This window comes from Mustela erminea, chromosome 2, assembly GCF_009829155.1.
Source record: "Mustela erminea isolate mMusErm1 chromosome 2, mMusErm1.Pri, whole genome shotgun sequence".
Classification (NCBI taxonomy): Eukaryota; Metazoa; Chordata; class Mammalia; order Carnivora; family Mustelidae; genus Mustela; species Mustela erminea.
This window is the reverse complement of record NC_045615.1, coordinates 117494629-117638807: the sequence shown is the minus strand read 5'-3', so window position 1 is coordinate 117638807 and position 144179 is coordinate 117494629. Positions and strand designations below refer to the sequence as shown.

Below are 144179 nucleotides of genomic sequence, written 5' to 3'. Positions count from 1 at the left end.
GGTTTAATACTGTGCAAAACTGAGGACAACCTCCCACCCCTGGAACCCTACCAGGTCACCCCTGCCAATAAAAGTATCCTCCCCACCACTGAGAAGGCAGGCAGGACAACGACAGAAACGATATCAGGCTCCAAGCAACCCTGGGCTGGTTCTGGGGACGGATGGCAGGCTCAAGCAGGGAAAGAGGTGGAAATGGAGGTCCTGGCGACCAGAGGAGTGAACGTACAGGAAAGGATCCCAAGGTGGGGGAATGTTCTCCCTGTCTCTTGAAGATGGAAGCAAATCAAAAGAAACCAGCGCCAATCAGGAAAATCAGGAAACACGGGTCACTGCTATGGGCTGACTTGTGTCCCACCCAAAATTCCTTTCTCAAAGTCCTAGCCCCCAGCGCTCCAGAATATGGCCATATCTGGAGATGTTTGTGTCCATTTTTTAAAGCCACTGGGTCTTTAAAGAGGTAACTAAATTAAAATGAAGTTATTCGCGTGTCCCTAAACCAGTGTGGCTGGTGTCTTTATAAGAAGAGGAGATTTGTACATAGACATGCACAGAAGGAAGAAGGTGTGAAGGCGTGGGGAGAAGACAACATCTATGAGCCAAGGAGAGAGGTCTGGCCATCCGAAGGAATGAATCATGCTAACACCTTGATCTCAGTCTTCCAGACTCCAGAATATTTCTGTTGCTTGAGCCACCCAGGCCCTGGCACTTGTTATGACAGCAGGAGCCAACGAATCCAGTCATTTCTTTGGAGGAGACTCAAGAGGCAGGGGACCTCTGAGCAGGTCACAGAGGCACCAAAGAACAAGAGGCTCAGATAACAGGGGGACAAAGTGTCCGAGACCTGGCTTTGCGTTTATAAAACCTGTGCTTAGTGACAGCCAACCCCCTCACCAATAAAGGACACCATCCCCAACCAGCCCTACCCAGAACCATCCACCAGCCCACACCTATTGAAGATGTGTGCCTGAGCTCACCTCCCACCTGTCACCTGTTCCACAGCTGCCACCCAGTCCCCCCCACCACCACCATGAACCCCACGGGGATGACTGCAATGATTCTTAACTGGCCTCCTGCTCCCACTCCCGCCCAGCAGCATATACCCTGCCCCTGCCTATGCCCCGAGCAACACTTGGAATGAGCCTTTTGGGACCTACAACCCTCCATGGCTCTCATCCTGCTGAGAACAAACCCTGCATCCTTCCCCTGATCTAAAAGACAACATGTGATCTGAGCTTCGCCCGTCACGTGTGCCCCTCTCTCGGCCATCCTGGCATGCGGCCGCCTTCTCTGCTCCTTGAGCATTATCATGTTCCCATCTCACAGCCTTTGTACTTCCTGTCCTGTCTGCACAGGAGGGAGCTGCCCGCTGATACCCACCTGGCTGGACCATCTTACGCCATCTGTCTTCTTCCTCGTCTGATACAAGGCACTTACCCCTTGAATACTCGGAGATGTTCACATGCTCGGAGGCTGTCCATTCTGCTGACACCACGGGGTTCCAGGGCACTAGCAACTGCTGAATAATTGCTGTTGTACACGTCCCCTGATTTGCCCCTGCAGGCCACTGTGAGCCGGGGATCCGCCTGGCTCCCTCCCTGGCTGGACTCGGGTCTCTGCTCAGAAGCCCTTCCTGACCATCCTCAAAGCTCACCCTCTGCTTTTCATTGCTCTCCTCCACTACGTAGCTTTCCTTCAGAGCACTTCTCGCTGTCGGCCGGTGGTTTATCTCTTATCTGTCACTTCCTCCTGGAAACAAGCTTTAAGGGCAGGGGTTTGAATGGCCAGGTCGGTGCCGAGCCCAGAGTTGCCATCCTACAGTGAGTGGGCTTCCCAAGGGCACGTGAACATTCACTCACTGACCTAGAGACTGAAACGACCTCTGGTCAAAGTCCCCCCCATGCAAACCCTAATGGTCCTGAAGCTCTGGCCACAGCAGAACTTATAAAACTCTAGGGGCCAAATGTAATGGGTTGTTCAATGTGTGATTAATCGGGATTTTCTGGCAGGTGCTGGGGGTGAGTCTGATCACTGGCCCGCGTGCACTGGGCCCCCAGATCCGACCACGCCAAGAACATGCCTCGCTGTAGCCAGGCTTCCCAGCCAGCCATGAACATGCCCACAGCCCACCAACCATGACCCCTGATTTCTGAGCCCTGGCCACGGCTCACTGAGCAACTCCCATGTGCTCCCCGGATGCTAAGGCCTGGACACGTGAGTTGCCCAGAATCTGCCTCACAACACAAAAGGTGCTATTTCCCTATATTTTTAGATGGAGAAGCTAAGCCTCAGAGAGAGGGAGTCAAGGACCCAAGGTCACGAAGCTAATAAGTGTCCTTGAATCCTGACTCTGAACCCACATGCTGTGTCCAGTGCTCTCCCACCTCTGACCAGTGAGCCCTAACTGCAGGAACTTTCCATCTGCTCTACTCCTCAGCCACAGTGGGCACCCAGGCATCTTCCAGTGTTTGTGGGTCTCTGGTCTCCCCATCTGTACCTGGCTTCTTGACCTCACAACCCTGGCCTACTGTCTCCATGCAATCAGCCTCCAGCAAAGGCTCTGTCTTTGGGGAGGGGGGAAGGGAGGAGGTTCACAAATCTCTGTTAACTCATAGACCTATGGCCCCATTGTTGTCGGGGAAAGGGTGCTGATCTCTTCACAAGCCATGACCCAAGTCACTGAACAGCCCAACAAAAGTCACATGACTCCAGTAGACCATCAGCTCCCTGTGGGCAGAGAATTTTGTCTGCCTCGTTTCCTGTCTCATCTCAAGCCCCCAGAAAAACACCTGTAAACATTTCAGCACTGACAGCACGTGGCTGATGGTCAGTCAACAAGAATGGCTAATGCCTGTCTCCCTCCCTCTACTGTGAGTTTCCCAAGAACAGACCAAGCTCGTTCCTCTTTGTATTCCCGAACTCTAGCATCTGTTCCTTATTCACTCAACAAATATGTATGATATGCACCATTCCAAGCATAAAACATACAGCAAGAAAATAAAAAAGGCCCAAATCCTTCTGCCTTCAAGTTTTCCTGGAAAAGTCCTGTGTGCCTGAAACCATCCTAGGCCCTGGGGACATGCCCTGGGAATGAGGTGAAGAGGTCCCAGCTCTCAGGAGCTTTGTAACAGAGGGATAAAAGACAAAAAGCATGCAACCAGATACATAAATGAAACCATTACCGACTGGGAGAACAGCTCTCCCAGTGTCCAGCAGGGCTCAGTTGGTGTGCGAAAATGAGAGGAAGGGGGTGGATGCTCGAACACACTCAGGAAACAAGAAGGTCACAGCTCGAAGGCCAGCTGTGCCATTTACCAGCTGAGTGGCCTTGTGTGGCCTCGTTGGCTCTCCAGGACCAGGTCACTTTGCTGCTGCCCTTACTGTGTGGAGTGGCTAAGCTAAGCAAGGAAGATGAGTACGGGAGGGAGGCAGAGAGACAGGAAACAGGTAAGCTGGTCCCCATGCCAGATGAAGGGGAAGCCAAGCTGACAGTGGTTACTTATGACCCATACTCACGTCCCCTCCTGGGGCTGACACAAGTCAAAGGCAACTGCTCTTCAGTATCCAACCCCACCCCAGGCTTCATGAAACACCTGGGACTGCTCTTGCAGGAATTTTTCCTCCAACATTCAGATGCCAATGAACATTAATGTTTGGCTGAAAAAGTCCTGCCAAGCCCTTCCTGTCCCAGATTCAACTGGGATTAAGCAACCCAGTGTCTCCCTGGATCAGCCGAGTGTACACAGAGCCCACTCCACGCTCATCAAATGCAGAACAACTCAAGGAGCAGGGGAGACCTTGCCTGGATGATTGGTCTTCAGATCAGGTCAAATCTGTATCTGCTCACTCATTCACACAACAAATATTTATCCAAACACGAGGTGGCAGCTGTTGTTGGACTAGAGTGCAAAAATGGCACAGGTCACCATGTTTCTACAGGGGCCAGTTACTGTCCTAGAAAGTCCTTATGGATTCCCCACCATCACTGCTTCCCCATCTGCCTATCACCCTTCATCTGCTGAATTTCATCCCTCAAGGCTAAATTCAGGTGCATCTTTGGCCACCCCTCCTGGTCTAGATGCTCCTCTGCTTTGCTCCCACATGACCCCACCCTGGGATCAGCTCTGTCCTGGGCTTGGCCCTGCTGTGTGGTAACCACCACTGCTGGATCACCAGTCTCCCTAGACTGTGACCTTCTTGAGGTCTTGAACTGTAGTTGAAACTTGGTAAATATGTGCTGAATGGGTAGATCCAACCCATGTTTTCCACCACAGATTCAAAAAAGCATTATGTCTGAAAAATTGGTCCATAATATATAGAAAGGAGCCCCTGCTATCTGTCCTGAAGATATCCAGCCAAAATGCTTCTAAAGGCAGTGTATATAAAATACCCCAGAGCACTGAGCAGTAACTGAGTAAACAGTTCTGTTACAGTATCATTGCTGTTATCTTCTTGATGATGTTAATAATGATTATGAGAGAAGATATTTAAATTTGGCTAGAGGAAAGGACGGGAGGTCAGAAGACCATGACTTCCAACCATGACTTTCAAACTAGTCTTGTGACCTTGGACAAATCCTGCTGATTCCAGCAGCATCATCATCTGTAAATTGGGAGTAGAAGTCCTTTCCTAGTCCCTCTGAATTTGTGACAGATGACACAGTCTAAGCCTGTAACCCTCATCCTACCCCACTTCTGGGCCCAAACACTGATTTAACTCCATTTTGAGCCAGGTCAAGAGGAGGTTCCAAATCTCAGGGTCTGCAAAGCCATCCACAATGACATCCTGTTCCTTTCCTAGTCTGTGCTGTCCAGACCCTTGTGTTCCTACCATGCATTTCCAGAGGCACATGGCTAAGGACGGTCCTACCTGAAAGCAAGCCAGAAAAAGTCACCGCCAAAGAAATGCTTGAATAGTTTTTGGATGCCCTTTGAAGAGCCCCAAACTGGGTCATGATGAAGAGCTACACTTGTGAGCCAGCCAGCTAGCACCATGCACACAGCATAGTCAAGGCTGTCACCTGCTGGAGAACAATGACTAGAACTTTTGGGGACACCATGGCCAACTACAGGGCAAGTAGTGATAATGACACCCACCATTCTGCAACCCACATTTTCTGGGACATTCAAAACAATGCTCCCAGAGCCTGGTTTTATCCCACTCTGCCCTTCCCAACCCCCAGAAACTTGGGGCACAGATGAAGGGTCTGAAACATTTAAGGACATCTGGGAGTTATTTTGGTGGATACCATTAAGGACATCATGGTTCTATTGGGGAAATCCATTGATCCACATGACCCTCTGGACCTATCTGGCCAGACCCTCAGAGGAGCTCTAAAGCTGGGCCAGAAGAAGAAGGGAAAATGGAGAAGAAACAGGAGAGCTTTGGAGGTTCAGGGCCTCCATAGTAAACTAGAGACGAAGCTGACCTCCTCTTTCCCCCTGAACTTGGAACTAAACCTCTCTAAAGAACCTAAATGACCTCTCTACAGACCATCCTGTAGGGGAATGATGTCACCTCTTCCATGAAGCCCTCCCTGACCTGGTTGCATACGTCTGGCCAGTTTGGGCATTGGCCATTGGAGCTCCCCATACCGTCTGTGCTTATCACTGCACTCATGTCACAGAATACTAATTGCCTGTTTGCATGTGAACTCTAAGGCATAAGAATAAGGATACAGTGATTAAGACATGGAGTCAAGCTGGAAAAATGGCCTGGGGCATATCAGGCAGAGTTGAAGAGCCATGCACAAGTGAAAAACAGACGTTGTAAGTGGAACTCTACTTATTGAAAGGTGAGACCATCCCCCCTCATGCTCCCACATACCCTCAGCCTCCAGAAGAGTGGCAACCAGGCTTACATGCCCCACACTGAAGTCTGGAGTGGGGGCGTTTCCGGAGGGATCAAGCTCAGAAACCAGCCTAGGATAAAAGATCCACAGGTGCTGCATTTGGAGGTTTGACAAGAAAAAACCCTGGCCCTTGCTCAGTTGTCCCGCCATGATTCCCACTGGTCATCCGAGTCCTCCCTTCAGTTTGTTAGAGCCTGGGTCTTGAAGATGGACGGGCACTCAGTGTGCAGCAGACATCTGAGGAAGTCTTCCCACAAGAAAGACAGAGACGAGGACGCTTACGTGGCTCAGTCAGTTGAGTGTCATTTCAAGGTCCTGGAATCGAGCCCCAGATCAGGCTCCCTGCTCAGCAAGGAGTCTGCTTCTCCCTCTCCCTCGGTCAGCCACCTCCCCCACTTGTGCTTTCTCTCTCACACTCTCTCTCGGTCTCAAATAAATAAATAAAATCTTTAAAAAAAGTCAGAGATAGGGGCACCTGGGTGGCTCAGTGGGTTAAAGCCTCTGCCTTCAGCTCAGGTCATGATCCCAGGGTCCTGGGATCCAGCCCCACATCGGGCTCTCCGCTCAGCGGGGAGCCTGATTCCCTTCCTCTCTCTCTGCCTGCTTCTCTGCCTACTTGTGATCTTTGTCTGTCAAATAAATAAATAAAATCTTTAAAAAAAAAAAAGTCAGAGACAAAACCAACACCAAGAAGAAACTCACAGAGAGTAGAGCAACTCAGGGAAGAGAAGAAACCTTTGGAAAGCCCACAAAACTTCAAAGGCAAAAGAGAACAGATTGTCCCCATGGAATAAGAACAAGATGCTTGAAAGAGATCCTCTGAAAACAGAAAAGGCACTTAGAAATTAAAGTTATAGTAATTGAGTATATATGCATATATATTCAACAGGAGAAAATATAGAGAAAATAGAAAGGAGAAAATTATCAAAGAAAGAAGATTTTCCCCAAATTGAAGAACAATATTTTCCAGATTTAAAGGGCTTATCCAGTACCTAGAACAGTGGGGAAAAAAAAAGTTCCCCATAGAAAAGTGACAGAGGTGTTAGGTAACACTACAGGGGTAATCATACTGTCATATATAAATGTATAAGATCAACAGGTTATACACCTCAAAGTCACACAATGAAATAGTCAATTACATTTCAATGCAAAAATAAATAAAAATTAAAAGTGCCACATAAAGGCCTTCATCATGAAATTTCAGAACAAAAGGGTTAAAAAAAAAATTCTTAAAACATCCCAATTGGGAATCAGAAATGCGTGGGACTTCAAACTGGAAGCTACAAGATATGGGGCAAAGCCTTCACATTTCTGATGGGAATGATTTTTATCCTAGATCCTACATCCAGTGAAACTGATGAGGGAGCAGGAGGCTGGCTGAGGACAAAGCAAAAGCTGGCGCCTTGCACCCCCCCCCTTTCATCCGCTCCGAACCTCCTCACCCCACCGAACCTGACTTAGGTGCTGGGACTTCATCAAAACCATCCAAAACACGTGAGGATAGATGACAGTTTCCGACATGCACCTTGCGATCCCTTCCTTGCCCTCCCGGGCTCTCCTCTCCTCCTTAACAGGGGCTGAACCAGCTGCTTTCTGCCATCCATGTTCAATGGGGGCCCGATCACCCCCACATGGGCAAAAGTTGGTTCTTAGGTGGCATGAAAATTTATATACTTTTTAGTGTAAAGCACAGCAATACATACTATACATAAATCAATATATAGTCTATCTGCGATATGAAAACTATAGGGGCAAAATATGTCCCCTTGGAAGATGAAAATAGAAAAAAGGTTGAGAAATATTGGTTAGTCAATGGAAGGCACTGGCGAGAGACCAAGGACTGAAGCTGTTGGAGAGGAATGCCTCTCTCCTCTCTAAGGCCATGTCCTCAGCAGTGGCCACATCTCTTCCTTAAATCCAGCAACTTCCAGCTTAGGCTGGAACACCAACATCCTTTCATCCCTTCAGACTGGGGATGACAGCCGCATCCTACTGTTGCTAAACCTTGGAGGCGGGGGTGAGGGGCTCCCCTTCCTGTCCGGCTTCTTAGTTCTTCCATCCCACAAAACCATTCCCTTAACTCAATCCCCTCTGTTGACTACAGAAGGGAAACATGGCAGCCGCCTTTGGTCTCATAAACTATGCATTTTACATGGCTGTGAAAAGCATTGTTGCACGTTAATTAAAAATTTTAAACTTCCAAAAGGAAGAGTGGTTCATTTTTTTTAATAAAATGAGTAATAGCTGGCCCAAGACAAAAAGGGTGGGAGGCCGAAGGAGAGAAGACAAAGAACAAGCCGTGTTTTCAGTGATGAGCCCAGAAACCATGAGGTACTTTCCCAGCTGTTGGGGAGCTCAACACAGGGTCTACAGAACACACAGCACGTCCTAATGGAAGCATTCTAGATGAGATGAGAGGGTGCAATTGGACCAGAGGGACTGGCAATATAGGCCAGTGACTGTGGGGCCCCAATGTACCCCTCCCAGGCCAGGTGGAATGACCAAGAGACTCCATTCAATCAGTCCAGCATCCCCATGGATGCACAGGGAGATTCCCACCCAGGACGTCTTCTCCCACTTCTGGGACTTCCCCCATGGATGAGCCAAAGTTGTTAAAAGAATTTGAAGAGTTTGTATATTTTTTGTTTAAATCAATGAAAAGAAGGGTCCCCTCTCCTTTTCACGCATCAGGAAAGCACAAAGTTCCCCAGGACAAGTTAAGCTTACCCTTCACTGCTGAACCCATACCCTCCACTAGGGATTTTTTTTTTTTTAAAGGACAAATGATCCCTCCAAAAATATTTTTTTTTAAGATTTTTATTTATTTATTTGCAGAGAGAGATCAGAAGTAGGCAGAGAGGCAGAGAGAGAGAGAGAGGAAGAAGCAGTCTCCCTGCCAGAGAGCCCGATGCGGGACTCGATCCCAGACCTGAGATCATGACCTGAGCCAAAGGCAGAGGCTTAACCCACTGAGCCACCCAGGCACCTTCTATTCTTATTTCTACAGTCAGTGAGGAGATTCACATGGGGTCTATTCTTTGCCAGCTTCTGCTACCCAAAGTGGTAATAGTGGACATCAAGTGAAAAGCAAGTACAAGGCAGTCAGCTGTGTGTTCCACCCAGCCCAAGGACTCACCTCCCTGTTCAAGGAAGCTAGGAAGGAAGAAAGAAAAAGAACCAGAGGAGCAAGGGAAGGAATGACACAGACATAGGTGGTCTTGGGAACACCTGGTGACTGTGATCGTTTTTCTCTTCTTTCTTTTTATTTGTATTCATTTATTTGAATTTATTTCATTTATTTGCTTATTTGTGTTTTCTAACATGGTACAGCATAGAGAGAAAAAGCTAGAGTTTTCCTTGTTTTGTTTAATGTCAGAAACTAAAGTGGGCATGGAAGTAGCAAGGAAGACACAAAGGAAACACACGGAAATGTTAACACTGTAGCTCATTGGTGAGCCTGAGGGCAGTCATTCTTATTTTTCTCATTTATCTTTCCACCCGTTTTACTAGGACCATTCTTGACCTTTGTAATAACAACAAAAATCCCTGTACACAAAACAAAAACAACAATAAAGATTTTGTCTTGGGTCTGAAAAAGAAAAAGGCTATAACTACTTTAAACTATAAACAGTGTTTGGGGTTTTTTTCTGAATGATAAGATTTGGGGCACATTTTTTTCCTTTGTGCTTATCTCTGATTTGCAAAAAAAATGTCAACAAAGAAAAGATATCACTTGCATAAGAAGGAATATTAAGGCAGTTATGTGTCATGCCTTCCCTCGGCCCATGCCATCACCCCCGGGATACCCCATGAGGGTCCCCAAACTGTAGTAGGGACAAACACACCACAGAGACTGCTTCAGTCCCTTTCTCTCCTCTCTTTCCTTATCTCAGGGAGAAAGGAACAATAGCATGATTTCCAAAGAGGACCTCAGCTTTGCTCGAGCTTGGGTTTGGAATCTCACTGCAGAGAATTTTCTTCCATAAGTTTCTTAAGCTCAAATCAACACATTTATTTTTCTAAGAGGTTATAGGTCTTTGAGGGAAGGAAGTATTTACCAGTCATTTTTATATCCCTCCCCGTGTCTATTAAATTACCTAAACAGGGGGTTGGTGCTTTATCACTCACTCAACAAACTTTTGTTGGGGGATCCATGGAGAACCATCAACTCAGTGGGGTCCCAAGAGACAGACTAGGGCATGGGCTTTGCCCAGCAGGTCCCCCACTTCTCCCATCTGTGTGGAGGACAAAGTGTCCACAGTAGTTATACCCCAAATTGACAAGGATTAGGCTGCACCAGACTCAGCAGGGTCAGATGTTGAAATGTTTAATGTTGCAGGGCACTGGGTGTTTGGGAAGCTATCCATTCACGTGTTTATGAGTCCTGAGAATCCCTGGATTCATGGCTCTCTGTTCTGCTGACTTGCTTCAACCTAACTCCAGCTTCCAAAGCCAGGGGCTCAGCCCCACTCTGTACAGAACTCTCCTCATCCACTCTCCCCTTGGCTGTGGGGTCACCCATTGTCAAGGACACTAATCAGTTGGATTGGAATATCCTCCTTCACCCGACAGGACACTGGGCTCTGTCCCTCAGCGAAGGCTGATGGTATTCTAGTAGAACGAACAAAAAGTTCCAATAGCACATTTGTTGATATGAGGGAGTCTGATCAAAATCCTCAATAAAGTTCCTCAGAATCACATTACTCCTGCCATGGGCAATGTGAAAACCCCAGGACAATGTTCCTGAGGAGCAGAGTGCCTCTTTCGTGGGTCATCTCATCATCCACCGTTTCAACACCTAGACTGACTGCCTACCATTGGCCAAGTCCTACTGGCTCTGGGGACACACAGAAGAGGAGCTATGGTCTGTTGGGAAGAGAGAAGGAAAACCCATGGAAAGCAGGGTGTGTGGACCTGGAGGCCAGGGAAGGGGAAGACATCGGGCAGTGGAGTCTGTGTATGTCAGAGATAAGGACAGGTGAGAGACTGACAACTGGGGAGACCATGGGGGCTGCAAAGAGGAATAAAGAAGTGAGGCTTAGCAGGATTCAGGAGCCAGATCAAGATGAACGCTGTATACCACAAGAAAGAGACTGTGCCAGGTCCCACAAGGGCTGGAGTCACGGAAGAACACTGAGCAAGGGAGTGGCACATCTCAAGTGGGAGAGAAAGTCAAGGAAAAGTAGTCTTAGAATGGTCTAAAAAAAAGAAGTTTAAAAATTCCTAAGCATCAGACTCGGAAACTTGGAGGTGATTTGGGTCATTCTGGCATCTGCTGGGGAGGACAGAGCATCTGGAGAGGGGACAGACACTGGCAGGGAGAAAGGTAAATGAGGAGTTTATTACCAAAGGCCAAGTGAACAGGGGCCAGGGATGAGCCAGGGCTGGAGAAGCAGTGACAAAGGTGGGGAGTAGATGGGAGATTGAGGGGACAGAATTGACAAGATTTGGTAACCGATTGCAAGGCGGGAGGGACAAGGTACAGTCAGAATGGAGAAGCGAGCCCTGGATCTGGCTCAGATGCTTGACAAGACTAGTTTCTAGGTGATGGTGGGAACAAAGGAGAGTTTGGGGTCGGTTCGAAAGAGAAGGAGAGGACAGGAGGTGCAGACAGTTGTTTCCAGTTTCATGGGGGGACAGAGACAGAGGGCAGCAGCTGAAGGCTCCTGTCGGTCAGAGGAGGAGCTTTTATTTAAGGCTGGGGGTGTTCTAGCACACTTATATGCTGAAAGGAAGAAATCAGAAGAAGAAGGGAACCTAAGGGTATAGGAATGAGGAGACCCCAGCAGGGTGAGGGCTGGTAGGACTGGTCCAGAAAGAACATGGAGGGGTCATCCATTGCCATAGGAGGGGAGGCAGGGAGGTAATGTGTCAACAGAGGCTGGAGTGCATCTTCTCTGCTTGACTGACTTAGCACAACCCCCTCTAGTTCCCTCCATGTCGATAGGCGGAACATAAGGAATAACACGGAGAACCACAGGGGAAGGGAGGGAAGTTGGAAGGGGGGAACCAGAGAGGGAGATGAACCGTGAGAGACCATGGACCCCAGGAAACAAACTGAGGGTTTCAGAGAGGAGCGGGTAACGGGGTGATGGGTATTAAGGAGGGCACATGTTATGATGAGCACTAGGTGTTACATGTAACTAGTGAATCATTGAACACTGCATCAAAAACTAACGACAGAAAAGCCCCAGGTCTTTGTACATGCTGTTCCCTCTGCCCAGAAAGCCCTTCCTCCTTTCTTCACCTGGACATCCCCAACTCATTCTTCAGAGCTAAGCTCAGGGGGCTGTCCCTCCTCGGGGAAGCCTTCTGGCTCCCACCCAGGCCATGCTGGGTGCTTTCCCAGCTAACTGAACATAACTTTGAGTGGCTAACTGAACATAATTTTAAAAAGAGCATCTTTTCTGTTGGTTTATATTTTTCTCAATGAAAGAGAAAGCTGAATGGGGGAGCTGAGGATGAGGATGGGGAGGAATTCTGGGGAGACTCGGAGGGGGGAGGAGAAGGAGTGTTATTGCCCTCTGAGAGAACAAGAGAGGACACTGAACTTTGGGAAAGAAAATGGTAATCCAGGTGCCCTCAGCCCCCCAGGAGAGCATGCAGGGGTGACCAAATGACCAAGACAAGGAGAGGGCAAGTGTGAGTCCTGGGAGAGGTGAAGAGCCCCAATGGGACTAAACCCCCCTCCCCGCCGGAAGCATAGAGAGCACCAACCACTCTGGGTGGGGTACAGAGAGCTGCCACGGAAGTGGGGCCTTCAAGCCCGAGCCTGGGGTCTATTTGGGTGAAGGGGGGGAGTGTGTCAACAATTGGGCCACCATGGAAAACATTAGGAACGAAGCCAGTAGTTACAAAAAAGCCATTGAGAAGTTACTTTCCAGTTCATAAAAGTGGACCCTTTCCTTCACAGCCTTGCAAACAAAGCCAATATAGTTTTGTGTGATTGGTGATACCAGTAACAAATGATAGTTATCACAGAGGTGGGTCCTGGGTCACCTTGGATCATCCAACATCCTTTTCCCTCCTCAAGGTGACTGTGACTAAGAGCTTGTCCCTGAAATAAACCACAGAGCTCTGATGGCTCCTTTCCCAGGAAGACCAAGGTGTGGTTCCTTCACTGTTCCTGGAAGACAGACAGCCATTGAGGTGCCCGTCAGCCTGCCCTGACACATACACACACACACACACACACACACACACACACACACACACCCCATGGCACCAACAGTCCCTGCAGAGAAAGAACCCATCCAGACCCAGGAGTGCAGCTCACTGACCTCATCCCTCCCTGGAAGACAAGTGGGGTGTTTTCAGCCACAGAAATGTATGTGCATCCATGAGTCACAGGACAGGTGATCTTACATCACTCCCTTGGGCATCAAGGTGGGGTTCACTTTCTCATCCACTTCTGATTTTACATGCCCAACCCCTGCCCTCTGCCTCCATTTTAGCAGAGGCCTTTTCAGTGCCTAAATCTCATTTGTGGAGCTCATGGGTGGCCTCAGCTTGTTGAGGGTCTGAGTCTTGGTTTCAGCGCAGTTCATGATGTCGGGGTCATGGGATCGAGCCCTGCACTGGGATCCGCGCTCAGCATGGAATCTGCTGGCGATTCTTTCTCCCTCCCCACTCTCTCTCCCTCTCTCTCTCTAAAACAAATAAATCTTTAAATAACTCTCTTTTGTCTCCACTACCCTTGCTCCAGCCACACACTCATGTCTCTGCTGTGGATGCCATGTGCATGACACAGCCTCTCCCTGGCCAAGCCCTGGCAGAAAAGACACACACATCATCCCAGGAGAAGCAATCATTCCTTCCCAGGCTGCGGGATGGGCACCAGATTCCCGGTTTCAAGAGCAACACAAAGGTGTCCTCTTCACTGCCTGGCTAGTTGATCAGAGCCAAGAAGAGCATTAGCCATGGTTCACGATCCTGTGAGAGGCTCTGGAAAGAAGAATGGCCATCAGCTGATTGTCTGCTCCCAATACTTGGACCAGGCTCCGGGGCGGCTGCCGAGTGAGATGCAGAAAGTGACCGAATGTGGTAGAGGACTCCAAGGAGTTAGGAGGAGTCATAATGCACAAGTCTGTCCTCTGGACCTTAGGAACACTGGGGCTCAGGCATCAGTGGATTTGAATTTGAACCCTGACTGCACCAAGATGATTTTGAACAATGACTTAACTCAGTTGGACACATGGGTTCTAGCCTCCCAGATGGACCCGCCAGCCTTTCTCTCCACCCATTGTTGTGCAAAACATCACCACCATCCATCTCCAGAACGCCTTTCCTGCTCCCAAACTGGAGTTCTGCACCCATTGAACAATGACTCCCCTCTCCCCTGGCCCCTGGCAGCCACCATCTGACCTTCTGCGTCTATGGATTCCACCAAGTGCTTCATTCACAGAAGTGGAGTCTTACGTTATTTGACTTTTTGTGGCTGGCTTATTTCACTTAGCCTCGTGTTCTCAAGATACGTTCCTGTTGGAGCCTATGCCGGAATTTCCTTCCTTTTTAAGGCTGAATAATAAATATTCTATCGTATGTATATATCCACACACATCCCAGGAGAAACAATAATTCCTCCCCAGGCTGCTGTAAACATTTTGTTTATCCATTCACCCATCAGTGGACACTGAGGATGTTTCTACCCTTCGGCCATGTGGATAATGTTGCTATGAACACAGGTGTCCAAATACGGCTTCAAGACTCTGCTTCCAGTTCTTTTGGATACATACCCAGAAGTAGAATTACTGCATCATATAGGAATTCTATTTTTTGCTTTTTGAGAAATTGCTGTACTATTTTGCATAGTGACTGCATCGTTTTATATTCCGTCCAGCAGTGCGTAAGGATTGCGGGCTCTCCACATTCTTGCTGGTCCTTATTTCCTTCCTTCCTTCCTTCCTTCCTTGTTTTTCTTTTCTTTCTTTCTCTTCCTTCCTCCCTTCCTCCCTTCCTCCCTTCCTTTCTGTCCATAGTAGCCATGTTGATGGCCATGTGTTGATAGGTTTGGTGACTTCGTACCTCGTCTCTAGGAAGTGCTCCAGAAATGTGAGCTGAAATGCCCCAAGTTTTGACTCTCTTCTGTGCCTCTCCCTCCAACAATTGGAATGAGGTTGCATCCAAATGACACGCCGTTCCTTGAGCCGAGGCTCAGTCTTCTCCCTCTGCTTCCTGCCCACATTTTCCTTCCCTTGGTCTGCCCATCCCCCATCTCCGCCTGGTCAGAGCCCTTCTCTTCGCTGCAGCCCGCTGCACTCCCAGCTCCCTGCTGGCTGCTTCATTCCCACCTTTAGATGTCCTTCTCTCTCTCTCTCTCTCTCTCTCTCTCTTTTTAAGATTTTATTTATTTATCTGACAGAGAGAGATCACAAGTAGGCAGAGAGGCAGGCAGAGACAGAGGGGAGCAGAGAGCCAAGCAGAGAGCCCGACATGGGGCTTGATCCCAGGACCCTGAGATCATGACCCAAGCCGAAGGGAGTGGCTCAACCCACTGAGCCACCCGGGTGCCTCATGTCCTTCTCTCTTCATCTTCATCTTTCCTTCTACTGCATCCAGTGTGAACAACTCATTCAGTTAGTTGTTCTTTCGTTTAATTTTTTAAATTGTGGCAAAATATGCATAATGGAGTATCTACCCTCTTAATCATTTTTAAGTGCACAGTTGAATAGTACAAAATACATTCATACTGTTGTGCCACTGTACACTGTCCACCCCCAGACCTTTTTTTTTTTTTAATATTTCATTTGAGAGAGAGAGAGAGAAAGAGCACACACCAGCGTAGGGGCAGAGGGAGAGAGAGGGACAAGCAGATTCCCCGTTGACCATGGAGCCTGATGTGGGGCTTGATCCCAGGACCCTTAGATCATGACCTGAGTCAAAGTCAGACACTTAACCGACTCAGCACCTGGGTTACCCCCAGAGCTTTTTACGCTGCAAACTGGTATTCTGTCACCATGAAACACCAACTCCTCTTCCCCACCCCCTTGTCTCAGCATGTCCCAGGCCATGGAAGGCCCAGAGATGAAAGAAGCCGTCACACTTCCACCAAGAGTCTGGAGTTCTCATATTATAGTTCTCATATATGTGTTCTCACTCTCTTCCCCAGTCTCCCACCATGGCAACAAGAGCCTGTGACAAACAGAGGGGAAGGGGTAATTCTATCTCATCCAGGGTCCTTGTCCCTTAATGAAGCCAGACCGGGGCCCCCATCAACTGTCCTGCACCGTATCTGGAAGATCCCAAAACACCTAAATGGTTGTATTGGTGGTTGGTTTTACACCCATAGGGTTGGTTCCAGGAAGAGCAGTGGTATTCTAGAGCAATCCATGGAGATAAGGATCTGTTCATTGCCTGCCAATGACCTGGGGCAACCTGGCAAAGAACAGAGAGGGTGAAGGAGACCTGAACTGGTCCAGGCCTTCCGATTTCGTTTATAAATCAAGGTTTGTTGGTTTTGTCTTGTTTTGTTTTGTTTTTAATTTTATTTGTTCATTGGAAAGAGAGACAGAATGCAGGGAGGGGCAGAAGGAGAGGGTGAGAGAGAATCTTGACCAGGCTCCACGCCCGGAACAGGGCTCGATCTCACGACCCTGAGATCATGACCTGAGCCGAAGCCGAGAGCCACAGGCTCAACCAGCTGTGCCACCCAGGAACCACGATCACCTCTTGGTTCTTATCAGCGTAAGATAAGATATTTACTAGTATTTCTCAATGATCATGAGCAGGAATTCAAGAGCTCCAGCCTCTTAACTTGCAAACGTCGGAACCACTCACTCCTGAGTTGCACACTCTTTGGGTAAGGACAGGGAGCTTGGGCCCAGGATGGCCACCGGGTGTGGTGCCACCTCAGTGCCCTGTCCTCAGGGTGTATTCTCCCACCGTCCCCCTTCAGCCACTAAAAGCCAGCACGTAACAGCCTGTACTAGATGAAGATGAGGCTGAGAAAAGTTCCATTTCCTCCGCTGTAGAGGGAAGCTGATAGCATGACCTCGTAGAGTTTCTGGAGCCAAACAGGAGTCCTTACATGCCCAGCTGTCAGCGCCGAGCACGGCGCACATGTTCACACCATCATGAGTTTAGTATCACTAGTGCCCACTCACTATACACTAACACGTCAAGATTTTCCGGAGAGAAAATGGCCTCCACTCGGGGTATGCCTGAAGATCTTGACTCCGATGCCTTAGGTTTCCCCTGAGGAGGAGAGAGAGAGAGAGAGAAAGGGAGAAGGAGAAGAGAAGGGAATTTGCTCTGGACACCTACTTAGTAACCTACTCCCTCTCTGCCGTGTTTCTTTTATGCCTTGCGGCAACCCTGCCTGGGACGTTTCGTGTGTGATCTTCCCCCCTTCGGAGGAAAACCTTTTTCCTGAGTTTGTCTGAGTTTGTCTGAGTTCATAGAGTTTGTGTGATCTGAACCCCCAGCATCTTGGGGGTTGGCGAGAATCAACGAGGGGGTTTTGAATCAGCCTCTAGGAACATTTTATATCGCTGGTCTTTATGTCTTCTTTCTCCTTCACCGGACAGGTGCCCGGGCCTCCGCAGAACGGACACCTGCAGCCCCAGCTCCTGCCTTTATGCCCTGCTGTTGTGGGGAAAGTCTTTGTCTGCAGGAAAGCGACTTAGGTTCGGGAATACTCCCCACCCCCCCCCATCTTTTTATAAAAACCAAGGCTGTGTTATGTGCGTAAGATGACATTTTATGTGATTTAATGCTCTCCACCCCCCATTCGTGAGCTGAGAGAAAATTCTTACACCTGTCGGTACCCATCCTGAGCAAAAGCATCAAAATGATCACATCCCCTCTGCTGAGAGTTGACCTACGTTCCCCCCACCGCCCCCCGCCAAAAAAAAGATTTGTTGAAGCCCTACTTCTAGTCAGTCCCTGGGAATGTGACCTTATCTGGAGATAGGGTCACTGCAGAGATAATCAGCTGAAAGTGAAGATGAAGTCCTACCAGAGTAGGGTGGGCATTAAACCCAACGAGACGGTGTCTTTACAAGCAGAGTGAGACAGGGAGCGGGCAGCCAGGTGGGGACAGAGAGGGACAGACGCTGGAATGAGGCATCAAGAAAGCAAAGGAACCGCCAGGGGCGGGGGTGGCAGGAGAGTGACCCAGAGGAGAAGGAGGACCTTGCCCCCCATCTCTCTCTGTCCTCCCTGAGCCCGTGTCCCCATCTGTAAAATGGAGGTGACAGCAGCTCCTGGGCCTTCAACTTTGCAGGGCACCTGGTGAGAAGAAGGACGGGAAACAGTAAAGGCCTCTGGCCGCCCTGACTCCCAAGGTGACAGGGAGATGGTACCAGTGTTCCTGTCTGCGCCCACACACAACAAGAATTCTGGAAAAACCGGAGTCCCCGGGCCACCTAGCCAGTGGTCAAGGCCCAGACTCTGCAGCCTGTAGCCCTTGGCCTCTCTTCTCCCTGGCTGTGCATTCCCAGGCAAGTTATTTAACCTCTCTGTGCCTCTGTGTCTTCTGTAGATCACAGCTCACAGTAGTTCCCACTTCACAGGGGTGTTATCGTTAAATGGATTCCTGCTGCTAAAGGACTCAGGGTCTGCTACAGAGGAGTGTTTGTTGCAACAAGTGACCAGCTGTCACAGAAGCCATGGAAGAGGGACAGGGGTCCGGGCTCTCCTGGGCAGAAACACGCCTGGGGTCATTGCTCCACTTCCTGATCCCTTAGTAGGCACAGCTCCTGGGGGACGCTGTCACCACCGCTGCCCACTAGAGGGAGCCACCTCCCCTCCCCTTCCACCTCCTCGCGGTCTCTGGGAGTCTGTGTCTCTTCTCTCTCTCTACTTCTCTGTCTCTGTCTCCTTTCTCTCTCTCTCTCTCTCCCATTGTCTCTCTCTGTCTCTGTCTCTGTGTGTGTGACTTTCTCTCTCTCTCTTTCTTTATGTCTGTCTGTCTCTTCTCTCTCCTTATGTCTTTCTGTCTTCCTCTCTCTCTCTGTCTCCTTTTCTGTCTCTGTCTCCCTCTCTGTCTTCGTCACTATCTGTGTGTCTGTCTCTCCCCTTCTCCCCGCTCTGTCTCTTTCTCTGTATCTCTGTCTCTGTCGGTCTCCGACAAGCCTGCTTTGGAAAACACTCCTCTTTCTTCTTAGCAAACCCACGTGGCTTCAATCTTCCTCAAACAGTGAAACCAAGACATCTATATGATCCCAGAAGTTCAAACGAAAGTTTACCAAGTCTGGGGACGCACTTTGCCCAGATGCCACGCTGAGCCAGGCCAGCTCCCCAGCAGAGAGAGTGCTGGCCGGTTGGGCCCGGTGGGTCCTCATGTCCTCCCGGAGTCTTGGCCTTTCTCTCCACTGCCCTGTCTGGAGAGCTCGGCCTGACCCCCACCCCGGGAACAGAAGATTGATTCTGGGTACCTGGGAGGTGGGGGCCACTCTCGACCTCCTCGCCGTCTCTTCCTTCCCTCCCAAACTCTCCCTCCAGCAGCAGAGGCTAGGCAGGGGCTGGAGAGGCCAGAGGCTCCATTATAGGACCCAGTGGTTACTCCCTTCTGGGAGAGCCAAGAGGCCGAGAGGCCACCCGGCACACGGGCAGGGGCACAGACTCTCCAGCTGGAGGGCCGTGCTTGGCTCGCCGCTCTGAGGCCCGATCCCGCTCTGAAGCCCTGGGGCTGTAACCTCCCTTCGCTGTGCCACATTGTTTCCCCTTTCGTAGTGAGAGCCGGGTGGAGGAGAGTAGTATTCCTAAACATTACAATTATCTTTAAAGCCTCAAGAAGTGTATCATTTAGGGAAAGAGGGAGAAGATGGCACACCCTGAGGACTGAGTTGACGAGCTTACTAAAGGGATCACAGTTACTGTTTACAACAAATGGGTCATTCTGGAAGCTCTTGAGGCTGGTCAAGCCCCCAGAGAGGAGCCAGCGTGGGAGCCTTGACTTTGTGAGGTCTGGCGGGAGGGGGGGTGGGGGGGGAAGGGGGCAAGAGGATCTGGAACCCAGGGCTGCTGGAGCTGTCTCGGCAGAAACTCAGGCCAGAGAGAACCCCACCTCCGCCAGCGTGGTGCCGGTAGGAACAAACACCCCCACCTCCTTCCCTCTTGTCCACCTGCCTCCCATCTCCGCCACAGGTCAAAGTCAACAGGAAGGCAGAAGGCCAGGGAGCCTGCGTGATATAACCAATAGCTGCCAGGCTGGCCGGCACAGGTTCAGGGTCTCAAAAGGCAGAGACCAGGTAGGGAAGCGAGGGGAGGGCATCACAGGCCTCTGCTCCCCTTTGATGACTGAAGGGCCCTCCTTAGCCCCCGTGAGTCCTCAGATGTCAGCCCTTGTCCGGGCACCAGGTCCCGGAACCCTGCCCTCAAGGGGGTGACACATTTCGGCAACACTACAGAGGTGGTGAGGAGGTCTAGACAGGAGCTCTGATGCTCTGCTGAGGGCCTGAATTAGGATGGACCAACTGGAGACCCATCCAGCAGGACTAAGTGCGGCGGGGTGCTGGCAGAGCACTTGAGCTAGAATTCTACTCTGAGATAAAGAAACGCGGGCAAGAGTGCGAGGATACCGGTACGAAAATGGTCATCAGCGTATTGTTTGTGACAGCAGAAACTTGCAACAGTCGAAATGCCTGTCCACAGAAGAAGGCGTCAATAATCTGCCGTGTATTAACACGATGGAACGTTCTACAGACACAAAGTGACTGAACTCCTGCTCTATGTATCAACATCAGGCAAATCGCCAAAGTATAATATTCAACAAGAAAAGGTGAGTTGCACCAGGCAGTGTATAGTGGTATAACAGTCTCTAGGGGTGTGTGTGTGTGTGTGTGTGTGTGTGTGTGTGTGTTCCTATTATATAATATTATAGAATAAAAAACTTAATGATATGTGAACTTTAACACCCTATGCAATAGCATAATTATTTATGGAGACAATATTTGTATTAATAATGTAAAAACACACCTGGGAATAATAACTAAACTCAGAGGGAAGGGAGAAAGGGAAAAATCAGGGAAGGGAATGGAGGGGACTCTGATTGTGTCTGTGTTGCTGTTTTTAAAAAATCTGAAGAAAATCGGGCAAAATTAAAATTCTAGAAACCTGGGTAGCAGGTACACGGGTGCTCATTAGGAGACTTGCTCTTCTGCTCACTGGGATCTTGCATACATTTTCAAGGTCTCTAATATTTCATGAATGTCATTCTGGGACCCTGGGGCTGAATATTTTAAACCACCCTTTAACTAACTAACTTGGCTCCCTCGTCTCGAAGTACTTGCAACCTCCACTAACCTCTGCCCATGGGCTCCCTAAAAGCCACCCCGGGCTCCCCCAGCCCAGCCTGGAGTCCTGGAGAACGCACCTTTCTTCATTCCAGCATTTGCTCCAATTTGTTTCAAGCATCATCTCATATGCAGCCTGACTCCACTCGACTTCGTTCTGCGTGATCCCTCAACAGGCTTCCAGCATGACAAAACGAGTCTGGAAAAATCATCTTCCTCCCCAGCTAACTCTGGAAAGCCCCGGTACGGGGAAGCCTGAGGACTCCTGTGCAGAAGCGAAGGCTTTTCCTATCCTCGTCACCCCTGGAAGGCCTGACTCCCCTCCGAGCCCTCAGTGGATCTCCATCCTTGGGAGGTTTGGGGGGCTAGGGGGTTGTTGTCCGCCTTTGCCGAAAGCAGAAACCAACCCCCAGGGTTTGGAGAATTTCACTTTGAGGCAGAAAGCATGCCCCTCCGAGTTATTTCCCCAAATCCACAGCAAACAGGCATTTAAGGACTTTTCTAACCAGCTTGTACTTGGGTCCTGACAAGAAAAACCAAAGTGTTCCTCTGTTTCCTACCTCAGAAACCCCCCACGCCCATACATGTATTTCTCGGCCTCCCCCAATCCCTGCTACAGATAAGATGAGAACTCACTCACTCCAGGTGACATTCCAGGAGGACCAGACAGAACCCTGGGAGGGCAGGACGGGGGCCGAGTCCGTCCGGGCCTTGCTGGCCTTCTTCCCTGGGCTCCACAAGGCCCCTTTTGCAAAGGGTGCTGCTCCACCCTCTCTGTGGTCCCATAGCGAGCACAGGCTGGCCCAGTGGCGGCAAATCTGGCAATGACTCCCCACCTCCTCAGAGCTCACCTTCTAGGAGGGAGATGGGCGATTTACAAGGAAACAAATAATGAGCTAACATCATGGCACACAGGGACACATGCTCGGTAGAAAAGCAAAGTGGGAGCCTGGGCGAAGGCAGGACTGAGACAGGAGGTGAGGGAGGGAGCTCAGGGCCTCACCCGCAGGTTCGGGAGATCCCTCTGGGGAGGGGACTTCTGAGCAGAGCAGACATCTGAACGCAGGCTGGGAGCCAGGCATGAAGACATCCGGGGGAGGAACAGTTCAAGAAGAGGGGCCCTGCGAGGAGCTGGTAAGAGGCACAGGGAGCGAGACAGCCAGGGCAGCCCTTGTCACTGGCAAGGTCCTGGCTACCATCTTACAGAAGAAGAAACAGAGGGTCCAGGAGGTCACAGGGCTTGCCAAGACCACAAAGCCAGTACATGCAAGTTGAAGTCAGGCCGCCTGACTTGGAGAGGCCTGACGCCTCACTGGGTCCCTGCCACAGAACCCACACACACGGACCCACATCTCTGCTCCACAAACCAAGGCCAGCCATGGCTCAAAATGCAGAAGGCACTGATTTTAGAAAGTCCCCGCACTACAGGTACGAGGTGACCTGTGACACCCCGGTATGGGTGGGTGGGGGGGGATCCGGAAGAACATGCCGCCATTGAACGTTGCCACATAGCTCAACACGATTCAACACGTTCATATTTCGGCAGCAAAACTGACCCATCTTCACACTCCATGGGCTAAATAAGGACGGAGGCCCAAAAGATAGCTGTCCGGTGAGTTTGGCTACCAAATTCAGGTCCTGTTTGGTGCCAAATTAGTTACCAAAATCAGTACATGGCTTTTGGGTTTCAGAGCCCTTAGGTGTCCACACAGAGCATCAGGGGTGCAGTGTTATAACCTCTGAAGTGACAATGGTGGGGAAGCCAGCTGGGACCCGGTGCCCCCACATTCTCACATTGGCATGGCCCAGACCACGGGAAGGGAGGTCAAGGCAGCCCATTGCTTGAGGCACCAGCTCCCTCCCAGGGAAACAGTGGCCAGCCACATGCACACAGAGGGGGATGCGGGCAGAGAAGGTGACAGGAAAGCCCCAGGTGACAGAATAAGCTACCCAAAGCACACCTTTCAAGGATACCTTTCATTTCCACTCTTCCTAGTGTGCCCTTGTTAGGCTGAGTTTGGAGAGATCACAAAGCATCTTTCTTTAAATGAGAAATCACCCCAATGCCTCAGCCTTGGTCCTCCTGCCCCCATCCCTACAGAGAAACACAAACCAATTCCAAGCCCGTCTGTGGGCACCCCCTCCCCACCCTGCTGTAGCCCCCTTTCTCCTCTGCTCAGCCCCTTGGGAAGGCGAGACCTGGAGTGAGGCAGAGGGCACTGGGTGGAGGGCAGGACTTGGGAAAGAGGCATTGGCCATCATCCCGACACTAGGTCAGGTGGAAACTCAGCCTTCGCTTGAGTCTGCTGTAAGATTCTCTGAGGCTCAAATGATCGCCGAGGTAAGAAGCAAATGATGGGCCCCAGGTTTTCCTTGGGAGATTGGAAAAGAGTCATTCATTCATTCATTCATTCATTCATCCATTCGAGACGTTTCTCGAACTCCTACTATGTCCCAGCGATTTAGGAGACATCTGTGAATGAAATAACAGAAGTCCTCATTCTCACTGGAGACGGAAGTCACACCTGGCTCCCAATGCCCTGTGCAAAGACGATGAGAGCCTTGGAGGGAAAGAGTAAGGGAGCTCAGGGGTCTGGGGAAGGAGGTGCCGTTTGAAATAGGGCATCAGATTGAGCCAACAGGCTCAGGAGAAGGAGGGAGCCATCCCGATGGTCGAAGGGAGAAGTGTTTCTGGCAGAGGGCACAGGACAAAGGCCTGGAGGGGGAAATGTGCCTGGCAGGTTCCAAGAGCAATAAGGAGTCCAGTAAGCCTGGAGCAGAATCAATATAGGGAAAGAAGAAAGTTAAGTGTGTGTGAAAGTGGCAGGGGCAGAGTGGGGTGCAAAATCTCTCAGGGGCTGTTCCCTGAGGGCTTTGTCTTTTACTCTGAGGAAAGGAATAGTTTGAGGCTTTTGAGAAGAGCAGAATCAGCATGTTGGTTAGAGGACTCACTCCAGCACCTCTAGGACCTGAAAATCATCAGACTAGAGCTGTGAGCCTCTGAGTAAAGAGGTCCACTATGACCCCAGGATTGTAGGATGACAAGTAGGGTGTGGAGAAGAGCAGGGAGGGAGTCTGGGAGACCCATGAGGAGTCTGCTAGAAGTTCTGGCCTGCAATGTCAGACGGTGGCACTGGGGGTGGACAGTGGGGCATGAAACCCAGGAAAAACTTCAAAAGCATAATCCAGACAGGGTGCAGTGATCAGTGAAAGGAAAGCATCCAAGACAAGCCATTGGTTTTTGGTTCAGGAACACGGGCTGTGGCACATGTTCATAAAATGACAAAAATTAATACAATAAACATGAACACTTTTTTTTTTTTTAAAGTAGACTCCATGTCTAGGGCGGAGCCCAATGTGGGGCTTGAACTACCCCACCTTGCAATCAAGACCAGAGCTGAGATCAAGAGCTGGGCACTTAGAAATTCTAAGTCCGTTAGAGAAAGATAATTATGATCTCACTCTTATGTGGAATTTAAGAAACACAACAGAGGATCATAGGGGAAGGGAGGGAAAAATAAAAACAAGATGAAATCAGAGAGGGAGACAAACCCCAAGAGACTGTTAATCATAGGAAACAAACTAAGGGTTGCTGGAGAGGAGAAAGGTGGGGGATGGGGTAACTGGGTGACGGTCATTAAGGAGGGCACGTGATGTAATGAGCACCGGGTGTGATAGAAGACTGATGAATAACTCTGCCTCTGAAACCCATAATGCATTATATGTTAATTAATTGAACTGAAATAAAGAGTCAGCTGCTTAACCCACTGAGCCACCCAGGTACCCTGCCATGAACAGTCTTCAGATGGCCCGCCTCGTGACCTCATGCCAGGGCCTGGGCTCACTCTGCTTGCCTTTGAATTCAGGATATCCCACAGATGCAACTGTGTGGTTTCGGTTTGCCACGCTGGTTTTCTCTTTGAAGAAGTATTTTAAGTTGTGATAACCCATGTGATGTAAAATGTGCCTTTGTAGCCCTTTTCAAGCATGCCATTCGGTGGCCTTCATCCTTTCTCCTCCTATGTCCACCTCAGTCACCAGCCCTCAGGGCGTCCTCGTCACCTCTTGCCAAAGAGTGGGTCCCCCACTCCTCCTCCATGGGGCGCCCAGACCCCCTTTCCCAGCCAACAGATCATCCAGTCCAGCTTCTGGCCCCAGACTCCTCAGGACCACCCCCATCATGTGTGGGCAGGGACCCTCTGCCTGTCACCGAGTCACCTGAAGTGTGTGCGCACAACAAAGTGCTGGGTCCGTCCCCTGAATCTCTGGGGCCAGCAGGTCTGGGGTCAGCCTGAGAATCTGCATTGCTAGCACATTCCCAGGTGATGCCCCCATGACCCCACTTCGAGAACCATTGGCCTGGGGGATACGGCAGATGAAATTTGACCACCTCTCAGCCCTCCACTGCTCCCTCCTCTGCCCAACCAGAGACCTTGTGCTGGACTGTTGCAAGAGCCTCACGGGTCGCCCTCTCTCTGCCCTCTCTCCCCTACACTTTGTTCTCAACACAGCAGCACGAATGATTCTTCTGGAACAGAAATCAGGTCGTGTTCTTCCTCTGATTAAAATCCTCCAGTGGTGTCCCATCTCGATCAGGATAAAACCCACAGACCTTGCTATGTCTGGCCTCTACCACCTCTGCCTGCCCCCTCCCTGCCCCCATGTGCAAACCACAGGGCCTCTGCAGGTGCTGTTTTCTCCATCAGGAATGAATCTACCCCAGATATTCACCTGGACTCCTCTCCCACCTCATTCAGATCTCTGCTAGAAGGCCCTGCCTAACCTGAAATAGCAACTTCTTTCCTCTTCCTTCCTCCTCTTGAGCTCCTTAATCTGCTTCACAGTTCTTTACAAGCAGCGCCATTATCTGAAATAATCCTGCTCATGTATTTGTTTACTTCATGGTCTATCCCTCCCCCCATTAGCATGTAAGACCATAGGGCAAGGATGGAGTGTCAATGGATGTCTCTCACCAGTGCCAACAGTGGTGAGAGCACATAGGAAGTGCTCAGTAAATGTTTGTCAAATGAATAAATGACATCCTAACTTCTTAGCATGACACACAGTATCTCCATGATCTGGCCCCTGCCCACTTTTCCAGCCAGATGTCCTGTCCTTCTCTCCAAGAATACTCCAACAATACTGAACTCTGATGGGCTGGGGAGGTGACCCAGTTATTAACTGTACCCAAGCCCTTTGCTCAGAATGTACTAATAGTCTGGAATGCCCTCCCCTCCCTTGTGAGTCTGCAGACAGCTTACTCTAGTTCTAGTTCTAGTTCTAGTTCTAGTTCTAGTTCTAGTTCTAGTTCTAGTTCTGGTTCTAGCTCTAGTTCAGATCGAGCTCTACATCCTGACAAAGCCTTCCCAGGCTCCCACGGACCAACCTACCCCTCTCACCCCTCTGTCTGGTACCTCCCATACTCCAGCCTCTACACGTCTTATCTCACCTAGGTGCTTGTCCATCTGTGTCCTCCTCCAGCCACTTAAGGGCAAGGCCAGGGCCTCCTTCATCTTGAATCTGCAGGAGCCAACCGAGAGCCTGGTACCCACATGTACCCAACGGGTGTTGACTGAATAAGAGAAAGAATCAGCCAAACCATCTGAGTTGTATTTCTCTTAACATCACTCTTAAAATTACAAAGGTAATCCATGCTAATTAGTTGTGCAAATACCCAAGTGTGCATATCAGGGGAAAGTAAAATTCCGAATTTTTCAGGACTCTCTTGAGCTGCTTCTGACCCCAAGCACTTCCTCTCTAGCTTGGGGGAGCCCAGGCAGAGAGCCAGACGGTGCAGGGAAAGGAGACAGCCCCAAGACCTGGCCATGGCCTACCCGGGTCCCCCGTGCACATACCAAGTAGAAATGAGAGTGAAATCCCTCGGTGAGGAGGTTGAGGCTGACACAGCAGTCTAGCTGACTCCTCTACTAGAAACCTGTGACCCTCTCTGACCTCCCCTCCCCCCAGTCCAGGAGAAAATGTGCAGATGCTCCTCTCTTATCACTTTGGGGTTGCCCATATTAAAACTTCCCGGAGAAGTTGCTAACATTAGCATCAGGAAAATGGATTTGTTCAAAGTTTGGCCTTTCTATTTCTTCTTCTTCTCCTGGTTTTGGAAATAAACAGATTCTTTCTCAAGCTGGACCCCCACCATGGCCTTGGGATTCCCCTTCTGCAGAAATCAAATGCTACCACCAAAGGCCCTTGGCGGCCAGGCCCACACAGCACTCCAAGGCAGCCCATCCTTCTGGTAGATCCAAGTGAGCCAGTCAACTTACAGCTCAAAAGTTGGCATCCTGCACAATTTTACTACAGAAAAATGATGTCCCAGTTGGCAGAAACGAGTCCCTGGTTGGTTCGAAAACTGTACTTCCCATTGTATGTTGTGATTTTTCAATTTTTTTCACTCCTAAAAGAACTCTGGGCATTAACTTTCCAAAGTCTACTCCACGTCCCTTTTACCACCTTAGCCATGGTCCCTGGCTCTGGCCCCCAAGGCTGACACTTTGCCAAAGTCTCCTCTCACTGGTTTGCTTGACCAAATGTATCAGGTCCATACCTCAATGTAAATCATAATTCACATCTGTAATACCTAAGGTTCATGATTTGCTTTTGCATCAATTATCTGATTGAACCCTCTCCTTGTGGGGAGTGGAGACCAAGGTTACAAGGGAGGACACTGAGCAGCAGAAAGGGACAGTGATTCGCTCAAAATTGCACAGCACGTTACATAGTGCACAGAGACACGGACGTGCACAGTCTGATCCAGAGGCGGGCGCTTCTCCGTCTATACTGCAGCACACCAGGGGAGATCATCTGCTTCATCTGACATACAGAAAAGAAGCTCCCTGGGCTCAGACCTGATTTGTGAAGGCACAGAGAAGGTCGGAATCCTCGGGAAATACGGAGTCAGCATGGTACCTCACATGGGAAAATGATGAAGAAGATGGCACTAGGCCAGTACACTGACACACTTGCGCCTCCTGTGGCAAAACCAAGATGGAACGACGAGCCTCGGGGATCCCGCGCTGTGGTTCCTGCTCCGTCTGGGAACCTTCTTCTCCCTCTCCCTCTGCCTCCTCTCTGCTCATTCTCTCTCTCCCTCTCTCTCACTCTTTCTCTCAAATAAATAAATAAATAAAAATCTTTTTTTTTTTAATGGAAAAAATAGAACTATAGAGAAGACTAAGAGAGGTGTTGAATTGCATCATTTTAGATTATTATTTATTTTAGAGAGACAAAGAACACAAGCAGGGAGAGGGCAGGCAGAGAGAGAGAGAGGGAGAAGCAGGTTCCCTGCGGAGCAGGGAGCCCGACGTGGGGCTCCATCCCAGGACCCCAGGATCATGACCTGAGCCGAAGGCAGACACTTGGCTGACTGAGCCACGCAGGCACCCCAAATTTCATCATTTTAATAAGCATCACAGGGTGGGGGAAACACTGTAATGAGACTCAGTAGAACGGAGAGGATTATGTCAATTCTGACCAAATGCATGACTTGGGCCAGGCAGGGCTGGTTCATTTAGCTGCAGTAGCACTACAGCCAATGTCTTCTTGGGTGTTATGGAGTCAGGCTGTTCTCCAGCCGATGGTGGGAGATTTACATTCCAATGGCCCAGGACACACAGCAGGCTTTCCACAAGTCAGGCTGGGACATGCTCCTCACGAGCTATCATTTGCCTTATGGGTCCCAGCTCACGTGAGGGATCGAGTCTCCTGGCAGGCACCATGTCATGCAAAAGAATTTTGCAGCTCCGGACAACTCAGAATAATGGGGTATTGTTTCCCAGTCACCTTGGAGTCAGTCCTTACATTTCAATAAAATGGCGGCCCCAAAGTCCTCACGGCTTTACCCTGGCCCATCTCTGGATTCTTTCCCATCCCACTTCCCCAGGTAAGACCCTTGAAACAGCTCTGGACCAAAGATGACTTATAAATGGCCAATAACCACAGGAGAAGGTGTTCAACTTCACAAGTCCTATGGAAATGCATGTGAAACCACCACACATCCAACAGAAAGGCCGAGGTGAAAGACGGGGGTGATGCCAAGTCTCGGCGAAGAGACGGTGCTGCTGGAACATTCCTACACTGCTGGTGGGAGTGTAAATTGGTACGACTATTGGAAAAACTGCTGGCATACATCTCGTGCCTCACTCCTAGGTATACGCCAGCAGAAATGCTTACAAGGGTTACCCGAAATACATGTACAAGGATGTCATGGCTGTTTCATTTTGAAGAGCCTTTCACTGAAAACTACTCAATATCTATCAGCAATAGAACAGTGCAATACATTCTGGTATACTCAGACAATTCAATATGATAAGCCAATGAGAATATTGGATTGTCAGTCCATGTAACACAGAAGAATCTCACAAAGACGCTGTTCAGAGAAAGAAATTAAACACATCGCCAAAAAAAAAAAAATACATATAGCCTGCATATAGGTCTGCTTATATGAAGTTCAAGGGCAGGCAAAGGTAATGGATGGTCAGCACGCGATTCCCATGGGGAGGGGGCATTGCAGAGGCTTCTAGGATACTGACAACATCCTGTTTCTTCATCTAAGGGCTGGTAACCTGAAGTTCTCAGGTCATGACAATTCATGAGACTACACGGCGATCATGGGCTTACATTTCTGACTGCAGGTAATACTTCCCTGAAGGATTTTTAAGACTCTGTTAGTTTGATAGGGGCAGAGGATAAATACAGGCTTCAGTGGTGGTGGGTTGCAATGATACAATCTCACATCTTTCCCTGTTGGTGGAGTGTGTTACTGACTAGAGCCATGTGTAGGTGGAAACAGTTACAGATGGAGTAGCCTGGGTGCTACAAATTGAACAAATAGAAGTCTGAACAGGAGTCAAAAGACAGAATGGATGGCAAGTAGCAGGAATGGCACATGGTTGGCTGTTGGTCTGAACCATGCCTGTATTACAGACACGGATCACGGCCACAGGCCCACACGTCCAACAGCGGAAGCCTTTTTAATAGGCCCCGGGTGGCTCTCTGCCAAGGCAGGTGTCTGCTGCCCAGATCCATCCATTTATTCACCATCTCTTCGTTTACCAGTCCCATCTAATGTACTGTTTCTCAAAAAGGTCCCCAGGATACCCGAAAGCTTCCCTGATGGAAAACTCTCAGAGGTCTGTAAAAATGTTTCCTATAAAGGACACCATAAATGGCTTAAGTTTCAGAAATCCTGAGCAAGAGGCTCAAAACTTTGTTCTAACATCAACAAGAGACTCAGAACATGTAAGTTCAAGTCCCTTGAAAACCAGGTCACAGTCTGGTTGTCCCTCTCCCTCTGCTCTTCCCCCTTTTCCTCTCAAATAAAAAAATAAAATCTAAATACACACACACACACACACACACACACACACACACACACATATTCACGGCCTTCTACTGTGGGTAAAACGATAATCCTCAACTTACAGATAAGGAACCTGAGGCACAGAGCAGTTCGGTGACTGACTCAAGGTTACTCAACAGGCATTGCGTGGGGAGGGAGGGGTGGATCTCGGGAGTGGTGGGGGGTCCTAGGACAACCACAGTTCTCACTCCTTCTTTTGCCCACAGCAGGGGCCGCTAACATCTCTGAGCACATCTCCAAGAGCACAGGGAACTTCACACTTTCCAGCCCTTGGCTCACGTAATTCTCTGACACCCTCTGTGGGCCCGTCTGCCCCCAGTTCCCCACTGAAGGAGCAGAGGCTTCATGAGTGAGCCAAGGCCTCCTAAGAGGGAAGGGGGCACCAGGACTCACAGCCATCCAGTCCAGGCCTGGAGCCCCCCTCCCACTACGGGCCCACCCAACGTCTGCGTGCTTTTGGATGAAAATTTATCCAGGTGGTGGGATTTCAAAAGCAAGCCTGGCGCTCTCTGTTTTCACCCCACATTTTCCAGGAGTAGGGACGATGAGGCTTGTGTCTGTAAGTGGGAAGAGGAACACAAGGGCAAAAAGTGTCCAAGATGTCTCTTTAGCTCAGTCTGAAGTTAGCCCGAGACCAAAGACCTGAGACTTCTCACCCCTGTCACAGACCCCCTGAGGAGTCAAAGTGGGTCTTTCCAAGGGGGTGACATTTCCTCAGAAAGTGGGACAGGACGACCTAAGCATCGTGGCTTGGGGTCCACCAGACACAGCGATGTGCTATGAAAAAGGAAAGAGCTGGGAACACTTGGAAGTTGTTCTGATGAGGCTGGGGGTCCTGTGGGCCCCTCCCCTGGGGTGACCCTGGGCAGTTTACCCCCGGAGCCTGTGACTCCCCTGCAAATCGCTGACCTTGGCATTGTTGCAAGACTTAAAGACGGTCCACAGAGCGCCGCAACTGTCCCCAGGAGGCCACCCGTGCTTCCTGTGAAGGGCAACACAGTGAGGAAGAGACACGGGTCCCAGTGCCATGTGTGGTAGGTGCTAAGGACACAAATGCGCATGGAGAGGAAAAGCAGAAGGTGCCAAGAAGGAAGGAGGGTGTTGATGTGGAAATATCACATCTAGGGGAGTATGAGCTCGAAAGGCATGGAACAAAATGGAAATGAAGAAGAGGCAGACACTTGGGTCTCGATGACAAGCCACAGGGTGCCTGGGTGGCTCAGCTGGTTGAGCATCTGACTTTTGCCTTTGGCTCAAGCCAAAATGGTCTCAGGGTCATGAGACCAAGCCCAGAGTTGGGCTCCATGCTCAGCAGGGAGTCTGCTTAAGATTCTCTCTTTCTCTCTCTTCCGCTCCCCCTGCCCCCTCTCCTCTCTCTCTCTTTCAAACAAATGAATAACCTTTAAAAAACAAACAAATAAATGATGAGCCCAAACCACTCCATGGGATTTCTCACCAGAGGAGTCTTCACTCCCTATCTTACCAGGCCTCTCAGAATCTTCCACATTTGACCACCTCTCCTTCCAGAAAGCCCTACCTGGCTTCTCTGAACATTATGTGCCCGGGCTCCTCCAACCTTCCCAACTGCTCCTTCTTGGGTTTCTATGCAGCTCCTTCCCTTTTGCAGAGTTCCCACATCTGGGAGGACTACAGACAGGTTCTACCAAGACTCTGTGCTTATCTTACTCTCTGTTCCCTCCTTAGATCATCTCATCACTCCCAGGCCAATTTTGGAAGTTATAGTTAACTTTTATTTTTCATTCTTCACTTTTAATTTTTTTTTTAAGTAAGTTCTGGACCCAACATGGGGCTTGAACTCATGACCCCAAGATCAAGAGTCTCATGCCCTACCACCTGAGCCAGCCAGGTACCCCTATATCCCAATTTTAAATCACTCTTCTGAACACCCCTGATAGCCAACAACCACACTTGAATATATCAAAGGCACCTCTCATACCATGTGTCCAAAATCAAGCTAAAGATTATGCTTGGAAATAAAAACTACACACACACCTCAATCACATACATTTTCGGGGACATCAGACAAGATGGAGACTCCCATGAGACAAGGAGACAAGAACAGGATTTTGCAGAAGAAGGGGATGGGTGTAGAGAAGGAACATCTTAATAATCGAGGAAAAAGAAAGAGCTCTTGGAAATTAAAATATGCTAGAAAAAATTAAAATTAATTCAAAGATTGGAAGACGAAGTTGAAAAAATCTTTCAGAAAATAAAGCCAAAAAGCAGTGAGTTTTTTTTTTTTTTAAAGAAAGAGAGAAAAGATTTTAAAAATAAGAAAATCAGTTCATACAAATTCCAGGAGAACAGAGAAAAATGAAGAGAAGAAAAAAGTCAAGAAATCATAATTTTTTTTTTTAAGTCCCAGAGATGAAGGACACAGGTGGCAGGGGCGAGTGGGTGTGGTCTTATTCTGACCTGTGACAGCCACTTTTTAAATTTTCAAGAGTTTTTCAAGGTGTTTTCTAAACACAACTACTAAGAAAAAAAGATATATGTAAACTTACAATTAAATAAGTTGTATTAAAAACAAATGTAACGAACATTCAAAATGCCTTACTTCTCATTAGTTTGCGATATTTTATGAATTACTATTATTCTCCATTCCTTCGAGGTTGTTTATACCTGTTGTGTCTGCAACATACAACATCTGTGCTGTCTGACTTTGTCTTACTCTTTAACATGAACAGAACAACAACCAACAACCCTTCCGGAAGTCCACAAACGCCCCCTTGGCTGAACTGGCCAATAAACCCATAGTCTGATTTTGTCCAGTCATGCCTGAATTGGAGCTAATGGTCGGTTACAATTTAAGAGTTCAGCAGCAACAAGGAAAGCACTCTTTGGGAATCGATTGGCCATGTAGAATTTAGAGCAAAGGCTACTGTATATTTTATTCTTCTTTGTAAATGGAGGGTCTGGCTTTCCAGATGAAAGCCCATTAAGGTCCCAATAAATGAACACAAAAGAGTCCCACATGGAAACACATCATGGAGATCTCAGAATACTGGGGCGGGGAAATGGATGATGCTAAATGCATCCAGAAGAGAAAACAGACATAAACCCACAGCCCAGGTCATCACGTAGGAAGGACAGATCCCTGGCCAACACGGACTGCTGGGGGGTAAGGGAGCAGCACCTTCTAAACCCTGAGCAGTAATGGTTTCTAACCTGGAAACATGCACCCAAACAAAGTGTCAATGGATGTCACAGCAAAGACTTTTTCAGAGACAAGACGTCTCAGAAAGGCTACTCTCATATGCCCTTCCTTAGGAAGCTTCTGGAAAACGTGCTCCTCCCAAATGGGGGGTTGACTCAGAAAGAGGGAGGAAAGAGACCCAGGAAACAGAGGTGAAGGGAATCCTGGGGTGTTGTTGGTGGCTGGGAGAGTGCCGGCTCCGGCCGAGACAGCTCTGGGCAGACCGGAGCAGGACAAAAAGCTCATCTTGGTTTGTGTACATTTTTGACAATCATCTCCCACGTCAATTATAAGAAGCCTGGGACTTGCGTATGAAAAACCCTTGGGTCAAAACCCCTTGGGTTTGGTTCAATCAAAAGAAAGTGCATCTGAATCTTGTTTTCTGGTCTGTGACTCAGGTGCTCTCAGGCTTCCCGGAGACTTTTGTGAAGGCTGCAAAGAACCAAGGGAGGATGTGTGGATGGAGGTCCCCAAGAAACTGGGGCAGGGTGCCAATGGCCAGGTAAGGCGTGTAGTGAGTGCTGACTCTCTTTCTCTGGCCACTCAGTACCAAAGTAAGCACCACGCGTTTGCAAAGCATCACAACCACATTGTCCCACGAGCCACCCACACCGGGACCAGCCAGATGCAACAGTCTTGAAACTGATAGTGTCACAGGGGGAACCAGGGACACCTGGTGTAGAGGAAGGTGGCAGTACCCCGGTGCTGGTTACTAATCCACGCCATTTACCGTATCCATGGCCCTTCCCCCAACACTCTGCTTTGGAGGTGGGGCTATAGAGTGGTGCAGCTTCTTCCAAAATAACCCTCAGTCCTGTGCATGCAAATGAGCTCTTGCTCCCTGTCGATGGCCAGTGGGGGAGGCCACCTTTCTACTGCAACCCAAACTACTGCTTTTCCCAAAGTTCAGGGAGGACCTCCTCTGCCGCTGCCCACAGCCCCCTGTGGCATATTCTCTTGAACCGCCTCCATGGAGAAAGGCTGTTATCCTTTGAGAGTTTGGAGGGCATTCACAGCCGTGATATCCCAGGTGATAGGAAATGGGAATATTTTTTTGACCAGAAAGCAAACCTGAACCCCAGCAGTGAGGTGATGGCGCTGATCTAGAGCTAGGCCCACAAGCGAGCGGGTTTGCAGACTGTGGGTCTGGGCGTGGGCCCCTGCAGTGCAGGACCATTGTCCCATTTCACAGACAAGGAAGCTGAGGCTCGGGGAGGTTAAGTAGTTTGGTTAAGACCTCGTGGCTACTAGGTGGCAGAGTATGGCCTGGGAACCGGCTCTGTCTGCTCCCCAGGCTCTGTCAGGGCTGGGGAAAGGGCTGGGGGCCGCTGCTTGGGGAAGCTGGCTTTGTGCAGGGTGCTGACACAGAGGGCCTGGCGTGGGCAGAGGATGGAGGAAAGTTGGGTGGCCCTGGGAGAACTGTGACAGGGGGAGCAGCGACTAATATGGACAAAGAAGCCTCAACACTTCCATATAAGGGTTTAAAAAGCCATATGTTGCTTTTTTTGCAGTGAGCCCAGATTAGCAAATTATTGTAAAAAGTTTCCATTTTCTTGCTTCTGAGAATTTCAGGGGCCCTGACGTGGCTACAAGGGTAGGCGAGGGGAGTCCCTGCAAGAATGTGGATTTGCTAACCTAGGGAGTTCCCCAGGTGAAATCCGAAACTGGCCCCACACACAGGAGGGCAAGGAGGCGCTGAAGAAAAAGGCCACTCCAAACTGGTAGGTGTCAGGCGTCATCAAGCTGCAAGACCCGTAGATCCCCGCCCCCACCCCTGCCCGCCACAACCGTAAAACTTTCTGTGGAGGCCTTAACATGGTTCAGTTATGTCTAGACCATCCAGATGGTCTCAACACCAAGACTACATCCTTGAAACAGCTTCCCCTGTGGGAACGATGGGCAGAGCTACATTCCAAGGCCAGGGGAAGGGGGTGAGGATTGCTGGATTGCTGCGGGGGGAGGGGAGGAGGGGGTAAGTTTGGGGGGGGATGGACAACAGACAGCTCCTGGGTCAGCCAGAGGTCACATCCTCTTCAGGATCTCTTCCAACAAAGGAATAGCAAAGAATGCCTTGAAATTGGGTTTTACACTGGTAAGGTCATTCACTGGTTTTGTATTAACACACTGCTGAGATGCTTGAAAATGTTGCTTTTGCAACCAATTAAATATGACCCTTCTCCCTGCAAACTTTTTGCACAGTGCCATTTGCTTAGCAAATCTTTTTTTTTTTTTTTTTTTTTCCAAAAATAGACCAAAACTTCTCTACTTGAAATGAGTAGGATCCGAATTAGTAAGACTGGAGCGGAGGTAGACGAGCGTTTCGGCGGGCACTCACAGCAACCTCACCCGGTCCAGAAGCCACTGGCCATGCCAGGAAGGAAAGAGCAAACCAGAAGGTTTACCAGCTTGAGAAGGAAAAGGGCTTGTCAGCCAGGCCCCGAGGGCTTTCTCCTGGGTGCCTGGGCTACCCCCCCAACCCCTCGCTGGAGGCTCTCAGTTCCTAGGGACAGTACCATCTTCCAATCTAAGTAAAAGTTGGGAAACCTGCAGCTCGATCAGCCTCCATCCAAAACCACACACAAGCCTGCCTGGTCATGAGTCCAAAGATGAACCCGGGAATGACAGCCTTTGCGGGGCCCAGGATGATGTGGAAATATGGAAACCCCTGTCCAGAATCCCCGGGCGGCGACAGCAGGGTGACAGACTGAACCTACAAATGGATGGTCAGTTGCCAGGAGCATGTATAAAAGGAGGACTCTGACCCCCAGCCTGCAGCAACCCGGCCAGGACACCAGCACCCCACCCATGACGCTCAGCCCAGGGGGCCAGCCTGCCCGCTGTCATTCCTGCAGGAAGTCACACTACTCTCTCCTGTGACAATCCGAAAGACCAAACAATAACGCTTGTAACAACCCTCCCCAAGTGGCCGGGACTTGATCAATAAGCAAGAGCTTCCTTAGTGTCTGCTCCCAGTTTGCACTTGGCACCACCCAGAGGACGCCCAGCCTGCACCCCGCACCAGTCCCAGAGGTGGCCCAGTTTCCAGGTTGCCTGCCTCCCGCTTCCCTGCCTGGACACTCCCCTCTTCTGCCTTCCAAAGCTGCCCCACTGCTCCTCCACCTTCGAGTCTCTACCAACACGCAAGGGACCGGGGCTGGCACCCCTGCTCAGGGTAAGCAGCCTTTGCTTCTGCTCACTTGGTTGGTCCTCATTTAGCCTCCCTAAGCCAAGCCCTTCGGAGCTCGCAGCCCTGGACCCACTGACAGGTGGCCCAGCCGAGCCTCACAGGAATGTGCAAACAAGCGAACTACTGCCCTCTGCTGGGATTTCCGACCTCCTCCAACTGCCAGGCCAAGACGACCTCAAGGACCCCATTTCCAGATGGGGAGCCTCCCACACAATCTCCCCCTCAGGGATGTCCATCGCAGGCCCCTGGACCTGGCAGAGCACTGCCTGATGACCAGCATAACCCATGCTGTGCCTGGGTTGCCTGGGTGGAGGCATTCCCACAGAGCACCCTCCCTTCAGAAACCCATGTGGCTATGGCCGTGGCCGTGGGGAGCAGTCCCTCCTACCTTAGACGGCTGGCTCTGTGGACCTGGCCCTGCAGGCTGGGAGCCTGGACTCAAGGGGGGCTCAAGTGAGCTTTCCTCAGGCCCCAGGCAGTGCTGTGGCTTCCCAAAAAGGACTCAGGGGGCTCAGACCCCACCAGTTTCAGGGGCAGAGCTTCCCAGGGGCCACGGATCATAAGTGAGTGGCATTGCTGAGCCAATCTGCAAATCTGTTCCTTTAACTTCCACTTCTCAGATGGAAGCTGCATTATTATGTGGCCCCGCTCTGCCACACAGCCCCCCCCCCCACTGCCCCTGCCAGGCTCTCTCGCTCCATCACACCCCCTTTACCTGTCGGATGAGTAAGCAGCATCATTGGCCTGTGGTGTTCCGAGCTACTTTGTGCAAAAACAGAAGATGTCCCTGGTGTTTTCTGACGCTGCATTATCACAGTTTCTAGCTTACAATTAATGGCCCGAGTGTGTTATTCTCGTTTGGGTTTCATGAAGTTTCACCGTCTTCCTCAGGGTTCACAGCTGACCATCCTGGGTTCAGTGGTTGCCCACCATAGACCGCAGAATCGCCCTTTGCTCGGCCCATGTTTTCAGACTGAAGATCAGTTCCCTGCCTCTCCCAAGCTCATCTGCTGTCCGTCCATCCGCTGCGGGCGTCCTTACCCACAGAAAGTCTGCAGACAAACAAAACGCAGCACAGTCTTGATGAATTGGGCCCTGCTGGGGAGAAAGCATGGCTCTCTCTCTGACACATGGACCCACACATTCCAGAACCTTCCCAGGAGGTGAAGGAAGAGGACATGGGCAGTTGGCTGTGGGCAGTACTGTCTGGGAGGAAACCACCCTCCTCTTGGGGGTCAGAACTTGGGCTTCACACCCCAGCTGGGCCACATGCCACCCCCATGTCTGCAGGAGGAAAAGCATTGCTCCACCTCGCAGCCTGTCTGCTCACAGAGCTGACAGCAATCCTGAATGAAGGAGCTCGGCCAGAGCGGAAGCTGTGTTGTCATCCGGTCCACGTGGCACAGACAAGATGGTGACCAGGCCATTGAGGGAAGACTGTGCTCAAGAGACAACTGTGGGCAAGGCAGCTGGCAGGGGGGTAGGGGTGTTTTGGAACAAACCAGATCCCAGATGCAAGGGTCCTGCCCTGTACCGCCTGGCCTCACCCCCCCTACACACACCCCCCGCTGCCCATGTCACTGCCATGGACAGGTCAGAAAACTGCCCTCCACCTCGGTTTCCTCATCTGTGAATTAGGGATGGTGTCAGTAAGAGCACTTGCCTCGCAGGACCGTGGTGGGCGTCAGTGCATTACTCATGAGCGGTGGCTGGCACAGCACATAGTGCCTCCTAAGCCCTCGAACACGGTCAGCAATCGTTGTTACCTGGGCTCAGATCATTAGTATTGCCTCCGGGCTCCACCACCTACGAGTGTGTCTGAGACACAGCAAAGACCTCTGAACTTACTTTCTTTTCTATAAGGTTGCAGAGCTCATCAGAGGATTCTAGGGGACCTTGCGGTCCTTCTCCTGCTGTTCCTCCTCTGGGACAGACGTCTGCACAGGGGAACCTGGACAAGCCACAGGTGGAGAAGGACGAAGGGGATGGACGTCCGCAGGTGCGGGAAAAGACCCTGGGATGACGAAGGCCTCAGACCTGGCCCCAGAAGGCCTGTAGCCCCAAGCACAGGGGATTTTCACGTACAGCCTTGCAGACCTGCAGGTTCCTAGAGCCAGGTCTGCTGACCCAGAGCCAGCAGGCCCTGACTGGCACCTCCGCACAGTGGGGCAGGCGGATGGCTCTGTTTGAGTTCCTCCAGGGCCCTGTCCAGCCCTTGAGCCAGATTCCCTCAAGCTCAAAGCAATTCCCTCGTGGCTGTTTCCGCAAGCAGTCCTACACCAAGGGTGGGATTCAGCCAGACGGCCACCCTAGACACAGCATGGTTATGTTTCCAGCTCCTCTGGGGCAGTTGGCCTGGGACCTGGGAGCTGGCGTGGCCTCAGCCTGCCTAGGATCAAATCCCAGCCTCATCACCTACCAAGTAAATGAGTCACTGACTCCCTCCAGGCCTCTGGAAGCACAGACATCTTCCCGTCTCTGCTGTTGTGCTCAGTCCTGTCCTCGCCACTCACAGGCGACCTCTGGTCCATGTCTTCCAACTTTACCCACCATCGCGGCTGTCACCGCTCCGGGACTGTCATAGCCATCCTGAAACCCCAGCCCCTCCGTTCTTGACCCACCTGGCTCCAGTGAGTCCCTCATTCCCGGAGGAAGCCCCCAGCCCTGCAGTTGCCCTGCAGGAAACACATGGGCTCCATCAGTTCTGGAACAGTCACTGAAAATGGCCCTCTCTGGCTACCATCTCTCCTTGTCCTCCCAATGCTGATTCCAGAATCCCACAATTCCCCACCCTCTAACCCACTGCCCCTGTCATGGTGTGACTACCTTCCCAACCCCCTCACCCTCTCTGTCTGGTCCTAATGGGTTGACAAAACCCCAACCCGGATGAAACTCAACAGCCCAGTGGAGAAGAAGATCCCATGAACTGGACTCCCCTGAAATGGACACCACAGGTCTCCTGGGTGCTCTCGACATTCCCACCTCCCCAGCAAGCGGGGGGAAGCCACGGCTCGGGGCTCTAGGCTGAGACCTTGACACCTAAGTTCCCTGGGGAAATTGTATGGACCGCCCACCCGTGTTCCCACGCAGTCCCCGTTAGGATGCAAGGGACATCGTGCTCCCTCCCAGCGCTGAGATCTCCCCTGGTCGCTGGGTCTCAAACGTTTGGGCTTCTTAAGGAATTCGCTCTCACACTTCCCCTTCTCTTCAGACATGGCCAGTCTCTCACCCTTCAGCACGTCACTGCTGTGGATGTCTAGCTATGCCTCCATGTCATCGGTCTTTTTTGAAGCTTCCTGATGCCATACATGACCCCTCCTACTCTGGCAGCAAGACTCTTTGTGCATTGCCCTCTGGGTGGCCTCTGCTTCTCACCTCACCCCTGCTCCACATCCACTCGCACCCAGCTGCTGCCACCGCCTCCGCTACCCTGAGAAACCATGCCTGTTGTTGTCATGACTGATTTTTTTTTTTTTTAAACTATAGGTCATCTTTTAAATACATCGTTTCTTAAGCTTACAAAATCAGAGACTTTAAAAATTATGTGGAGGCTGAAAACTAGGGATTCTGATTTGGAAATATGGGTGTAAGGTCACCAGCATTTGGTTGGAGGGCAGGGTCCCGGAAGATCGGTAATGGTCACTTTCAGTGGGCGCAGCCTGGACCATCCATGGCAGTTTTTCAGGAGATGAAGGTAATCTGTCAATCAGTTTGCAAATTTGGAGGTCCAACCTGTTTGTGAACAAATTCAAAGCACTATACTGTTGTTAAAATTTCAAGATAACTTATCTTTCATATCTCAAACCAGTGTCCACTTTGCTCTGTGTTAGGACTTATTTCTTGAGCACCTACTATGTGCTAGGTACTCTGGTAGGCACTGGGTATAGAGAGGTAAACAAAATGGGCATGATCTCTGTCACAGGGTTTATAATTTAATTTAGGCAATAAAATAAGCACCTGATTAGGATGTAAGTGCAAACTAACATCTGGCCTGATGGGGGAGGGGAGGAGGGACTCTTGAAATCTCAGTGGGTTTTCTGAGAATGACATAGCCTGAGGAATTGAGTCAGGAGTAAGGGAAGGGCATTCCTGGCAAACGGCACATCCCAAATCTCTGGGGCAGAAAGAATCTGGTTCCTCCAAGAAGGAGAAAGAAAACTAAGATGAGCCCCGAGATGATGCCAGGGAAGACTGCAGGGGCTGCCGAGCCTTGGGGAACATGCTCGCAAGACTGTAATTTGTTCCAGATGCAACCACCACTGACTCAAGTGTTCAGACATACTAGCCAGTCCTCATCACTCCCTTCCTCCACTTCTTGGCAGCATTTGACAGGAATGAAGGCTCCCCTGACTGGGTTGCAATTAAAGGCGTCACCTGGGTCTCCTCCAGCTTCTACGGACCACTCTTCCTAAGTCTTCTCCAATGGCTCCTTTCCTAGCACGGAGAGAATGGGCTCTACACCCCATAGGACCCCACAGCCATGGTCTTTGCCCCTTCCATGTCCACTCTGCGACTCAGAGATCTTGACTGTACAGCCTAAGACAGCAAACCGTACCATATATATTAAATCTCATCCTTCATACCTCTTCCTGCAGTAGACAGGCAGGGCACAGTGGTGCAAAGTAAGTGGTAGAAGGGAAAACAGGAAAATGTGTTATCATCATGAGAACACTTCGCAGCATCATTTGACATGCCGACAGTCACAGGTGCCAGTTCATAGTATCTGGTTGGGCTCCTAAATATCCAGTTCTACAAGGGCGCATGGATGGCTCAGTTGGTTAAGCATCTGCCTTCAGCTCAGGTGTCATGATCTTAGGATTCCGGGGTGGAGTCCCTCATCAGGCTCCCTGCTCAGCAGGAAATCTGCTTCTCGCTCTACTATCTGAAAAGTGGGGGAAAAAAATACAACTTAAAATTATAATGGTCATTCTGGAACAATAATTAGGAATATAGAACTGAATAGAAATAGTTCCTAAAGTTTTCCAGCCTGGTTGGGAGAATATGGGAACACTGGCAGTTGGAAGGGAGGAGGCACAAATTACAAGCTTGTCTCCCTGCTTTAACATCGCAAGTATCTATGCAGCTGGTGCCACATGTCAGGCAGTCACGTCTGCAGGGTGGACTGGTCATCTGGATGGCAGTAACCACACAGTCCACTTAGCATCTGGGGTACTGTGTGTTCAGTCTGAGTACACACCCCAGAGCGAGGGTGTCATTTATGAGTCATAATCGCCTATTGGCCGGCCTGCCTGGCATCTCAGCACACAGACCCACTCGGCATCTACCATTCTGTGGAACGTGAGCTTAGGGTTGAAATGTGGCCTTCCGGGATTGGGTTCTACATGCTGCGGTACACAGACTCGGGATAATTAGGCTCACCATCGTTTAAACAAATTTACAGAACTGTGAGCATGTTGCATGTAAAATTAATCACATCAGGGTCATTCGTAGGGAAAAAAAATATATGTTTCCAATGCATCTAAGGGAGCAGCTTCTAATTAAAAAATGATAAACATCTAATTATTAAAAAGTAGCTTCTGTAGACTACAAAGGTTCTCAACTTTAGTGGGCATAAGATCAGATGAGTTGGTTAAAAATGCAGGCCAGGGCCCTACCACCACATTCTGAATGGTCTTGGGTGGCGCCTATAAATTTGCATTGTTAATCACGGGCCCAGGAAATTTTGATGTGATAGGTGTGTGCTTCATGTAAGATCCTGCTCCAGTGACCCCAGAAAGTGAAAAACATTATCTATATATTAATAAATCATTTACTTAAAACCAACCCTTTAATAAGTGAGAATTTCTAAACTGAATATTCCTAAGAGTTCACATACTATTGCCTGCTCTAAAATAATCCTTATTCTCATACTGTTAAGGTTTTTGTGACCTTGACTTGGTATAATCCTAAGTACCATCTCCCTCTACTCAGTGAGAACTAAAAATGATATGTTGGTCAGACGCATATTCTAATAAATGCAATCAGTCTACAATAACTGTCACAAATGCAAGAGATGCCAAAGAAATTGATTTGCCCTGGAGAATTCATGCAACCCATGATTTCAATTATAGCATTCTCTAGAAGTATTTAGCACGTCTGCTTGCTGGATTTCCTCAAGAACTGCAAGTATTTAGATTAACTCAGACATCTGTATCTGTACCTATATCTAAGAGACATTTTCTAGTTATGGGGTCATAAACCCAAGGTTATTCTATAATGAATAGTTTTCTTCACATTTATATTCAAACGCTCTGAATAAAGAAGAGAAAATGTTTTAGCATTTTGCTAAGTGTAAAATTTTTTTTTTGGAAAAAAGTCAAGAAGAAAATGGGAAAAAAAAAACAACCCTACAAAGCCAGAGAATTAGCAAGACTATTATCATAGTCCCATTAAGTCAGGCACCCCCCCCCAAAGTGGGGGGGCTCTATTTGAATTCCTAGAATATCAATACATTTTATCCTGGAAAAGAGCAGCACAGAATTTTAGTAAATGCTGATCTTCATCAGGGGCCTCCTATGGGCCAAACACAATGCTCTTACGACACCCATTTAGTCCTCAGACAGTGAGATAGGTAATCAATTTATCCCCACTGACCCCTGAAGGTCAGGGATCAGGATCCCACATGTTCCATTTTTCTTGTCATTAACTCAATTCAAAACTCAAATTCAGCATCTGCTAAATAAACTAGAAATGATAGTCTATAATGCTCAAATTCTTTCTAAATATTAAAAGTAAAGTTTCTAATGGTGTGGAAATCATAGCCTCTATCTAAAAATATAATAAAACATTATCTGCACTACAATTATTAAAACTTTAAGAAGGAATTCAGGTATCAGCTCAAATTTTCTGCTTTGGTGTAACACAAAGCCAGTTCCTAAATTATTTATGATAATCATTAAAATCATTAATGGAAAAGCACTCCTCCTAAAATTAGGAATGATTCACAATTATTTAACTTGATGATAAGGGATAGTTAGTACATCAGTAGAACTAGTACTGATGCCTGGTTTGAGATGAAGGCAATTGGTTTCAATTCATCCCTAGCCTGGAACTGCAGAAAGCAAGCATGTACAAACCAAAAAATCTTTATAAATTTCATGCTGAAGTCACATGGGACAGATTACCGTCTAATGAACTGATGGCTCATTGGAAAATTGTAATTCATTCTAACAAGCTATAGTAGCACCTGAGAGATTACCTTTATGGCTCACAAAAGCTCATTCAAGACATCTGCACTATGCCATGAAACTGACCAACCACCACAAAGTACTGATGTAAACCATATATTAAGCAAGTTGGAGGCCTGCTATGTGCCAGGCCACACACGGACATAGCCCGGCTCCTGAAGATCATAGTTCTCATCGCCAAACTCATGCACACAATAGTGGTTTCTCTTCAGTTTCCCCTTCGAAACCAACACAGATCAGACCAACTGAGGTACCTGGAGTATCCAAAGCATGACGTACCTAAATTCCAAGTGCAATGGGTATTATGAAAGAAACAGACAAATGACACCGAATCTGGCAGTTAGCCACTCATGTGGTTATAGTGCATTTTCCTGCCTGAAGATACTAAAAGCTTTAAAAAGTAATGCTTTCATTCATCGATGAACTGATACTAGAATTCATATATAAAACAGAAACTCTTTGAACGTCTCATGAGAACACTACTCAACTTTAGGAATGAGCTCCAGGAAATCAATAGGAGCTCATTTGCACTAATGCTACATTAGGCTTAGTTGATCCACATTTCTTGTGTTTATAAGACGTTGCACACAAAGCCACCATGTGTCCTTGGCCAATTCCAAACAGAGGAAAAAGACACATCTAAACGCTGCCAATTCAAAGTAGTCAGAGCTCAAATCCAGTAACAAAATGAGAAGGTAATTACGTAGGTGTCAAGCAGTGTTTTTGCTGTTTAGATGATAAAGACAGTACCCATCTTTTGGCTTATTTAGCATTACAGTAAAGCAGTATAATTTTGAAAATATAATTTTGAAAGCATTCTAGAGACCGAGAATCAAATAGAAGGGGGAAGATGGAAAAGGAATAAGTATTTATGTTTTTAAAATACTAAAGGCATCAAAAATTCTAGTGATGAATGACTACTTAAATGTAATTTCTTCTTGATATAGGAATGATTCCTGATACCTATCTTTTAACAGAAAAGACTGAAATTTTCTTCACATTCAATTTATGTTTTCTTTAAACATGAGTTCTGCACACAGTATTAAAAAGAAATCTCACCAAAAAGAAAGTCTATCATAGTGATTCTACTACTAAGAGAAGCTGAAGCAGAATAAGGAAAAATAAAATGTATGGTTTATTTCTTTGTTATACAAAGAAAATTAAAAGTGATCCAAAACATCTTCACCCATCTCCCATGTCCTTCCTGACATAATGAGGACATACAAAATCAGGGCAAGCTAGTCCAGCTCAGGGTCAAGTTTTTCCACTTTGATGACTATCTCTGGAGCGGATGCGGCAGCACTGGCCTGCTGGTTCTCAACCTCTGATTCTGACAACACTTCTTCCTTTATCTTCACAGGCTTATTACTGGCTTCCTCCTCTTCATCCGAAGATTCATCAAGCTCCCATTCATCATCTATGTCCATTTCAAATACTCTTACATGACGGAGATTTGAGCTTAACTGGAGAAGAAAAGGTCAAATAAAGAATCTTTAAATTCATGACTGAACTAATAAATGATATATAAGAAATCAAAATTTTGAAAAATGGTTTTGTATGAGTTATTTCCCATTGATTTACAACAAAATCACTAAACTTAGCCTCATTTGCTATAAAAGGATCTCTATATACAATAGTGACAATTTTCCTAATAATTGAAATCAAGGGGTGCCTGGTGGCTCAGTCACAAATGCATGAGATACTTGATCCCAGGGTCATGAGGTTGAGCCCCAGGCTGGGTGTCAAGACCACTTTAAAAATTATTTATTTATTTATTTATTTAACATCTAATACTGTATTACTCAGTCAACTTTCTCAAAAACAAGAAAGCTACATAGCTACGGCCACATGTTCATGTTCATAATCAATAAAAGCAATACACCATGAAATGCTTACACTTTCTGAAAGGACCTTATAGATCCAAAGTCACTTCCTCCCATTACTGTCAGTAAACAACCTGTAAATACTTACCACACAGGACACTTTGCGAAAACCATTCCCAGCAACATACTGTGCTTTCATACTTTCCAGTAATCGCCAATGCTTTTCAAAATGCATGGTACGTGTGGGAATAGCACTGCACTGTTCATCTAGCCTGGAGAAGGGAAAATCCAACCCCAAAATGAAAAGGCGATCTTCTCTCTGGTTTACAAGGAGGTAATATAAGGATCTACCATGGGTTTGATTTCTACCAACATTCCCAATTCCAAAATAATTCTATCAGCCACTGTATAAAAGGCATTTTCCTATATCCTAGGAAAATACTGCAATTCCAAATAGCTAGAATGGCATCTTACTAAGGTTTCTGATTCCTGCTCAAGGAAAGCAAACAGACAAATTTTTTAATTAGAGAAGGGACCTACTCACTTAAATCTAAGAAAACTAAAGCCATCTCTAGAATTGGCTGTGTACACTCCACTGACTACTGAAGTCCTGATACTGGGAGCAAACCAACAGAAGCAAATCTAAAATAACTAATTCTGTTATTAACTGAGGCTCAAGCTACCCTTGAAAACAGTACGTAAGTCCCATTCGCTACTCCAAATAATTCCCCACCTTATTTCACCAAATAATCTTGATTTATTAGCAAAGCACAAGGGCAGGAGAGCTGTTGAAGCCAGTATTTAAAAAAAAAAAAATAGTACTTCTGTCCAGCTGATTTTCCTACTATCCCTCGTAAGCACTGCCTAGCATACCTAAGGAACCACAATGTACAATACATATTCAAAAGCACAGAACTATTTCGTCAGCAAGAGTTTCTTACTGATGAGTTAGTTACCTTGTGGAGTAAGCCCCCGTGAACTGATACTCTGAGGCATCCTCGCTATTATACACTGAAGATAATGGCAACTGGACCAGAAGCCTATCTCTCCCTTCACGTCCCACGGTGTCTTTCAGAACTACTGTTACAGTCTCATCATCATAGAACTGTGCATCTAAGCAGCTGTAGGCGCTAGAAGTGAATGACGTTCTGTTACATCATAGATGACTGGGACAACTGAGAAAGTATTATGGTACCATGCAAAAATTTAATACAACAAAAACCAAGTGACATTCTATACTCATACACTGAAAATACATCATCAGTTTGCATTAAAATCAGTTACCAATTGCAGTGATTATTCACAAACAGAAGTAGGCCCTAAAAAACAGGTCACCATGAAAAAAGAAAAATCTGGGAGGGTGAGATTGGTTCACAGTTTCAGAAAACTCCTGATACCAATAGTCAGGCCTTAAGGCTGTGGAAATTCCAGGAATGGCACCTTGTAGATATACTGGCTAAACAAAAAGGGCTAACTAGACTGAGAAGTAAAAACAAGATTGACAGAGGAAAATTCACAACAACTTTAAAGACATTATCATAAAAAACTCCTTTTATGTAAGGAAAAGAGAGTGAGGAAAGGTTTGGCCTGTGAGGAGTGTCCACTCCACAGCCTCAGGGATGACTTTGCTACTGTTACCCTTTTATATTCTAAGAACATCCCAGAGCAGTGACAATGAGGCCACCACATGTTACTGCTGGTTGTAACAACAACTTCAGTCACATGCCCCCTGAAGCCATCTTGCTTTCTGAACAGACGGGGAGCTCAGAAGTATTATCACAGGAAACCACTGTTATGTAAGTTCCTGAAGCGAAGTAAGGTTCTATTCTTGTTAAGTCAATCGAAGTATAAGCTATGTAAGCAATCCTGTGCACTCTGCTGCAAGTTACAAAGGCCTCCTAAGTGTAACATAATCACTGTACCTGAATCTGACCATATTTCTATAATTAAACATATGCACATATCATTTGTATATGTATATAATCTCATTCAAACAAGATTCAAGATTTACCTTCGTCTCACTTTTTCAGTTGTGGCATATGTGAAGCTCCCAAATTTAATAGCTATTAGTCCATTACTTACAGATCTTGAAGAAAGAAGGGGGGGAAAAAAGACTGTGGAACAACTTGGATAGCCAATAATCTAAATGCTTGAAAGAACATGATTGTCAGTGTTAGTATATTTATCTAAACAGCCAAGTCCCAGGCCCAAAATACCATTATGCTCACTCTGCAAAACCGACAATTAATTTAAACCCCTAGATAGACAAACCTACATCAAAATTGCAACTTGTTTAAAATCTTAGTCACTGATACCTTATAAAATTAAGGACAATTGGGAACAACCAAATTATTTCTCTTCGGCCCATCTCAGGTCTCAAAACATTTCCTTCAAATTCAGATTAAAACCATCTGCGATATTAATGGTATTCTGTACATGATTTATTTTTTAGAACTTCTACTTCAGATTCTCAAAAGAAGTCTCTACAGGCAGGCCTCTTGTTTAATGAAAGGCATACCTAACCCGAGGCTAAACTCCTTTCCATAAGGAACCCAGGCCACAGTTCCAAATGCTTCAAGTTCGTGAGATATAATCCTGAGTGTTCCGCTGTTGTATTTTTCTTAATGCTAAAGAAATCCTACAAGTCACAACTATACCTGTACAAAATTAATAATCTAGAATCAAAAGGGATCATGAAGCTTGTGAATTGGCATTATCATCTTAATGATGTGAAATGTAAGACTAAGAACAGTGCACCAGCAAGCCTAAACTCATAAGGTAGCTAACTGAATCCCAAAATATAAGGGAGGGAAGCGGTACATTTATTACTAAAAATAATAAAATCTCACTCTCTATCTCAACTTTAGATTAATACTTACTGGGAAATATCAGTATGTCTCCTTAAAATGCACATTTTATAAAGAGAATCTTCTAAAATAGTAAAAAGAAGATAATGTAGATTTGAGGTTTTATTATTCCACCTAAGGAAAAAAATTTAATGTCAAAACACGGTATTTAGCTATCACATCAGAGAACAAAAATGTATTGCTCGTATGAGACAAGAAGAAACACACACTTACAGAAAAGGAAATTTGAATAATCTGCGTGTACAGTCCTGACTAAAACAAAAGAAAAAAAGGTAAGAAAAAATTAAATTGGCCACTAAATTTTACCACCCAAAAAGTAAACAGAATTACCTTCTAGCATCCCTGTATAATGGAATACAGATTGCTTGATTCATCGATTTTCCAATGACATCCTAAATAAAATAGATTTTTAAAAGTACAATCAAAGCATTTACATACACACAAGTACTCTACAGAAAGTACCTGATCTTCACTATTCAAGTCTAGTAAAAAACCATCTAGATCAGCAAGCTTTCACACAAGAAACTTCAATGACAGTTCTAACAGCAAGGAAAAGAAATTCTGAAGAATTTCTGAAATTCTGAAATTCAGAAGAAATTCTGAAAAATACACCAGAAAGAAGTATGCATAGAAGACTAGGAACACCCAGCCCGTCATCCCCTTCTCTCACAGAATCTGACTTCCCTCCTGCAGCAGTAAGCTAGACACATGATAGCTCTCTAGCCGAGACTGTTTATAAGAAGTTTGTTCTAGGAACAAATAAAATAATAGGGATACCAACACTCCTAATAACCTTGTTATCTGTTTACTTCTTAGTATACTTAAGAAACTAACAGGTAGAGGAAATGTTAGGGTGAACCCAATGAACCTGCCATTTTTGTCAGCCACAGGGTGAACAAGCCACAGGGTGAATACTTAGTAACTATGACCGTTTACATAAGTGAACCCCATACTGCAGATATTCTCACTCCTCCACAAAGGCAAGCATTGCTTTTTCAAACTTACTGCTGGTTTTTGCAAGCACAGATCAATAATGTTCTCCATCCGCCTTTTCACAAAATGCAATGATTTTCGAGGATAATAAGGAAACAGCAAAGGACTTTCTGGTTTCAAACAAGAAGAGAAACAAAAACAAAATCACAAAGTTATAGTAAACCAAATGATTAGGAGAAAATAATCTGTCAGAGGCAGCCGGCACCGCTCACCTGACAGTGGCAATCTCCCTGGCTGCTTCATTAGCCCCTCACACAACCTCACCACGAATGACTGTGGCCTCCTGCCTTTTCTTCACCATCCCCTGCTGCCGGCCCACTAAAACCTGCCGCACCCACTGCAGGCCGAGGCCTAGCAGCTCTGTACTCTTTATTCTATTTTCCCCTACCCAAATCTGACAGTTTGCTTCTGCTGGGTATAGGAAGGAAGGGGTGATCTGGGAACCACAAGACACAATAAAATAGAGTTCATTCTCTACTCTTTGCCACAACGGGCTGACAACAGCAGTCCAGTATTGTTTTCGAAAAGTATAATACTGAAAACAGAAACAAGACACAAGAAACTAGTGCGGTGTAAATAAGCACTTTACTTTGCAAAAGGCTACTTTACCAGTAGAGTAATACATAATTAAGCACTCAGGGGTAGCGACTATGTGAGATTCCATCCTGTTACTTCTATTGCTTGTAACAGCTGGACAAAGTAAGCATCACACTCTTCAAATTACAGATTTAAAAAATGAGGCCCAGGAGGTTTGGGCAATCTGCCTGGGGTGAAAATGATAACGAATTCACACCTCTGAATCCAACCCTCAGACTTCCAGGCCCACCCTCTTCTCCTGAGCTCTGTAGGCTTCCCTCACTCCCAGCATCTCATGTCCCAGCTATGCTGGACAAAGTGAGTTTTAATCAGGTTAACATTTTAAGCTTCCCACAGGTGAGAGATGCTGGGGAGCAGAGAAAGGTATCAGATCTTTGTCCCTGGTTCCTGGCACAGAGCATCTAAAACCCTCAGAATTTCCTGAGTGATAAGGGTGATAGGAACATCTTTTGGTGTAACAATGCAACTGTGGGAAGATCCCTAGACAGTTTCAGAATGAGGACTGGTCACCAGAGAGACTAAGCCCTGATAGAAGCCTGGACTTTCTAGCCCTCATCCCCCATCTACCAGGGTGGGGAGAGGAGCTGGACTTGAGTCCAATCACCAGTCATCGATCACTTAATCAATCCCACCCGCATAATGAAAACCCCATAAAGAACCCCTGAACAGAGGGCTTCTGGGTGCTGGGTGACACACCCAGAGCAGGCGCGGGGGCTCTGAGCCCTTCCCTCCACACCCTGACTCTGCAGCTCTTCCACTTGGCTGTTCTGACTTGTGTCTTTATAATAAAGCAGTAAACCGAAGTGAAGTGTTTGGGTTTTATGGGCCATTTTAGCAAATAACCAACCTGAAAGGGGGAGGGAGGGAGGGTGGGGACAGAAATGTAGGCCACCTGGGGACCTAATCCTCAGGACTGAAGCCACAGAGGCGGTCCTGTGGGACTGAGCCATGGAAGCTGTGGAGTCTGGGGAGTCAGCATCAGAAATGAATCACAGGACACACAGTTGGTTTCAGAATTGGTCTCAGGAGGAAAACCCTCTCATTTTAGTGTCAGAAGTGTTCTGAGTACCCACAGCTCACGTGAGAGCATCCCTACTGCTCAGGAGCCATGAACTGGGCACCCAGCGCTCCACCTGCATTTACAGAATCCTCACAATGGTGTTTTGAGGGAGGCACCACTACTGCCCTCATTTTACTGATGAGAAAACGGGCAGAGAGGTTAGACAGTCTGCCCTCAGCCACATCACAAGAAGTCGCAGAGCAGATTCCAACCCCCGAAGCTCAGAGCAGCGACTTTCACCCATCCTACAGCCCCAGCACTCCCTCATGTACCCTGAGAAAGTACATGTAGCAAATATTGAGCACATGATTTTTGCAAAGTGCTAGAAAGAAGTTTCACAAAAGTTTTCTTAACAGTTTTCATAACAGTTTTCTTAACAGTTCCATAACAATGTGGCGTCTGGGTGACACAGTCAATTGGGCATCCAAGTCTTGGTTTTGGCTCAGGTCTTGAGCTCAGGGTCATGGGACTGAGCTCTGTTGGGCTTCATGGTCAGCCCCGAGTCTGTCTGAGATTCTCTCTCCCTCTTGCTCCATCCCTCCCCACCACATACTCTAATAAATAAAGCTTACAAAAAAAGACAAAAACCAGAAACAGTTCCATAATGAGAGTATTTCTTCACACTAGACTAAGAAACGATAATTAATGAACTTGCCCCAATTCATATACTAGCAAAACCTTGAGATGAAGTTAATAATACGAGGTGTTATCTTGGTTAAACGTCATGCTCCTAGCTAAGATTAGGCCTTCCTGTTCAGCCATAGATGTGAGGAAAAAGAGGGTAGGGCCCATTTTTAGCCCACCCAAGTTCCCAGGACCAGTATTAGCCCACTCTCAGACAGGGCACTGGTGCCACCACTCTTGGCACACTGCCACGAGCCCTCCTCAGGCTGGGGATGCATCCTGATTAAACAGCAATGAGCTGAGTCAGCTGTACCTTTATTCTCCCTCCTTTCAATAACTAACTGAATCAATAGATCTCGAGAAATACAAAATGTGCTGCTCTGAAAAAGAATTTAAACTTCTAAGGTTAAAATAAAAGGGCAACAAGTGAAGTTTTGGGCTTCAGAGAATTCTCTCCTTCTCCCATCCATCCTCATTCATTCAGATAAACAGAAACCAGAGAAGAGTGGCAGAGGTCACCACTGAGTCGAGTTAAAAACTCGGGCTTTGAGGTCAGCAGACACCTAGCTTCATCACGTACCAGCTTGTGTGATTTGGGCCTTCTCTGATCTTCAGCTTCGTTATTAAGAAATGGGGATAACAGGTGCCTAGGTTCCTGGGGGCATGAAGGAAAGAACTACATGCTGGGGGCTATTACCCTAATGACCTAAGAAATGACAGGCTATGATCAAATTACTCTGTGAGGCAGGCAAAGAAATACTGCTCCCAAAATATCTGCATCTAAAATACTGAAGTTCTGATATATTTAGTGGTTGCTATTTTGTGTTGCATCCTGAATAATGTTGCATCATTTTACTATACCAACATTTCAAGATCCTAGAGAATGAAAAGCACAAGTACACAAAAAAACCTACAATCTCAGGAGAATAGTTAAGCATCACTATGCTTTCAGAGTTCACAAATGGGAATCAGCAAAAGACTTCTCTCACTAGCAGGCTGTGGAATTTTCTTCCTAATATCCTATTTTTTTCACAGGGTACAAAACAGACAAGAGTATCTGAGAATAAACAATCTTACCCTATCACAGTTAATTTCGGACTGTTTTCTATCACGGTAAAGTCATATACTATTTATTTTGCTGTTTCTCTAATCAAAAACAATAGGCACAACTGATCTAAAGACCTGAAATAAATATTCAGTAATTGTCCAGCAACACTCCTAGTTAATAAACTGGTCTCAAAGCAAGTATAAACATGGCCCAAATCCACAAAGTTCATTAAATACCTTTAAGGTGGTTGCTATTTTGAAGAAAATCATACCACTGGTTTCCTTCTGTGTTAGGTGGTGACACGAGATCATCATCTTCATCTTTCAAGTACTAGAATTAATACCAAATCAAAATTTTAAATGTCATAAACAAAGGAGGAGGCTTCAAAGACTTATTGTTAGCATTATTCTATTTTAAAAGTGATTGTTTTACTGACAAGTGCTCTGAAATTGCACGGCTATTATTCCAAGTGAAGTGACCAAAATTCACTAAATGCCGAGCCACTTGGCAAACTGCAAACTTCTGGAAGATCAGAATGCTATGGATACAGAGACGACACACAGAGTTTAAATTTTGTGTTCCATTTTCAATGAAGGACATTTTAATCTTGTGTGTGTGTATGTGTGTGTGTGTGTGAGCGAGAGAGAGAGATCGTGCATCCGCACCTATGTTATACATTAATTTTAAAAGTATCAACTTGTCAATCTACTCTAGGATAGTAGTCCTCAAAGTGTGGTCGACAGACCCCCTGGAGCCCTAAAGATGCTTCAAGGATCCATGCAGTCAACACTATTTTTATTTATCTTTTTTTTTTTTTAAGTATTTCTAGATTTCATTATACTATTTTTATAATGTTGAAATGTTATTTGCCCTTTCAACTCTGTTGACATCTGCACTAAGGGTCAAAAGCGCAGGTGGGGAAAACTGACGCCGGGAGGCAAGGTGGTGGTCTTAAGCCACACTAGTGGGCACTGTATTCCTTTTTGTTACATACTGACAGTTTCACTTATTTAATGAAGCTATTAAAATAATTAATTTTATTAAATCTCAAACCTGGGGTACAAATCTTTTTACTGTTCTCTGTGACAAAGTTGAGAAGTAAACATAAAGCACTTTGGCCAATACCAAAGTACAATGGTGACCATGAGGAAAAACATTTAAGAAATTGTTGTAGTTGTGGGGTAAGCCAGGCACTTTGTTGCTGTTAATGGAATTCTATTTTTATTTGAAAGAATGACTGGCAGATAAGCTATGATTATTCGTACGTGGGTATTTGGTAGATATTTTCTTCAAAATAAAGCAAGCCTGTCACTTTAAGCAAAACAACTGACAGTATTTGCTGCCAATGATAAAATTTAAACATTCAAGCAAAAATTAAAATTTTGGAAAATCTATATCTACCACTGTGTACTTGACAGCCATGGTACTTGAAGATTTTCTGATGATATTGTTGCAGATATTCTTAAATCTGACTTTTGGATACTGCATAGGGAAAGATGTCAGCATTCAGAAGATCTGCATAACTCAGTGAGCCAGTATTTTCCAAATGACCAATACATAATACTACAAAATCATACACAGGTAAAAGATCCATTCAAAGCATAAGACAGATGAATGGATTTTAATGTATCAGAGTATGAAAAGTTCACTGATGCAATTTTAGATTCCATATTAAAGCTAACCTTAAGATACTATCTCTTATCAAGACTCGGTATAATATCAAATAACATCCACAATTATCGGAAACAGCCATTACAATACTTCTCCCTTTCTAAAACCTATGTGAGGCCAGATTTTCTTTACATACATTAAACATAAAAACCCAACATGGGAGACGAAGCAGCAGCTATGAGAAGCTGTCTTCTATTAAGGCAGACAGCAGAGATTTGCAAAACTACAAAACAATGTCACTCTTCACTAAACTGTTTAAAAAAATATAGTCATTTTTATTATAAATATTTCTATAACATGTAACAGTTAAGTGGAATTGCTGTTACTTTTAAATAATTTTGTATTCTGTTATATTTCTAATGCCTACTAACATCTCCCATTGATAAATATAACCTATATTAGCAAAACTCTTCAGAGTCTTCAATAGTTATTAAGAATATAAACAAGTTCTGAGACCAAAAGTTTAAAAACTGCTCCTTTTTCGTTACTTTACTAAAAGAAAAGGGCTGCTGTGTAAGCTAGCACTGTATTATTTTCCAGAAACTTTGGATAATAAAGACTAACACTGCTAAAGTTTTAGCATTAGTTTTAATAATTTCTAAAAAAAAGTAATATCCACATTCAATCAAATGCCCATACCTGACCAACTTTTTCAACATTGAAGTATTTTCCTTTTCGATTATAAAGGTCTGGAGCCTAGAAAGAATAAGCATAGTTTAGCTCTTAACTCACAGAAGAGAAAGAAAAAAAAAAATTCTTAAGCTTAATGAAAACGTTTATTTTTTAAGAGAGCCGTTAGTGGCAGTTATCTTCTTCTTCTAGGGATTGTATGACACACATCCAAACAAAAGTTGGATTTATAAAGGCTCTAAAATAAGTATTGCCATTAATTAGTTCAATAGTTTAAAAAGCACAGCTGCTAAAAATGTCAATTAAATTGGATTAAATGTGATTACTTCTCACCATTACCCAGGTTTATGGCAACTGTTTAACTCTTTCAAAAAAAACCACAAAAATCCCAGCATTATAGAAATAACACTTTCATACCTCATTGAAATGTTCAGTAAGAAATTCAGCAACAAATGTGATATCTTTCTGAGTCATCTATCAAAATCAAAAAGGAACAAAAGGAAAAACAAATCAAGGAAAAAGAAAGCTTCCCAAAAGATCTTATATTATGTAATAATAAATGTGACTTTTTTTTTTTACTGTCTACTAAAAGCCATGATACAAAGAGGCAAAGTTCCTTCAAAGAAACATCAATAGAAATCCAAAAGATTATGCAACTGTGAAAATATGAAATCTTGAAGCTTTGACAAGCATGTAATTAAACATTTTAAACCCCTTTTTCCAATCAGCTAATCCAAGAGCTACAGCTAATCCAAGAGCTACAGAATTCCTTATGGCCTGAAGTTGTTTATTATTTTAGGCCTTGTGCTAATAAGACTGTGTACAGGGTCCCTGCTCTGGAAGAAGAGACTACGTCCAGAGAAGTCACCTTGACTTGAGTGAGGACCTACAACTCAACAGTGATACTTGCTTAGCAGTTGGTCTCTGCTTCTTGCAGTGACCCTGCATTCACCCCACCCCAGTTCTTCAGTCCCCACAGAATTATACCTGGGGATTACACCCAGGGGTCTCCCCCATTAACAGACACATTTTACTTCCCCAAACAAAAGAGTGGTCTCAGTGAAACAGCTAACGTGAACCTCCCTGGTTTGTGAGGCCAGTCATCCACAGCACAAAAGATGTGCTTCTTGTAAAAGTCTCAGAATGGCGATCCCTTATTCATCCAGTCCACTGGAGCTAATTCTAATACTCTCTCTCCATTTTCACAGGCCCCAGATTACCTCATCTATCTGAACCAGAGTGTGGGTAGGGGTGAGGATGAGTGACCACAGAAATCAGGTGGGAATATTGCCCTAGTCTGAAAGTTCTTACTTAAAGGAAATTCCAATGCCACTGTCACAATCCTTGTTATCAGGGAAACTACTGTTTACCAGACATCAGCATTGGGACTAATATTTAAAGTACCAGATATCCAAGGAAATAAAAATGCATTCAAAACTTAAGGAAGGTAAAGAATACAAGCACCTTACATAATACAGATTACAAAATCTTATATAAACATGAAAATTATAAAATTAGATAACCATAGTAAAGGTATTTTGTGAGATGAAAAAATAAAATTTCTTAAAGGAAAAAAAAAACTCAATTACGAAGCTGCATTTAGGGTCTACAGCCTGACACCTTGTCAACTAGCAGTGGTGTATGAATACTGAGCCAAGCAGCCAAGCTGAGCTCAGTCAGAGCAGCAGTTAACACACTGGAAAACGTACTACCACATACTACCTTATTCAGCTCTGGAAGCACATGGTCTTCTGTCATTCTCAACATTGCTGGAAACAGAAATCAAAAAACTATCTTTAAAGGAAAGGTACAAACCTAACTTTAATATAGATACATTTCAAAGACTAAATGTGTTTCATTGGACTAAATCTTCAATATTCAACCAACGAAATCTTTTCACCAAGGAAAACTTATTTTCCTTTTAAAAACTGAAGTGTGAAGACTGTAAATTTGACTTGTATTTTCAGGTTCAAAAAGGCTGGTCTAACAATCCTAAACTATTATTTTTTATTTTCTACGTCAACTCAATGACGTGCACAGACCAGATTCACTCCTCTCCTAATATATGGCATTTCTTCTCTTAAAATCTGCAAACAATTTGGTCCTTCAAAAGCTTTAGAATACCAAACAAACATGTTACTCTCCCTTGGGTCTTTTGCTACACAAAGATATTTGCACTAAGACTTTTGTGTACATACATACACTTAAATATACGTGTATTTACAGACTCTCTAATATCTGCAGCCAATTCTTTTTGTCCTCTCTGATGGCTGTATTTTTATATTATGTCCACCTAAGTCAAGGGGAATGCTGCATGTGTTTTTGCACTGTTTGAATATCCCTCATAATTGCATTCGGTCAGGAATAAGCATGCTGGATGTGATTCTGCAAACATGGATTACTTTAGAAACCGTTCTTCATTAGTTCAGACTTCTAAATTATCTGAAAAACAAGCCATGATCTAGTGCACTCATTCATTCATTTATTCATCCAAAAAGTACTCACTGAGCATACTATGGGTGCTGGGGATATAGCAGTACAAAAGAAGTTCCTGCCTTCATGGAGGCTACATTTTCCAAAGAAGCAAACCCAGGCGACACCACTAACAAGTGACAGAGCCAGGATTATAATGAGGTCTCGGGTTCTCCCATCCAGCGTGCTTTCTGCTGCCCTGCTCTAATGATAAGGATTGAGCAGTAATTCATTTCTCTCCTAATCAGGCTTCTCATTAGAGTTAGGACATGCAGCAGAATATAAACTGCCTCAACTACTCCAGTAATTACAAGTAAAACCAAACCTCTTCTGTAAAAGAAAATTATTTCGAAGATCTCATTGAGTTTTAATATTGTAATTTATTCTAATCAGCATTTCCGATATTAAACAGGCTGGCCTGATGAACACTCTGGCTCCCCATTCTGGCTAGCACTGGTACGGTTTTGAGGAGAAAAAAAAAAAAATTTTAAATGCCAACATCTGTGGATCCCATTCTTTTTTTACCACAAGCAATTACATTAGGCTGACAAATATAAAGTTTGTTTGTAAGATACCAGAATTGAAGATCTGGACATTTGTTAAAAGATGTGAGCACATTACAGATAATTTAACTTCTATTTTATTTACTCTTTAGAATTTTAACAAATGAGGAATAAATCTTATTTATAATCAAATTTTTGCCTGTGTTGGAAGGCAATGCATGCTGGATTATTTCAATGATATTAAGGGGGGGATCACAAAAATAGTTCAAATGGACCTACATAAAATACGCACATGCTGCAGAGTAAGTATGAGAACATGGACTATGAAGTCAGTTAATCCTGGTTAACTACCTACAAATGAAAAGACGCTATGTAGAACAAAGAAAGGCAATGAGTGGTCTGCATTCAGCTTAGCTAGGGCACTAGTGTCTGATGGAAAGGATGCTAGAAACTTCTTGTTTGGTGCTGTTCAATGTGGCAGGCACTGACAGTGTGTGGCTACGGAGGACTTCAAATGTGCATAACGTCACTAAAAAACTGAACACGTAACTTACATAATTTCAACTAATTTATTTATTTTAGATTTTAATAAATCTAAAATTAGGGGCTGGTGGTATGGAGGGAGGAAGGCGGGCTGTGTGTTGAAAACACTGACACCCATGAAGGGTAAAAGAGCTCTACTCCTACAGTTACTCAAAATTTTACCAGAATAACTGAAATATTCTAAATTGATACACCCACAGTTTTTAAAGAAGGGTTAAGGTAACAAGAATCCTTCATTCGACCAACTTACCCACATAAAGCCAGCGAAAAAATGCTTTGAAGTTTTTCATACTACTATCTATAACTCTGAAAAGACAAAAATAAAAGAAATCAGTGAAAAAATGCTTTGAGGTTTTTCATACTATCTATAACTCTGAAAAGATAAAAATAAAAGAAATCAGAAATAAAATTATAATGTGTGGTTCATATATCATCGTTCAATTGTTCTGGGATATAATCATCTTTACCATTCTCTTTTATCCTGTCTGAAGGACATTTAAACCTTTGATTTTACAAATCAAAAACATATCTAAAAATAAAGCTTCAGAAGAGCAAGTCCTGATTCTTCTCAAAAATAAAGCAAATGACTCAGATTCTAACTGGTTATAACAGTCTTGCCACAAACTGTGTAATGGTCTTTCCCACCATTCAGTAAAGTATGAAATCCTTTTTCAACTTTGAAAACAAAAGAAGTCGGCAAAAAACCATTTTCAGCATTTTTCTCAGTTAAAAAAAATACTGGTCAGTAAGAAGAAAAAACATCAACGCCAACAGAAAACCAGATTATAAATTTGTACTATGTCACTATCTCTGCTATCAGTGGACATTATTTTTGGAAGTTGATTTTTGATGCTTATAGTAGCTGATCTCAAAAACTGAATTTCCAGGGCCCCTGGGTGGCTCAGTGGGTTAAGCCTCTACCTTCGGCTCAGGTCATGATCTCAGGGTCCTGAGATCGAGCCCTGCATGAGGCTCTCTGCTCAGCAGGGAGCCTGCCTCCTCCTCCTCTCTCTCTCTCTCTCTCTCTCTCTGCCTGCTTCTCTGCCTACTTGTGATCTCTCTTTGTCAAATAAATAAATAAAATCTTTAAAAGAAAAAAAAAACTGAATTTCCTTGAGCCTTACAGAAATGGACTCCCCAAATTTAAGTATTAAAAGTGGAAGTCACGTTCATTTCGATGAAACTATCTTTAAATATGGACAGGGCTATCACTTAAAAAAAAAATCTCTTTAGGCTCACATCTACAGGGTAACTACTCTAAGCAAGTGATACCTGCATCTTTCTTTCCTAAATTTCAAAGCCCCTTCCAAGAAAGAAGTTTCATACTACTGGAGAGGTGGGTCAGCATCATTAACGTAGCTCTCTAGAGTAAAACACCTGACATAAAAAGACTGCCACATTTCTGATATTACCAAGTAATATAATCAAAACTCTCTTGTGGCAAAACAAAAAAGGAAAGAAAAGTTCCTTTCTGTCTTTCCCAATCAATACTCTGACCGGCCCCTACACCCAGCAAGCAATCCCTGGTCTGCTGGAGGTGAACATCAAAATTCTCACTGCCTCACCTTCTTCATCTATAACCTAAAATAACAATGCTATATTCAACTTCTTCCAGGGAGCAAAAAAGTTAAATAAACTACCTTCCATTCATATTGAAAAGTGATCACAAAAAGCTTAGTATTTTATATCTACTCTCTGGAAATACGGTGGACCAAAAACTAATTCAACATATAGGAAAAGCAATGTCATCTCTTCTCTCATTTTGTCTTCTGAACACAAATGTCTCCAACCTCTACCTTCTAAAACCCCATTAAAATGATAATGGGGTGGAGGGGAGGGGTGTACTATAAACTCACAAAAACAAAAAGGATGGTAGAAAAGACATTAATTTCAGAAATGTCAGAAAGGACACGTGGCTGATGAAGCTCAACAGAGGCAGTCACACGCAGAACATGGAGAGGACAACAAGGACACTTCCGGCCTGCAGAATCCCAGGGACACTCTGGACCTTGCAAATGTCAGGCTCGACAGCAGCCCTCAGGATCACACATGGGGCTGGACACAGGAGGACAAACCGAAATACAGAGCAGTCAATATGTTCTTTCCTCCTAAACATGAATGCCTATGGGTCTATGCCCCAAACAGAAATGAACAGGGTTTTCCCAAGAAAGTGCATAAACTGGGAAGAGCTGAGGTGGTCCCATGCGGGTGCTGGCAGCCCACCAAACAGCTCTACATGCCTGCCCGAGTGCCAAAGCCAGCTTTCTGCTGCCCTGTCCACACAGATTCCAAGCAGCTTCAAATCACCTCACGAAGAAACATGAGTAAACACTGGAGCATCAGGTATCTGAAGAAAGCTGGCAACGAGACCAAAACAAAGCAGATAAGTGACCCGGGAAGTGGAGATCATTCAGGGAACGGCAGGCTTATAAAAATATCTAATTAACGTCCTCAGAGATTTGAGAAGATGTCATCTACAAAGCAAGAACACAGCTTTGAAAAATGATTAAAGAAATAAGAAAACACGTTTGGAAATTGAAAGACAAGGACTGCTGTGATAAAGAATTCAATGCGACAGTTCAGGTAACGGTCAAGTCCTCCACTCACCTTGACTACTAACTCCAAAGCTGACAGCCTACACCCCTTCACTACCAACTTGAACCCTCGGACTCTCAACATCAAGCATGCCACTCACCAACAACCACCTGTCTTCCCAGGGACCTCTCTTCAGCACCCCAGCTTTCGTCTCCCTAACTACCACCTACTGGTTCCCCCACCTCTCCTCCCTGTTTCTTACTCACACTGTGTTCCCACTTTCCCCCCCAAAACAGCTCCAATTCAAGGTTCATTTGAATCGTACCCTCGCTTTAATTCCCTGGCCCCACTTTGGCTTCGCTTTGGTCACCAAGCCTAGCAAATCTAAGTGCTCACCTGCCCTGTGCCCCGGCACACTTGGCTGACCCCGGCTGGAGAAAAGCCAGCAGCCATGCTGACCTGGGGCACTTCTACATTCTCACAAGGGCTCCCCAAGTGACCCTCAGCACCAGCAGCATCTGCCTGTTTCACCTACTCGTTCTTTCTCTCACTTCCCTGAAGGCAACTGGCTCACACCTTTTCCTTTATCTTTTTTTTTTTTTTAAAGATTTATTTATTTATTTGACAGACAGAGATCACAAGTAGGCAGAGAGGCAGGCAGAGAGAAAGAGGAGGAAGCAGGCTCCCCGCTTGAGCAGAGAGCCCAATGCAGGGCTCGATCCCAGGACCCTGAGATCAGGACCTGAGCCGAAGGCAGAGGCTTTAACCCACTGAGCCACCCAGGCGCCCCCTTTTCCTTTATTCTTAAACCACCTCCCCACTCTTACCTCCAGCTGACAGAACATTACCTATCTCATTAAGACGGTAAGAACAGTTGGAAGTGAACCTCCCCAAGCCTCCATGTGCCCAGATACTAGCGTCTGTGACCCTTTACACAGCCTTCTCTCCTGTAATTATAGATATGCTATCTTTCCAGACCATTCCCCCCATGCGCACATGGCCCTCTATCTTTCCAGACCATTCCCCACATGCACCACACGGCCCTCCCCTCCCATACTCTTACTCCATCAATCCTCTCCTCTCTCTGCCATCATCAACTGTTTCCCTTCCAGAATACCCCATCACATATAAATATGCTCTAACTTCTCCCGTCGTAAGACAGAAAAACCCAACAACTGTTTGCAACCACTGGCCATTCTGTTCACAACAAAACTACTCAAGAGAGGATACTTGCTGTTTTCTTTGCATCTGCTCTCATTCTGCATCCCAATGGCTCCATGACTCCATGACATGGCTCTGATCAAGGTCACCAATAATCGTTTCTAGTAATACTCTGATTATCTGTTCTATTCTTGATCTTCATCTTACCTGACTTAGCAGCATCTGACAACTGATCCCTCATTCCTTTTTACGATGTTTCCATTGCTTAGCCTATAGGACACACACCCACTCTCCTGGTCTTTCTACCTCTTTAGTTTCCTTTGCTAGCTCCCCATCAATACCCTTTCTAAATGTTGGAATGCTCATTGCTGTCTTCAGATCTGTCCTCTTCTCCAAGCACACAGACTACCTCATCCAGCCTCATGGCTCAAGATAACACCAATGTGTTGATGGCTCTCAAACTACCATCTCCAGCCTGGACCCTTCCCTTGAATATTAATCTAATATGATCAACAATTTCTTGGACAGATACCCATGAGGGTATCTAACAGACATTTCAAATTTAATACGGCTGACACATTCATCAGGTCATCAAAATTCACGCCACTAAGGAGAAGCAGACAGACATCATTTGCCTCTGGATGTGACATCTTGAGAAGGACACTCTACCAGATATGTATATTCTGGCCAGGGATGTATAACCTAAATCTAATTGTAAAAATACCAGATAAACCCAAATTGAGGAACACAAGATACATATATATAATTTATATATTCTCTCCCTAGTTTTCCACATTTTAGTAAATGTCAATCCTACTTTTCCAGGTGCTCAGACCCTAAATTCATAATTATCAATAACTCTTTTATTTTACCATTCACACACTCATTTAGCAAATCCTGTTATTTCTACTTTGAAAATGCACCCAGATTCTGACCTCTTCGGATTGTAACCACCATTTCTCTCTTGGCTTCTGTCCTTGCCCTCTTTTAATTTATTCTCAAAACTAAGCAATGAACAAGAGGATCTTTTAAAAACCTAAGTCATAGCCTGTCACTCCATAACCTTAATTGCTTCTTCTTACATCCAGAGTAAAAGCCAAAGTCCTTCCAACTGCCTATAGGCGCTACACAACGTGGCCTATCCTCCATGAGCTCTCTCAGCTCATCCTCTCTCACACTCTGTTCCATTCACTTCAGCTAGAGTGGCTCCTGAGGTATGCTCCAAACTCAGCGCCTTCATACTTGCTATCTCTTTTACCAAATATCGATGACTCACTCCTTCCAACATCATCATCTTGGTGAGGTCTGCCCTATATAAATCGCATCTCAAAGGTCTCCCTTCCGTGCTTGGTTTTTCTCACCACTCCTGACACTTATCTGTCCTGCTAGGTATTTTCATCATTCATTTCTTTATTGTCTATCTCACCACATTAGAATATAAGACCCATATAGATTTTATCAGTTTTGTTCACTGCTATACCCTCAGCATCTAGAATAATGTTTAAAATATAGTTAAGTACTTAATAAAGGTCCACGATGAATGACAATGTTGCATAATTCAGTCAAGAAAATTTCTCAGGAAATAGAAAAGAAACAGTTTTGAGAATTACGTGAAGAAAAACAGAAGATACAGGTCAGTTCACGGCCTAGTATCTGACCAACCAAGTTTCTAGAACAAAAAAATCTAATTAAAAAAACAAAACAAAACAAAAAAACAAGAGGAGGAGAAAGAGAAAAGGAGATTACTAAAATAGTAATACAGTAGAGTTCAGGTTCAAATATTTTCTTATTACCAGCACAATGAAAAGACTCACATCTAAAAACACTACTGTGAAATTTCAACATATCAAGGATAAAGAATGAAGCTTTGAGAGATGAAAAACAAACAAAAAAAACCCTATAGAGGGATGAGAATCAGAAGCACCAGACCTTCCAACAGCGACAGAAAGACCAGCATATCATACAGCAATACTTTCAAAGTTCTCTGAGAAAATGATTTCCCCTTCATCATCCTATACCCATTGGAAACCATCAATAATAAAGCGTGAAGGTAGGAGAAAAGACACAGAGTTTATCATTGCATAACTACTTCCTGAGCAAGTTACTGGAGATGTTTCCCAACAAAGTGATGAAAGGAAGCAAGAAGCAAAGGCGATTGTGATGTCTGGACCTAACCCAAGAAAGCACCGAAATGCCTGCCTGGCAGGCTGTTGCGGCAGCGACAACAGCGCATCCAGACCAGCGTGAGGGAGGGAAGGCTGGAGGAGAAATGTCAGGGAGGGAGGGGGTTCCAGGGTGTGATCCTGCCTTGGAGACAGGGGAAGAATCTAAGGATATAAAAAAGGCAAACAACACAAGAAAAGAGAAAACAACGTCTAGGAAAAATGAAACAAAGAATTTCTAAAACTGGATAAATAAAATAATTGCAGTATAGTTATACAATTTAGAGGTATGGAGATAAGAACTAAAAACAGAAACAGTTACAGGAGTTCAAGGAATCCCCCTGGAGAGGGGACTGGAATGAGGACAGGCGGGAGAATACGATACCGCTTTAACTGGTAAGACAGCTATGTTATTGGCTTGTTTTAATCATGTAAAGGTGATAACTTTGATAAAAACTTATAAAACCAATTTTAAAAAAATCATGACAATTTGTTGTGTTCTTGCTTATAAGAATAAAATATTCTCACGTCAATGATTCCAGGTATCCCCAATACTTACTGAAGAAGTTCATTTGCCTTGAGTATGAAAGAACCCACAGCAGTAATAGCATCTAAAGAGAAATAAATAAGTATCATTTGTCCATTAAGTAAAGTGTGTTTAATGTACTCTACCAAAAAACTAAATTACTACCTTCAATTCCTGCAGCATCTAGTCCAAGAGGTTCATATTTTTGCTTCCATGAAGCCATTCCTTTCAGTTCACTCAAATGGTATAATAAAGACTCGGAACCGCTATCAGAACAGAGCAGAAATAAGTTATTATCATTACCATCATCAAGGTGGCAGATAGCTACGACCTTGCCTAAACATTTCCAAATTTTCAGAAATAAAAACTGAAAGTAACAATTTTCTTTCTATGAGAAATGATCATTTCTCAAACTTTTCTCTAAAAACTCTAACAGAACCATCTAGCCATTCTGACGATGGAGATGAATACACAACTGCAAGATTTAATCTTACGAGATCACATTATGTTCTACAGTTAGACCTGGCACCCTGAAGACAGTTGGATGGTCATCCTATTCACCCAAAAGATACATATTTAACATTCAACAAACATGTATAATCTCTAACTTTAAGTCAGCACTGTGCTACATACTGGAGACACAGCAGTGACCAAAACAAAAGGATCCTTACAGCACTGACAGGATCATGGGGAAAGGACACTCATGACCACAATCAGACAAAATACCATTCCCACTATCATAAGTGCCTGGAAGGAAATGCACACCAGTATAGGTGTAATGGAATAACCTGACCTAATCTGAGGAATTAGGGAAAGCCTCTTGGAACAAGTGAGATTTGAGTTAAGGGGTTCAAGTGAAGAGCAGGGTGGGAGTGTTCCAGAAGACAAGTTGAATGCACAAAAGCCCTGGGTAGGAAGAAAAAATGTCAAGTCTGGTAAGTCCACCAGCGTGCATGAAGCAGAGAGGCAGGTGTGTTAAAGACCATGAAAACGTCTTGGTCCTGAGAGCAATAGGAAGGTGCTGGAAGTTTTTAAGGAAGAGTAACATGATCAGATCTGCTCTGGGAATTTACTTGAGGGGCACAAATCTATTTGTGGACTGGAAGCCAGGCCAAAGGCTACTGCAGTGATCCAAGGCTGAGGTGATGCAGTAGGGGCTAGGGAACTCAGCATAAAGGGATATATCGAAATTTAAGTCAAACACTGAGCAGCCACATGCAAACTGCTTCACGAGGGAGCTGTGGATAGAAGTAGCATGAGACCTGAAGATCAGAGTCTGGCTGTGACACTTAGTAAGTTCAGGCCAGTTTGGATTTCAGTTTCTTTTTGCGTGAAAGGAGGATAATCATAATCAACACCTTGCAAAAGTGTTAAATGTAAAAACACGTATCCTGTTTTATAAACTGTAAAATGATAAACATAATTTCCTTGATCAAAAAAGGGTATATGGGGATGCCTGGGTGGCTCAGTGGGTTAAGTGTCTGCCTTTAGCCCAGGTCATGATACCAGTGTCCTGGGATCGAGCTCTGCATTGGGCTCCTTGTTCAGTGGGGAGCCTGCTTCTCCCTCTGCCTGTAGCTCCCCCTGCTTGTGCGCTCTCTGACAAATAAGTAAAATCTTTAAAAGAAAAAAAAAAAAAAGGGTATATGTCTTTTCAAAAGACATATACTGGCTGTCTGGCTGAGGAAAAAAAAAACCCAGACAGAGAGCCTACTCCAGTGAAAAGATGTTTGAAAATTATTTCAAAATGTACCATTATTGACTCTTTATATCTCGGGCACTCCAAGATTCTCTTCAAGTGCCAATGCAACAATTTTAGCTAGAAAAGGCTAAAAGAGAATGACAGCTGATGAAGAACACCGACACCAAGTACATACAGACACAACACCAAAAACTCGACATCACCTTCATACCTCTGTAAGTGACTTATAACCAATTTTTGTATACTGGAATATGATGACTCTATAGACTGGCCAAGTTTCTTTAAGCCCTAAGTAAGAGAAAAAAATATATTTAGCATATAAGTAAGACACTGCATGCTGCTCTAAAAAAAAAAAAAATTCAAGAAAGTGCAAATAGCCATTTAAAAACAAAAATAATTTAACTGTACCTTTACTGTTAACTGGTTCATTAAGAGGGTCTGAAGTTCAGCACTACAATGAAAAAGAAAGTATTTTTAGTCTTTCCTATTCAAAATGTAAATCCATCACTTAAAACTTTCACATTTTAAAAGTAAAAAAAACATTTTTAAACAAACAAAAAGAAACTCCAACAAAAATTAAGACTTAAGGAACAGACAGAAAACAGAAAACAATAAAGTCCAGAAATAGACTAAAGTATACTTAAGACATACCAAATGCTAAAATGGCATTTCAAATCCATAAGGAGAAAGTGTAATAGTCAATAAATTATGCTGGGCAATTATCTAAACCTTCAGGAAAGAAGAAGTTAAATCTTCCGTAGCATATAACCAAATAAATCACATCTGGAACATGCAGATGGAATAAAACATAAACTATAACAAAAACTCTCAAAGAAAATACAGATCAATCTTTGAATACACTTAAGATGGGAAAGGTCTTTTTAAGAATAACACTAAGGCAGATACCATAAAGGAGAAAACTGATGGGACCATAAAAAATTGGAAATTTTTTTACACATGCAGAAATACATACATATATTACAGCCACAGTAAATGATTACATTTACAAAAGATGAATAGGAAAATCAATACTATTTTTTATTCTTATGTACCAGAATTTTCTATTTTTTTTACAACAAACACGAATTATTAAAAAAACAAAAAACAAAAAAAAAAACACTGTAAAAAAGGAAGAAAACACAAGAGCACCTAGTATGAGTTCACTACCTTGCTTTCCCCCATAACAACAAGTGCATGAATTCATCTTGCACGGAAGTGGTTGTGCTCTTCTCCTAGAAAAAATGGATAACATCATGATACGTATTTTTAAAATTATAACTACATGTACAATTCAAAATTAAAACTACAGGAGCATGAATCCCTTGCTTTTCCTTAACCTTCTTTCAAATCCTTCTTTAAACTGATTATCTGACTATCAGTTCATGGCAAGCAGCCAGTCAGCTCTTCCAGTACCTGTCCTGACTCTCCACTCCCCACCAGCTCCACTTCACAGACCTGTCCCCACCTAGGTTGTCCCCATGCGAGGAGAGCCTTTTCTCTCTGGGGAAACAGTGCAAGGTCAGATCGAGCCATCTGAAAGCTTAACCTTCACCTTTTACAAACCCGACCAGCATCCACCAGGTAGCTCATGAAGTCAATGAAATGAAATGAAAGCAGCACAGCATGCCTGCTTTCACTCCATCCAGGGGAAACTTCACAAACACTACCTGCACAAACTTGGTGAGACGAGAATCCATCTGCATCAGTATTTCTTCCCATGCTTCACACATACATGTTAGTGACAAATTTATATACTATTAACAAGAAGGAAACAAAATATCAGAATAGTAAAAACAAACCAAAAAACCTATGTTAAATCAATGTGCTAAGTAATATATGCTTCTTCCTGCCAACTATCTCAAAGAAATCCAGAATTCACTTTCAATCATTTTCCACTCAGCCTGTGAAAGAGAAGACCACAGCTAATGCTTGATAACCACTTAACCAGCAAACATTCTGAAATTAAGTTTTTATCTGGTAAAACAGACATCCTCCAGCTTATATATATATGTTTCATGTACACTGACTGTCAAAATGCTGGTTGAGTCAGCTATTCAATTTTCAAACAAAATCCTTAAAAAGACACCATCCAGAAATCTTTGACATGTCAGGGACTGTGGCAGACTGAAAGAGAAAAGCCACAGTTCTTTGTAGCTCCTCTATCCGGATGCAGACTCGGCCTCCCCAGTCCCTGAATCTGGGCTGGTCTTGTATCGTACTGTGACCAACACACAGCAGAAGGGACACCGAGTCCAAGGCCTCCAAAGGCTCTGCATGTTCCCACTTGCACTCCTGACACCCCTGCTGTGGCTGCCACTTCACGAACAAGCCTGGGCTAGCCTGCTGGGACATGTCACGTGGGGAGCCACCACTGCTGAGGGACACTCAGAACAGCCAGCTGGCCAATGATGCTTGACCAGGCTCGGCTGAGATGAGCTAAACCTGGCCCGGATCGACAGAACCTTCTAGCTGAACCCAGCCCAAACTAAGACTTGTGGAATCAGCTAATTTGGGGTGGGTTTTTACACATATGAGTGAACTGACATAATGGCTGTTTTCCATAATGCTTGATTTGCAGTAAGACTTTTTTAAAATTCCAAAATGTTATTTCACTTAGGGGAGTATTTTTAAAAGATCTGAACTACTTTTTTCTTTTCTGGTGGGAATAGATTTTCAATTAAATTCCTTTTTCTTGTTAACAGACATTATAAGATTATCAGAACAGACATTTATACCACAGACAGTTAGCTTTACAGAATGAAATTTGTAAGTCTTTTATTTATAGACTGTGAGAAGCTTAAGAGTAAATATTCACATAAAACAAAGAAATACCTGTAAAAGTGCAGAAATGTGAGTAAACTTTCTAGCCATCCTAGTTACTTCAGGTAAGAAAGAGTACAGTAGATTGGTTTCAAGCTGTAAAATCAAAATAAAGTGAGTTACAATCACACACACACACACACACACACACACACACACACACACTTCTTTTAAAGATAAATCAGTCCCAGCTCTAAAAAAAAGAAATCCTACAATTTAAAGAGTTAAAGTCAAGGTCTAAGTATGTGTCAGAAAGACCATGTCTGAATTCTGCTATCTTTGAGCCTACTACTTTGAAGACTAACAGAACAGAACTTTAGGATTTTCTAATCTGACATGTTCACCTGTGCACAGATCAACCCTCTCTAGGTTTGCAGTGCCATCTCCAAAGCTAGATAAATACAATCTATTTTGTAACACTATTATGCTAAAATTAAGAAATGATTACAAATATACATAAAAAGTTTTTAAAGAACTATATGCTACTGATAAACACAAGTTACATATCCATTACAATGAAATAAAAATCGTATCTTTAAAAAGCTATTATTTAACAAAATATCCATGCCAAACTTCAAAGAAATAGCAAATCTTTTTATTACAGCACCAAATGCAATCCTAGAAATCATATTTTCACAGAACCCAAAGCTGAAGCGCAAATGTGACCAACTATTCTGGGCAATTAGGAAGTTAAGAGCTCCCTGGTGCTCTGAATACAACAACAAATACTGGAAATCATCAGATAGAGTGCACAATGCATCTTTTTGTTCTATTTTTGTTTAGAATGTGTGCATCCTTAGGCTAAGCAGCAGGGTTATCTGGCATGAAAATCTAGGGAAGGGGCACCTGGCTCAGTTGGTAGAGCGCAACTCGATCTTGGGGTTGTGAATTTGAGCCCTTTGTTGGGTATAGAGATTACTTAAAAATAAAATCTTTAAAAAAAAAAAAGAAACACACACACACCTATCTAGGGAAGACTTTCTTAAAGTCAAGGCTATAACCTAAATACTCTATAGGAGCCCACATGGCTTCCATATAAACAGCACAGAGTACAAAGCTTTTCCCAACGTTAAATGATCATCTGACACAAGAGGCAACATGCTGGTGATGAGCACGGACTCTGGAGCCATACTGCCCAGCATCACTTCCATGTGAGTGATGTCGAGCAAGTTCTGCAGTTTCTACTTATCTATAAAATGGGGATAATAAGATTCAAATGAATTATACTAAACTACTCAGTACTTCGCACATATTAAACAACTGATCTGTATTAGTTTTTATTTGTATTAGGATCAGAGTCCCTTTTCTTTTTTTTTTTTTTTTTAGAATAATTTATTTATTTGACAGAGAGAGGGGACACAACCAGGGAAGTAGCAGTGAGAGGGAAAAGCAGGCTCTCCCCTGAGCAGGGAGCCTGATGCAGGGCTCAATCTCAGGACCCTGAAGGACTTAAGCTGAAGGCAGATGCTTAACCAAAAGATCTACCCAGGTGCCCCTAGGATCAGAGTCCAAAGAACACACTTGATACAGGGGTGCCTAGGTGGCTTGGTCGGTTACGTGTCTGACCCCTGGTTTCAGCTCAGGTCATGATCTCCTGGGTGGTGAGATGGGGTCCCATGACAGGCTTTGCGCTCCACACAGAATCTGCTTGGGAGTCTCTCTCCCTCTCCCCCTCCCCCTGCTCATACTCTCTCTTTCAAATAAATAAATCTTAAAAAAAAAAAAATACTTGATACAAAGACAGACTGATATAGCAACCAATTAACATGGTCATTAATAAACTATCAAAACATTGTTTTTATGAAAACTATACTGGACTCTGGGAATAATGAAGTGTTCACTAGAGTAAGATTCTATACATGAGATTTAGAAGCTCCAAGTTTGTTTTTTTGCTTTGTTTTAATAACCATTAGAATCCAAAGATAAGAATAATAAAAACTATAAAACCTTAAAAAAATATATTTACTGAGGCACCTGGGTGCCTTAAGCTCAGGTCATGATCCCAGGGTCCTGGGATCGAGCCCCCTATCTGGCTCTCTGCTCAGCAGAGACCCTGCCTCACCCCCAACTGCCTGCCTCTCTGCCTACTGTGATCTCTGTTGGTCAAATAAATAAATAAAATCTTTAAAAAATATATAGATCTTTACTGTCTGCAGCTACCAGGTTTTCACACTTACCTGGAAGTATGAGACCTCCGAAGCAGTGCCAGCAGAAACCTCTGTGACCACTGATAATGACTTCAAATCACTGGATAAACACAATGCAAGGCAAGTACCAACGATCTGTAAGACAATCAAATCCTCTGGTCCATTTAGTATCACTGCTAGTCTGCACCTGCTTACGATACAGGCAACAGAAACTAATGGAACTCTCCGAAGCAAAACCACACAAGCCTGACACGTTCCACACGTTCAAGAGAGGGAAGATGTGTGTCCCCCCAGTCCACACCCCTCATGGACACACACCCCTCCATAAGGGGAACCAAATCAAGTGCTGGAGAGCCCACAATATTTCTCCCCCTTCAGAAATGGTGAGAATAGGACCGAAAAGCTGTGGAGAAGACCAAAACTAAGCAACCAGCACAGATCTCGTGCTGAGTAGAAGAGTGCTTCTCATGATGTTCCTTCACGTTCCAGTCACAAACTGCAGCTCTCGCCCTGACTACAGGCTAGAAAGACACTGAGTCAGAATCAAGTGTATCCTGTATCAATCTTTTTGTTAAGAAAAAGTTGACTAATTCCACTAATAGTACCTGAGCTTCACAGATATCATTATCACCACTATTTTATCTTAGTAAGAAAATTATCCTAACTTTTTAAAAATGAATAACTCCATAAATTGAAAGTGAGAGAGAAAAAAAAAGAAACTAGTGCTTTTTTTTTCCCCCCCATAAATCAGTTAGCTGGTATATTCTAGGTGGTATAGTCTAAGAGAAAATTTTAAAGGAAAACTTACCCCTGTGACTCGAGCAATTTTGAACATTCCATATGCATAAAGCTCAATAAATCCAGAGCTTCCTCCGAGGACAAGAATATTAAGCCTAATTAAAAGGAATGTAACAAGCTGAGGACAACAGAAAAGACCAAATTCTTAAACTAAGATATAAATTGTTCTTGCTCTCAGATAATCTGCATGCTAAGGCTCCCCTGCAGGGAAACAAGCCCCAAACAAATTCACAAATACTCAATATTCAATCACACTGGGCTGCTTCCTTTTCTCAAAGAAACATAAATTTGCTGTCACCTAAAAAACATCAGTTTATAGTAAAATAAGGATACAGTATTTTAACAACTACTGTATTTATATACTCTAAATAACACAATCTTTTTTCCAGCTGAGCAAAGCGCCATCAGTGATATCATGGCTCTGATGCTAAATGCATTAAAAGGGCTTAAAAAATCTGGAATATTTAAATTTAAATTTTAGAAATTCTAGTAACATCTATCTTCCTTTACTTCATATTTAAAAGACTATACAACAAAAACAAGTAAATAGGGGCGCCTGGGTGGCTCAGTGGGTTAAGCTGCTGCCTTCGGCTCAGGTCATGATCCCAGCGTCCTGGGATCGAGTCCCACATCGGGCTCTCTGCTCAGCGGGGAGCCTGCTTCCTCCTTCTCTGCCTGCCTCTCCGTCTACTTGTGATTTCTGTCTGTCAAATAAATAAATAAAATCTTTAAAAAATAATAAAAAAAAATACTGCAACTTCTTTAAAAAAAAACAAAAAACAAAAAACAAGGGGCGCCTGGGTGGCTCAGTGGGTTAAGCCTCTGCCTTCAGCTCAGGTCATGATCTCAGGGTCCTGGGATGGAGTCCCATATAAGGCTCTCTGCTCAGCGGAGAGCCTGCTTCCCCCTCTCTCTCTGTCTGCCTCTCTGCCTACTTGTGATCTCTCTCTGTCAAATAAATAAATAAAATCTTTAAAAAAAACAAAAACAAAAACAAAAACAAGTAAATACTTCATATTTAAAAAACCATAGAATAAATACAAGTAAATAATAGACACTAATGTCTGTATATTATTCAGTGGTGTTTGTCAGCAGGGAAATAACATAACACATAAAGGAACTGCCCTTGAAACTCTGAACTCTGTCTCAAATACCAAACATCAATGTTAAGAAATTAGACTTGTTATAAGATATTGGCAAGATTTACCTGACGTCTCCCAAAAGCTTAATAATTTCATCAGAATTTTCTTCACTAAAATATAAAAACAACTGGGTTACCTTTCAACTACAACTTTCAACTAATAAAAGATTCTTTTACCTGAAAACAAAAAAGACACATCTTACCTAAAAATTTTTGAGGTGTTGCTGTAACTAGAGAAAAACAGAGACTAGTGTAAAAAGCAGTAACAATATATTTTTCAAAACACATGAGAAAATCATCGCAATGTTTAAAGGTAAAGGAAAGGGGCACCTGGGTGGCTCAGTGGGTTAAGTCTCTGCCTTTGGCTCAGGTCATAATCTCAGGGTCCTGGGATCCAGTCCCCCATGGGGCTCTCTGCTCAGCAGGGAGCCTGCTCCCCCCTCCCCGCCTGCCTCTCTGCCTACTTGTGCTCGCTCACTCTATCAAATAAATCTTTTTTTAAAAAAATAAATAAAGCTAAAGGAAAGAGAAATCTGCAAGATGGATTCCAATAAAATTAAACTGATACATACTTTTTTGGCAAGGTGGGCAGTTTAGGTAAGAGAAGATTTGATTCATCCTCAGCATTATAAAAGGATGTTAGAACACTGAAAAGAAAAACAAAGAGGCATTACAAAAATACCAAAGATTTTGTCCTTCCATTAAAAAGTACTTTTTAAAAAATTGCCCAGTTTTATATATTATATATACATTATCAAGTAAACAGATGCCACACATATTTTACTATTATAAAACAGTCATTGTAACAATCACAAACAACAAAGAGAAAAATAGGAAATTCTTCCTTTATGAGGGGCTTTGTTTCCGGGGGGAAAAAAACCCAGCCACTTTACTTAGAGGAAAAATACTAATAAACAATTTTCTCTACGTATTCAGTATGAGATACTAAGAATTTAGAATTTTTCCTTTTTAAGATTTTGAGAGACAGAAAATGAGAGAGAGAGAGAGAACACATGAGCAGGAGGTGGTGGGGGGAGGGCAGAGGAAAAGGGGGTAACAGACTTGTCAATGAGCAAGGAGGCCAACATGGGGCTTGATCCCTGGACCCAGGCATCATGACCTGAGCTGAAGACAGACATTTACCCAACTGGGCCACCCACGTGCCCCAAGAATTTATGATTTTTTTAACTCTGAGAACCAACACTAACATATATGAGTACCAAGGATGAATGGATTTTAAAGAATACTGCAGTTATTACCTCATTTAACTGTGGGTTCTATGGCTTATATGCATTTGGGATTTGACAACCTGACAGGTATCTAAGACGGCACCACACATTCTGAAATAGTCTTGCTTGTTCCTGTTTCTCAATTCTACTTCCAAATAAGGGTGGTAATGAGTGAAAAGGTGAAAAAGTGGCAACTTGGCATGCATTTTTTTCCCATTTAAAACACAAACTAGGTGTCCTGAGAGATCCTGGAATCTCCACATTTTATTTCTCAACTATTGGCAGAAAGTATATTAGGAATACACTTAGCAGGTACCTGGAATGGGACAGAAATGACACGGTATACTCTGCTCCTCTAAGCATTGATAAATTCACATGGCTACTTGCAACCCTGGATTATCTGATGATACATCAATTATAGATAAATGTTTTATCTATAGTGAATTTCAAACACCAGGTGAGATCCTTAGTATTCTTATTATAGACTCCTCCTTAGTTAATTTGAAATTAACTTAACACTTTATTAGAAAGGAAAAACTATTGGTAAGAAAATTATCACACTTCCTAAAAACAAACAAACAAGAAAACCTTTTATTTTCAGTATTAGCTAAACAAACTCATCCTTTAAGCCATCTTGACTGCAAACCTGGTATATGACTTGAATGCAGACTAAGGCAGTTATTTTCATGAGACCAGCAAGCTATCAGGACCACAGACACAGAAAGAGCTCATTCAGCATCAAAACAAAGCGCTCAGGGGTGCCTGGCTGGTCCATCTGCCTTCAGTTCAGGTCATGATCAGGGTCCTAGGATGGAGTCAAACATCAGTGGGGGGTCTCCTTCTCCATCTCCCTCAGCCCTTCCCCCTACTCGTGCTCACTCACTCTCTTTCTCAAATAAATGAAATCTTAAAACAAAAAAACAAAAGAAAACAAAACAAAACCCCCAGAGTGCTTAACTTAGCACTTTCTATACTCTGAGGATATTTACTAAGATGCAAAAAAAACCCGAGCTCCAAAAGAAATTGGCGGCAAAAAGGAACAAAGAACCTCAACTTGTTAATCAATGATTTTAATTTCTATTACTTGAAAGTACAAATCACTACCATAGGATCTCACTCATGTAGAATTAAAAAAAAAAAAAAATGAACACACAGGAAGGGAGGAAAAGAAAAAAAGGAGAGAAATAAACAATAAAAAACTCTAAACAATAGAGAATAAACTGAGGGCTGATGGAGGGAGGCAGACAGGGGATGGGCTAAATGGGTGACGGGCATGAAGGTGGCCACTTGTGATGAGCACTGGGCACTGTATTTAAGTGAAGAACCACTGAATTCTACTCCAGAAACCAATATTGCACTGCTAACTACCTAAAATTTAAGTTAAGGAAAAATAAATAAATAATAAAGTACAAAGCACTGACATAACTACTAAAAGTAAAGAAAAATCTTAGCTTTTCAGGCATTATTGCTCCAATAAGGGGAAAAAAAAAAAATTTTTTTTTTTTTCAGAAGAAAAAAAAAACCTAACAAAGCATTACAAAATCTTATCTTGATAAACTGAAAATCCAAAGTGAAATGCAGTGTGCCCAGGCTCAATACTCAGATCCTCCCAAGGGTCTGTTTTAGTCCCGGCAAGTGCACAACTGTCCACTGTGGCTGCTGGAGTTCCTCCTTCTACTCCTTTACCTGCTTTCTGCAGTCACTTCCATCCAATGCATACAAGACACTGGGGCTTCCACAGAGAAGGAGTGCAAGCTTTCAGGTTTCTCTACATCGCACAGAACAATTTTCTTGGTGTCAGCAAGAGCAAACGCCAAAACTGAAACAAGAAGAGATGATCAGGACAAATTACTGTAAACATTCGAGAAAACAAAATGGCTATTTCACTTCTTGCCCGGTTTTACTATTTTAAATGCATCATAATCACAGAAATTACTTAACCTAAAAATCCTTCCTTTCAATAACATTTTTAAATACAGAAAGATATCTTTACATGTACTTACGCTGTTATCCAAGCTTATTTTCAAAGGCTTAAAGTCTTGTGAGTGACCTACTACTTCCTAGTGTACTGTACTTAATATCTTATGCATCTCACACATCAAAGCCTCTGGACTGGAGCCCTGCTTCCCAGAAGAAGACACAGAATAGGTCTCAACAGACAAACAACAATATCCTATCACCAAGAGATGCTGGTCTAGTGAACAAGCCTAAAATGTTAAGAAGCAATTCCATCTGCTTGGTTCTTGGAAGGCTTAGTGTCCCCTTCTGTCTCTAACCCTTAATGGGAAACGAGACTATCAAATGCTGATGAGGCTTCCTCCTTTCACTGTGGCTGAATTATCTAGTATAGTTTCTCCACATATGTCACTAATATCTTCCTAACACATCAAATTTAAGAATTTATAAGTAGGGAGCTATGCATTTCACAGTATATCAAGATACAGTTTTACAAGATGTGAGGCAATCCACATCTCCTCTTCCTCAAACAATTTAAGGCAATCTTGAAATAATCATTGCTTAAAAAGCCTTATTTCACTGTCCAAAAACACAAGGCATATTTTTTAATGATTAAAAACTTCATCTGGGGGCGCCTGGGTGGCTCAGTGGATTAAGCCGCTGCCTTCGGCTCAGGTCATGATCTCAGTGTCCTGGGATCGAGCCCCGCATCGGGCTCTTTGCTCAGCGGGAGCCTGCTTCTCTCTCTCTCTCTCTGCCTGACTCTCCGCCAACTTGTGATCTCTCTGTCAAATAAATAAATAAAATCTTTAAAAAAAAAAAAAAAAAAAAAAACTTCATCTGGTTAGGGATGAATAGTGCAAGATCTCATGATGTTACTTATAAAAGTCCTCTAATTTTACACATATGCTCCTCCTTTTTTTTTACTAAAAGAACGAGAGCTGAACAAAATGAGTATGAACAGGTAGTTGAGGCTTTCAGCATGTTTTTCCCCACTCATTTTTATTTACCAGAAAAAAAACAGGCAATAAGGAGTACATATCATTTTACAAAAATGATTCAGCTTTTTTTTCTCAAAGCACCAATGATAAGAGATGAATTTCAACCCGTGTAATTTATAGCATTTTACTGTACTGACTCTATGTGTACAGCAGCTCAAATTATGACTGCCATTGTAAAAACAACAGGTGGAAGCAGAGTTCAGTCGTCAAAGCTGTAAGAAGCTACAAAATAAAGATTAGAGGAGAAAGAGGAAGGGATGGGGTCAGAGCTGATAGTCCTTCAGGTGAGATAAGCAGTCATGCTAAGAGAATATTTATAAGCCACACATTTAATGCTAACGTACATTTTGGGGATAAAAGACCACAATGGTACTGAACGGACTAGTGAATGTAGCTGGAGCTTGGGCTATCATGGAAGGACAAGACAGCATCAAGAGCAAAGCCTAAGTATTTTGCACATTCCATCAGATTTGATTTTAGCTTTACCTTTGCCAAGAAGTCAAATTTCATTTTAGAGAACAACACAGCAAAATTAACCTCATCTCTATGAAAACACTTTAAAGCTTCCAAAAAGCAAAGTTTCCAGACTGATATTTAGTAAGTATATTTAGCATACTTACTAAGATATTTAGTAATAAATAAACTATATTTAGTAAGTAATAAGAATATAGTAAGAACAATACATTCTTTCCGGAAATAAGCTTTCTTTACAAAAGACTTTTTGGGGGAATAATAATAACAACAATGTATTTTCAAAGATTCTTATATTACGTTTGCCATCTGGTCTCCATGCCAGACAGGTAACTTCCTTTCCTGTATTTTCATTGGGTGGAAAACTCCAAACTCGATGAAAACTTGCAAGTCGATGAAGTAAAACCTAAGACAAAACAGATACAACGGCAAAAAATAAAAAACCCATTTCCAAAACTGAAATAAACCTAGATCATCACAATAAGATCTTTAAAAATAATTGCAAGCATAATGCTGAGAATTCTTTAAGACTGATGATTCACAGACCTGTACCCCTGAAACAAATAACACATTATATGTTAATAAAAATAAATAAATAATCTCAAAGCATAATATTTAGCTATCAGAAGAAATGAGAAGACAACAAGGTCTGAATGAACTGAAGGTATATTCAAAGCGATGGGTGAAACAAGACCTATTTAACCCTGTACTCTATACATTTTTCTATCTTCAATGTCAACAAGAGACATAGTTCTTAGAAAGAAATGAGGTTGTCCAAGAAGATCACAACAGAGAAAGAAACAAGGAACATAAACAGCACTAGAAAACTAGCTGTAATAGTCAAATAACACCAAACTTGAGATCAGACTCCCTGGGATGGAATTCAGCTGGCTATAGATCTTGGACAAGTCACTTAGTCATTCTAAATTTCCACTTCCACAAGGGAAAATTCCCAGAGCTCTTTCTTGCCCCCAGAGCTCTTTCTGACTCAAAACAAAAACTGTGCCTACTTCATCCTCTATACAACCATGGAAAATAAGAAATGGTATGTACCCCGACAGAGCCTCCACACCTTCTCAGGTCCTCACACTCACAGCTTCACCTCTCCTGCCCTTAGCTCACAGCACTCTTCACTCCTGGTACATCAGACCCCACAGGAAGCCAGGAATCCCACGGATTCCTTCATTCCCTAGACACACTGCTCTTTTCTGAGCCCGTCTCTGCCATTTCTTACTTCCAAAACCTTTCCTCTGCGCCCTCTGAAATTCATGGTCAGATATCATCATGATGCTCGTATCTTCCTTCTCTTCTCTGAAATCTGCTTCTCACCCTAGGACACCACTTTCCAGAGAATTCTCAGCTGATAGCCATTCTGCGTCCCATGTTCTCCATTCTACTGGGCCAGGAGATAAAGTAAGTTTCCTCCCTGATCCCTGATGCCATTTCTGGATAACTTTTCTTCTCTAAAATCCTCTAACTCTGAATCATATCCAAGCACACCATTCCACCCACTCCCCCTAATTGCCATTCCCTAAAGACCCCTAGGCATTCCCCTCATTCCTGGAAGATAAAGACGCCTGTCCTGTTCACTCGTGCTTTCCAACACTATTCATCACCATTCTTGATGATTTCAAGACCCACAATGTCCTGACTTTTCAGTTCTCAATTACCTTTCTTCCAATAACCATGTCTTCTACTCACCTCAGCCAATCCCAGAGTCATGCTCTGATCTCATCCTTCTAGTTACAAGCACTGCCATGTCTCAAACCTCCCACCTTCCATCAGTGCCTCTACCCTTCTAGTAGAGAAGGGTACTGACTTCACTTCTTCAACCTCACCAAGTCCTACAATCCATGGATTCCACCTATTCACTGTCCCTCACTGACACATACCCCCACTTCCATACATAATCATATTAGAATCCAAGGATCATTACCATCGCGCCTCTGACATGTAACTTTAACTCCCTTGCATCTCTCTATGTCTCATTTGCAAAATAACAACCCTGGTGAAACCCAACCATGTCTACACTCACCCAGTCAAACAGAACAACAGAGACACAACCGTGCTCACTAGAGTCTCTCAAAGTACAAGACCACTAACCTCCCATGGCTCTTAACACTGACCAGCAATCTCACTACAAGTTTCCCTAGTCCGCCTGCCTCGTCAGCTTCCCAGACCCCTCCTTTCTCCTCAAACTTCCAGTATTTTCTTCTCCACCCTCATTCCTGGACACCACTCTTTCTTCTTCACTGAGGAAACAGAAACAAGTGCCTATTACATCTACACATCTAGTTGCACCGATGCCCCCTTCTCTCCCTTCCATCCTGCTGCTGCGGCTCTCCTCTCCAGAGCACGAAGAGTTCCAAGGCCCAATGGCAAAGGTGAGGGACCAGGAGACATCCGAGAGGGCCTCGAAAAAGGAGACCTCAGTGCCTGGTGAGAAGCTATTAGTTGTCAGCACAGCGACACAGCTTTGCGGATGCTAAGTATTGCTTACCACCTGGTGTCCAAGCCTGTCTGCACACAACACCACTCTCACCTGGCCAGGTAATTCCTAGGAAACCTGCCCGAAGGCCAAAGGGGGAAAGATGCGGAGCTGAAGGTTTCCTCACAAAATGGTTGCCAGGTAACCAGGGACTCTCCAGAGAAAAGTAGATGCAGCGGGTATACTTGATGAAGCCTAGTGTGGTAGGAACTGGAACCCCTAAGTGACACCACTCATGTACACTCCATCAGGAACCCAAGGAAGCATCACTCCCTTCCTAAATTTAAAGGTACTTTCAGGAGGAGGTGGTGATCCCCTCCACAGTAGGGAACTTGGACAAGAGATTCTCGATTTTTTAACCCGTTCTCTGTGGCAGCTGCTTGTATGCACATTCGCAGCTCAGGTCTGAGAGGAACTCAGCTTCCTTTTGCTACGGAACCCTAAGCAAATTCAGGGCAGGGTCTGTGGATCTACGATGTCTAGTTGATGAGTGACACATTATGGGCTTTTAAAAAGCCCATCTAACAAATGACTAAAGGAGACTGGGGAATGCAGGACTGAGTGTGCTGTGTGAAAACTATTGTTTCCGCCATGAAATAGGGGAAATGGGCACACAAATGATCCTTCCCGTAGATGCTCCCTTCTACTTTCACCTAAGGTTTACAGCTGCTTGGAGAGGAAGGGGGCGGGGTCCACAGGCGGCCCAGCAAGTCCACAAAAAGGGAAACTGAGGCTGGGCCAGGCTGCAACGCGCTTGCTGTCGGGTCGGGCTCACTCACCTCGCCCGCCGTGTTGGCCAAAGCGATGAGATCCCGCTTGGGTGACCAGACCAGGAAAATTATCTCCTGCGGCAGCTGCTTCTCTCCCACCACCCGGAAGGACGGGAAACAGGTCGGAAAACGCAACATGGGGGCGACCCTGCAATGACACCACAAGTCGGAGACCGGCAGGGGCCGGAGACCGCCCTGCCCCCGGCCCTCCCCGGAGAGCTCGGACCCCGGCGGTACCTGTGAGACCCCTCTCCGCGGTCCACGCAATCCCAGCGGCCTCACCCACCCTCCCCCTCCTTCGCGCCGGAGCCTCAGCGCTGCTCCGCCGCCGCGCGCTGCAGGCACTTCCGGCGCCCGGACTTCCTCGCGAGAGGACCTGGCGGTGGGGGCGCGCGGGGCGGGGGCGCGCGGGGCGGGGGCGCGCGGGGCGGGGGCGCGCGGGTGTTCCCGGGGCCGCAGGAACGCCTGCAGGTGAGGCGTGCTCCCCACGTGTGTTCGCGCGTTCACTGGCCGGGTCCGTTGTCCCGGAAAGCTGCTAGAGGGTCGGTGGGCGGGCATAGGGTTGGGGGTGAGTCCTCAGAGACCGCGAGGAGGAAAAGGAAGGGAAACATTAGGTCCTGATCGGCTGGAACGTCCCTTGACAGTCTCTAAACAGGTAGTTAACAGTCCCAAGGCGCTCAGTAGAATCACCTGAAGACATTTATTTTCTAAACCCTAACCCTAACCCAGGCAGCACCGTAGATCAATGAAAAGATAACTGATAAGGAATGCGACCCAGTACTAATTCTTCTAGGTGAGTCTGGTTGGCAGCCAAGGTGGGAGGGCTCTGCTCTAAAACCCCTGAGTAGTCAAATACCTTGATTATCCCATTAAGCCTCAACAACTCATTGGTGGTAGTAGTCCCCGCCCCCCTTAATAAATGAGGGCTGTGGGCTCCCGCAGGGTTTATCCTACAGCTGTCTGAGATCTACCAGGAAAAAGAATCTGAAAGAATTTGGGCTACAGGCTGAAAGGCACAGGGCATGGGCTCTGCCCTAAAAGGCTTACAATTCGGCCTAACAACAAGCAAGATACTGCTTTATACGGACAAATTTAAAATGTTAGCAGGTGCAAAAGTTCACACAAGTTCTGACCCCGGTTAAGAGAACGTGACCATATCCTGTGATTCTTGAACTTAAAATCTATGGTAGAAAACCATCTACCTTTCACTTATTCAAAGGAGAAAGAAATGGTAGAATCTTCGAGTTTAACAAAACCCATCTTCTTGCACTCTATCTGGATCTAGCCCCGGGGAAGTAGGTGTCAGAGGTAGACCCATTCATTCACAAGCATATATTCGAGGCACTATTTTGTGGCAGTGTTCTTACCTGATGCCTACCCTGCTCCCCTCTTTAGAGATAGGCTTTTCCCCTTGCCTTTGCTGCAAACAATTTAGCATGACTCCCAAATTCTTCCAGAGGCAATATTTCTAAGGTGAGAATGCACTTACCTTTGTTATTCATGAAATGCATTTTCAGGCATTATTTAATGTTTTGGGGTGGCAGTAATGGATAATCTGGATGCTGGAGTTGGGGGAGGCAATATCCACCCACCTAACATTCTTAAAGAAATGGAATGCCCATTTCCTCATATAACACAGGAAGACTGTTAATAGGTACTACCTAGGGGCGCCTGGGTGGCTCAGTTTGTTAAGCAGCTGCCTTCGGCTCAAGTCATGATCCCAGGGTCCTGGAATCAAGTCCCGCATCGGGCTCCAGGCTCAGTGGGGAGCCTGCTTCTCCTTCTCTCTCTGTACCTTTGCTCCTGCTCTCTCTCTCAATAAAATCTTAAAAAAAAAAAAAAAAAAAAGTGCTACTGAACAGGAGAGTAGTGCATTCACAGGGGAGAATTGCCCAGGAAACAGTATAGCGGTGTAGTTCCACGTGTGGCCAGGATGTGGCCAGGAAAGAGCAAATGATTTTATGTAGCCAAGTGTCTCATGCATATTGGTGGGACTGGGGGACACTGTAAATTGTCCAAAGTAGCCATAGGACAAAGTAGCCACTAACACAGTGTTTCCAGCTTCTTCTTTTTCCCACTGACCCAGAGGAGATTTTGGACCTTACTCCTTTTCTTTGCCTTGCCCATTCTCTATGGAAAACATTGCTCTGGCAAATTGGTTTACCTGCACTTCTGTGGCACAGAATCAAGAGGAAAAGGGAAGAATGCCCAGGTGCTTTTTAAGGAGGTAAGGATAGGAGACAGAAATGTATAGGGGTAGGAGCGGAAGGGTTTGAGAGAAATGGAGAATACTCTTAAGAATTTCCATGCTCTTCCTAGTGCTTGGGGGGGAAAATGCAAGAACTAGCTTTCGTGAAATAACATTTTGGTAGCTAGGCTGTTTATTTGATCACTGCACCCCTTGGGCTAGCTCAAGCTGAAGGCATCATTCCATGTGTTGTAATGGTATAAGACTGGATTTTGAAGGGCAAGGCTGCTGTCAACAGATTTATTGCGGGCAGCAGGGCAGGGGGAGTTGTATCATTGGTTGCATCACACTGGTTCATTGATTATTCAGGACCTTAACTCATGTGATGGGGTGATGACTGGAGGAGTAAAGATGGGCAGGAAGACTAGTTAGGTGGGGATGGGGGAGGTGCAATTCCAGACGTTTCTGAAGGAGAATACAAAGAACTGATTATTGATTAGACTGAGGGAATGAGAGCAAGGGACTAGTCAAGACTGGGATATTTGGGTATGCAGACTCAGGGGACAGAGAAATGGTTATTGCTGGTTTAGGGCAGAGGTAATGAAGGAAGTGTGAAGGGGAAGGGAGGGAAAGCAGACCAGAGGAAAGGAGCTGAGTGAAGACTATGTTCAGGTGGAGGTATGTGTGTGAACCTACGATGACCTACAGGAACCTGGAATGGCAGGTTTGAAGGGGAAAAGTCAGGGCCTGAGCAAAGATGTGGGAAACACTGTATACAAGAATGGAAGATAGAACTATGTGGGATGTGTCTAATCTAGGCCATGTGAAAGGCTGTTATTTTGAGAGGTCTATTTCCAAGTCCTAAAATGGGTGAAACATACAAAATAAGAAATTGACCGAATTTGCTGGCAAGAGATAAATGTAGAAGATTGGTGTTAGAATCTCTTGTCCTACCATGGTTGCATTTATTAGGTAACAAATCCCAACTTAAAGTGGCAGAAGTAGTAACTGGAATGTACTGGCTCATGTAAATTACAAGTCCAAAAATAGGCTCAAGTTCAGGTCAGGCTAGATCCAGCAACCTCAGTCATCAACCCTGACCAAGCTCACGGTGTACATCATAAGTCTAGCTCCCCATGTGGTTACTGGAAAGCTACCAACAGCAACTAATCTACATGCACCTGCATTCAGAGAGAGAACAAACACCTCTTCACCCATCACAAGACTGAAGTCTTGAGCTTTCCTGTAATTAGACCAACCCCTAGCATGAACCCACCCAAAATCAGAAGGGTATGGAATTATGCCCAATAAAAAGTCCTCCCCAAGAGTTGGAGAGGATATCCGTCATCTTTCTCCCAAACCTCACAATAGGCACACGATGGAGAGAATGGGAAAGATCCTACTGACACAACCAATCAACACTGTTCAGTATGACCATCAATCACAACCACCCAAGTTTTTAAGTACAAAAGGCATTTGGGAGATTGTCCATCCCAGCAGAGAGTCTAAATCCAGGGTGTTTTTTCTCTGCAAAAGAAATTCAGAGATCAACTCAAGCGATTCCAATCTGAAGAAAGAGGTTCTAATAAGAGCTGCAGACCGGTATTCATGTCTAGAAATTTATTCTAAGGAAACAAAAGATTTGGTCATAAGTATGTTTAGCATAGGGTAGTTTACAAGAGGGAAAAAATGCAAACAAATGAGATGTTCAAACATCAGATACTGATTTAAAAAATATACCCATACTGAAGAGTATTACTGTTGTAAATATAAACTGATGTTCAGATGTTTATGAAAAAGAAGGTTATAAAACAGTATGTACTCCTAATTCCATTTCTGTGGGGAAATTTTAGAGTGTCTATTTATATGGCTATTTATACAAAAATTTACCTTTGAAGAACACACATACAAGTTCTGACTGTGGTTCTCTCCGGATGGAAAGATTGGAGAAACTTTTCATCTTCTTTTATTTACCTGACTCATGCATTAACTGTTAAGCTAACAGGCAAGCCCTTTTTCTCTTTTTGTCCTCATTAGGCATATATAACGTTCAGTCTGATTTTTCTGGTTTCTCCTACTCCTCACCCTTATATTCACAGGCAAAGAAACTGACCCATCTCCTCGGGTTCCATTTCTCAGAACAGCAACTGTCACGCTTCTCATCTGCAGTGGTACTAAGCAACTAAACAATGTGAGAATCTTGTGACTGTCCAGCTAATGGGATAAAACTCACCTCTCCGAGCTCTGAGATCTGCTTGCTCACTGTGGGGAGCTTTCTTCCCTCAGTCTTGCTGAGTTAACATTTATACTAAATCGCTTGAAATCAAATTGTCGAGATCTTATCAACACTTGATTGCAATGACCTTCTTGGCTGACCCTTGACTAATGTAACCCTGTCCTAATGTTCCAATTAAAATCGCATCAAATAAGTGAAATTGGATTTTCCTTTGCAGTCTGTGCAAGCCTTCCTTACCAAGACAGCTCTAAGCGTATTAGCTTCTTCCCCATGTAACCCAGTTAGGGTGCTGAGACCTCATGCAGTATATGACACGGCATTTCCATTCACTCAGTCCTGACTTACGAGCAGCTACCACTTGGTGGGTGAGGAAACGTGTCAGCCTGGCCACCCACTTTCTGGGGTTGGGGGGGGGGCATGGATTAGTGAAGTCACATGGGCAGCAGCTGGTTGCCTCCCTGTGCACAGGGCACAGCTCTAGGAGCTAGAGAACACACACCACGGTGTCCACAGGCCCCTGCCACCAATGAGCTTCTAATCTATACAGGAGAAATAAGTACAAAAAAGTCGATCTAATACAAGGCATACATTAAGTACCTTAAAAGAATTAGAAATGAAAGGACACACAAACACATTTTTATTTCACTGGCAAGACATGTAGTGGAGACCCCAACAATGACATTGTGAAGGAGGAAGCAACACACCAGAACCTTCTGTGGGCTGTGATTTTCTTTTAAAAAATTAGTCAAACTTCTCCTAGATGCCTAGTATTTTGTAAATGACTTTGAAGGGGCCAGACATCAACCTAAGTGTTTTTCTTAAAATAACCTTGGAAGCTGAATTATTCTAAGCTTCAAGGCTGTCAGTCTTGCTCACACAGCACATGCCAACCTTAACTACACATCTAAACCCTGAATATCAAGATGGTCTTCCTCCTGACTCTAAATAACCCCCAATATCGTTTACGCCTGTTCTCCTTTTTTCAGTCCTTATAGGAAAGAGAAAAGACCAAGGGGAGCCTGGGTGGCTCAGTCAGTTGGCCATCCAGCTCTTGATCTCAGCTCAGTTCTTGATCTAGGGGTCATGAGTTCAAGTCCCACATACTTAACAAAAATAAATGAATAAAAATTAAAAATAAATACAAGAAAAAGACCAAGTCCTCTCCATATCTTAGGTATGTCTACTGTTAGGAACTGAATCACATCCTCTAAATCCAGATGCTGAAGCCCTAGCCCCCAGTACTTCAGAATGGGGCTATATTTGGAGATGGGCCTTTAAAATGGAAATTAAGGTAAAATGAGGCTATGAGAGTGGGCCCTAATCCAACCTGACTGGTATGCTTATAAGCAGAGGGAATTTGGTCACAAAGAGATATCAGAGATACCAGGGAAGCATACACACAGAAGAAACACCACAGGAGGAGCAAGAAGGTAGGCTAAGGAGAGAGGCAGAAAATCCAAACTTGCCAACACCTCGATCTTGGACTTCCAGCCTCCAGGACTGTGAGAAAATAAGTTACTGCTATTTAAGCCACCAGACCCTGGTATTTTGTTACGGCAGCCCTAACAAACTAATGCACCCACCATGTGAAAACACCTACAAAATTTCGTGCTTTCATCAAATTTTTATTGAGCACCTACAATGCATGAGAGATATAAGATGGTATAAAATGGGTACTGATATTAAGAAACTAAAATCTTTTGGGGGAAATAGAATCTACAGATTTAATCACAGAATACATTAAAAGTGCCTCAAATGGGTTGCAGAACACCCAGGCTTCAGAGAGGAAGGCACCAGCTGGTGGCAGGGACCCAGGCAAGACTTCCCAAAGCGAGTGAGACTTGAAATAGTCCAAACAGAAAGAAGAGGATGAGATGAAAACAGTGGGGCATCCTGAAGAAATAAATTAGTCTAAATATCAAACTAAATGTAAGAAAAGCCTGAAATCTGATCATTCAGGGCCTACAAAGCAACTCTGGATTTCCTTAAATTTTGTAATATAAGCAAGAACTACAGTAAAATTTAACTGTAATAATTTAAGAAAAAAACATCCTTTTAAAAAGCTTAGAAAGTTTTATGTATCAAATTTAGGGATTTTCCTCTATGGCTGTTTTGAGTAGGTATCTTAATGTTCAGATATGCAGGTTCCTAATTAGAACAAATGACCTCATCTCGCATCACACTTTACCTTCCAGAGACATTTTTACATCCTATTAGTTTATTCCCTGAGAGAAGAAAGTCCTTAAAATTAGTATTAATTAAACAAAGAATACAATCGCCAAATTTCCTTTTTTTTTTTAAAGATTTATTGGCAGCAGGGGTTGGAGGGGGGTAGGGAAGACGGAGAGAATCTCAAGTGGACTCCCCACGAAGTGTGGAACCCAACACAGGGTTCAATCTCACAACCCTGACACCATGTCCTGAGCAAAAATAAGAGTTGTACACTTAACCAACTGAGCCACCCAGGGGGCCCCCAGAATTACCAAATTTCTTATTTTTAACTTCCTAAGCAGTTAAAGTTTTAGAGTACATAATTTCTTGTTGTAAGTAATACCCTACTTCCTCAATTCTAAGGTGTACTTTTTTTTTTTTAACATTTCAGTATCTCCAAAATAAGATACATCTAAAATTTAATATACACAATTAATGAGCTATGGGGTTTCTCTCTCAGAAAAGCCACAATCACATCAATAGTGCATTTTTCAATTGATGGTACCTTAAAACTAAGGAAATGGGGTCATGATAATAACCCATTTATCAGCAGGACCTAGTTCTTCAGGAATCACGGTCCCCTCAGGTGTCTTGAATTTCAGGGGAGATTTTGAGACTTTACCATGGTTTGGGGGGCACCATGAAGGTCAAGTAAAGTCCACGCCTATGGCTGAATCAGGGGATGGGGGGAACACTCACAATGATTCTGCAAAAGGTTCATATCTCACCCAGTCACCTCTGAATCCACCCCTCTGATCACCATAGCAACCCACGTGGAAAAGGGGGTGAGGGAAGAGTTTTATGATGCTTGCTAAATCCAGGGGGCTTAGCTCATCTTTTGATGTCACTGAATATACACCCCAAACCATGGATCAGAGCCATGCTTGTGCTTCCCCATCAGGCATCAAACAGTCCTAACTTAAAGACCAGACGGATTTTCCAGGCCAGATGGGGAGCAGCTCTTGTACCTTCACTCAAGCACTCTAGCTAAGCCCAAGCAAGCATGCCTCCAAACCTGCTCTAAAGCAGCTGTTTGGGAAGAAGAGAAAAGTCATTATGCAAATGCAAGCAGTTCCAAAGTAGGCAGTCTTCCGAAGATCATGTCAGGTACGTAGTAGAGACACGGGGAGACTGTTCTCAGAGTTCAAGCCCGGTTCCTTCACCGCTATGATCCTGGACCACCAGATGATTACACTAGGGCTCCAGCCATCTGCACTTGGTAACATTTCTCACCAATAGAACGGAGAGCCAGGCACTTGTGCCCCATTTAACGTCATCACGGAAACAAGCCTGTGGTATAACTACTGTTACATAATCAAATAATTATATAATAATAAGAAATGGGCTGCAAGTGAACGACCTGGCCAATGATTTACAGTCAAGAAGCATTCGTCAGAATAGGAATGAGAGGTTTTAATCCCCAAACTCTCCTGCCTTCTATTACTTTTACAGAGAAATAACCTTACTGCTTAAGTTAAAAGACACTGAGATGACAGAGCAAGTCATAATTCTAGATGTCTCATTTATCCTACAACATTTAAATGATTCTATTATATCAAAGGACACTATAAAAGTACTTGAGAGACAAATATTTAATAATAAAATCATAATTATAATCTTTATATCTTTAGTTTTGTCAAAATTCTTCCCATCATCTTTGCCTAAAAATAACTGTTCATTGTACTTTACTTCACAAGTGGGGTTTAAGTCATCATACAATGTTTTGATATTTAACTTAAAAGATTTCTGGACCTAATTTAACATACCCGCATTCAATGTAAACAAGAGCTCAAGTTTTCACTTTCATTTTTCTTCTGACACTTTCTACAAAAGAACACTGCATGCCCGTTTTTTCAAAAGAGGCCAAAATCATATGATTCAGAGAGAATTAGAGAGAGAAAAAAAAAAAGGCATACAGAGAGATCTGGTCAACTAGCTCAGGATGGAACACCTCCCCCAGGTCTCCAGAGGGCCTGCAGAGGGGTCCATAAACCAGCAAATACCACCTGCCCATTATCTGCCTTAGAAAGGTGCATACCTTTGAAAGTGAAAGAATTTAAGTCCAGTGTGGCACTTTCAGAAAATGGCATCAAAGGTTGGACTATAAATCTTTCTTATTCTCAAGTCACTGGACATTTAAGAGCAAAGATATTGATGGGCTCTTTCTCTCCTGCTCTTCTTCCTTGTAACAGATGTATGATTCATGGATTGTCCTTTAGTGGTCCCCATTTTCATCTTATTACTTTTTCTTTGCTTCTGCTTTCTGACAGCTCTGAAAAACAAGGTGCTAAATTATTTTGTAGAATAAGCATAGTGAATTATGTAATTATGTTGGAATTTAATTAACCAGCTGACCAAATAAGAAAACAGAAGGAAACGAATTTACTGTATCATAAGCATAAATCCTCAGGATCCTAACCATAATAACAAGGAGACAGACAGAGAGGCCTGACTAAGCAAAACGCTTGAGTAAAGAAATTTCTTTGAAAGACGGTTACTACAGATTTATTTGCGACAAACCCAGCACAGAGTCAAAGCAGGAAAAGCCCCTGCTGTGCTGAGCTGCACGGTAGCCTCTAGCCAGCGTGGGGCAACCAGGAAACCTAGGACGTGGTGAGAGCAAGTTAAAAGTGTCTAAATGTAAAATGCACACTGGATATTGAAGAAAGAATGCAAAATATCTTGTCAATAGTTTTTATGTTGATTGTTCAAATAACATTTGGGATACATATTATTTAAATTTTAAAAATCATAAAGCCAATAAGTTAGGAAGGTTTATTTATTTATTTATTTGGCGGGGCTACAGTTTTGGTTTTGGTACATCCATCCTGCTCAGCTCAGCACTTCAATCTCCAAATCCTTGAATGACATTTTTCAGGAAAAGGACCAACACATCTGCCAGTCAGCAGAGGCAGAGAAATGAAATAACACAGTGGAAAATTAGACAATGCTTACAGACGCCCATCTTATAAGTTCTACAGCTAATTCTCCTTTCCTCAGTGGGCCTAAAAGTCTTAACAAGTGCCATACAGGATGCCCACACTTTGTGGTCTTTGTCTTCCAGAAAGACTAGCTTCACATCGAACAAGTTCAACTCACGCTCTGAGGACACTAAACCATACCAGAACAAAACAGATCCTTAGTTTCTGGTGCTCTCTGCACTGAGTTACAGACTACCTATAGCTGAGAAAGATTACTGGTCTGTTCATTCACTTTCTCCAAGCTAGCAGAATCACGCCATTCATCATATAGTGAACCGAGGAAAGGCTGGGGCTACCAGCTCCTGCAAACCTGGGAAATCCCCTCAGGTACCTAGCCATATCAATCATTAGATTCCCTTCTCCTAAACCAGAAGTCCTGGGGAAAAGCTTACTCTTGATCTTCCCAGGACCCAAATCTTCAATTCACAAACAGAATAGAATCACTCCATGGAGCAAACTCTGGCCTCACTTTTGGTTCACACAACATACATATTAAGTGCTGAAAATACAAAAATGAGTGGGTATCATCTTTGACTCTAAGGATCTGGGAGACTGAGACAAGCCAGAAGTCGCTTTTCATTATCCTTCCCCCAACTCTTTTTTTGGGGAAGAAACTGAGGCTATGAAATCCTCCACTGAGGAAGTAGCAGAACCAGCTTGATTCTAGAACCTGTGCTCTTAATTACCTTGTACTATATACTCTGCTATAAATTATTCAGATATATAATGTGCTAAGCATATCGTAATCACTAAACAAATATTACCTATTATTAGTAGTACCACATGACTATTCTTCAGAATTTTGCTTGACAACTTCCATTTTTCCATATTTAGATTTTGGATCATAGACTGAAATAACCTATTGGTTCATAAATAAAACAAATACCACAGCCATCTTTATACTTTTCTGTGTATGTTACATAAATCTCTTTTCCCTCCAGCCATTATTTTAAGAAGCCTAATGTCCTGATAAGTGATTTAGCAAATTTAATGAAGTATAATTTCTTGACGGCATAGTCAGTGAAGCTGTGTGCCTGTATACAAAATTTACAGACATTTTCTTTGGCTTTTCCACTTATAAGAAGAACTAAAGATGAACCAGACCTCACTAGAGGACACAGTAAACAAAAGCAGAAAAAAAATATTCATTTTAATATGAATAAACAAACTTTCCAGAGAGAAATTCTTTCAACGCAGTATAAATTGAACTGCTTGAGTATAAATCAATTCATTATTTTGTTTTGCCTTAAAATTGAACTGACCTAGTGTTTGTCCTCTAAATTAAAGGTATTTATGTAATGATAAAAACGATTAACCACAAGAGGGAGCCAGCACCATTCCAGTTCAGAAGCAAAGGCAAATTAAAGAAAAACAAGTTAATATAAGACAGCTATGAGATATCTTTGATGCCATATATGCTTAAAAGATGATTAGAATTATTTTTTACTATTGTAAAGAAAAAAAACCCATTTTGCCTTGTCAATTTCATTAGGAAATTTTTTGGAAAGCAATACCTGAAGATAACTGTTCATAGGAGTTTAGTAGTCTTTTCTGAGAGAAAAAAGTAATACTATTTAAGACTTTTCAGGTATACCACATCCTAAAGGATTTGCTACTTGAATTGAACTTGATAAAATCTAATACTGAAAGATACTAAATAGTTTCCTTCGATGGAAACAGTACAATACCACCAAGCCAACTAGCCCAGGCTACGGAGGACCAACATAGAGCCTACAATACATTACCAAAATGCAAATTCAGTTCCTCTGTATCGTAAAATCACAGACTCAAAGTCTGAGCATGTCACTAACTTGATTTGCAACCAGATTTACCCTGTACATGGTACAACAAACCCAGACCAATAGTTTATTAGGGGGTCTCTATTCTTAAAGGTTTCTAAGAAAAAATCTTTTAGAAGATTCTTCAATACATTTCTTAATTTAGAAACTTCCATTTCTACTCTGGATTACTTAGTAGAAATAACTGTTTAGAGTAAATCTGGTGAAAAGTAATGGAAAAATAAAACAGTAGGCAGAATTCAAATGGCTGGTCCTTAATGGGAAAAACTAATTGCCACTGACCCAAAAAAATGAACTGGAAAAGAATTCTAATACAACCATAAATAGTTACAATAACATCAGATATTTCAAATATGAAGAATTTTTTTAAATCACAAGTCATAAGATGGCTCAGAAATTTTATGCTGATCCCAATTCTCTCATAATGTTAATTTGTCTATCTAGTTTTCGTAACAACAAAACAAGAAGACTCGATAACTATCATCCCTTTTAGTTTTTTTTTTAAGTGTAATCATTCAACTGCGCCCAGTTGAAATAGCAATGTTTTTTTAAAATATGCTGTTGTCACTGGTATAACTTTGCTCTGAGTGATAACCAACACCAAATACTGGTGGAGAAAGTGAAAATAAGCATAGGAAAAAAAATGGTAAAAATTAAAATTTTACACACTAAAATAGTTCATTTTTTTTGAAGTCTGATATAATTCAGAGATAAATTCATTTTCTGATGTGTTCACTGTGGGATTACATACTATATTCCACCTGAAATGCCTTCTCCAGACTCACCTGCTGTCATACGTCTGTATCTGATCTGTCCTGACTTAAATATCATGTCTGTCAATAAAGGCTGGACTCCCTCCCCACAAATTATAATTTCATATGAACCACAGGAGATAAAAAGTTAACCAGTTTCTACCTTATACTTTGGTGATTTTCATGTCTTACCTGTAAAATGTTAAACTCTTTCACTTATCTTTGTGCCCTCCCTCCTCCCATCTATGCAAACAATAAGTAACAGTAAAAACAGGAAATAATTCAGCACTTCTGAATCCTCTATTGCATACTTTTGTGGAGGACTGCTTTACACAAATCACACAAAGAAAATTTTTTTCTAGGCAATAAAAGAATTCAACTTACTTGTTCACTTTCTTAGATGTAGTGATCTTAGGACAAGTACTACGTTTGTGGTCTAATTCACCACAAATAAAGCAGCCATCTTTAGGGCCCCCGCAAGAATGATCTGGAAGAGCACAGTGACTACAAATGCTACAGTGGATCCAGGCTATAAAATAAAAATTGAGTTTTAGAAGAAGTTCATTTAATTTTTCATTTGATCAACCTTTATGACGGGGAAGCATGAACAGTGTTTACTTCAAACATCATGACCAATCTGTGTAACTGGTTATAATATGGTTAAAGACGCCAAGGTTAAGAGATACAGAATCCCACATAAAGCAACTAACTTCTTTCTGATACATGGCAGCCAGGACAGCCCTTCTTCAATGAGTCATGAGCAGCAGGCCACTGACACAATGGGGGCTGGATGAGTGACACAAAGCCTTATTAAAATGAGCCAAACCAAATGCCACACTGAAGCAGGTTACAAAGTCATGTCTCCCCAGGAAGGAGAGTGTGTATTTTGGCAACTGCAAAAATTAAAAAGCAAGTAAATCAATGTAGGTCTCTATATTAATTTTTTTTCTCTTATAAATATAATTAAATAAAAATCCCATTTAGGTAAAGAAAAACTCTAAAATTTTTTCATAGGATCTCAAACACTAAGTCTAAATACTTACAAGGTTTTACACACTTTTTGCAGAGAAAGCAATGGTTCCATTTCCTGCCATCCTACAAAAATAATTTTTAAATTATGTTTAATGTATCATTAAAAAATCAAGTTCCACAATTAAAAATTAAAATATCTTATTAAAATCTGTGTAAATTATTCATTCCTTATTTCTCACTTTCCTGGGCTTCACAATTAAATACTTTGATTTTAATCTATGCATTTTTCCACTCGACTCAAACACCTCCTTGATGGGCCCCAATTTCCTTAACTGGAAAACTAGGGTATTTATCTACATGAACTTGAAAGTCCACTCCAGTTCAAGCAACCCAAACTGCACAAAGGATTCAATAAAAATTTCAAGAGAATTAATGATTCATAACTTTTACGTGCCTATACAGCATAATCCTTAATGAAATTCGAATTTGAGAACTTTAGATCATCTAAAAAGATAGAGATTACAGGGTACTGTTTGGGTAATGTTAAATCTGTGAACTAAAACTACCTAGAAAAGTATGTAAGACTCTTACATGTCCAGTTTAATGAGAGTTATGAAGTACACACTGATGAATCCCAATAGGTCAAGAGAATACTGCTGACCCCCTAGACACTCCCCCACGTACCCTTCCCAATCCAGCATTCCTCTGCCCCACCAAGTAACACGTACTCTGATTTCTGTGATGGTCACTTCCTTGCCTTTGTTTATTTTTACCACTTATGTGTGTATCTCTAAATAATAAAATTTTGTTTTCCTCATTTTGAGCTTTATGAAAATAACCTGAGCATAATTTTTTTTAAATAAGGGACACAGATATTATCTCCGCTGACTGAAAATACATGTAATTAGATGTGCTACCACAGTTAAAAACACGTATAACCAATAAAAAAATGATAAAGCTATGCAAAATGTACTTTATGACGGTTATAAAAAATACAGCCTTTCCTTTGGCGAATCATTTGTACATATTAGCCAATCTAAACTTCACCTGTTCTTTCTGACTGGATTTAAGGCCACCTAAAGGGCTACCCTACCTCCTTAAGACAATGAGTAGGAGGTATATTCCTGTAGTCCCTCCTGACCTGTAAAAATTAGAGAGTACTTCTCCACTAGGGCTTTGTGTGGTAACTGAGTTAATCCATGGACAGCCCTCAGGGAAGGCCCTGGTACATAAAAAGTGCACAGTGTATGTTCTTACTGTTTCATCAAAATAGGGATGGTATCTTATGGTTCAGTTCCTTATTTGAAACATCTTAATTTTACCCTCAACAAAGTTCAGCCCTCACCTCATGCCTTGAGACACTCCTAATTTTAGTAATCATACAGTACCTCAAATAAAGTGAATTTAGGGGCATCTGGGTGGCTCAGTAGGTTAAGTATCTGTCTTTGGCCCAAGTCATGATCCTGGTGTCCTGGGATTGAACCCTGCGTGGTGGGGTGGGGAGTGGGGGGGGTGGGGAGGGCTGCTTCTCAGTCTACCTCTGCCCTCCAGTCCCCCCGCCTTGTGCTCTCTCTTGCCCCAATAAATAAAATCTTTAAAAAAAAAAAAAAAAAAGTGAACTCAATTAACTGCTAATAACGATGAAGGCATTTATTTTTTTTAAATGCACTTATTTTTTAAAGCCTGTCATACTTTAAAATTAGAAACATTGTATTAAAGTATAATAAATGATATACAATAATAAATAATACAGTAATACAAATTGTAATGTTATTAAAATAGCATTGGGGTCCCTCGGTGGCTCAGTCGTTTAAGCGTCTGCGTTCAGCTTGGGTCACGATCCCCAGGTCCTAGGACTGAGCCCTGCGCTTCACTTTGGGCTCCCTGCTCAGCAGGGAGTATCCTTCTGCTTCTCCCTTTTCTCCTCCCCCCAGCTTATGCTCACTCTCTCTCTCTCTCAAGTAAATAAAAATTAAAAAAAAAAAATAACATTAAGCAAATGTAATGAAATGAATAAGTTAAAATAAAACAAATACATACGAATAAGAATGCATTCTAGAGAAACTATACCTTGGAGGTGCAAGAATTACAGTGCTCACAGTGTTGATTCTCTAGGGAAACATACCGTTGACACAAAGGGCAGAATCTAAGGAAGAAAGACTTAAATCAGCTGCATATTTTCAAGAAGATTCACAGAGCAGGTAAAGGCACTTGTTACAAAAATTAAGTGTAATCCAAATTCAATTCAAAATTAAAGACCAAATTTAAAGGTAGCGGAAGAACTATATGAGTCACTATTAAAAGCATTTTGATGTTGGACATATGGAACTTGATTCTCAGTAACTCATGTATTACAAGGCCTCACTAAGATCTTACCTGTACCCTTCCTCGCTAGGAAGGATTATTTTGTTGGGTGGAATATTGGTGAAAATACGCACAGGAGACTGTTTTCGACCTGTCTTCCCATGTTTATAAAGTGCATGATTATCATAATCTACCTAGAAAGTTTAAAAAAATTGAAAAAGAAGATTTACTCAAAGGAATCAACATCTACAAAGATTCTTTAACCAATAAAGAACAAGCTGGTGCCAAGAGAGGAGTTAAACCAAAGTACTTAAGACAAAATTCTTAAAAGCAAAAGTTTACTTCTTAATCGACAGACTCTGAGGGGCCTCGGTGGCGGTGAAATTCCATTATGGAAAAGGTAAACTTTGTTATGATAAATTCATACAGCCTGATCTTAAGAGAACAACTATAATCTTTTATCCAAAAACAACAGACTTGACAAGAAGGTCTATTAAGGAATTACAAATTCAGCTTTTGGTGCTAAAGAATTCCAACCGTGAAGATGTGTGATGACTTGGCTGGAGCTTTTCATTTTTGTGTGTGAAATCGGCTGCTTCTCAGTTTGCAGGTCACCAAGTCCCAGTACAGCCTTACTTCGACCCCCCACCGTTCACCATTTGACCTCTTATGCCCTGGCCAAACACAGGGCTGGGGACCACAGAGCAGCTCTGCCACTCACCTGTTGGTGCCTCGAGGCAAATTTACATAATTCTCACCTAGAAAAGGAGGTTACTGAGGCCTGCCTCAGAGATGCTGGGAAGGGTACATGAGACAATGTGCATAAAATGCCGAGTTCGGGGCCCTGGCATATATATGGTAGAGACAGAAAGATGCAGATGAAGAGAGTGATTCACAACAATGGTTGTGACTATTTCAAACATTTACCTCTCCTCAAGAACCCTACCTCAGCTTTCAGCCTTGGCAGAGCATCTGAAGCTGGAGCTAACAGGCTCAATGTTTATTAGCTTCTTGCTCTCATCTCCTCCAGCCTCTCTGCTATCCATACACATTCTCACTTTGGATTCAAATCTGCTCAGAATCCACCTAATCACTAGGTCTATCTTTCTTTAGATCAGTAATTCTCCGAGTGCGGAGTCTGGATCAGCCACATCAGCGTCACCCCTGAGATCTTGTTAGAAAAGCACATTCTTGCCCCATCGAAGGACCTCCTAAAAGAGAAGCCCCTGGGGGTCAGGTCCCACAATCTGTATTCTTATTTTTTCTTTTAAAGATTTTATTTATTTATTTGAGAGAGAGAGAGAGATCACAAGTAGGCAGAGAGTGAGGGGGAAGCAGGCTCCCCGCTGAGCAGAAAGCCCAATGCGGGGCTCAATCCCAGGACCCTGGGATCATGACCTGAGCCGAAGGCAGAGGCTTTAACCCACGGAGCCACCCAGGCACCCCCCCCCCCACAATCTGTATTCTTAACAAGCCCTCCTGGCATACTAAAGTTTGAGCACCATTGTTCTAGATTATCCACAAGAATACTGTGAGATATTTATGAAGTCGGTAAAGTACAGCCCCACTTTCAAATATGTTAAAATGAACTGTTCAGATTCTAAACAAGAATACACTTAAGAGTTAAGCCAAAAGAAATGGCTTGCAAGCTAGCTCTATTTAATAAGCAAAGCACAAAAATTTAAGGACTAACTGACAATGGAAAGAGAGGGCTTTAATGAGAAATTCCTAAGCTCTCCGTACGGCCTTGCCCACAGCCACCACATTATCAGGTGAGCGAGTTCAGGTAGAGAGATCAACAAGTTATAAAACAGTGGGGTGGGGGGAAGTGCCATAGGAGACCCAGCTAGACAGGAGACAGTGTGGGGAAGCAAAACAAAACAACAAACCCTGGGAGTTCCGGTTAACTGTCAGCAGCAAGAGTCCATAGTCTAACTAACCGTGTGAAAGCTGGCGTGGGCTCACAGCCACCCTGTATGGAAGTACGATATCATAACAAGCAAAGGACGAGGTTAGGTCACGTGAAGCGCTACATTCAGTCACTGCATGTGAAGGGAGATGCTGATAAAATCAGTTCGTTTCTACCAAAAGTAATGGGAACGAAGAGGATTTGTCATTTAATGTGTTGGGGTGTTTATTAAGAAAAGCGCAAACTAGGAGGATCTGATAGCTATTTTATAACTGAAGGGGTGTCAGTGGAATTGAAATGAGACTCAGCCTTTATTACTTTGGAGAACAGAAGTAGGACCAATGGTTAGAAGTTAATAGGGAGCATATTTTATCTCAATATGAGAAAATTTTCTAACGATTAGAGCTATTAAATAAATTGAGTTGCCTTGTAAGGCTGCAGGACTTTGCTCACTGAAAGCATTCAAGTGAGGCTGGGTGACGGCTTGTCATGAATTTAGTGGAGAGGATTATTACAGTGGGAAGTTAGCCTACGTTACACCCCTAATGGTTCTTTCCAACTTTAAACTTCTATGAATATATGTCACCTATTAGAGGCTAAGATACAAAGCAGATTTTACTTCAAAATCACCTTAAAATATTACCACAAGTAGTTTTTTTAAATGATTTCAATTCATAATTTCCCCTAAGCACTCCTCTATGTATTAAATAAATATATGACACTTTATTAAATTCAACAAAGATATTTTGAACACTTGTGAGTGTCCTAAGGAAAAAAAAATTCTTCCCAAGAGAACCTTTCCAAGATTTTCAAATGCTGGAAAGGAGGGCCTTAGAAAGATTTCTAGTAAATGGAATATTCCATGCAATACAATACATAGCAGATGTAAAAGAAGGAAAGAAAGAACAATCTCTTTATGGTTTCCCAAGGAGTCAGAGAACGTATGTGTCAGGAAGGTGGTTGATTGCTTGATTTTGCATAACCTAATTGAGATTATTATTATTTTTAAATGCGGGTTTGTTGTGCTAATTAACTATAAACATATGGTATGTAAAACGCATGCTGCTAGGGTAAATTAATGTACCTCTAACATACATCCATATTTCATAGCTTCATCCACACAAATAAACGTCCTATGGAAGCGCTGTAAAGCAAACACAATTTTGCAAATTGCATATCACTACTGGTAGAGCTGATACACCATTTTCCCATCATTATCTCTGACATTTCACTCACAATGATGATGAGAGGCATTTTCAAATAGAAAATTTCTCCCATGGAACTGATTAATGTGATGAAGTACTGTATAGAAATGAGGGAAAGCACAGAATCTCTGCAATTCTTAACTTTTAATTTTATCTATACGCAAATTTCTTCTGTGACATGAGACTGAAACCAGTTATACAGAAACCAAGACGTTCAAGTCAACAGACATTCATTTTGCACCTACTATGATCTAGGCATCCAGCAGGGAAACAAAGATGAATGAAATAAGACAGAGTACTTGTATTTTCCTAACTTCTTCGGGATTGTGACCTACTTAATTTCACTGCATCAAAAGATCGCCATCAGCCAACTTCCACCAGAGCAAAAAGGTCTTTTAGTCATATTCCCCATATCCCACATACCTCTTATTTAGGAATGCCTGGGTGGCTCAGTCATTAAGTGTCTGCCTTCAGCTCAGGTCATGATCCCAGGGTCCTGGGATTGAGCCCTGCATCGGGCTCCCTGCTCAGCAGGTCGCCTGCTTCTCCCTCTCCCACTACCCCTGCTTGTGTTCCCTCTCTCACTGTGTCTCTGTCAAATAAATAAAATCTTTAAAAAATAAATAAAATAATAGCTATCTATATATAGTATATATTTTATTCCCCTTGTCACTCCAAACCCATTAAAAGTTTATATTTATTACACATCAGGTTTTAAGAATTTCAGTTGTCATCTTATAATTTGCAATCACTTGTCAGAAATTCCTGTCAAAATATCTTAACTTCTGAACACGAAACTAACCTTGAAAAACAGTTTTCTGCACAGGATGATTTTTTAAGGGATAGCTTTAAAACAAAACAAAACAAAGCTCTACTTTTAACAATCCAGACAAATGTCCCGGATTAAGGAGAAACAAGAGATGGATGTAGCATGTTCCTGGTGGAAGGGAAGTGAGGTGATCTAGTTCAGATATGCTAAACACAGGATCTGAATGTCAACTCGTCCCAACTGGGCCCCTGCGGCAGACATCACTAATCAATCACACACTACTCCCTGCCACTGAGCCTGGTATTCTCAACAAATTCTCCAGAAAGTCACTACGAATTCATCAGGCTTAGCACTAAAAGTGAAACTTATCTGCCATCTCTTTCCTCATTCAATCATTTTATTTTATAGGTAAGGAAACAGAGGCCAGGAAAGATAAACTGACTTTTCCCTCTTCAAATTAAAGAGCCTTTAAAAGGCAGTGTGCTAGGACTCACACTTCTGACTCTGGGTCAAAATTTCTTTTCATTATTACATTCTTCCTTTCTAATCTACCCTTAATAAAACTCTTGCTTTTCTAGGTCTTTGGTGACTGTTTTCTTTATTAAAGATTTTGTTTATTTGACAGAGAGATAAGAGAGCACAAGTAGGCAGAATGGCAGGCAGAGGGAGAGGGAGAAGCAGACTCCCCAGCGAGCAGGAAGCCTGATATGGGACTCGATCCCAGGACCCTGGGATCATGACTTGAGGCGAAGGCAGACACTTGACCAACTGAGCCACCCCGGTGCCCTTTTGGTGACTATTTTATTCTGTACTCATCAAGTGCTTTATCACTGAAGAGTCTACATAATTTTACATTTTATGAAGATCTGCAGCATTTCTGCCTCCCTCTTACCTGAAAAGTATTTCAAACAAAAGAGATTTAGTGATTTTGGTTTTTTTACTGCATTGTGGTTTGTTGGCTTATAATCATCTTGGGCAATGTGAGAAAGAAGTCTAATCAAGGTCTATGGCAGAAGACCTGTGAAGGAGACAAGAGACTTCCAAATTTTTCATTTGATGAAGGCAGCTAATATACACCAGAAAAGAAATTACTATAAAATAAGGTTAAAATAACAAAAGAAAAGAAAGAAAGCAAAAGTTTCAGAAAGGATAATAGTAACTCCAGAGAAATTTTCAAAAAAGAAAGAAAGAAATTAAGAAAAAAATGAAAGACGGAACATCAAGGTGAGGTATGACAAATAAAGGCTTATAAACACAACAGGAGATATGGTAAAATCAGTTTCTCCAACTGAGCATGCGATGGGCAAACAAAGATTTGTTTTGTTTCACAGACCTTATTCTAGTTTTTCTTTTCAAAGTTTGGCTTTCTCCTTTCTAAAGGCTGCTTTTTTCACTTTGTCTGATACCCAGTCTGAAATGGCCTAGTTAGAGAAACTTTTCTCACCCATACACTGAATTGTGTAATTATTTTTAATAAACTTGGACCTCGGAACTGTTTCTCAAAACTGAGACTCCAGAATTTCCACAAGTTCCTTTCTAGTAACACAGACCGTTGAAACAAGCCATGGCTGGTTTCTCCACATGAACATCTCTGTGCACTCTACTCTGGATCTGCCTTCTTTGGCTTCTTTGCCATTTCAAACTCTTGCCTGCAGTGAAAACTCATTTCTAAATGTGCATGGAACAGTTTTCTGAGGGACCTATGTTTCATATACTGTACAAAAAAAAAAAAAAAAAAAAAAAATCCCCAAAGAAGAGTTTTACCTGCACCCAGAGACTACCTGATTGGTCTTGACAATGCTGAGAGCAATAACCATTGGGTCTACATTTGCTGTGTGTTCGGGACAACACTAAGCCTCTTCATTATTATCTCAAATAATTCCTAAAACCTTATGAGGCAGATATATTATTACTCTTCTCATTTAACAAGTCACAAGATAAAATGCGTAGGCCTCACAAGTAAGTGGCAGAACCAGGATTAAAACTCAGGTCCTTCTCAATTCTGGAGTTCACGTTGTTTTTCAAAAATTCAATTACTCTGTGCCAGACATTGTATTAGATGTACTAGATGATTATTCACTGTCAAAGGCAGCAGGTGTTCCTAACAACTGAAAATAGTTTATTTAGTTAACGTCTTTAGGATATGCCCGCTATCTCTGTACTGCAGATGTCAATACTAGAAGTACCCCTCAGACAAGAAACAAAACTATGTGCTCCAGAAAAGGAAAGTAAACCAGATTTGGGAAGAAAGGATGTGGACTTTGCCTAATGCAGAGCTCAAGAAATCAAAGTTAAAACAGCTTGTGCTATAAACTTTGGAAAGGAACTGTTACACGGTTCAGTAGCCATAAAAATGTCCATTAAATTTGATAACATAATTTTTGGAACACTATTTCAGTTTTGGAAATTTATTTTAAGGAAGTTATGTAAAATATGGAAAAAATTATGTGCATCAGAGATGTTTAAGGCAGTGTTATTTATGGTACCATAAAGGTGAGAGCAACCTGTATGTCTAAAAAAAAAAAAAAAGCTAACAATTCATAATATAACCTGCTAATGAAATAATTTAAAGTGATTAAAAGCAGGTGCCTGGAAGGCTCGGTTGGTGAAGATCTGCCTTCAGCTCAGGTCATGATCTTGGGGTCCTGAGATCACGCCTCACACTGGGCTCCCTGCTCAGTGGGGAGCCTGCTTCTTCCTCTCCCTCTGCATGCTGCTCCTCCCTGCTTGTGCACGCTGTCAAATGAATAAATAAAATCTTTAAAAGAAAATAAAGTGATTAATAGCATAAAGACTATGGAGCTACATTTTAAAGTGTATACTTACATAAGACACAGTGAAGAATGCAGAATTCAGATTCATCTGCTATGATTACAAACCCGTAAAACGTGTCAAATTATTATATTTGCTACTTGGGATGGAATCACAGGTAGGGTCTGCCCTCTCATTTTTGGTAACATTGTTTCTTTAAGAATTTCTAAATAATTTTCATAATAGTAAATGCCTTTAAGATTAGAAAGATGAGACCCAAGTGCTAGCTTGGAATGGGTAGTGAAGACATGTTCATTTTTAGTTCCAGGGCAGAAAAAGCCTTCATCAAGGTAGTCCATTGCTCAGAAAGCTCAAATAGAAAGATCTCGTTACAAAAGAAGAAGCAGTGGCCACCTGGTGACCCCACATGGTGATGGTGACAAGGGGGTTAACTTCAGAACCCAAGGAAATGAAGACAGGAAAGTGGACATTGAAGCAGCAAGAGTTGAGGGCAGAGGTGGGAAGAAGGGCCAGTCAACTCCACCCTGAAATCAGCACACTCGCCCACACACACGGACCTCAGCCTCTCTGCTTCTCTGACACCTGCCACCTCAGACACACCTCCCTTCAGAGCTCCTGGCATCCTCTGAGTGGCACAGTAAAGTGTAGTTGACATTCCACCGACCAGAAAAAGCAACTGACTTCTCTACAACCTCTGAACAGACAAAAGTCCTGTTCATAACAATGACTTTGGGGCCAGTGAGGTCAGCTGGTCTAAAACCTGGCTGCGCTGCAGGCACCTTGGAAGTTTGGTAAAATGTGGTTTCTTGGGGCTGTACCCTCTAATTTTGACTTCATATGTGTATTTTGGCACCTAAGAATCTATATTTTTAATATGGATTTCAGCACCCTAAGAATTACATTTAGGAACCTCTGGACTAAGCGATGTATGTTTCAATTTTAGTGTTTAATACAGCTTATGATATTTTCCTTTACTAAAATCGATGGATTGTCTCATCAGAATATTTACTTAAGCAGAATGCCCATTTATCAACCATGCCAGAAAACAGAATATTTACTATACCTGGTAATCCAGCATGCAGAAGCTTGGAAAAAACTGACGAATTCGGAATTCAAAAAAATAGGGGAAAATCCAGAATATGGGTAGTTCTTTTTGACTGCTATCTAATGGGTCACAAAAAGGAAAAGAAAATAAGAAACTGATATTGAAAAAAAAAAAAAAGAGCTGTAACTGAAAGACCTCTAATATTGGGAGAAATTACAATTGTTCAATGCACTTAAATCATACTAAAGAAAAGAATGTTTACCAGAGTGCCATTTACAACTTGACCTTTCCCAAAAGTCAATGGAAATATTATTTTACCATACATTACATTTTATATTAAATGAAATATTCATTTAATTAATTAATTAATTAAATTCATTAAAGGAAATATTACATTTACATTAAATGCAGGTATAAATGGTATGTAAGAGTAGTCCTTACACACACAATCTCTATATTCTAGCTCAAAGCAAAGATATCCCAAAGAAGTCCCAAGATCATTGCGATATGGTGGCAGGAAGCATTGGGCCAGAAGGTAGAAGGCCTCAGGTCAGCATCCCAGCTCTGCCACAGCTCATTATGTCTGTTTTCAGGGATGAATCAATCTTTCCTGAAGCATGGGAGATTCTTAAAAACAATTAAAATTAACTTCAATGACAGGGGACATAGCTATTATTTACAGAGCACCTCGTACAGGCTGAGCCCAATGCCAGGTACTTTCTATATATTACCTCCTTATAGTAACCCCTGGAGTTAGATATTAATAACCCCATTTCATAGAAGGGCAACTGAAGCCGTAAGATTTAAGTCATTTTTTCAAGTTCATGCAGCTAATAAGTGGCAGAACTGAAATTCAAGCCCATTGAAATTCAAAGAAGATCTCTTCATTGCTTCTTCAATAACACTGACTTACTTTATCCATTCTGATCAGTGGACTTAAGAACTGAAAATAAGTGGAATACTTAACACTATGAGTCATGTTTCAGATTTCTTTTGCATTCTGTCTCCAAAGCACATTATTTATGTAGCATAATTAAAGGGGAAACCTGATCACAAATTCCTGACACTCTTTCAGTTTATCAATTTGCTAACTGGAAACTAAAAAATGATCATACCAATTAGACAGTTAATTAAATAAACTATTTTGAAGGCCTAAGGCACTTTAAACGGAATAATAACCCCCAGCCATTAACCCACGTGGGTATCTGTCCATGTGGGTATCTATTTGTCACTGATAACCACTGTATGGTTCGTGCATATCCCATCTTCCTACCCAAATCTTGGCACAGTTTAGAGCTCTGAGCCAGAGACTGGGCCCCCTCTTAGAGCTGTGGGCAAGACTTCAGGAACATGTAATGTAAGATCCATGCGGGCAGGAATATGTATCTGTCTGGTTCAGTCTCTATTTCTAGCACCTAAACAGCACCTGTACATAGGGGCCACTCAGTAAGTATTTATTGAATAAATGACAACAGTTTATTCCTATTCTTTATAAGGTCCCCTTATGTTCACCTACAAGTCATGTTGAGAACACATGATTAGGATAATACGAAGTGTATCATGATAATGAAGTCTCCCGCATTCTCAAATAAATCTGTTTAAAAAACGCACACACACACACACACAACTCAAGACATGTATATTTTATCAGAGCTCTGATTCACTGAGCTCTGCTAATATTTGACAGAAAGCAGATATACAGATACATGTTTATTTTGCAGTAAGTAATAAATTACACACCTTGGCTTTGACCTTCTTTCCACATAGCAATTAACTTCTTGAATGTAACAGCCAGAGGTTCAACCAAGCCACCAAAAGGAGGATCTGTCACCATAATGACTCCCTCACCTTTATCTTCCTGTAAAAATGTTCTGCATACTTCAAGGGCAGCCTGGAACAAATAAAAATTCATTTCTAAATGAGGACTAGAGGGAGGCACTCCATCCTATTCAGAGAATGCATTAGGCTCAGTCCCACTGTTTGTCCTGAAACTTCACCCATCCTGCCACCCCAGAGTCCCTCAGTGACATCCAGAAGCCTCTCTCATTCAGCCCCCAGGAGATTTTATCTTTTGGGTTCCTTGATAAGCAGGTTTTTAAAATTGCAAATTCAAGCACCATCACTATCAGAGGACTACACATTTCAAATGGTTAAATTAAAAAACTAAATTTAGTAACCCAAGAGAGAAAAACTCATTACCCATGAAGACTATCTAAAACGCTAAATTCAATCCCACAAACAGAAGCGGGGACTGAGCTAAACACTGGAGACACAAAGACGAATAAGACCTATTTTTTTCCTGTCTGGTTTGTCCACCACAAGTTCAGTTTAATAAGAGCTACGCGTTACCAGTCACCTCGCACACGTTGCTGGGCAGCAGGTGTTGGATAGACATGTTTGGACACGCACACTAAGTAAATGAATGAAAGTCCACAAACAACAAAGCTTAGCCGAGCCACGAAACCAGGCTATTAACGAAGTGTTTTTAGTCACTGTAAAATTAACATTATGCACTGTCTAGCATATTTATTATTTTCTGCTTCAGGAGAACAGATAATAAGAGATATACCTGTAACACTAACCCCAGTCTACTGACTTTGCAGTCATTTTCAAGCACTCACCTATAAAAGCAAATCAACAGTATACAGAATAGCCTAAGACTTTAAAGTTTAATGGCATTTTAAACTTTAATAAACCCATATGTACTTTATAATAAAAAATATATTGTTTTACTACTAAATCAATTTAGAAGATTCAATTGATGAGAGGAAAAACGACAACATCCTAATCCCCTTTCCTGGGGACAGTCTTTATTAACTTCCCACTGGAAGTCCTGGAGCGAGGGATGGCGTGTCAGGAAGGTTAATCATTTTTCAAGTGCTGCCTGGCACTTCCTTAACCTGCCTACATGAACAAGGACTTAAAGTACAGATGATGTTATTGAAAAACCTTCCAGTTCCTTAGACTTAAAAGTAGGAAAATAAAATAAACAAGTAAATGAAACCTAAAGTCTTAGCCAAATTAAAAAACCAATAGAGTACATTTGTTTCCAGGTAAGAATCAATGGTATGATGTCCCATCATGACCTGCTGAGGGTCCTAATGTTGGCCACCCGTGGAAACCAGATGCTTGCTTATACCACCAATGCTGACAGTGTCTTAACTCTGTCTTTCATCTCAATCATCACTAAAAAAGAGCTTGGTACTTCATTATTTTTTTTAAAGATTTATTTACTTACTTGTTTGAGAGAGAGCGCAAGTGTGTGCACATGAGCAGGGGGAGGGGCAGATGGAGAAGGAGAGAGAGCAGGGAGCTGAGCAGGGAGTCCAAAGCAGGGCTTGATCCCAGGACCCTGGGATCATGACCTGAGCCAAAGGCAGACACTTAATCTACTGAGCCACCCAGGTGCCCCCAAGGTGTTTGGTACTTTAAGTAATGATCCCCTGTACATACTTCAACCTCCTTGCCCATTAAGGCATATGATATTTTCTACTACCTGAAAGACTATATGATTTTCTATGAGAAAATCCTGCACAGGTAACTCCTGCTTTTTAATCCAGTGGGCTGTGAAGGGGCTTATATTCCCCAAAGCACCCTGCACACCTTCACAGGCACCTGGCCAATACTTAAATACTCAGCGATTGATTAGTAGATGGTAAGCTTCCACAGAAAACCTTGACTCAGGAAGTAGGCAGAAAAAGGGCCCATCATAAAATCATCCAAGACAATAGTTTTCTGGAGATCAATCTCTACAGTTGCAGTGCTATGTAAAGGCTGCTCCTAAAATATAGAGAAAGGAAAGCCTGGGCTACACAATTGTTTTCTTCTGGGAAAAATAAAGTGGAGCTCAGTCTTGGCAGCTTATTCCAACCATTATTTTAGAAACTTAAAAGATAATTCCATAAGCTTTCAATAAAAGTTAAAAAGAATTTTCTAGGAAAAGGCTAATTACATATTACATTTTTAAAAATATTTTATTTATTTATTTGACACAGAGAGAGAGAGAGAGAGAAAGAGCAAGCACAAGCAGGGGAAATGGCAGGCAGAGGAGAAGCAGGCTCCCTCAGCAGGGAGCCCGATGCAGGGCTCAATTCCAGAACCTGGGATCATGACCTCAGCTGAAGGCAGATGCCCAACACACTGAGCCACCCAGGTGCCCCTACATGTTATTCTTAAAATATAAGCAATGGTTAGGCAACTATTAGGTATTCAAATGTCATTTCACTCTTATCTCACCATTACCATTCAAGATAGAAAGCAAAGTCATGGTAAGAAAAACAAGACGCACATAAACAAACCAGCATCTAGCAACAAGAGACACTCAGTTATTTCACCTCCTCTGATGCTGGCCCTGACACACATGCCCCTGACCACACCCTGGAGCCTGAGGCCCCAGAGTTCCAAGAAGTCATATTGAATACCTCTACAGCAATATTCTACCTGCCTCACAAACCCAACATTTCCAACTTCCACTTTCAACTTTCCCTCCTCTGTTTTGAAGAATGAAATACAAAGTCAGGCCAGACAACCAAGTCATCTGTGACTTCTACCCCAGTACACTTACCACCAAGCCTTCTGGCTTCCATCTGTGAAACGCCCACGGAACCCACCTCTCTTTTCCCCACCACCACTGGCCTAGCTGAGAAGTCCATCATCATCTGTTGCCAAGTGAGTCTGCAATTCTTCTCTCTTCTTCACACTCATCTAATCAGTTCTCAAATCCTAGAGATTATTGACCACATAAGCCCTTTGGGAAACTGACCTATGTCTATTTCTAACTGCTATTTATTTCAATACTTGGTTTTCATGGTGATCACAGCTAAAAAATATATACCCCAATGCTGACTGAGTCTCATGGAAAGAGACTGGCTAGACTGAATCAGAAGACTCGTTTTTTAATCCCAACCAACAATTTAGAATTTGTTTTCATTTCCTAGATACTAGTTTTTTGGGTTTTTTTTAGTTTTGCTTGGTTTTTCTTCTATCATTAATTAACATTTTAAAAAACAATATATATTTATACAGGGTTCACAATTTTTGCAAAATTGATTTACATGCATATATGGATATGTGCTTCAGGTAGTCTTGATCATTTCAAACAGTTGTGGCCAACTTCCTGTCCGCTGTGATTACTTGGTTGGGTATAGTTTTTATCTTGTAATATGACTCACAAAGAGCTCAATCGAGGAGTAAAAGTATCAGCTCTGCTATGCTGCTTATTCATAGTGACATTACTAACATCGTATTATTGAAAGAAGCTACCCCCTGCTACCCATTGAGGGCCTCTACCATTATCACCATCACTATCACCCAGAGCTCACAGATAAGGGGTCACTCTCAAACTTGTCTAATTTTTAAGAATTAGTCTAATAAAACTATGAATCCCCTTAATCAGGACATGAAATTTACCAGGGAGGCAGACATCAAACAACTAACCAGTTATTTAATTACAGTATCATATAGCTAGAGAAGACAGCCCGACCTCGTCTGGGTTTAAGGGCAGCCTAGAGAAAGCGACTTGGAACAGAGCTTTGAAGGACGAGGTGAAGTTAACAAAAACTAGAAGGCAGAGGGAACAGCATGGGCAAAAGCCTGTGTGGTGGAAAAGACAGTCCCAGATGAGTCATACATGCAGAACACAAACACAAACCCCAGAGCAGTAACGAGAAGAGAGACTGGAAGGTGGCAGGTGTCAGATCGGGCAAAGCCCTGGAGGCCATGGTAAGAAAGTGTGTCTATATCCAAAAAGCAGTGAAAAGTGACAAAAGAAGAATACACAATCACTTCTAGATGAGATACACACTCAGTGGATGAAGGGGGGAAAAAGCCAATCAATAAATGGTGCAACAGCCACGATTTGATCTTGAGGGATTCTAAAAAATAAGAAAGGAGGTACTCTGGAACTTGTTCTTCCACAGTAACAAGGATAACGGTTGTAATTCTTACCTTTCCATCAAAGAAGTGATGGTTAAACATGTTATAATGGCAAAAGCTATCTTCCATATAAAACTGTGAATACCTGTAAAATAATTTATTACTGTAGTTATTTGCTTAGTTATGGCTATATAGTAAGTAAATACAAACGAAGTTTTAAAACTATAAAATCACACCCTTAATAAAAGCAACTTCATCATTCCTTAGTTTCTTGAAATAAAGAATATTTTCCCAAACTCTCAGGCAGTCAGTAACAATGAATGAATATCAAACTTAAATTATGTTCCCAAGTTAATAAGCCAGTGAGAAAACTACAGAAGACTCACATACAAAATTCTCATGTTCCTTCAAACTACAGAATTATACAGAAACAATGATATTACTGATAGATTGTTATATAATTTAAGTTTGAGATGGGATGGCAATTAAAATGCATCTCTCATACTTAATAATTTCAAGAAAAACACTGAATCAACATTTTGGCTCAACAGCTGTTAATTATTTTCTTCTGTGGTTAACAAAAAAAAATATTTAATACAAAGCATTTCTTGTCTATTGCAGATTAGCTCAGTAAAATATGCTTCTCAATATATAAGAAAAATAAGCCTGTGCATTTCATATTTACTGAATTAGTGTCAGGAAAGAGAGATATTTATTTACTGATTGAACAATTTTATTCTTCTAAGATACTACTTTAAAATGCAATCAGTAACGAATGAAAGTACCAGCTTTGGGCATTAACATTTCATAAATTTTTGCTAATTTACTAAAAATTCATAGCATATTATGGTTTAAATTTGCATTTACTTGATTTCTTACAAGACTGAGTTTTCTTTACACCTTAATTGTATTTGTATTGTCTGTCTCTGCATCTTCCCCCTTTTTATATATATGGGTCTAGTTAGCTCTTGCTGAATTCTGAATTTTTTGTGTAATATCAGGATAGCATTGTGAACCTCCAAAATTTTGCTATAAACAATTCACATACGAACCACACTATCCTTGTACAGAATCCATAACCTAGTGAAAAAAATCCAGGGGCACATGCTTATTTACACAACTTCTTTAATCAAATCGTGAGAGTGACACTTTGCTTCTACTTCTACTCCTCTCTTACTGTCCATAACTGACTTGCCGCCCATGATAAGCACGTAGTCTAATGCACAGACCTGCTTTATCCCTTTCATATTACACTATGGTTAAAAGTTATACAGGTTCTGTAGTCAGACAGTATGGTTTCAAACACTGGGTCTTGGGGGGCCTGGGTGGCTCAGTCAGTTAGGCATTCAGCTCTTGATTTTGGCTCAGGTCATGATCTTGGGGCTGTGGAATTAAGCCCCACACAGGGATCTGCACTCAGCTTGTCCCTCTCCCTCCCCTTCTACTCCTTCCTGTATTCTCTCACACACACACTCTCTCTCAAATAAAATCTTAAAAAAAAAACAAAAAAAAAAAACACTAGGTGTCTTACTATTATCCATGTAAACTTAGTGAGTTAGTTATCCTACCAGAGCCTCAGTTTCTTCATCTACAAAATGGAAAAAAATAATAGTGTCTTACTTCATTGAACTTGGTAAGTATAAATGAGAAAATATATGTAAAGTGTTTAATACAAAGCAGCTACATAGCATTTACTGAAATGGCTAGGCGTCACTACTTTAGTAAGTACCGGCTATAAAGATTTATGTCTTAACGCCCCTCATGTTAGGGAATTACATTTATGTCCAAGCAAAATTTCTCCTCCTATAATCTAAACCCATTTCTTCCTGTTCTGTAGAGACAGAAGAACAGCTGTTCATTCTAAGTACAATGTCCCCTAATATCATTTGAGATACTGTCAGTACATCTGCGGATTTCATAAAACATAAATTTGCACTGAAGAAATAAACAAAAGGTTTGGATAACTGAAAAAACATTTGAAATAGACTGTAACCTGATGAACATTCCAAAATGCTGGGAAAATGTCAATTGCCATCAATAAACAAATGTCTTCCTAATTAACTAAATTCTAAATAATGGATAATATAGATATATCAGTTATTTTATATATAAGTATATCTCAATACCAGTACTATTGTGGACTGACTATCATTTGAGGATTTTCTTCTTTCTTGCATTGTTGTTAAGTGTGAACAAAGGAAAATAGAATTCCTTTTAAAATATATTTCTACCCCCTCTCCATTTTTTGTATTGCTTCTCAAAGATACAATAGTCTTTTTCTAAAAATTAAAAAAGAAAATTTTATTTACATAAAATTCAGCACAGCACGCTTGTCCAAAACATTCTGGGCAGCAGTAGGCAGAGTCAGAGAGAGAAAAAAGCCAAGATTTCAGCTCCGAGTTTCCATCAAATACAAACAAGGGAGCATAATTTTTCATATTTTAAATTATGAAAAATCACTGAACATTACCCTCTTAAAATGAAATTGGCCTCGAAGAATTATTCTCTGTATTGAATAAGGCAAACAAAACCAATCAGAAATGCATGCACTTGAAAACTGCAAAAGGACATTCATTTAATTTGGCCATTCATTCTCTTTAAATGAGAGTCAGTTACCAAGTGTGAAACATGCTCTATACACAGGAAATGTAATCAAGAGCTGAATAAAATTAGTCCATGAAATGAACCTAAGAAATCCATTTTTTTGATATAACTTTATTTGGATGATAGTTTGCCAAATAGAGTTTCACATCTTTCATGCTAAAATTGGAGCATATAAAAATCCATCTTAGCAAATGTTAACTTCGTATCTTAGACCCCCTGAAGAGGATATTTATAGCATATGTAACATTGGAGTTGGGGTAGTTCTCTGAAGCCTTGGACAGACCTTTTGTAGGCTGACGACAAACTAAAGTCAAAGTGCCCAAAGTAACTACTTGCTGTCACTCTATATCACATAGGAATTTGTTCCTGATTTAATTGTGGTCCTTGTGAAAAATCTGAACCTACTTTATACCCCACAATATCGTCAGTACAGGCAACAGACTGTTCACTCTGGCCAGTAACGTGTTTCAGTAAAATAAAATCTCTCTCTCTTTCTCTTTTTAATTTACTGGGGGGAGACATAGGGAGAGGGAGAGAGAATACCAAGCAGGCTCCACACCAGCTCAGTGTGTGGTTCAGTCTCATAACCCTGAGATTATGACCTGAGCCGAAACCAAAAGTCAGACACTCAACCAAATGAGCCACCCATGTACCCCAACGAGCTCTCTCTTAATACCCAATGTCAACCTTTTACAGAACTGACTCCGTATAAAAGAAGCTATGCTAACTATTACAATACCTTCAGTTTTTGTTTCCAACACATACACAGAAGCTTATAGATACAAAAAGAAAAAAGTATCAGTATATTCAATAAGTTACAAAATAACTTTAACCACATCCCCCTACTCTGTCCAGGAAATTTTAATATACAGGCTCAAGAAAGATAAAACTAAAAGACATATAGCTTAAATTAAGAGTTAAGGGTCCATGTAAATCTTTCAAATTAAAAGTAATTCAGCTATGATGGATAGTTCTGGTGACTGGCTGTAGAACAACGTGAAGATATTCAACTTACTTAACACTACTGAGCTGTACACATAAATAACTAACGTGGTAAATTTTAACCAATGTGTGTTTTATACTGTTTTTTAAAAAATAAATTAGGACGCTAGGAATGAACAATACAAAATGAAATTTTTTAAAAAAATTAATTTTTAATAGTCTAGTATCCAGAGTATATTTACTTTTCAACTTAACAAAAACAACCAATTAAAAATTGGACAGTTGAATAGACATTTCTCCAAAAAGATAAACAAATGGCCTATAAGCACATGAAAAGATGTTCAGCATCATGAGCCATTAATAAAATGCAAAACAAAATCACAATGAGATACCACATTAGAAAGACAAACAACAGGGGCACCTGGGAGGTTCAGCTGGTTATGCTCACCAAGCTGAGCTTGATTTCAGCTCAGGTCATGATCTCAGGGCCCTGAGATCAAGCCCTGCATTGGGCTCCATGCTGTGCATGGAGCCTGCTTAAGATTCTTTCTTTCCATCACCCTCTGCCCCTCCCCCTGCCTGCCTGTGTCCATTATCTCTCTCAAAAAAACAAGTAATTAATTTATTTAAAAATACAGATAGACAATAACAAGAGCTGACAAGAATGTGGAGAAACTGGAATCTGCATATATTGCTGGTGGAAATGCAAAATGGTAGTCACCTTAAAAAATAGTTTAGCAGTTCCTCAAGAAGTTCAAAGTAGAGCTACCATGTGACCCAGCAATTCTACTCCTAAGATAAATACCTGTTGTGTGTTGAACTGTAACTCTTCAACATTAATCTACTGAGCCCCTAATCCACAGTATCTCAGACTATGACTGTATTTGAAGACCTTTTAAAAAGGCAATTAAAATAAAATGAGGTTATTAGGGTTGTCTGTGATGCAGGATAACTGGAGTCCTTATGAAAGAGGAAATCTGGACCCACAAAGAGAAACTGGAGATGTACACACACACAGGACAGACCATGTTAGAATACAGTGAGAAGAAGGTCACCTGCAACCAAAGGAGAAAGACCTCAGAAGTCACCAAACCTACTGATACCTTGATCTTGAATTTCTAGCCACCAGAACTGAGACAATAAATTTTTGTTGTTAAAGCCACCCTATCTATGGTTATTCTGTTATCGCAGCCCTAAAAAATTCGCACAATACCCAAGAGATAGTAAAACCTATATTCACACAAAATTTGCACACAAACGTTCACAGCAGCATTAGTCAAAAGAGCCAAATGCGTAAGTGACACAAATGTCCATAAACTGATGAATGGATAAACACAATTTGGCATATCCTTATAATGGAGTTGTTATTCAGCCATAAGAAGGTATAACTTGATGAACCTTGAAAATACAACATTAAATGAAAGAAGCTAGATACTAAAGGCCACATATTGTATGAATGCATTTTTATGAAATATCCAGAATAAGCAAATCTATAGAGACAGAAAGTGAATTAGTGATGGCCAAGGGCTGGGGGAGGGGGAAAAGAGGCGAGGTCACTCATGGGGACCATGATGGAGACATCATCAAAGATGATGGAATGTTTGGAATTATGTAGCGGTGATGGCTGCACAACCTTGTGAAGAATACTAAAAACCTCTTTCCTCTATGTGAAATACATCTCAATTTAAAAGACAAAAATATGCCTGATATTTGGTGGGGGAAAAAAGACTAATTCTTACTTTTTAAAATGATTATATGCATAAAAAAGGTCTAAAAAGCCAAAATCCATAAGGTTTTAGGTGACAGAATTAAAGACCATGTCTCTTTAAAAAGCTGCTATTAAAAAAAAAAAAAAAAAAAAAGTAAACCGGAGATCCTTGAAATTTGAACAAGTCAAGATGAATCACTGATTTTTTTTTCTAGTTTGTGTAGAAACCAGTCCACCACAACTAGCTTGGAAAAAGCTTGACTTGAATGAAATAAAAAACAAACTGTATGGTAACTTCAAAGAACTTGTACTATTAGAAAAACAACCCTGTACCATTTTCACTGAGGTAAAAGTCCCAAAGGTGAGAAGGTGAGTGCTGCTGACAACTGATACACATTATGTTAACTAATTCGATTTTGGACACGTGACGTGTGTGTGTGTGTGTGTGTGTGTGTGTGTGTGTGTGTGTCTCCCCTGCACCTATGGTCAGAGAGGGTTTCCTTTGGTGAACCCACTCAATGTGTTTGGTCAGGGCTGCCAGGGAATTCTACCTGCGAGGCCACAGAGAAGGTTCTGGAATAGGCATACAGTTCCAGCCAAGCCAGTCCCTCCCTGGAGCTGTGCTGCTAGGGTTCTCAGGAAAGAGAGCTGTCTCCTAGACAGTTAAGCTGAAATCTGCTGCCACCAAAATTCCTGGCAATGAGCAGGAAGTAAAAGCCAATCCCAAGAAAGAACGAGAGGCGGAAAGAGAAAGATGCAGCCCGAACTACACCAGGCAAGGCCCAGGACCTCGCCTGCAGGGAGGCCTGCTAGATCCTAGGCTCCAGTCATGTGAGCCAATACGTCCTGTCTGACATAAATAGATCTCCAGGCTCCAAGGAAAGGTGCCTGATGAAGGAGGGCCATATTCCAAATATATGAATAACCTGTAAACCCACTGCTGACTCATGTGAACCTTCGTGGAACAGGCACAAAGGAAAATGGAGAAAGAGAGAGACATTAGGACAAGAGAGAAATGGGCCATATAAAAAAAGCTTCTGTACAAATTTAAAAGCAAGTTATTCCCAGAGGGTATCAATTTTGGAGCCACAATGACTGGGTTTGAATCCTGACTTGGCCACTCATCACTGCTAGGTCAAGTTATTTCACCTCTTTGTACCTTGGTTTTTCACATCTGGAAAGCGAGGAGGATAACAGCACGTACCGTACAGCCGAGACTCTTGTGAGGACTGACTGAGGAGAGCAGGGTTTCACCCAGGACAAGCACTCAGTGCGAACACCCAATGCAAACACCAGCTACTGTTTGCACTGTTATAAGAACCCCAGAGTTAAACTTCTACCTTTAAAATAATACACTGACAATAATTTAACAGTCATTCTTTAGGAAAGGAATGTGGTATTTAAAACAAGAATCTGATACATCTATCCAGTGGAACATCAATACAGCCTCGAAAGGAGTAAAGTACTGTTCCATTCCGTGAGCTGGATGAACACAGCGGCACATGGAAGAGGCCACAAGCACAGGTCACATATGGGGATTGCCATTTACAGGACACACACAGAACCAACAGACCCACAGGGATAGAAGCCAGATCACTGACCATCACAGCAAGTGGGGAGAGGGTTTCTTTTCGGAATGGAAAAGAATGGAAATGTTCCGGAATTGGATGGGGGTGATTACTGCAAGACATAATGAATATACCCCAAACCACTGGCACATACACCTTAACTTGGTGGGTTTTCAGTGCACTGTGTCCCAATTTAAAACTTCAAACAACTGAAGTTGGAAAAGTACTTCAAGTTTACAGGATCCCAGAGACTGTGGGTGGACACATCTGCTTCTAAATTATCACCTAAGGGCCACGTGTGCTCCTCTTTGTTTGTCCCAACACATCAGATGCTATTTAATTCTGACCTTCTCCCACAGATTCCAGCTGTCTGCTAATCCTATGCTTTAAGACCTGTCTATATCCAGTGAAAGCTATATCCAATAAAAGCCAATATGCACATCATTAAATAAATATATTAAAACATCATGATGAAACAAAATCCTGGGAGAAGTTCAAATTTATTTTTGAAAAATAAGTGTATGAGAGGAAATTTCAGTCAGTACGAATTTACCTCTACAATACAAGCCCAAGTCAATGAGACACATTCACTGAAAAAATTTAGGAAGCACACCCAACAACAACAAAAGAAATCCACTGCCTTTCTGTTTGAAATATGGAAGATTACAAGGGGAGTTTATATGACTAAAAAGGTGGCTTCTAACCAATTACTACTTCTGAACAGTAAAGGACTGCAACAGGTAATAAACAACAAATAAGAGAAAAACATTAAACAGAAACAGGAGACAGTAAACGAGAATAAATATCAGACTTTATAAACCTACCTAAAATCAATATCCAATAAAAGGCTTTTAATGTTAGACTTCTTTTCACCTGATGCTTTCAATCTGATCAGCTCATGCAACCTAAAACAATTCATGAAAGCATGAATGAGGAATCATTCCACATAAGGAATGTGATTCCTTAATGAGGAATCACAAATGCCACAGATAATAAGCAAATAAACCAAAACAACCCCACCAATGTTCTCCTGGTATTTCTAATATTTCAATAAAACACTGAAGAGAATTTGGCAGATATAACCAAGGTTTCGGTTTTTCAAACATTTTTTTTAAAAGGTAGAACTTATCTGAAAAAGAGGAGTCTAAAATGATAAGCAATTAAAAAATCAAATCAGAAGGAATCTCCTGTCATATATCAGAAATCTACAAAGATTTCTCTGAAATGTAATGTAGATTACGAACTCCTCAAGAGAGGGACTGTGCTTTATACTTCTCTTGCTTATTTGAAACTGCATGCGATTTCCCAGAACATAGTAAATAACTATGTGATCATTTTTTCTTACAGCTTAAATAGTGGGGATAGTAGAAATCTTTAAAAAATCATATAGCATACCTCGGTGTTCCAACACACAGGACTCTTGTGAATCCAAGGGTAGAAAGTAGGTCTACCAAGAACTGACAGCTCCGATCAGCAAACAGATACTGGGCATTTGTCTTCTTGTTTTCCAGTGGATAAAGAAGCTGACTGGGCCTTTTCAACTGGGTGATAGAAATATCACCTACCACCCGGTGCTCTTGATGCTTCTCCCAGTCATCTGGCAACAGCAGCTGCTGACATCCCTGACAAAACTTCCTCTGAGACAAGGGCAACTCAATGAACTTCACGTACCTTCAAGACATAAGTCAACACAGATTTTAAGTTTGATGTTTTAAAGACAATTTCTGTTTGCTCTTTTTGGGAGGCACAAAGTACTATTACCTCCTAAAGAGTACTGTGTAAAGAAGCAAAGGTAAGAAAAATCTGTGGAATGTTGGCTGGAATTGATGTCCAGCTGCATACCTACAAAGTAGAAAAGAATCAGCAATTTTATAAGAATTGAGATGCTCTAATTCAGTCACTGAATGAGGATCAATATCCATTTAAAATGTGAATATAATATATTACTCAAACAACTTAGTAGTAATGGAGACTACCATCACGTTTAAATTTATTGACAAATCCATGTGTTCTAACTCTGAAGTGTTAAATAGTCTGGCTCAGTATGACAGTCATTTTAAAATGAGAAATTAAGATCATTCTTCAATTTTTTATGGCATACTTAGCAAGAAAAATTACCTCCTAGGAGAAAAAACCTTGCTACAAAGTTCCTCTATTCTTAGCAGCACCAAGGAAAGCAATTCTGAAAAAGCTCATCCCCCCCAAAAGTAAGACAATATCCAAAGCCTTTAAAAAAAAAAAAAACCCGTACTGATATCCCATTTGATCCCTTTCAAGTCATCCTCCTATCTGATTTCAAAGTTACCACTTTGGGGTTTTTTCCCCCCTTTCATTTTATTAGAGATGATTAGAGAGAGAAAATAATTACAGCACATTATTTTAAAACTGCTGATTTTGTACATGCAGTAGCAGCTATGAAATCAGAGTAAGAAAACCAAAGAAAAACAAACACCAGTATCAAGGCCCACAGCAGGTCGGCAATGTCCAAATCTAAGCATGTCGAATACTGCACGAAAGGGTTCTTAGAGTTCGAGAAGAAGCCCACAGTTTCAACTGACTAACCGCTAGAACTGCACTGGAAAAACTGTGAGCTTCACATAGAATCAAAGTGGGCTTTAAAACTTTTTATATCTAAGCACAGCTTCATTTGAAAGCACCCAAGGCAGTGACAAATCGATACTCTGAATGGCTACAGCAAGAAATAAGCTTATCGTGCCAGTAATTTAAATGTTTCTATTTCCATGATAACTGTGCTTCTGACAGCTTTATCTATGGCTGGAAAGAAAAGGGAGAGCGGTATTAGGGGAAACTTTTCTAGTAATTCAAAGTAAGAATGTCAGTAGAGAAAAGGGCCCCTAAGACAGGAAATGCAGTAGAAAGAACCAACACATTCTCCAGCAACAGAAACACTGAATTTCCGACTACTACCTTTCATTATTAAAGGTAAAGAGTTGAAGGCTTCCACATCCAGCCATGATGGAGTCAGAGACCAGATTTACCCATCCTGGCCCTCAAAAATTTTTTAAACAGACAAAATACATGAAAGTACAGTTATAACATCATGGATGACAAGCAGCCCCAATGGTGAAGAGGAAAAGGGAACACATGAGGGACTGCTACACCTGCCCAGTTTACTGCCTGTGGAGAGCTGGTGACACGGGCACAGAGAACCCAAACACAGCTCAATGACTTGACCAGGCAGAGTTAAGAAGTGCTGGAGGCGAGGGCGGCTGGAATCCACAAGGCCGAGTACTGGAGAAGATACATTTGGAGTCCACAGGCCAGAAGGCAGGCCACTGAGAGGGAGCTCCACGGTTTGCCGTGATTCCCCTCAAGTCTGTTGCTGAGTACTGAGCAGTGAGCAGCACGTGCATGTGAAGAAAGATCTCAGAGCGAGGGAGAGAACCGCTGAAAGGAGCAGGCGGAACAATCACCGGATACCCAACAGGACACAGAAAGGTTCCAACTAACAAGCCCGAATGAAGAAATCTTCTAAGACACAAGCATCAGGTACAGTGCTAAGGAGGGTAATTGCCTCAGAGTGGGGAGCAACTAGCCCTACCCTCCAAGGTGCCCCAGTCTTGCCAAAAAGCTTAAAGATAAGCCTTTAAAAGCAAGGAATAACAAACCTTTTCTGTATAGGATCAGGTAATAAATCTCAAGCTTGGCAGGCCATCTGGTTTCTCAGTCTCATCCACTCTGTGACTGTAGCACAAAACCCAGTGTTACTGAACAGGCCTGACCACAGCTGGCCCTCACCCTGCAGCTTCCTAAATCCTGCTCCACAGTATCAAACTACAGTCAAGTAACAACGGCATTCCAGGAACGAAGCTCAAAAATATGGAAAAGGAATAAAAACTCCCCAGGATACAAGAAGGTAAAATGGACACTGCTAGCACTGAATCAAAGTATTATCAGGTATGTAAGAAACAGAACACATGACCCATGGCTAGGGGCAAAACACCAACAATCAATTCAAACTGAGTCCAAAATGACAGAGATGCTATGATCAGTAGACAGAGACATCAGAGCCATCTACTGTAACTATACTCTGTATGTTTCAGTGGTAGAAAAAAGCACGAGCCTGTTAACTAAAAACACAGAAAATATTAAAAAGACCCAAATCGAACTTAAAAGTTTTTTTTAATTGTCTGAACTGAAAAATACTCTAGATGGGATTAATAGCAATTTAGATATTACAGAGTAAAGATCAGTGTATATGAAGGCACGCAGCCTTAGAAATTATCCAAAATGAAACACCAAGGGACCAAAATACATGAAAATGCACCCCCAAGAGGGGCAGGCAGAAAAATTTTTGAAAAAATTATGGCTGAAATTTTCCAAAAATTACATCAAAAGATTGAAGAAGCTCAGAGAATCTCAAGCACAAGAAACATGAAGAAAACTACAAGATGCCTCATAATAAAGTTGTTCAAAATCAGTGAAAAAGAGAAAATCTTAAAATCAGAAGAAAAAAAGGTATGTACAGAAACAAAGATTAAGAACAATACCAGATTTCTCACTGGAAACAATGCAAAAAAGAAGACAGTGGGGCAATACCAATTCCACACAAACCCTTCCAATACACTAAAGAGGAAAGTACAGTTCCCAATTCCTTTCATCAGGCCTGCATGACCCCAATACCAAACCAGAAAAAAAAAATTATAAGAAAAACAAAGATGAATTAACCTCATAAACACAAACTCAGAAACTAATAGAGTTTTAACAATCAAAACCACAGTATATAAAGAAGGTAACAGATCATGACCAAGTGTAGGTTAGCCCAGGAATGCCAAGCTGCTTCAATGATTGCATTCGATCAATATGAGCCACCATATTAACAATCATTAAAAAAAAAAAATCACCTCATCAAGCGCAGAAAAAAAGAACTTGACAAAAATCACTCATTCACGAGAAAGATTCTCAGAAAACTAGGAACAGAAGAGAACTTCTACAACCTCATAAAGGGCATCTGAGAAAAACCTATAGTTTAACACCATACTGGTAAAAGACTGAACACATTCCTCCCAAGACTGGGACACAAACAAAGATGTCTACTTTTACCATTTCTATTCAACACTCACGGGGGATTCCAGCCACTTTGATAAGACAAGAAAAAGAAATAAAAGGCAAAGATTGGAAAGGAAATATAAAAATTTTATCCACAGGGTTATCTGGCTGGCTTAGTCATTAAGCATCTGTCTTCAGCTCAGGTCATGACTCCAAGATCTTGGGATCAAGACCCACATCGGGCTTCCTGATCAGTGGGAGGCCTACTTCTCCCTTTCCACTCCCTCTGCTTGTGTTCCCTCTTTTCCTGTGTCTCTCTCAGTCAAATAAATAAATAAAATCTTAAAAAAAAATTTTATCCACAGACAACATGATCTTATATGTAGGAAGTCCTGAAGAAATATTTTTAAGTAGTTGCTACAACTAGAAAGTAAGCTCATCAAGATTACAAGATAAAAGATTAATATACAAAATCAACTGTATTGCTTAGAGACTGGCTAATTTGCACGTCATCAATCTTAAAATCACACAAAATGAATAACCAGACATTATCTATGTAATACAAAAGGAAATATACCCCATTACTTACAAAAGAATACTTCCCCTAAAACTGAACACAAGTCTGATCATACTGCTACAAGAAATACAGGGATGGAATAAATGTTAAACATTACAGCATATAATCAACAAACCCAGAATGTGAGGAATTCTATAGGACAAATTACTCTGTTTCTTCAACAAATGATTAAAGATACCAACCGATTACAATAGATGTATGGATCTGATTTGAAAAACCAATTATAAAATGGCATTTATAGGGTAATCAGAGAAATGTGAATACTAATCACATTTATATATTAAGGAATTGTTCATTTTTCAGGTATTTTTAATAATATTGTAATTGTGTTTTTTTAGAAGGCCTTATTTCTTGAGATACATAGAAACACATTCATGGGTAAAATTATACATATCTATACTGGAAGTCAGGATAGAAGGTATAGGTGAAATAAAATTAGCCACATACTGATGACTGATAAAGCTGGGTGTGGGTGTAGGAGATTCTTTATACTGTTCTCTCTGCTTTTGTGTATGCCTGAAATTTTCCATAATAATCGATTTTTAAAAGTGCTTTAAAGAAAAGGCAAGAATTCAGTTAGTTCAAAGAAAACAAGCAAAGATGACCCCAGAAAATACTAAGCAAGAAATGGGTTGTATTCAGCCTAAAATCACATGCAATTTGGTTTTTCATTCTTTGGCAATAGAAATATAATCTGGGAAATTTCTCAGAATTAAAGAACATGAGTTTCCAGTTTGAAAGGATTTACTCAATACCCAGCAAAAGAGAATATAAAAGACTCACATCAAGATACGTAATCATGAAATGTCAGACCCACAGGAATAGTTAAGATTCTTAAAAAAAAAAAAAAAAAAAAGACAAAGGGATCAAACAGATCACAGCTCATTTATGAGATCAGGAATGAACCTTCTGAACTTAAACTTCTCAATAGCTACAATGAATACAAAAGTAAATGGAACCCTGCCTTCCAAATTCTGAGGGAAAAATATTTCCAACCTAGAATTCCATCCATCTATACAGGGATCAACCAAGTATCAGCATAGAGAAGTTTTTTCAGAAACACAGATTTCAAAATTGTTGGGTGGTAAAAATCAGGTTGGCCTCAGACTTCTACAATACCAAATTTAACTCCAGAACAGTGTTCCTCACAGAGTGGCCATGCACTAGTGCTGGCAGTTAACTGTTACCAGTTCCTGATGAGACAAAGACAGATATTAAGAGTCTATGTTTAGAAATTTTTATACCAATCAGAGCACTTTTATGCATATTCAAACTAATAAAAAATGTGGGCTTGTAGTTTGTATGTTTCTTTTTTCTTTCATTTAATTTCCTAGTAATTTATTTTCATTATATTTACAGAAGTATCTGATCTTAATGGGTAGGGAATAAAAACAAGAACATAATACAAGCAAACAAAAGACTGATCCTTTCACAGAGATCATTTAAGAAATACTACTGTGGAGGCCTTGAAGCAATCCTGCATTTATTCCAAGGAAAATATGTAATCTGAATAATTTTATAGCTGGATCAGTGCCATTCAAGAATAAAGGAAGGAAATAAATATTTGGGAACTTGGGAGAACTCAGGTTTATGCAGTCATAGAATCTGGGTCCTTAATGAAAAACCTTCAGGATAGCTGGGTACCAGGTAAAAGAGCCATTCCAGACAGGAGCATTTCTGAAAGCCCTGGGACGGATTTCTCTATGATGATGAAACCAATGGATTATGCTTCATCTGAATGTTCTTAAAGGACTCAGACATCTGAGTTTGCAGTTGAAGTAGTGATATGTACATAAATAAGCAAACAGCAGCTACAATAATAAAAAATCCCAGTCTATTATTAACTCCAAAAAACCCAAGAAGTTGTGTTGGAAAGAAAAAAACTTACTTTGATTTATTACACAGTTTACCTCTGAGCAGCATATAAGGGTTATAATAATGCAAACAATAAAATATGAATCTAACTAAAATTATGATATAACCATATACAAATGGGGTAGGAAAAAGGCATGGATTATGGGGAGGTGGAGGTGGAGGGGAGAGGGCAGGAGAAGAGAGAAAGAAAGATAAACCCTCAACTTCCACAGGACATAGGTAATTCACAACTTGATTAATCAAGAAGTAGCAATATAAGCATGTTTTGTATTTCATAGACAGGAAGGTAAAATTCTAAACTAATTAGCCAGAAGAGCTGACTATAGTTGCTTCTGGGGAGGGGGAAATGCACAGGTGGAGACAGGGGTATTGATTGTTCTCTGCAAAGCTTCTATTTGTTTTTGAACTATTTGATTCCACTGCCACATACAGATTTCATTTTTTTTTTTTTACTGAAATTTAATTCATGAACCATATAATCACCCTTTTAAAGTATACAATTTAGTGATTTTTAGAATGTTCATGAAGTTGGGTAACCATCATCATAATCTCATTCCAGAACAATCTCATCACCTCAAAAAGAAACCCTGTACCCATCAGCAGTCACTCCCCTTTCCCTGACCCCCCAGCCTCTAACAACCACTAATCTATTTTCTGTCTCAATAGATTTGCCTGTTTTGGATATTTCATGTAAGTGGAACCATATGATAGCCACACAGGATTTTGATTTAAAATTTTTGGTTAATATAGGACTTTTATTTAAAAAGCAAAAACCACTAGAGGATGAATTTTAGCCAAATAGGAGATCAATGAAGGAACTACAGCAATGGGGCCATCAGTAAGTACCAAATCCATTTAGCCACAGAATGAAAACAGAACAATATGGGTATTATAGTTACAATATAAAATATAAATAATATAAGAGGTGGGGGAAGTCCCGGAGAAAGTGGGAGATGCTGTAAGTATACTGATTTTCTCATGTGTCAGAGTCAAAGGCCAAAAGATATTTAAAACAGAAAAATCAAGTAAAAGCTGTAAGCAATATTCAAAGGCATAAAGGTTATCCTTAAAAAGAAATAACCAAAACTGGATAGTCATTGTAGAGAAAGAGATCAGAAGATGAAATATAAGTTTATCATTTCTCATTTTTAGATGTATGAAGACAATCTAAAAAACAAAATATTTAAATATAGCATAAAAAGCTACAAAGGCAATTATAAGAACAAAAACAAAAACAAAGAAAAAAAGAAACAAATACTAAAAAAAGAAAACATACACCACATAGTGAAAGAGCAAAGAGAAGCAAGGAAACCAGAAAGCATAAAATAATAGAGCAAAACCAAGATCAAGCACATCTGTTATATCCAGTCTGCGAATGAGCTAAATCTACCCATGAAAAGGAACCCTGATGGACCAGATCACAAAGCAAAATCCAACCATACCATTTCATCACTTCTAAGACGCACGTTTTCACATTTTATTTTATTTTATTTATTTATTTATTAAATTTTTAAAGATTTTATTTATTTATTTGATAGAGAGAGATCACAAGTAGGCAGAGAGGCAGGCAGAGAGAAAGGAAGGGAAGCAGGCCCCCCGCTGAGCAGAGAGCCCGATGCGGGGGCTCGATCCCAGGACCCTGAGATCATGACCTGAGCCGAAGGCAGTGGCTTAACCCACTGAGCCACACAGGCACCCCACGTTTTCACATTTTAGCATCTACAACACAGAGATAGGATATATAAAGCCATCAGCCAGACTGAGGTCATGACGTAAGTGGGATGGTCCCCCAATGGCAAACCTGTCCCAGCCCTTCATGCTGTCATCTCTTCAACTCAGCACAGCAGACTGTTGGAACTACAAGCGAGGGTCACTGCCATCACCTATAATTTCAGTCCCAAAACACAAAGGTATCATACATGCAGTCAGGAACCACAATCGAGCAACAGAGTGTACATTTGATATTAGGGAAGCAAATACTCATCCTTGAAAGAATGACGACAATCAAGGGCTTTACAGGAAAAAAGAGAGGGAAGATCCCCATAGACAGAACTGTGTCAGGTTCTGTCACTTAAACACAATCAGAAGGACTGCCTAGCCCTCGCCTCATGATACCCACTGAGGGCAGGAGAAGCTGCTAAATCACCAGGAAGAGATGAAAGACAGTTTGAAACCATGAAGGCCCGGGGTATAATTTGCTCATATGCAGGACTGTCTGACAGCGCTTAGTTCTCCAAGTTTAATCGCTTTTAAACAAAGGGGGGAAAATACTGTTAAATGAACCTCCACTTATATATCTTTGTGCCTTGTCAAAACTGTTCCTCAGAAAGCTTTCCTGCTAGTTTATTAACCTTTTCCTGACAAAAGATAAATAGAGATCTCGTGCATACTTCTTTCTATTCAAAATCACATCACAATCATTCAAGTACACTGCTTTACATTTTGCACTCAGAAACAAGCCTTTTTCGAAGTACGGGAGGAAGAACATGCAAGCAGAAGGCTGAGGCTTACTCAGCGTCACCTCCTCACTGTCCTTTCTGCACAGACCCGGGGTGGGCAGAAGAAATCCAGTCTGCCGCACGGCTCAGCATGATTCACAATTTGCAGGCTAGCATTTTGAAATGTCATTTTTATTGATCTCCATTTGATGTTCCATTTGCCTTTCCTAGAGTAGACGAATTATGTTTATGGCATTTCCCTAATAGCAGACCTTGAAAATCTGAGTTTAAATGAGCTCTGAAAACACATAACAAAATGAAATATCAACTAAACAAAACTATATGGATGCACATAAATTAATACTTATTTTAGCATTAAAATAGATCTTCTCTAAGACTTCATAGGTCACAATAAGGTGCCAACATACTACATAATAGAATAACATTCCAGGGCATAACAGGCAGCTAACAACTATAAGGAAAGTCAAATCTCAGACACAAAAGGTAAATCTGTCAACTGAACACATGTGATATAAAGCATGGTTCAAAGAGTGAGATTAAAAAAACGAATTATCAAATCCTGTTCTGTAGCACCTAGACATCTGTGGAGCAGTCCCAGCTCTGTCATAAAAATCAAGTAACACGGGCCCATTAATCTTGCTCGCTACCATAATTCCTTTCTAACAATTTGGAAGAGAAATTATCAGTGAAAAGCTATTGTGACTCCACAGTGACAGATGAAGGCTTGCATTGTAGAAGAGAAATCATGTTTAAATGCATTTTAATACTTTCAAATGGACTACTTATTTCATAATATAATTTATAAATGAGTTGTAGAAAGTTAACTTTGAAAACAGTACAGTAACAGTACACCATTCTTAGGTTCCTTTACACACAAGGATGAACTGCTAGTCTCAATTCTCTCATCTAAGAGAACAGGTAACTTAATAACATGGAGTAAGTCCGTTAGTAAATTTTGGATTTTAAAAAGCCAAAAGTATAAATTTTTAGAGGAATGACTGATTTCAAATGTTTTACTCCACAGAAAGCCCCTAAGCAAGCATGACAGCATCAATCACAAAGTGGGGGGCAGCGAAATCAGTGATACTACCTGTCAAAAAGCTTCAACTTCTCCCAATCCTCCAAGACCTGTTCAAGTCTCGTGTCGTTAAACTGTACTGATCAGCGATGGCACAAGGTAGCAGCATCGTTGCTGGCTCTCTAGAGCACTCGGTTTTTCTTATAACTGTTTTCTATGTTTAGCATATTCTTCTTAGCACTGCATTATCTTTACGTATATCAAGTCCACTACTAGCAGTTTAAGTTCTTTTTGAGTCCTCAAAGAATGAATACATGGATGGAAGGGAGGGAGGAAGGAAGCAAGCAAGCCTGGGTAACAAAATCCAAGGTTAATGGGTTACAGATGATTTAAAATGATGATTTAAAATATTAAGATATGCTCTCAAGAATCAAGACTAGATTAGAGATGAGAGTATGACCTCCAAGAAATAAACTTTTGAAAATTCTTTAATATTTCACATTTTAGCAAGTTTTTTTTTTCTAATTAACATGAAATATGAATTTCCAAAATTATTCCAAAAAAACACACCCTGGCACTACAAAGACAGAACAGTGGTTTAGCTCCAGACTAAAATTTGGTTACACAAGGAAACAAGATCACCTAGATTTCTTATAGAGTTTAATTAAATCATCAATATCCTTAAGTCATAACATAGAAACAGGCTTATCAGATAAAATCCATAACACAGAGTACAGGAGACTATGCATGCATTAAGGCAATGACCTTGTCAAACAAACAAACTTTGGTACAGGTAAAAAAAAAAAAATCAGGAGAAAATACTACAAAATGAACAAGGTAATGGGTTCAAAAGGAGAAACCACCGGTGACGTTTTTCTGCTTTCTACTTTCTGCATCTTTGATATTCCATTTTATGTCATTATGATAATCTCATTATATCTCTATATAACTCACATTTTAACTTCTTAACTCTCCTTAAATCATTACACATCATATGTTAATTACTATCTGCTTTTATGTTTAAAAATAACATTTTAGAATCAGAGGCATAAGTCGGAGTCACTGCTAAGTCATTTTAGCAGTAAGAGCTTAATGAAGTCACTCAACTTCTCCAGGCCTCAATTTTCTCATCTAAGTAAACTACCTTAGCAAGATTAAGTAATTCTCATGTCAAACACAGCACACTAGCCAGCTCACAGTAGTGCTAAATTTACAATTCCCTTGTAAATATGTTTTGTTGTTGACTGGATTTCCATGTATTAAGTAGTTATCACTGATTAAGTACTCTGGTTAGGAGTGATCGAGTTATCTTAAGAAACAGCCTACTCCATCAAAAGACTTCAAAATGTAAAAAGTTCAAGAAGGTATTTTTAATAGAGCCCAATTCTCCTTTCCACTTAACATAGAAAAGACCTCAGAATCCTTCTGAACACGGCAGCCCAGGTAACCAAAGGAGTTGCCTTGAGAGGAAAAACCTCCAGCAACCCAAACCCGGGGCTTCTTAAGGAGCCTCTCCCAGCATACACAAATAAGGCCTATGACATAGGAAGAGGTGGCTTTTCACACGTCTCCAAAGAGATAAATCTAGGATTCAACTCCCAGCCACCCAATAAAACACTTCAACAATGTAGCTTTTTAAAAAGTGATGTTCACAGCATTCAAAAAATGTTTTAGTTTTATGAGTATTTCAAAAATGAAATAGTATGGTAAATCTTCCTAACAGTGGATATAACAATGGATTCCTAGCTATATTACCAAAAAGCAAAGAAAACAAAAGCAAAAATCTGATAAATTGGGACTTCATCAAATTTAAAAACTCCAGTGCATCAAAGAACATCATCAAGAAAGTGAAAAGGCAATCTACAGAACAGGAGAGAGCTTCTACAAATCTTGCATCTGTTAAGGGCATAAATCCCTTAACATATAAAGAACTTCCATGACTCAACAACAAAAATGACAATCCTATTAAAAATGAACAAAGGACTTGAACAGACATTTCTCCAAAGAAGATACACAAATGGCCAATAAGCACACAAAGATAATCAAGATCATTACTCATCAGGGACCCAAAATTCAACACCACAATAACATATCACTTCACAACTACTAAGATAATAAAAAAAAAAAAAAACAGAAAATAGTAAGTGTTGACAAGGATACGGAGAAAGTGGAACCCTGGTACGTTGCTGGTGGGACATGTAAAATGATGCAGCCAATGTGGAAAAGAGTTTGGTGGTTCCCCAAAAAACTACACATAGAATTACAATATGATCCAATAATCACACTCCTAGATATGTACGCAAAAGAACTGAAGACAAAGACTCAAACAGATATTTGCCTGACAGTGTTCACTGGAGCATTATTCACAACCAAAAGGGGAAAAACAACCCAAGTGTTCACTGATGGATGAACAGATCAAGATGTGGTTTATGTATATATAATGGAATATTATTCAGCCATAAAAAGAGGAGGTTCTGACTCATACTACAACATGGAAGAACCCTGAAAACGTGTTAATAAGGCAGGCATAAAAGGGCAAATATTTTATTCCACTTACATGAGGTAGCTAGAATAGTCAAATCCACAGAGTATAGTAGAGGTTACCAGGGTTTGGGAGGAATTGGAATGAGGAGTCAATGCTTAATAATAACAGAGTTTCTGTTTGGAGTGATGAAAAGGTTTTGGAAATAGGTAATGGTGAAAATTGCACAACATTGTGGACATAATTAACACCACTGAACTGTATACTTAAAATTATTAAAATGACAAACTTTACATAATATATATTTTACCACAATAAGTTTTTTTAAATGAAAGTAAATGCAAAGATACAGGGAAAAAGAAAACAAAAACAATAAATAAAAATGATAACACATCAGCACCTTTCCACACACTGCGTTCGGGAGAGAGGAGGCTGGCATTTTTGGTTATGAGCTTCTCGGGCAGCAAGTCTGGCTCCTGACAACTGAAAAGGAATAAAAACACCATTTAATAAACTATCAAACTTGCTACCATCCTAGAAAAACTGGTTTTGCATGCTAACATTAAAAAGCCAATTAAAGCAGCTCAACGTTGTAAACAAGCATCTGTTTCAGGGGAAAATAAAAACAGAACACATTAAACTGGGAAAGTCCTAGAGTACTATGAAGCAATACCTAACATATTAAAGCACTGCGAGATTATCTCACACATGGTGATTTTAACAGGTGTGCAGAAGTGGTAAACAAGACTGTTTTCCAATAAATCTAAGACAGCTGAAATTTTTCTAGGCAAAACTTTCCGAAACTCTAATTAGAGCTGAGTCCAAGAGGATACCAAGCTCATAGCCAAATCTCTAAGTGCCTTCATTGGTTATACAGTAGCTGTATAAAGGATGTTCAATGCAAATGTTTAAAAAAAAAAAAAAGTTTTTCTAAAACACTGCCTAGAATGATCACAACCTAAACTCTATATGGAGAAATCTGTATTTGCAAATAAATAAATAAATGATCACCCAACCAGTACTGATACCTCATTGTCTTAAAAACGAATGGTATTTGAGACAGTTTACAACATCAGTACTCAGAGTAGATTAAGTTTAGAGTAAGCATATGTGGAGATAATGGATGACCCCACATTTGGAGGTCCCACCGAGATCATCGGACTCCTGCCCAGGGATCCAACGGACTCCCACCGGGAGGTAAGATAGCTGGCCAGCCCTCTTCTGCTTCTGTTCTGTTTCTGTTTCTGTTTCTGTTTCTGTTCTGTTTTATGTTCTCGTTTCGGCTCCTGTCTCCTATCTTGTACGGCCGTGGTCCGCCTATACGCTCGTATAGGACTGTACCTCTACGCGTAGGGGCTCTGTATCTGTAGGCAGCTTGAGAAGGAGTTGACGAACTCGGACTTCTCCCCTGCCGACCCTGGAGGACGCTCCACACATAAACTCCAATCTCTCAAACCAAAAACGATAGTATCTTCAATTATCTAAAGAGATTTACCTGATTTAATGCTCAAGTTGCATGTTTTTATTAGTTTAGACCAATGTTCTCAAATTGTCACATACTTTAAAAAATTTTTTTAAATATGCTTAAGAAGTTGATATACCTTTTCATCTTCCCACTGAAAAAAATTACAGTCTTTTCTATCTCTACAGGCTGAGCAGGCATAGAATCTCCGTGTTTCTTCTTTCCCTTGGTTCACCTTTACAAACAGAAGAGTGGGTCCTAGTTCCAAAATAGGGGGGGAAAACGTAAAACTAGAGTCATCTACATCAAGTACCTAGTTTTCACCACCCTTAAATAAAACTTGATTTGGTTTTATGCACAAGATGTCATAATTAAGCCCACCACTCCATTTAATTACTTTTTTAAACCTATTATATTTAGGCACTGATCACTTGAGATGTAACTCTTGAAAACTAGTCTCTGCAGAAAGAAAACGCCGTTGTCAGTTGCTGTCTACGTGGTGAATGATCCGGTATTGAGACTAAAATCTGGAAGGGATCCAGAGAACGGAGCACTTTGCCACTTCCATCCAATTATCATTTCGGTGAAAATCTGGGCTTTTGGAGTTGGACACATCCTCTCTACACAAATTACAGAAAAACTAGGTCTAGTTTCTGAGCAATTCATGCTATCCTTCTTCCTAACTTTTTAAAATAAAAGGATAGCAAAACAACCAATGAAATCCCCCAAATACCTGACAACGGATTCACTCAGTAACATGCATCGCCTTTGCCTAGCTCGCCTCTTCCCATGAGGGGAAAAATAAAATGTAACAGCCGCGGAGCCAAAACCACCACAGTGAGGACTTTCTATGACAGTTTCTTAAGGAAAGTGAAAACACTACGTCCCCGGGAAAGGGCATTTTTCGGCATCACCTGTGGTGAAAAGAGAGGAAGGTAAAAATCTGGGAAAACAGTGTGGGGGCCCTGAGAAGCCCAAAGCATCTTCAGGCTAACCTCCGCCCTTCGCGCCGGACCGCTCGGCTGAACCCAGACGCAGACCCACCGTGAGGGCACAGCGGGGCGGGGGTGGCGGGATCGGAAGGAAATACCACCTCCACTCCCGAGCTTCCCTGACGACCCGCGATCCCCTCTGCCTCTACTGTTCCCAGCCACTCCCTGGGTGCCGCCATCTTCCCGCCACCGTCCCGAAAGTCTCAGTCCTACCGAGGAGGCTGAGAAAGAGTGCCGCCGTGCACCGCGAGGACTCACAGCGCCCCCATGCGCCTTGGAGGAACTGAGCCCCGAAAAAGCAGTCCCTTCTGCACAGGCTTCCCCTAAGGGATCCCTCCCTGGTGGACCCGCAGGGGTAGGGGTTTGGGGAGAAGCGGGCGGGGGTTGGGGGGTTGCCGGCAATTTACTGGACCTGTGCAATAAGTTCACCTATCTTCTGCTTTACCCTCAGCACCTCTAGCACCCTCCTCTCATAAGAATACAGCCTGAAGATGAGATTACTGGAGCAAAGATTTGGTGGGATTTTCAGACCGAAAGTCAGCATCACCACCAGCAGCACCTGACAACAGAAATGACTGCCACAACCCCGTTTGAAGAAAAAATCCTCTTCTTTTTTTTTCCCCCCCAAAGTCAGAGTCACACTGTCCTCTTCTACCTCTTGGGCAATGCTTCCCGTTGCATGTTGTAGTTGCGTATCCATCGACATTTATACATCAGAAAGAAAGAAACAAGACTGTCCCTCTTTGCATAAGACGCGATTGTCTATATAGAAAATGCCAAGGGGTCTGCAAAAATAATTCCAGCTGAAATTGAGTTCAGCAAGGTTGCAAGATACCAGATAAACAAACACACAAAAACCAATCATACCTCTGTGTATTAAGAATGATCCCATGAAGACCCAAACTAGAAATAAAACACAACTGCTCAGATAAATGAAATGCTTAGGTGTAAATCAAACAAAATATGTACAGGACTTGTATGCAGAACACAACAAAATGCTAATGAAAAAAATCAATGCTCTGAATAAACACAGAGACCGTTACTACAACTCAACATAGTGAAGATACCAGTTCTCCCCCGGTTTAGTGCGTATACAAGTTTAATACAATTTCAGGGGTGTCTGGGTGACTTAGTTGGTTAAGCGTCTGCCTTTGGCTCAGATCCTGATTCCAGGGTCCTGGGCTCCAGCCCTGCGTTGGTCTCCCTGCTCTGCAGAAAGCCTGCTTCTTCCTCTCCCTCTGCCCCTCCCCACCATCCAGCTAATTCTCTCTCTCTTTCTCTCTCTCTCTCAAGTAATTAAGTAAAATCTTCAGAAACAAAAAGTTTAACACAATTTCTATCAGAATCCCAGCCAGATTTTTGTAGATAAAAATGATATTCTGAAATTCATAGGAAAAGCAAGGGAACTAGAATAGCTACAGGAACTTTGAAAAATATTAAAGGAGGAGGAATCAGTCTAACCAATTTCAAGACATGATAGTATACACACACCTACACCCACAGAGTTGTAGATGGACTAGTCAAATGTCTCTTACAGTACTGAAGAATTGATTTACACACCCATGGTAACATCACACACTTACACTCTGTGGTGTCTTAATGTAGAAACACTGCATTTTTCCATGCACATTTCATCTAGTAGTTTCAGTTAAATCCTTCACCTTCACCTGTAGTATCTGGTCTTTGATGTAATAAGGGCCCTATTCAAACTGCGCAGCACAAGTTGCCAGAGCACCTTATCTGCACGAGCTCGTCATCTGGATAGAAAACTCTAGATCTAGCTATGTTGATACTTTGGGAAATTTTATCTCAAGACTTAACTACACATTCTCATTAGAATTAACACTTCTATTTTAAAAAATTTCTTGGGGCACTTGGGTGGCTCAGTCTTAAGCATGTGCCTTCAGCTCAGATCATGCTCTGCATAGGGCTCCCTGCTCAGTGGGGAATCTGCTTCTCCCTCTGCCTCTGTGATCTTTCTCACTCTTGCTCTCTCTCAAATAAATAAATAAAATCTGTAAAAAAATTTTCTTATAGGTACAGATTTGTGATCATTAAAAGAGTTCTTTACAGAATTTGCAGTTGAGTTCATGAAGTTATACCACCAAAAATTGTCACTGCATCTATATTTTTTGATCCTGTCTTAAACAACTCTGATGCTATGGGGTGACTTAGAGAGGCAGACCAAACCAGCATGGAATTGCAGCCTTGACAGGTAACCTTCCCCAAACAGTAAAAGCATGGCAAGAGTTGACCCAAAGAAGGAAAATGAGAGAGTACCCCTTAGTGGGAGAGAATTTGACAGTTTCAAAAATAAGGCAGTTCCCTCTTTTCAATTTTGGGAAGGAAAAAAGAAAAAACCTCACCTTAGATTCAGACATTTATGGTAAAATTCATGTTCTCTGAATATTTGCTGAGAGGGTCATAGATACGGGCTCACTATAGTAAGTTGGGAATGTTTCTTTTTATTGTCTATGTGTGCAGGAAAATCCTTGAGCAGAAGGAAGCTGAGGGATGTCAGCAGGATGCTCGAAAGAAACGAGGGGCAGAGCTGGAAACGGGTCCTCTGAAGCCAGAGCGTGGAGACAGACTTGGGTGCACGCCTTCATACACAGCTGACTCTCCCACATCACTAAGATGGGCGCAGACTCGGCAATTCCCCCACCGGAGGATGAGGATGAGGTCCCCCACGGGGAGCAGGAAGGCACGCTCCTTACTTTGTTAGTGGGGCAGAAGGACTTCCACCCTCAAATCTACTACAGAGAAAATGGTTCGTGCCTGAGGAACATTTTCTAAGTAATGCCTGACTGACTTCTCTGTGTTCTCTGTAATCAACCCCTCAGTTTCCCTTTGAAAATCCAACTCCTCCCAATTTTAGCCCATGCAGTGGGAGAAATGCAAAGGGCCAGAGGGGTTGGCTTGGATTCGGGCAGATGACTGGGGGCTGCTGCTGGAAAGCTTGGGAAGGAAACTACAAGGGTTACATTTTGTCATCTTAGTGGCATCTGTCATGTTGACTGTTCATGTGTCACACACGTTCAGCCTTCCCACCTTGTCTGGGACAGGCGACTGGCTTGTCTAGGGTTGCCTTGGTGGAGGTAATTCATCTCGGCCCCATGTGTCTCTCATCCCCCTCCTGGAACCAGAGGGCCAGCCTGGACATGTTTTCATATGGGAATGACTGGAGCACAAGAGTTAAGAGAAAGGGACAAGCATCTGGAGACCTAGGCTTGGAGCTGCCCCTGTCACTTCCGCCATATGCTTTTGGGTCAGGCGAGTCATGTGCCCAAGCCTGGTGAACCTCGCAAAGGGCATGGGTCAGAAGGGGGTGATGAAGTGGAGCAGGCAGCACAATCCATCCCTGAAGCACTTTCCACAGCAGCAAACACGGGCCTTTTCTATTTGCGGTAGTTATGGTTGCTGCAGTTTCCCACCACTCAAGGAGCCCCTGCCTTGGCAGAAAAGCCAGAGCAGAACTAGGAAATGGGAATGTGTGAGGATACCATATGAGCACCTAGATCCAGCCATGCCTGAAGTTTTCAGTTATAGGGGTCTTAAGTTCCTTTGTCTCCTTAAGCCAGTTTGAGATGCAGTTGGTTCCATCAACCACACCCAAGAATGCCAACTCCATGGCTCTATGGCTGCGGCCATAACATGGGATGGATGTATCATGTATTAATACACCTTGAAACCCTTTACCAGTCAAGACCAACGAACCCTTCTCTCCTCTCTCCCCGCCACTCCCCCTGTCAGTCTGCCTGCCCTTCTCCCTATCTATCTCTTCTGGCCTTTGTCATGGAACCCTGTCCCCCGACCTGCTCTTCTTCTTGCTGCCCCAAAGCAAGAACATACACCTACTTTATTATTGTTGTTATTATTATTATTATTATTATTAAGTAAGCTCTACACCAACTCAGGACCCTGATATCAAGAGTCTCATGCTCCACCGACAGAGCCAGCCAGGCGCCCCATGGACCTACTTCTTTTTAAAGGGAAAGCTGCCAGGGGAGACCACCAAAAATGAAGGAAATCTACAGACTTTACCTTGGCTGTCTCTGCTCTCTGGTTATGGATGCTAACTTCCCTGCTCACAGGGTCAGTGCTATGGATTGAATTGTGTCCCTCTCCCCCCACCGCCAACCCCCCACCAAATTGATATGTTGGAACTCTAAACCACCAATATTATGATATGGGACCTTTGGAATATAATTAGGTTTTAGATGAAGTCCTGAGAGTGAGCCCCCAGATAGGACTGGTCTCCTTATAAGAAAAGGATGAGACATCAGAGTTTCTTCGCCCTCTCCCTCTTTACCTCTCTCCCTCCCTCTTCTTCTCTCCCTCTCTCTCTCCTCCTCTCTCTTTCTTTCTCTGCCCTGTGAGAACACAGCAAGGAACAGATCACCCACTGGCCAGGAAGCAGGCTCTCACCAGGGACTGAATCTGTTGGCACCTTATCTTGGGCTTCTCATCCTCTAGAACTGTGAGGAATAACTTTCTGCTACTTATGCCACAGAGCTGGGATATTGCTGTGGCCGCCCTTGACCAAGACAGTCATGCATACCCTTGACTTTCCCTCTCTTGCTTTGATTTCTGAGGGGAAAGCTCACCAACCCTCTCCCCCACCCCCTGAGAAGCCTGCATTCTGACAACCTGGCTGGGGAAGGACCTGGATCTGAAGGTACTTGGCGCAGTTTTCCTCGGATCTTTGAAAAACAGCAACACTCTGAACTGAATATACTGAAAGTAAGGACATTTGGGTAAGCTACTGAGACTTGCTGGTCATTTCCGAGGTGCCTGGCTTGGCCAGCATCCTGGGGCCAGACAGAGAGGAGCCCCTGGGAAGCACTCCAGGGGCTCTGAAGGGGCTTTGCCAACTCGTCTCCTCCTGCCTCTGCTTGCCCCTCTAGCATGAGAACTGAGAACAAGGGACAGAAGAGAATCTGTGTTTATATGCATGACAGGGACTGTTGCTGGGAACACAGAGAAATGAAACTTAAGGCGTGCCTGGGTGGCTCAGTTGGTTAAGCATCTGTCTTAAGCCCAGGTCATGATCTCAGGGTCCTGCCTGGGATGAGCCTTGTGTGCAGCTCCCTGCTCAGCTGGAAGTCTGTGTCTCCCTCTCCCTCTGCTGCTCCCCCTGCTTGTGCTCTTTTGCTCACCCTCTCTCTCTCTCTCTTAAATACATCAAACCCTTAAAAAAAAAAAAGAAAGAAAGAAAGAAATGAAACTTAAAAATAAATAAATCTATGAAAAGCAAAGTTCCATGGGTAGTGGGTTAAGTAGGACTCCCCCCAAATATTTGCACCCACCTAGAACCTGGGAATGTGACCTCGAAATAGGGTCTTTGCAGATGTAATGGGTTAAGGACAGAGGTGAGGTCCTACTGGCTTCCAGCAGCCCTAAATCTGACAAGAGTGTCCTTTTGAGGAGTGGAGAGGACACGGAGAGACATGCAGAGAAAACCAGGTGAAGATTGAGGGAGGCACAGATGGGAGCCCTGCAGCCACCAGACAGGTGAACCCTAGGGTTGCTAGAATCTAGGAAGAGGCAGGAAAGGATCGAACCCAGAGCCTTGGGAGGTAGTATAACGCTGCTCACGGCTCCAAAGCAGCAAATACATTTCCATATTGTTGTAAGTCCCCCAGTATGAGGCACTTTTTTAGGGCAGCCCTAGGAAACTAACACACCTGGTCTGGTGCTTTAAGAAATCCCAGAAATCCCAGCTCTGCCATTTATCTTCCCAGTGACCTTGGGAAGGTCACTATCTGAACATCCTCCTGAAAAATAACCATGTCCTCCTCTGTAAAAATAACCATGACTGCTATCAAGGACTAGGCGAGTTGGAGGACACGACAAAAGAACACAGAGGACTCTGTCAACTGCCCAGTGATATGTACACATTAGTTATTACACTCTTCCTTTACGGCTGTGCCCCAAGGTTTGAGGGAGCCTCTGTAAAGAAGAAAATTCTATGTGTTCCAGATCATTGGACATAGAAGAACCCAGGTGAGATTATAAGAAGGCAGATTTAAGCTAAAAAGGAACAAAGAATTCCTGCATGTGGACCCTGGGTTGCAGATTCTTTTGCAAGTGGTCTTTGGGAAAAAAAAACCTGTAAAGAAGTGAGGGGAGCTGGAAAGGGCAGGGGTAGAGCCGAGGCAGAGATGTCATTGCAGCCTGAGTTGATCCTCAGCCTTATGCACAGAGAGTTCTGATGCATGACCAGCCCTACAGCGTTGCCTTTCAGGGGAGCTCTACTGTACCTCACCATCATTCATTTCTAACCTCAGACTAAGCAGATGTCCTCTGTAAGACCCTTAAAGGAACTGACTCCCCTGGGAGATTTATCAGCTTATTCTTCACCCCTTTTCCTTCCTTCTGGTAGAATGCAGATGTGATGATTGAAGCTCAGCAGCTATTTTGGGCCTTGAGGTAACCTTGAGACAGAAGGCAAAAAGATACGAGGAATTGGTCTAACTACATTTCTTGTATGTGAGAATAAACCCTCATCTATTCAAGCCACTTTTGTTTTGTTTTGTTTTTAAGATTTTATTTAGCCCCAAGCCCCCAAGATTAGGTTGTTTGCTCCTTCTAGGTGCTCCTGAAGCAGCCCAAATGTACCTCAGTGGTTTTAATTACCACCCCACATTAAAAATTGCCCTATTGTTGGCTTATGCTTCCCTCCATGCTGTAAGCCCTTTGACAGCAATGGTTGTATATGATTCTTCTATCCATGATGCTGACACGTAAAAGACATTTAATACATATTTACTGATTAAATGACAACTAAAATCAGACACAGAAGGGACCATTGAGTCACTTCATCTAGTGATTCCAACAAGGGCAATGCCACCTCCCAGGGAGCATTTTGGAAATATGCAGAGGTGTTTTGGTTATCACAGGGTTTGGGGGTGCCCTACTAGAATTTGGGGGTAAGGGTTAGGTACCAAATGATCTGTAACAGTTGGGACAGTCCTATTCCAGGAAGAATGAATTCCACTAAGTCTTGCACAACCTTTTTTTTTTTTTTAGGATCTGGAAAGACACTTATGTAGGTGAATAACCTGCTTCTACTTATTTGAACCTAGACTCTTAACTTTGATTTACACAAACGCAAAATATTTTTGTACAATTTTAACATACCAGAATATACCAGGAATGGAACTGCTGTGCATATAAAGGAGAAATTATACTTTGCTTTTGTCTGGGTAGAAAAAAAGAATCATGCACCATTGTGGAAAAAATGCACGAGTGATAGCAACATGGCTGATGTTCTCTGAGTGCCCCCCCAAACATCCCCTCTTTATTTGCCTTTATAGCTGTCACAGTCACCATATTCTATCTGCCAGCAATTTCTGGGGTACAAGCCAGTCCAAAACAAAGTGGCAGAAAACAGCAGTCATTCTCCCCCATGCATCTCAGGTTGGCTGGGGTTTGGCCAATCTAGGCTGGGCTCAGCTGGGCGGTTCTGCATCAAACTCGGTCTGCTGGGCTGGGCTCCACACAGGGGTCGGGCTCAGGTCTGCTCTGCACACCTGACAGTGGGCCTAGGCTGCAGGGCCAGCAGATAGCTGGGAGGAGCTCTTCTCATGACCAGGGCAGAGGTACAAGAGGGCAAGTCCCACTGCATGACATGTTTCAAGCCTTATTTCAGTCTTGTCTGCTTTTATGCCGGTTGGTCAAAGCAGGCCACGTTGGCAAGCCCAAAAATCAAAGGCTAGAAAATAAAAGTATTATGCTCTGGAGGTGGAGGGATAGAGTGAATATTTTGGGGCAAAAAAATTGAATCCACCTTAGAGGAGTGATCCTACACTCATCTCCTAACTTAGCACTGATTTTAAAATGTCCTGTATAGGGTCACCTGGGTGGCTCAGTTAGTTGGGCGTCTGCCTTCGGCTTGGGCCCTGATCCCAGGGTTCTGGGATCGAGTTCCACATTGCGCTCCCTGCTCAGTGGGGAGTCTGCTTCTCCCTCTCTTTCTGTCCCTACCCCTAACCCCCACTTGTGCATGCTCTCTCTCTCATGGTCTCTGCCTCACATAAAGTCTTTAAAAAATGTCCTTATAAGTAAAAAATTCAGTTTTGCCTTACTTTTCTTAAATCCAAGTGTCCTCATTATAAGAGAGCACATGCCTCTGACTACTATGTTATATTGTAACAAGGAACTCATGCTAAGTATTTACATAGGAAATACATGCTTTATTGTAAGTAACTCCCCTCTTATTTTAAAATATTTTACAGAGGTGCCTCAGTGGCTCATTCAGTTAGGTGTCTGACTCTTTTTTTCTTTTTAAGATTTTATTTTTTTGTCAGAGAGAGAAAGAGCACAAGCTAGGGGAGAGGCAGGCTCCCCACTGAGCAAGGAGCTTGACTTGGGACTCAATCCCAGGACCCGGGGGATCACAACCCAAGCTGAAGGCAGATGCTTAACTGACTGAGCCACCCAGGCATCCCAGGTGTCTGACTCTTGATCTCAGCTCAGGTCTAGATCTCAAGGTCGTGAGTTCAAGTTCCATGTTGGGCTCTGCAGTGGGTATGAAGTCTACTTAAAATAAAAAAAGAAAGAAAAAAAATTTATATTTTATTTAAAATTGGGCCCTTAGGTAGATTATATTATGTATGAGTTTTGTTTCACAAGAACCAGGGGCATCTATGAAGCCTTCCTTACAGAGAGAGGACAAAGGGAAAAGGTTGGGACCACTGAGGTGATGCAATATTGTCCAGGTGGGTGAAGGGCAGACACTCCAGCTGAGTCACAAAGACCTTCCTTCAAATCCTGCCAGATGATCTACAAATGAATTATGTAAGCTCAGGCAGGCTGTTTAACATTTCTGAGGCTTTCTCAGGTGTACTATGGGGATAATAATACAAGTCTTATGGCTTGCAGAAAGAATGGGATGAGATCATGCATGGTACAGTCAGGATCCTGGCGGGAAACAGAGGACATACTCCAGGAGGGAGGTGGAGGGGAGTTTTATAAGGGGTCTGTTCACCAGCTTGGGGGCCGAGTTCCCTTCCTCTCCCCAGGGACTGTGCATTCTCTTAGAGCTATTAGCATCAGGGAGCTGTTCCTGCCCCAGGTCTCTAGGGCAGAGGGGAGACATGTAAGGGGCAGCTTTACAAGAGCCATGACCTTCAGCCAAGACCTCAGTCAACCATGACTAGCCCACAGGGAAGAAGCTGGGGGGTAAATACTCCAACCTCACCCTCCTTCTTTGGGCCCCAGAGCTTTCATCTCTCAGTGGCTCCTACTGGCAAAAACCACAGGAGTTGAGATACCGGGGTGCCTGTTGATGGCATCCATGGAAGTCAGCCTGCCAGAGCGTAGCGCTGGAGGGGAAATGTGGAAATCAGACCTGGATGGGCAATGAGAAGATGCCCAGCATGAAAAACACTCAACACAGCCCCTGGCAAGCTTTGTAGGTGGACTAACAGGACTTTATAAGTGGTAGTACTGTTAGAGGGACACTCACATGTACACACATACATGCATGAGAAACGCAAATACCTCCCCAAGTTATGAATAGAATCTCCACCTGAAGCTACCTGATCTTGGAGGGGAGGGAAAAAACTCTTTTTATTCTACCATCGTGGATGCTCCCGCTCACGTCCCATATATCAGACTAACAAAAGACCCTAGCGCACTAGCAAGAGAAAAAAACCAGCAGAAGCCCATTAGCAGGTGCGTTTAGCTTAGGCTGGGGAGCTCAGAGATAAGTATCTCAAAGGGCTGGTTGGAAATGGGGCTTAGATGGCAACTTCACAAAGGAACGGTGTATTTTTAGGACATGACAAGACAAAGGAAAAGGACTTTGAGCTTCTTAAACTGGGAAAAGGCAAGGTACATGGGGAACCTAATGGTAAGGAAGGGTCTAGAATTGTCTGCAGTGATTAGCTTCCCTCCTTGTAGGTGTGGGTTGGGGGAGGGGGTGGCATCTTTACATATTATGTCCTGCTTTTAGGCAAATATAGGGGGAATGCAGAGGGCTCTTCTTAAATCTGCATTCTTTCATTGCCTTCAGCTCAAAATCAGCCTTACGCCAAAGCTCCACATTTGGAAGTGGCCTATTCTGCTACCTTTCAACCTCTTCAAGTCCCAGTCAAAGGCTTTTTTTTTCTTTTTTATGCATTCTTTTACAGATTGTGCCAAATTTCTCCATCAACAATGACAACTTGCACTCTCTGAGCCACCGGTGTTTGAAACTTAAAGATAATATCCGTCCTTGAAACATATCAAGGGGTCTGCTGTCCAGAAAAAACAAGCATCCTGTTAGCTAGAGATTCCAGGAACTATGCATTTCCAACTCCTCACATGCAGCACGGATAATAACTGTGCACAGAGATGTTAACTCACTTAGAAACTATGCTGGGGGGCGGGGGGGCACCTGGGTGGCTCAGTCCTTTAAGCATCCGCCTTCAGCTCAGGTCATGATCCCTGGGTACCGGGATTGAGCCCTGCATTCAGGCTCCCTGATCAGCAAGGAGCCTGCTTCTCCCTCTCCCACTGCCTGTTGTTCTCCCTACTTCTGCTCTCTCTCTCTGTCAAATAAATAAATACAATCTTTAAAAAAATATAAAAGGAAAAGGAAAGAAACTATTCTAAGGGCAGTAGTGACCTTGGTTTAAACCAGTACCTTGGTTTAAATACAGTTCCTGATTACCTTTGAGTAGTGCAATTTA

At 42.7% G+C, this 144179-nt stretch overlaps 2 protein-coding genes and 1 long non-coding RNA gene across 13 annotated transcripts; 1 reads left to right on the top strand and 2 right to left on the bottom strand.

The window, feature by feature from the left end:
• Window positions 1-45160: 45160 nt before the first annotated feature.
• Window positions 45161-90567, bottom strand: ANAPC4 (anaphase promoting complex subunit 4). Of its 5 annotated transcripts, none has more exons than XM_032334012.1 (30): window positions 90460-90567; window positions 81796-81934; window positions 78829-78934; window positions 76787-76919; window positions 74444-74518; window positions 74075-74101; window positions 73938-73982; window positions 72741-72825; window positions 71963-72067; window positions 69798-69881; window positions 68633-68719; window positions 68133-68197; window positions 67374-67416; window positions 67177-67253; window positions 65429-65529; window positions 65297-65348; window positions 59130-59185; window positions 57084-57130; window positions 55779-55835; window positions 55371-55427; window positions 54462-54542; window positions 53297-53390; window positions 49744-49841; window positions 49069-49130; window positions 48952-48990; window positions 48751-48852; window positions 47883-47957; window positions 46828-47001; window positions 46020-46143; window positions 45161-45511 (listed from the first exon to the last, which is right to left on the bottom strand). In XM_032334012.1, exons 2-30 carry the CDS (start codon window positions 81922-81924, stop codon window positions 45287-45289), a joined length of 2505 nt encoding a protein of 834 aa, XP_032189903.1. In that variant the 5' UTR covers window positions 81925-81934; window positions 90460-90567; the 3' UTR covers window positions 45161-45286. The 5 variants fall into 5 exon arrangements, with proteins under 5 accessions (XP_032189903.1, XP_032189902.1, XP_032189904.1 ...); XM_032334011.1 differs by lacking the exon at window positions 90460-90567 and adding an exon at window positions 82024-82153; XM_032334013.1 differs by lacking the exons at window positions 54462-54542; window positions 90460-90567 and adding an exon at window positions 82024-82153.
• Window positions 82275-86428, top strand: LOC116584947. Of its 4 annotated transcripts, XR_004283392.1 has the most exons (4): window positions 82275-82579; window positions 83182-83259; window positions 83848-84013; window positions 86074-86428. It is a non-coding gene; the product is annotated as an uncharacterized LOC116584947 (long non-coding RNA). The 4 variants fall into 4 exon arrangements; XR_004283389.1 differs by lacking the exon at window positions 83182-83259 and having other exon boundaries at window positions 82277-82579; XR_004283390.1 differs by lacking the exon at window positions 83182-83259 and having other exon boundaries at window positions 82278-82579; window positions 83873-84013.
• Window positions 89999-133695, bottom strand: ZCCHC4 (zinc finger CCHC-type containing 4). 4 transcript variants are annotated; one of them, XM_032334017.1, is made up of 14 exons: window positions 133553-133695; window positions 132648-132766; window positions 131447-131529; window positions 119021-119296; window positions 118450-118530; window positions 110876-110948; window positions 106670-106820; window positions 104948-105048; window positions 100223-100282; window positions 97302-97423; window positions 96996-97071; window positions 94997-95048; window positions 94338-94482; window positions 89999-90708 (listed from the first exon to the last, which is right to left on the bottom strand). In XM_032334017.1, exons 1-14 carry the CDS (start codon window positions 133677-133679, stop codon window positions 90558-90560), a joined length of 1617 nt encoding a protein of 538 aa, XP_032189908.1. In that variant the 5' UTR covers window positions 133680-133695; the 3' UTR covers window positions 89999-90557. The 4 variants fall into 4 exon arrangements, with proteins under 4 accessions (XP_032189908.1, XP_032189909.1, XP_032189910.1 ...); XM_032334018.1 differs by having other exon boundaries at window positions 89999-90693; XM_032334019.1 differs by lacking the exon at window positions 100223-100282.
• Window positions 133696-144179: the final 10484 nt, after the last annotated feature.

Coding starts and splice junctions, on each gene's coding strand:
- ZCCHC4 (XM_032334017.1), bottom strand. CDS start 133,679: ATGGCGGCACCCAGGGAGTGGCTGGGAACAGTAGAGGCAGAGGGGATC. Junction 119,297..131,446: donor CGAACGCAGTGTGTGGAAAG/GTGCTGATGTGT, acceptor TATGTCTTGAAG/GTACGTGAAGTTCATTGAGT. Junction 106,821..110,875: donor ATCACTTCTTTGATGGAAAG/GTAAGAATTACA, acceptor TATTTGTTCCAG/GCTGCCCTTGAAGTATGCAG.
- ANAPC4 (XM_032334012.1), bottom strand. CDS start 81,924: ATGTTGCGTTTTCCGACCTGTTTCCCGTCCTTCCGGGTGGTGGGAGAG. Junction 55,836..57,083: donor TGCTTCCAGAGCTGAATAAG/GTAGTATGTGGT, acceptor TGATTTTGATAG/ATGACTCAGAAAGATATCAC. Junction 47,958..48,750: donor AGACATACTGATATTTCCCA/GTAAGTATTAAT, acceptor TCTTTCTTCAAG/ATCTGTAAGTAATGGACTAA.